Raw genomic sequence first — 144179 nt, forward strand, 5'->3', positions numbered from 1 at the left:
TTTAACACCGTAAAACTTACATAGTGTAAATAACTTGAAAGTTTAAGTTTGTTTTAAATGAATTTAGTGTATGAGTATTTTGTTTAAAAACTTTGTTTTAAAAAGTCTTTGTAACTTTTTTTTATATTTTTAATTATAATTGTTTTTGTTTTGCAAGCTAAGCAACTAGCTTACACATGAAACAAAACACTTGAAAATCAAGCACTCTTTTTTCTTTTATTTTTCTCTCGATTAAGTTTTATTTTTTTCTCATTAAAATACGTTCAAAAGCTCAGTGAAGAAGCAAATTTTACACATTCAGAAATGTGAAAGTAATAGAATGTGAGAGCTCACATTAGTTAAAACTTATTAAAAAGTGATGAGACACTCAAAGCTGTAACCTGTGAAAAGAAAAAGTTCTAACAATTATTGACATAATTTTCAAGAGTAAAAAAAAACTTTTAAAAAGTTAGTGATGAAAATACAAAAAAACTAGAAAAGTCTTGTTTTCAAAATGTTTACAACTTGATATCCAAAAGAATAAAACTCAAGGATCAAAACTTGTTTTGTGAGGATTTTACTGGTTATCATAAGAGTTGTATGAGTTTTTGAAAACAATAGGCAATTACAAAGTTTCGATGATTCTTATAAAACTGATGAGAAGTTTTTGTTTTTGCTAAGTAAATTTGTTGTGAAAGGAAAGAAACAAAAAATAAACGAAAACCAAACAGAGAATAAGATTCGAAGTAAGTTTTATGATTTAATATAAAAAATAAAAACTAACTTACTAAGTTTAGATTCTTAAACTTTTAACGTTCCAAACATTAAATTTAGAAAGAATTAAAAAAATAGAATACTCTATGGCTAAATAGTTGCATTTATATATTAATTAGACAATGTTATTTTTATTTGCAGATATAAGAAAACAAACTGCAGAGAACAATCATAAACAAATTCCAATGCTGCTTTACAATTTTAATGGATGCTGTTACAATTATGCAGTTAAAACTGCCTTCAATATATATATTAACTGTTTTTGTGTGCTTTAAACAAATGAAGTTTGAAATTTATATACTCATTTTTTTAGTTCATGGTTTTATTTACAACAAAGTTAAAGGTAAAACAAACTAATTTTCTATACATAGTGCTGCTACAACTTTGATTTATTGCTACATTTACTGCTAAAGTTATGGATTACGATTGCTGCTACAATAATTTTATTAAACCCGCCTTTTAACTATTACTTAGCGTTTTTTATTAATGTTTTGTAAAAGTTTTGTTTTAAAACCTGATCTACATATTTTGTCGTATTTTGTTGTTTAAATAACTAAAATAATAACTTTTTTATCTTGAAATAAACAAATATATGTTTTTTTACGACAGAAAATTTATAACAGTATATGTAGACTAGAATGTTTTTCATTTTTGTTTTTTATTAACTTTTACAATGTTTATTGAAACTGAAAGGTAAAATATTGTTTAGAAAAAAATAATAAAAGCTCAAATAGTCTATGTCTATTCAAAACCTCAAAAATACTCAAACTGTTTTATGTAAATCTTACTTATAGTTTAATTCAGTTTGAGGGAAACCTTAAAAAGAAATTTTAATTTTTATAATCTAATGATTAAAACAAAAGATAACTTTTGAAAAGAATAAAAAACATTTGTGTTTACTATACAAATATTTCGGAAGTATCTTATTGTTTGAGAATAGAAACCTTTCTTTAATGTAAAAACGTTTGAAAATGTCCAGGCTAAAGGTAAATTCACCAACTTATAAAGTTTAAATTACCGCCAAATTTTTCCTTTGATTGTTTTGTAGGAAATAGTTACGAAAAATATGTTCATCATGAGTTATGAAAGGTATTTGTTCTTCTAAAATAGGAAAAGTTTTAAGCCACAACAAATGTTTAGTAAACTTGTAGTCTACTTTTTAAAACTTTCATTTTTATATTTTGAGTTTTTATTTTTAATATTCATAGATGTGCTTTAATACTACAGTTTATTAAGCATCTGATGTTCAACTAAACAGCTAAGTCAACACTAATTTTGTTAAATTTACCTTTTGAAAAATAAAACACTTTATTTTAGTTTCATTTAGTCTTTGTAATTAATAAAGTTAAACTAAATGAAGTTAAGTTAAAAACAAAAAGTCTATATTCATCAGTGAAACTTAAAAAAAAATACATTCAGGTATAAAAAGTAAGACAGTCACACAAAAATAACTTTGAGTGATTGTCGTATCACAAGTTTGTTTTGTCTGAACAAGTGGTTCTTTATTTAATTAATAAGTACAAACCTTGGTTTAATAAGTTTAAATATGATTTTTACCGAAAACATGGTTTGTTTGATTCGACAACAATATCTTAAATATCGAGTACAAAAAAGCTAAAATTATTATTTCAGGAAATCTGTTGTTTTTGATTTTACTTATGTTTTCAGAACCAACAATCTTTTGTTTGAAAGTTTTTAAAATTTTGTTATTTTTCACACAATAATGAACAATGAAAAAACTTGTTACATTTAATTAGACAGTGAACTATTGTATATCTTCAAAAAAAGATTAACTGCAATAAATGTCAAAAATTGCATGAAATGTAGTTTAAAGTTTGCATTTAAAAAAAACGTTATTTAGCTGTCATTATTGGTAGGTTTAGTATACAGTACTATAAATTACCATGCTTAGATATTTATTTTTAGAAATTACCCTTATTTATTTATAAGTGAAAGTTAAAAAACCTTTTCGTTAAGTTTTGTACATTACCTTTATATTATTACGTTATTTTTAGTTTTAAACAATACCATAAACGTTTTTTTTTTTAATGACTTATTTTAAGAACTATTAATTTTTTTTTCTACTTTTAACTGTACATAAGTTGTTTTAACATAACAACTTAAAAAATACATACAAAAAGTTTAAATTTAACAACTATATTTTAAAAACATAAACATCTGATTAGTTCTGAATTGTTTGAAAAAGTACGTATAAAATCAATAGTATATATAATTTCATTACGTAATAACCTATTTAACTTTAAAACTCTTTAAAACCTTCAAACTTTAAACCGATTTGTTTTAAATTATTAAAAAATATTCTTTCAATAAATTTTGAAAAAAATTTATCAAATTTTAAGCAAATTTCTGTTAAAACAGCTTACGTAGAAATTAAAATTAGTTATTTAGCATTTTCCACAAAAACTTAATACAGTAAACAATTAGTACAACTGTCTTTACTATACACTACTTATTACCATTTGTTTTTTGTTAATTTATGTAAGTATATTTTACATATCGTCTTATTAATACTTTAGAGGCAAGCAAAAAATTGAGACAAACTTTATCTAATGTCATAAAACACAGTCTAAACACCATCTGTTAAATGCATAACACAAGAAACCTGGTTGCTATAGCAACGCGTGCCATCAGTTAAACCGCTCAATTTATTAAGCAGATGTTATATGTAGGGTTTGTCAAAAACAAAAACAAAAGTGCGAGTTATATGTTGTATAAGCAACAAAAACAAAACTTCCTGAAAATCTTATTTATGATCGTTAAGTTTTTCAACAAAATATTATTACGAACATAGTATGCTTTATTGACGAACAGATTAACTGATTAAATGTTGCAATTCAAAATTGAAACGTAAATTTCTTGTGTAACGACTGTTTACCACAATGCAAAACTTGAATAGTTATCATACAAACAGGTTAAGAAGTTTAAATTTGAACAACACTTTATTTGTTCAATATTATGATGTTTTCGAAATCTATCGTTTAAAATGTTAAAGGCTAATCTCATTTGTCAGCTTATCACGTTTCATTCGTCTAATTAGATTTTTTCTTCAAAAAAAAAAAAACAGGAAAAATAAAGTATTTATTTTTTTTTACCTATATAATTAAGAATCAATGTTTTTCAAAAAAAGTTTTGATATATCACTGTAACTTATCAGAAACTTACTGCAGATATTTGAATTAAAACAGTAGTTTGTTTAACTAAAAAAAACTTTAAAAAATTACTCAAATAATGAATTAGATTTAATTTATTTTTTTTACGTTTGTCATTAAACATTTTGGCAGTTTTTTAGTTTGAAAAATATAATAAGTTTTGTAGGCAGGTTAGTTTTCTGTAGAATTTAAAATATAAAATCTTTTTTATGTTATATAAGTTAGACTAAGTACAAGAAAGTCTTTGTCGTGTTTTAAACTTGAAAGTTAAAATTAAAATTTTGTTTCAAAGACAAACTGATTTAAGATTGAACGCTACACTTAAAAATTAAGAATAATTTACCTTACATAAATCATATTTGTTTCCACAATAAAATATTTAAACGTTTTAAATACAAACATATTGAGGCCTTTGAACTTAATCTAAGTTTTATTATGCAATAGTTAAAATATTCTTTTAAAAATTTCACACAGCTTATATTACAAGGGTTAATCTCATTTATTAACTTTAAAATTAAAACTTAAAATACGGTTGATGTTGGTAAATGGCAAATTAACAAATAATTGTTTTATCCTTATCATTAAAGAGACTCTAAAATAATAAAAATTACACAATTTTTATATAAAATAATAAAAAGTTTATTTATTTATTTTACGCTAAAAAAATAATTAAATTTTTAAATTTCATATGATTTTAAGTGAATTTTGTAGTTTGTATACAATAGATACAGTTAGTTCGTTATATCAAATTTGTTTCAAGCTTTTGCCAAGTCACATTATAAGCCGAAATTTAATACAATTGTCACTCAATGACACAGAAATTTTCTTATGAAGAAAAAATCCTCCTAATAATTATTTGTATTATTACGTCAAAGCAGTGTTTAACATAGAAATTCCACACCTCAAAGAATTATCAAATTATATTTTTGAAGTGATTGCAAAGTTTTAGTTTTCTAAGTCTGGATAATTTAAAATTAAGTGTAGTGTATGTGTATAACAAAAAATGTTTGAAAGAATACCCAATGTTTTTGTAATAAAAATAAACTTAGTTTATTATTTTAAAAAGAAATTGTTATGCTTCTTACTAGGTTTTTTACTATTTTTACGTATTTATTCACAAATACAACTGCAAAGCTAGCTATAAAATTAAAGTCTAAATAAATATCTTATTTGATAAAAACTTTAAATTTTTTGAACTGTTATCAGTAAAATATTTCTTAAAGTGGTTACTATGATACATAAAATAAATTTTGCAAATTATTTTGCAAAATAAAAAAAATTCGAAATATTTTTCAATAAAATAAAGTTCAGAGGTTATATACAAAACTTATTTAAATAAAGTATTAAAGTATTACACTAAATAAAGCTGTCTTATAAGTGTGGTAGTGCGAACAACAAAAATGTATAACATTTGGGATTTTAAACTAAACTCTTTTATTAGTTTATTCTAGTTATATACATTTCTGTTTTTTTCTTGTTTTATATCAATTAATTAATCAATTATAAATTTGTTTAACATAGTTATTGTTATTGAAATAAAGTTAAATTTTTTGTAGTGTAAATTGATTTTTAGTAAATTTTTCACATTATATGAAATTAATTTATTTTACGTTAAAGTTTACTTTAATGATATCTTAAAGTATGTTTCTGTTCACTTATTTTAATATTAACCTCACCTGCTTTACAAACATTTTAAAATAATTTTTTTGTATTATTATGTAAAAAAAAGCAAAAGTAAGAAATTCTTACATTTTTTTAATAATTCCTTGCTTGAAATCAAGATCACTTTAAATAAATTAATTACTGTTCCTTCGTATAAACCTATAAATTTTTATGTTGTAAAAATTTAAACAGTTGCGGTTCGCTGGTGTTGGATGCAGAATTAAAAAAAAATTCAAAACATTCAATTTTTTGTTGTCAAACACATAAACCACATTTCCGGCCTTTAAATGTAAAATACAGTGTTTAAGATAAATAACTAAAACATGAAATCTTTTCACAAAATTAAAAAAAAATAACAGTAACCCTAAATTGAATGTATTGTATTGTACAAGTCATTATTTTTTTAAAAATTATTTGTTAACTAAATTTGCTAAACTCTTTAGCTATAAAGAATTTTCGGAATAAAAAAATTAAACTGTTCGTAATAAAAAATTAATATTGATAATATGTATATCAAACGTATTCTACCTAATAACACCATCTGACACCCATGTATGTTATAAAAATTATTTGAGTATGGTAAAAACTTAATTTAACTAGTTGAAAAACAACTTTGTGCAGTATGTAGTATACATTGAAATAATTTACATTTTTTGAACTTCAAGTACAAACAAATTTTTCTAACGATGAAATAAATATTTTCACAAGTATTTCCTTTCAAAACAACAAAGAAGGTATTTAAATGAGATCAATGAAAATACTTAACTGTGGTAGCTTAAACTTAATAAGTTTGAAAAATTTTCTTTGATAATAAATACTTATAAGGTTTTTGTCAATTATACTGTACATCACTGTATAGTTTATTTGTGAACAGCAAGACATTTATTAGATACCTTGCTTACAAAACGCAAGTATATATGCGTCTCTTTTCAAAATATTTATCTAAACCATCGGATAGTAAGATTTTTTTAGACAAAAAAATTTAAACTGATTTTATTTTTGTTACGATATAGAATAGTTGACAACTATTCTTATTAGTCGTATGATTTAAAAGTTTAAATAAATAGAAAAAACAACTCGGTTTTTATTTTTATTTTATTGTGATACATAAAAAAAATAAAAAAATGGCAAAACGGAAACAAAATTGTTAAGAAAATAATTCAAAATTTTTGATAAAAATAAATATTTTATTCACAAAACTATTTCAAAGTTGTCATAACAAAGTTTGCAAACAAATTAATCTCGGTTGAAGAACATAATACATAACTTTTTTTTTCAATTTTCAACAAATGTCATTAAGATTCGCTCAGTATTTAAATTGAAAAAAAAAGCAATGAAAGCAAAAAGGCAGTATTGTTGTTGTTGTAATCAGTGATGTAGCAGAATGTCTTCAATATAAAGAAGCAGCATCACTCTTAAACTTTTTCCTTCGTTTCGAATGTTGATTTCTGTTATAAAAATTTACATATAAATATATAAAACAAAATATTTTGATTATTTAGTTAGTACGGTTTAAAGTATTATTCTAAAAAAAGTTCAAAATGAATAAAAAAACAAAATCATCTGTTAAATTAGTTAAATTTTAATAAAAATCTAAAACAAATAAACTTACATTAAAGTTTACTTTTTGTTTTCAGCTCCGTATTTTCTTTAATCTTCCTAATAAAACTCAGTCTACAGCAAGATTAAACATTCTCATCAACTATCTGTGAATCATCGAACATCTGAAATTGCTTTTTTGTTTTCTGAAGTTCAACAACTTATGCAATAACCAGTAAAACGCTCACAATAAATTGAATTATTATCCTTGAGTTTCATTACTCTGGTTATCAAGTTGTAAAACATCATAAAACAAAACTATTTTGGTACATTTTAAAACTTCAATCTTTTTTGCTTCACTTAGTTCTTCTTTAGTTTATTATACATCGCTTTTTTATCTTTTCCGTAAAAACAAGTGTCATCATCACGGTTAAAACTTCATAAGAAAAAATTAACATTCACCATAAAGTATTGAGTAAATTTAGCTCTTACATTCTGCTGTACTCGCCACTTTAGCTGTGTAAAATTTGCTACCTAAATGCCTTTATTAGCATGTGTGAACGAGAAAAAATTAAAAATAAAACGAGAGAAAATCAAAAGTAAAAAAAGAGGGAGTTTGATTTTTCGAGTGTTTTGCTTTATACTGGTTGCTTGGTTTTCAAAACAAAAACAAAGTTTTTTTTTCTAGTTTAATCAGAATAAGTGAACAAATATCTAAAAGTATTTACCGTTATAATTTCTTTAAAACTCATATCTAACAAGTGTTGATTAAACCACCCTTTTAACAAGATTTTCAATAAAAAGTATTAAATCTTTCTGTTTTACGACAATAAATTAATATAGGTAAAAAGAAATACAGAAAAAAACTTGATTGATAAATAAGTAAAAGTGATTTAAATATTTTTTTTCAATCTAGTTCTTAGCGAGGTTGAATTTGAATTACTCAATAATTAACAACAGAATTTTATAATTATATGTTTTAAATTTTTTAAACACATGCAAATATGAAGCAACTTTAATACTAATCATCTTATAACAATGAAATTATGTTTGAAGTAAAATTCGAAATAACTTTCTGAAGCTTAAAAGTATCCTAGCAACGTGAGAGAATATTTCAAATATTTTATTGATTGATTGTACGTTAACGTAAAATGCACACCTTTTTCGAACAATAGGCTGATTTTTTTTTGTTTTGAAATAACAAAAAGTAGTAGGCTATTAATAAATTGGTTAAAATTCCTAACTAATAAATCAATTTTTAGGCGTTAATTGCGTGACCAACGTCATTATGTAAACATTTTAATAAATTCTGTAACAAAAGAAAATTTGACCTACAACTAAATATAACTTGTTTTTAACATGAATTTGGAAAGTCAACAAAATGTTTTAACAAAGTCATGTTTTCCTCTTTTTCTTTTTAATTTTTGTTTGCATTTAGAAGCAAATTTTTACGTAACTGGTTAATGGTAGAAATCTAGTTTTCAAACTTGCTACTTTTTACTGTAAACACTGAACAAATAAAACCTTTATTTTGCCATTTCCAGTGTTCCGAATACTATAAAAAGCTAAATATTTTGTTACTGAAAGATCTTTTGGTATGCATGTAGTACAAAAAAATATAATAAAAAGTTATAGAAATAATTCATGCCTCCGTTTTTCTAATTATACATTACATTTGGTTAAAGCATCAACTGTAAAATTTCTGTTTTCAAAATCCACGTAAATTAATATCAAAAGATGTACAAGTACATGTCTTGCTCGATTCATTGAAAGTAACCAATTGTTTGTACTGCAGTAGAACAGTAAAATTCAGTATTGATGACAAAAAGTCTCGACAAGTTTTTTAGATCAAAGCTTATAGCACTGAATTTTTAAGGTTAAAGCAACCATAGCTTGATAGCTTCGCTTTGATCTCACTTAAACACCCCCTTTTATTGTTTTGTAAGGGAGTAGTTACGAAAAATATCTTCATTATGTGTCAAGAAAGGCGATTGTACTTATAATAATGAAAACGTTTTGTACGTGTAGAACTATTAAATAAAAATGTTGTAAAAATGTATTTTATTTAAGTTTTCAAGTTCGAACATTTTATGTCATAGTTTAAACTGTTTTGCAAAATACTAACGCTGATCAACATCACCATGTGGTTTGCAACGTTTAAGTGAATATGTTTTGATAAATACTTAAATGGACTTATCCTAAAACTACATAAATTGTAGTAGTATTTTTTACTGTTTTAATTTTGAAAACAATTACTATAGTGGTTGAAAATATCACACTACTTTTACGGTCAAACGTTTTAAAAGATTAAATATTTATTTTGATATATGTTCATGTACTAAAACCAATAAGTGAAAAGTTTAAATGTTGCAGTTTTTTTTTTTATTCAAACTTAAAAATCAAAAAATTTCTTTACACCGGAAATGTGGTTTAATTATTCAAACAGAAACAATTTAAAGTTTGAAAGGTGATATTAGAATAAAAATTTTATTGTAATTCTACATTCAGTACAAACAGACCACAACATTTTGTTGAAATTTTTTTGAAAACATTTGTGTTTTTAAAAATACCAATTGACAACCGAATTGTGTAGTTTAACTTTTTGATAATGATTTATTGCAGTACTTAGAATAAAAATGTTGAAATTATAATAAAAACTACCTTTAAAGTTTACTTAGCAGGTCAAAACCATTTAAACAACAAACTTTGTTTTATGTCATTAAAGTTTTACTAAACCAATCAAATTAAATTTTCAAAAAAAACACAACTTTTAACAGCATTTAACTTTGTAGCAACGCGTGTTATCAGTTTTAGTATTTACAAATACAAAACAGATGTTCTACATGAAGTTTGTTATGAACAAAAGCAAAATACTAGCTTTAAATTGTAATTGTTTAAATTAAAATAGGAAAAAAAATGGTTAAAAAAATAGTATTGTTAAATAAAGTATACTTTTACTAAGTATAAATTAAGGTTTTAATAATAATAAATGTTATATAAATTTTGACATTCTAATTTGAATTAATATAGTAAAAAGTTATATTAAGCTTAAATAGAATAAAATATTGTAAAAGAAAAATAACTAAAATTTTAGATATTAATATTTATCTAATTGTTGACATGTATAAAAAATTAGTTGCATAACTTTGAAATACATTAAACAATTATAGAATTTAATCTTTCAAGTGATGAAGAATAGCAAATATTGTCATACATGTTAAGGTATTTTTTGTCAGATAGTTGTCATATTATACTATTATAATCAGCTAGAAAAACAGTTTTCTTTAGAACGCATTATTTAACTTCCTTAGTTACTCTGTTTTAAAATTATTGTTTGAAAAATAAAAATTTAAGACTAAAGATCAAATTAAACTTTAGTTTTGCAACGAAAATGCTTTTAAATAACCTCATTTCCAATTTAACTTAAAATATGAGGCTAAGGTTTAAAAAACTATTAACTATTGACATTTGTATGTTAATTATTAAACAAAAACTCTTTAAATGACTGAAAAAAACTTAAAAAAACTATTAAACTTAAAACATTTAAAAAATTCTAATAAAAATTCAGCTATTGACATTTGTTGCAAATAATTGCTGCTTATTACTGCAATTTGAGAAAAGTTAAATAACTTCGCAATGAAATATTTGCTCTGTATTTTAGAAACTTAGTAGAACTATTTTATTTTTAACAGCTACGAAAATGAAAATCTTTGAAATAAATTCATTAATAATAAAGTTCACAGAATTGAAAAAAATTATAAAGCTATATTTTTCTTTGTTTATTTTGATGTTTCTACGAATGTTAGCGATTGTGCTTCACAAAGATTTCAATAAATAATAACTTTATTTGACCTTTTGGCTAATAAACACTTTTTTGTTTAATAATATTACAAATTGATGAAACATTTAGTTTTCAGTTAGTTTTCAGAATAAAAAGATTACTTAAAATAAAATTTGTTAGGATAAACACTATAGTTTTATAACAAATGTTTTGATAGATAAAAACAAACTTTAAATCATTTTAATAATAATAAGATATTAAAAAAATATTTCAATAGACTTATTTTTTAACATAAGTATATAATTAATTGATTAATCAAAACAAATAATAATTTGAACGCAAGTAGATAAATATAGCTCGTTTTCAATTATATTTTAAAATGATAAAATAGTAACCAAGTAAATTTATTAAATAGTATTAAAACTAAATAGCCTAATTTATAGAAAATATCGGTTTACGAATTATTCATATACTGATAATTAAAAAAAAATTACAGACATTAACTAATAAGCAACACTTTTTTTTTTCATTTATATTTACAATTTAACTACTTTTAATCTTTTATTTAATAAATTTAAAATCAAAATGTACTCACATAAAAAATAATTTAATTAGGTACGCTATGCTACCAAAATTTTTTTTAAGTCAGTAAAGAAACTTCCGATTTAAAATAAACTGTATAGTTTGTAAAGTGTTTATCTTTTTTTTATGGTCTTTTATATTTTACAACAACAACATGATTCTACTAGAAAGTCATTCATTCTAACTAGAATTAGACAAATTCTATCCACATTTATTATAAATATATATATACTTTTTTTATTACTTAAATTAGCAAAAGTTTTGTAACATTTATCTAAAATTAAAACTTAAGTATTTTGACAGCTTTTGCCGATGGGAAAAATATTTTATTTCATTTTACTTTGTACATTTTGTTATTTTTCATAGTTAACAAATTATTTTAAAATATGTATTTGTAGAAAATATTCTAAAAGTCTTTTATACTTTTATTTAGTCATATCAGTCATGAAAATAAATTTAGCTGCTGTTTAGAGAAAAACACAACCAACCTTTTATTGTCAATAAAGCCCTTCAATTGTTTTATTCAGAGTTATCTAAATTACGTCACAATTACGTACTTCTCATCATGCAAACGAACGTATTAAAAAAAAAAACTTTGGCAATTTTAGTTTTCGAAAAATATTTTGAATTCTTGTAAAGTCACGTTAAACACAAGTTAAATTTAATTATTGATCAAATATTCTTTTGTTATAACAGTCAATTTTAAACTGTTTACTTAGCAACGTCGGGATACGCAAAGTTAACCTTATGTTCAATGCAAATTAAAAAACGTAAGAAAAATATTTTAGTATTCATAACATGCTATTTAAGATATTTTTAGAGCTAAAATTTTGTTTAATAAAGGAGTGTAACTAACCTTTTATCATTTAAGTATTCAGAAATAAAAAAGAAATTTATAATGATTCATAAATCCAGCTTTCTATGTATGTTTCATGAAAAACGATTTTTTTAAATACTTAAGTTTAATTGTTTATTAAACCGTAGCTAAAAAATAGTATTAAATTTCTTTTTTTTTATACAAACTTTTAGAAACATAACTGACATATATTTATTTATTTTTGTAAGTCTTACTTAACTTTACTGTTTGATTTACGAGAATGTTTAGCGTACAAAACATCTTTTGAACAATAAATATAAGCTAAAAATTCAATAGACCTGATGTACAGAAAGACCTCGCGATGATTAAGTCATACTTAACAAAATTATGAATTTATGTTTATTATTGTTTATATTTATATACCTGTTTTTTATATAAAACGCTTTTAAAACCGTAAAACATACATGATGTAAATAATTTGAATGCTTAAAATGTAGATTATTAGTATTTGGTTTAGAAATTTATATGACTTTAAAATTATTTTAAGCTTTTTTATGTTAAATAATTATGGTTATCAATAAAAATTATTACGGTAAAACTTAGAGTTCAAGAATTGTAAAGGATAAATTAGAAATGTACATTAAGTTAAAAATTTATGTTAGTAATCACTTCTACATAAGTATGAGTATTTGTATTTTTTTTTGATGTAACATGAGTTCCTGGAAATAAATCGGCTTAACGAGATATTTCTTTGTAGATTTTATATAATTTTAATTCGATGTTTGTGTTTTTCACACTAAGCAACTAGCTTACGCATAAAACAAAAAAAATTAAAAACAAGCTCTCTTTTTACTTTTATTTTTATCTCGTTTTATTTTACTTTTTTCTCATTAAAACACGCTCATAAGCATAGTGAAGAAGCTAATTTTACACATTCAGAAATGTGAAAGTAATAGAATGTGAGAATGTGAGTTAAAACTTAAAGGAAAGTATTCATTCAAAGCTGTGAAAAAAATTCTGATAATGATTAACATAATTTTCAAGAGAAAAAAAAAACCTTTAAAAAGTTAGTGATGAAAATACAAAAAGAGTAGAAAAGTTTTGTTTTCTTAATTTTTACAACTTGATAGCCAGAAGAATAAAACTCAGGGATCAAAACTTGTTTAATGAGAGTTTTACTGGTTATCATAAGAGTTGTTTGAATTTTTGAAAACAAAAGGCAATTACAAAGTTTCGATGATTCTTATAAAACTGATGAGAAGTTTTTGTTTTCGCCAAGTAAATTTGTTGGGAAAGGAAAGAAACAAAAAAGCAAAAACCAAAGAAAGAATGAGATTTGATGTAAGTTCTATGATTTATTTTTTTAACTAAAGTTTAACTTACTAAGTTTAAATTCTTAAAATCTCAATGTTGCAAATATTAAGTTTAGAAAGAATAAAAAAACTAGAATATTTTACTGCTTAATAGTTACATTTATATTAATTTATAAATTATTATTAATTTATATTAATTAAATAATGTTATTTTCATTTACAGATATAAGAAAACAACCTGCGAAGAACAATCATAAACAAAATCCAATGCTGCTTTACAGTATTTATGGATGCTGCTAAAATTATGCATTTACAAATGCCTTACAACTTTATACTAACTATTTTTATTTATTTGTGTTTTTAACAGATTTAGTTTGATATTTTTTCTAGGTTATGGTTGTATTTAAAATGAAGTTAAAGGTAAAAAAAACTTATTTTATTAATTTATTAATATAGTGCTGCTAAAACTTTGATTTACGATTGCTGTGTATACACTACAACAAAAAATTTATAATAATATATGTCTACTCTAATTGTTTTTGTTTTATTTTTCATATACGCTAACAATGTTAATAAAAACTGAATGATACAAAATTGTTTATAGTAAAATAATAAAAGCTTAACTAGTCTATGTCTATTCAAAAACTCGAAAATACTAAAACTGTGTTTTATGTAAATCTTACTTATAGTTTAATGAAGTTTGAGGGAATACTTAAAAAAAAAACATTTGGTATTCAAATTATAATGCTTAAAACCTAAAAGCTAATTTTTTGTAACGAACGAAAAGTTACTTGTTTTAACTTTACAAAATATTTAGGAAGTATTACGTGGTTTAAGTAAAAAAGGCTTTCTCTAATTTCAAAACATTTTGAAAATATAAATGATCAAAGCTAATTTCACCAATTTATAAAGGTTAAGCCACTGCCAAATTTTTTCATTGATCTCACTTAACCACCCCTCTTTTATTGTTTTGTAAGGAAGTAGTTACGGTAATATTTTCACCGTGTGTCAAGAAAGTCGTTTGTACTTCTAAGATTGAAAACAACTTTAAACCACAATAAATAATCAATTATCTTGTTATCTAGTTTTTAAGGCTTTAATGTTTTTATTTTAGGTTATTTATTAAATATTCACTTTAATATTACAGTTTGGTGATCATTTAAGCAGCTAAGTCAACACTAATTTTGATAATTTATTCTTTTTTAAATTAAAAATTTTAAAATAATGTCTTTTAGTTTTTGTAATTTATAAGTTTAAACTAAATGAAGTTTAATTATAAATAAAAACTAAACGAAATAAGTGAAAAAGGAAAAAGTTAAAGTCTTATATTCATCAATAAAACTTAACAAAATTACATTCAGGTATAAAGATTATGGTAATCACAAAAAAAAAACTTGAGTTATTGTCGTATCACAAGTTTATTTTGTCTGAACAAATGATTTTTTATTTAACTTAGAAGTTTAAACGTTGGTTTCATAAGTTTAAAAGTGTTTTTGACCGAAAATATGGTTTGTTTGTTCCGACAACAATATCTTAAATTTCAAGTTTAGAAAAGCTTTTAATCTTATATTTCATTAAATCTGTTGTTTTTGATTTTACTTTTGTTTTCAGAACCTACAATCTTTTAATTGAAAGTTTTTGAAATTTAGTGGTCTTTTACACAGTATCAAACAATAAAAACACTTGTTAAACTTAATTAGACGGTGAACTATTATCTTCAAAAAATAGTTTTATTGCAACTATTGTCAAAAATTGCACTAAAATCTAATTTAAAATTCGCATCTAAAAAAATTAGTTTTTAATTGTACCATTTTAACGAATTTTATAGCTGTTATTGTAGGTATCTTTAGTATATATATTAATTACCAAGCTTAGATTTTTATTTTAAAAATCAGGTTTACTAATTTATAAGTGAAAGTTAGAATACCTTTTTGTTAAGTTTTGTACATTATTTTTCTATATTATTATGTTATTTCAAGACTTTAAAATTACCATAAATGTCTTTTTTTTAACTGACTTTGTTTAAATACTGTTAGTTTTATTTTTTCTGAATCTAACTGTACTTAGTTGTTTTCACATAAATTCTTAAAAGTAAATAAAAAAACATTAACTTCAATAACTATATTTTAAGCACAAGTAAAATAAACATCTCATTAGTTCTTAATTACTCTAAAACGTAATAATATGTATAATTTCATTACAAAACAGTCTCTTTATCTTTAAAAACTTTTAAAAGCCTTAAACTTTAAATAATTTATTTTAATGTAATGAAAAAACAAATCATTGTTACTTTTAAGCAAATTTTTCTGTTAAAATAACTTATGTAGAAATTTAAAATATTATTTAGCCTTTTCTACAAAAAGAAAACAGTAGATAATTTTAAAAATTTATTTTCTATACATCACTTGTATTGTAACCAATTGTTTTTCCTTTGTTTATGTAAGCATATTTTACATATCTCCTTATTAATACATATGAGACAAACTTTTTTTATTTTTATAAAACACAGTCTAAAACCCATCTGCTATATGTATAAACAAGAAATCTGGTTGCTATAGCAACGCGTGCCATCAGTTATTATCACTCAACTTGTTAAGCAGATGTTTTATGTAAGGTTTGTAAACTTCTGATGCTGGTGACATGTTGTATAGCAAGAAAAAATAAAAATGCTCAAAACTTATACTTATAGTTGTTAAGTTTTTCAACAAAATATTAAAACGAACATAGTATACTTTATTGACAAACTGATTAACAGATTAAATGTTGCAATTTATTTCTTATGTAACGACGGTTTACCACAAGCGAAACTTGAAAAGTTATCAATACAAATAAGCTAGGAAGTTTAAGTTTGAACAATTCTATAGTTGTTAATCTATTATGATGTTTTCGGAATTTATCGTTTAAAATGTCAAAGGCTAATCGCGTTTGTCAGCTTATCACGTTTCATTTGTCTAATTAGATTTTTTCTTTGAAAAAAAACAAGAAAAATAAAGTATTTATTTTTTTTACCTATATAATTTAAAATCAATGTTTTTCAATAAAAATTTTGATATATCACTGTAACTTATCAGAAACTTACTGCATATATTTGAATTAAAACAGTAGTTTGTTTAACTAAAAAAAAAAAAACTTTTAGAAAATTTTTTAAATGATGAATTAGATTTTATTTATTTTTTTACGTTTGTCATTTATCTTAATTATAAATTTTTTATTTTAAAAGTTTTCTAGTTTAAAAAATGTAATAAGTTTATAGGTAGGTTTGTTTTCTGTAGAATTAAAATGTAAAATCTTTTTTATGTTACATTAATTAGACTAAGTACAAAAAAGTCTTTGTCGTGTTTTAAACTTGAAAGTTAAAATTAAAATTTTCTTTCAAAGACAAACTGATTTAAGATTAAACGCTACACTTTAAAATTAAGAATAATTATCCTTACATAAAGCATGTTTGTTTCCAGAATAAAATATTGAAATGTTTTAAATACAAACATATTGAGGCGTTTGAACTTAATCAAAGTTTTATTATGCAATAGTTAAAATATTCTTTTAAAAATTTCACACAGCTTATATTACAAAGGTTAATCTCATTTATTAACTTTAAAATTAAAAAAACTTAAAATACGGTTGATGTTGGTAAATGGCAAGTTAACAAATAATTGTTTTATCCTTAGCATTAAAAAGACTATAAAAGAATTTAAATTTAAATATATTTTTCTAAAAAAAAATAACTTATTTATTCATTTATCTTACACTAAAGTATTTATTAAACTTTTTAATTTAATATTATAAAAAGTGTTTTTTGTAGTTTATATAGTTATAATTTTTTCTGTTAATTTGTTTAAAGTCATTGCAAAGTCAAGTTAAAAGGCAATTTTTAAAACAACTGTCATTCAACGACACAAAATATTTTTCTTTTTAAGAAAAATGCCGCTTAATAGTTGTTTGTTTAATTACGTCGATCAATGTTAAACGTAGGTTTTCCACACCTCAACATACGATAAGGTTTGTTTGTTTAAAGTATTGTGAAATTTATTTTGTATAAATAAACCGTGATGATTCAAATTATTTATGTATAGCATTCAACCAAACATCCTATTTGTTTTTTAATATTTATTTCATTAGTTATGTTTAGTATTGTCGAAAAATATTTTAACGATAGTTTATAGAAGTTTAGCATATTGTTGCATAGTACTGAATTGCTTTTACATGCTTATTTACAAAAAAATCAAAAGAACAACCAAAACAGCTTTTGTTTGCTTTTGAAAACCAAGCAACGAAAAGCTCATGACTGCCAACACTTTATTGATTTTCTCTCTCTTAAAAAGTATTCTCTCGTTTGCTGTTTTACCTTTTCCTTGCCTTGCAAAGGCTTTATTATGTGTTGCTGCACGAAAATATTATTCACAAAAAAGTCGTGTTAGCATGTAAAATGTAAAGCATTAAGACTTTATAATTGTTTCTGTTGGAAAACGAGCAAAGTTTTATCAAGTCAAAATGTTGCAAGAGTTTTGAGACATGTAGCTAATTAAAGAGTGTTGATCAAAACGAAGTTTTCTAATTAAAAATCATGTAGTAAAAGATAAAAGATAAAAGTGTCTATAAGAAAGCGGTTTGAAGTTTAAAATAAAAGTCGGAAAGAATGGACTCAAGTTGATGATTCAATTTCCGATAGTGACAGAAGTCAAATTTGTTTACTTAAGTAACACAACTTTGCAACCAGGCAAACAAGATTTGAAGACCGTTTATGAAATGTGAGAATTTTGCTGGTTGAACTTTAAGTTTTTTACTTTATTTAAACAAATAGAAGCTATATATTTTCAGTGATTCATAAACATTTGTTGAGAAAACTTTATAGCTGCTGTGGAATGAGAAAAAAATCTTAGACAGTTTTTACAGGTAGTTTTTTAATAATTGTTTACATAAAGACTTTTATATTTTATATTTCATTTATTTCTATTGTTGTTAATAAACTGAACTAGTAAACTAAAATATATTTAATTTGTTAAAGTAATTTATACTTGTGATTAACGTTTTTTTTAAATTATATAATACATTAATAATACATACAAAACAACTTTAGATTTATTTTAATTTTTTTCTCAATTTCTTATAAAACAATAAAAATGTTATCTAAGTTAGATTAAAGCAAAACTGAGACTTGCAGTGATGTAAAACTTAATAGGTTAGCTAATTTGGCATTAATGTTGGATACTTTAAGTATTAGTTTAGTGGTACATTACTCAACTAATTGCATTATAATATAATCTGTAGGATATTTGTTAAATCTTAATCTGAAAGATTTTTTCACTATTTTAAAAATTATTTTCATTGATTAAAGCAAAAAAGTTTATTTTCTTGGTGTTTTTGACTAAGTTTTACTTACTTTAATAAAAATTTTAACCTTAACATTAAAACTACTGTATTTTATTTAAAAAAAATTAGTTTTGAAATTATTTTAGAAAATAAATTATCTTAAAGTTATCAGTAAGTATTCAAATGTGCAATATTTAAATAAAAACTACGTTTCTTAACTTAAAAAATTGTTTTAGACATCTGAGAAACAGTTTTAAAAATATTTTAGACTAATTATAATCTTTGAGAATTATTACACTTCTTTTGTTTTGCAAAAATTTTGTTTTATGACTAATCTGACAATAGGATATGAATAAGCCAATAAAAATTCTTTAATTATATCTTTGTTCAGAATATAAGGCGTATTTTTGCGTAACCTTGGCGTTGCCAAACAAACAGTTCAAAAGTGGTGCTTATAACAAAAGAGTATTTGACTGATAACTAAATTTATATTGTATAACGTGAAATGAAAAAAATTCGAAATATTTTTGCATTGTCACAATCTTTACATTTTTACTTAAAACATTTTGTTTGCACTATTCACATAAAGTTGACGTTAACAAATAAAAAAGCTATTGACAAAATAATATTTTTTCTTCTTTTTAGTAAAAGTCTTTTAACAAGTTGCAATTTTTGGGATGTTTTACTCGTTTTTAAAATTTCAATGTTATAGGAAGTTGACAAATGAATTGCAAATGACGGTTTCATTTAGCTTTAAACAGAAAAAAAATGTGACAAAATTTTAATAACAAAAACTTTTTTTTTTGTAGTTATTCTGCTTTAATTTAAGTATAATTTTAATGTATGTTAAAATTGAAATTAAAACATATAGCTTAATTGTTATAATAAAATACAACAATGAATAAATTAATTAGATATTTGGTAAAAATTTGTGGAAAAAATTTATGTCTTATTATCTTTATCTTTAAAAAAACTAATTTCAAACAAAAAAGAGTAATTCGCATATTGAACTATAGCTGTTTACTTGATGACTGTGGAAAAATTTTCATTGGATTGTATTTAGTTCAAATTAGCTAAATAAATAAAATTGCAACTTACATATTTATATGCAGTTAAATAAAGCTTGTTAAAATAAATTTGCTAACTAATATTATATTACTATATTTCACTTAAACAGTTTTTAGTGCTTATCTTTGCTTAAAATAAAGCTACAGTATTTTGTTTATGAACAAAATCTGCTGACCACTGTTATCCCTTAAAGCTTATGGCACGCCTTACTATAGTAACCATATTTGTACTAGTGTTACAGATGGTTTTTGGAAAAAAACTTAAAAGTGTAATTATTTTAATTTTTTATATACATCTTTTGTAAAATATCAGCTGAAATTACTTGAAAATGTCTTATAATGGTCAAACTACAAAAATATATATAAGTATTTAAATATTTAAATATATTAAAAATACAATTTTAAAGTAAGTCAGTAAAATAAATTTTAGTTATGCTTAATATATTTGATAACTATAAAATATATACAACTTTTAATTTAAGCCTTAAAGTGTCTTTTAAAAGTAAAATTATTTTCACAAAAATAAAGAACTTATTTTCAACATACGTTCTCTAATTTGTTTACATTTGTAGTAAATATATTTAGCTAAGTATATTTAAAATATTCTTTTTCAGATTAAGTTTCAATTCAAAAATGCTATTGTAAAAATACATTTTTCTACTTGTTTATTTTCCTACTAAGTCTTAGCGTTTACTCAGCATGTTTGAATAAGAATTTCAAAAATCAATTAGAGTTTATTATTCCTAGCAACTTATGAAAAATAACGTTTTTGTAAACTTATCAAGAGTACTGACTGTAATATCCAACTAATAAGTAGTTTTTTTATTAAAAATAGTCTTGCCGATCGTTAGTACTGCATAATAAAAGTTTTTTTGTGATTTACTATTCTATTAAAAAAATTAATTAATTAATTTTATAAATTTAATGTTGATCATGCCTCACTTAATATTAAATTTAATTTAGAAGGTCTTTTTTTTGTCTGACCTCTGATAGCCACAAAGTTTTTACAAAACAGTGTAAGTTATCAAACATTTGTGGTTCGTTGACGTCGAATGCAGAATTACAAAAATTAAATATTTGAACTTTTGTTGCGCAAACATATAAACCACTTTTTCGGCTTTAAAAAGTCAACTGTTGAAAACATAAAATAAGTAACTGCAAGAGGTCTTTTAATTACAAAAACTAGAAAACAATTTTGTTTTTAACAGTAACTCTACATTTAATGTATTCTATTGTAAAATATTTTTTGTTGTTGTTAAAACTTATTATTAAATAAGTTTGAAAAAACTGTTAGGGTATAAAAAATGTTCAGACTAACAAAACAAATTGTTTGTCATAATAATTCAATATTGACTTTAAGCTGTTAATATAATCTACGTATAAACACTGACACTTATGTATTTTTGAAATTGTGAGAGTATTAGAATAACTTAAGTATTACTAGTTATAAAAACGACTTTGAGCAGTATAAATGCTTCCTAAAGTATTTTTAATTCTTTGAACTTAAAGTACAAATGCAATTTTTCAGCGATGAAATAAGTAATTTCACTTTCCCTTCCAAAGTATTTCCTTTCATAACAATAAAGGAGGTATTTAAGTGAGATCAAACAAAATACTTCACTGTGGTAGCTTAAACTTCATAAATTTGAAAAATTTTCTTTGATCATAATTATTTGTGAGATTTTTGTCAGCTATACTGTACATTACTGTATTGTTCAGTTGCCAACAGTAAGACAACTATTATATACCTAGCTTATAAAACGCAAGCTATCTTGTAACTAAGAACTCTTGTAAAATCCATTGGATACTAAGATTGCTTTTAACCAAAATTTCAAAACTGATTTTACTTTAATTATGTTATAGAGTGGTTTACAAGTAAGCTTATTCATCGCATTAATTTAAACATATAGAAAAAACAACTTCGGTTTTTATTTTTATTTTATTAAATTTTTCATAAAAAGAAACAAAAACGGCAAAACAGAAACAAAATCATTTAAAAAACAATTCAAAATTCAAATCAAGATGAGAATCTTATTCAAAAAACTATTTCAAGGTTGTCATACTAAAACTTTATAAATTATTATTTTAAGTTAAAAAAACATTAATTTTTTTTAACTGGTTTAAAATTTTTTCAAAATTTTGCACAGTATTCAAAATTAAAAAACACATAGCAATGAAATAAAAATGGCAGTGTTGTTGCAGTCAGTGGTGTGGCAGCATGTCATGAATATTAAGCAGCTCATAAAGGTTTTCCTCTGTTTTGATGGTTGATTTCTGCATAAAATGTATTACAATTTAAAATTAGTATTCAACATATATCTTAGGTAACGTTTAAACTGTTTTAGCCAGATAGGCAGATTAATGTTAAAAAAATATACTAATCAATTGCTAATATTCTATTGTAAATATTTAAGCACAATTAAACTCACATTAGATTAAATTTTGTTTGTTTTCATATCTTCTGAAGAAAACTCAGTCTGTAGCAAAATTAAACATTCTCATCAATTATTTGTGAATCATCGAACATCTAATATTGCATTTTTGTTTTCTGAAGTTTTACAACTTATGCAACAACCAGTAAAACGCTCACAATAAATTGAATTATGATCCTTGAGTTTTATGACTCTGGTTATCAAGTTGCAAAACATCATCAAACAAAACTATTCAGGTACATTTTGAAACTTTACTTAAATCTTTTTTGCTTCACATAGTTTTTCTTAAATTAATTAAGTTTTTGCTATCTTATTAGTTTCAGTGATTACAAGTTTAAATCATCACGGCTTAAAAATTCAAAAAAAAAATCGTTTTATAGCTTAGCTTTCACAATCTGCTGTACTCGTCACTTTAACTGTGTAAAGTTTGCAGTCTAAATGCCTTTATTAGCATAGGTAAACGAGAAAAAAAGTAAAACTAAAACGAGAGAAAAACAAGTAAAACAAAATGCTTTTTTCAAGTGTTTTGTTTTACGCGTAAGCAGCTGGTTGCTTGGTCTAAAAAACAAAAACAAACTAAAAACAAAATTTGTTTTGTTATAAAAAACTGGTTGGTTTGGATCAGTGAATAAATATTTTCACTATTTATCTAAAAGTAAATATTTTTTCAAAACTAATCTCTAATAAGTTTTAATGCTTTTACCGCTTTTACACACTCTTAAACAAAAATGTTGAACTCCTGTTGGTTTAAACATTTAAAGAAACAAAATAATTAAAAAGTTTGTATATATAAGTAAAAAAAATTCAGCATAACATTGTTTGTAAATAGTTGTTTGCAAGACTAAAACTAGATTACTAAAAAATAAAAGTTAAATTTTAAAAACTTATGTTGCATAAGGCATTTTATTATTTGGAATTTTATTACGTATAGTAAGGAATTAAGTAACTTATTCTTATAATGTTCAGTATTGTATTAAAATTAAAAAATTATGTTTTTCCTTGAAATGAAAGAAAATAATTCAAGTATATTATTGTTTTCTTAAACTTTTACACTTGCACAACAAGCTTTACTTTTATGTTTAATAACAAATAATAATAGTAGGTAAATATAAATATCCATACATTTCATTTCAATTCTCGATTTTGAATCGAAGGCGTATATTTGCTTAAGTACTAAATTAAAATGTTTAAATACTTTGTAACAAAAGAAAGTTTGACCGGCACCTATACATGACTTGTTTTTAACATGAAGCTGCAAATTTTCAAAACATTTTTGATGAGTAACGCTTTTTCCAATTTTAAATTTAACTTTTGTTTGGACTCAGAGTCGCGTTTGTATGTTTGCTGACTTACGTATATCTTTTCAGCTTCTTATTCTTTCGAGCAGCTTCAAAAGTAATTCATTAATGCACTCATGTAATTAACTAGTCACGACTTTAACTTTCTAAAGTAAAATACATCAAAGTGTGTTTAAAAAAGTATCTAAAAACAGTATAACAAAATTTAAAAAACAAGTCTTATGATAAAAAGATTTTAATGAAAAATAAAGTTTTAAAAAGTATTTACGCTAGCGTTTTTCTTATTATATCCTAACTTGAATATAGCATCACCTTTTAAACTGTAACATTATTTTAATTATGTTTTGTTTTTAACCATTCTAATTTTTTAACAAGTGTAAAACTACTTTTTCAAGTCATACTTTTTAAAGTATCGAATTTTTTATAATTAAGTAATGTTTTATAACAAAAATTTATGATCAAAGTAAATAGCACAGAGCTTTAAATTTTTAGCCTTATCGGTCTAATTTCATATATCATAATCAGTCTATTCAGTCTAATCATAATTTCGCTTTGACTCTTTTAAGTACCCCAATTTCATTGTATTCTAAGTGTTATAAGGAAACAGCTTTGATAATGTATTTATAATTGTTCAGGAAAATCTTATATATTTTTAATAATGAGTACAATTTAAAGCACTGGTAGATATTAAGAGAAATTTTTTAAACAAAATTTTTCGCTACTTTTTTTTTAATTTAAAGAGTACTAAATACATTTTGGTATGTTCCGTTATAACTTTTTTAAAGCCTTGTGTTTTAACATTTTTTTTTCTGAAATTCGTTTTTAATATAGGTTTTAATAAACTACAATATACGTAAAATCAAATAAAAAACAACGAAACATGAAGATACATGGTGACAGCTAATATTTATCACTGGTAAAACAGGATCGCTATACTTGAAGAGTTATCAAATTATTTCAAGAATAAACCTAAAATTAAACTCTGTTTGAGAATTCTTTTTAGTTTACAATTTGGTTTATAATAAGCGTATCTTTAAAATTTTAAAACTTCAAACAAAACAAGTTTTTAAAGAATGCTTTTAACCGGAAATGCACTCTATTTATTTTAATAACGAACTGTTAAAAATATTGAAAAAAAAGCTTTCAATTGCATTTCTGCATTCGATGCAAACAGACCTCAACCTATGTTGAAAATAGTTTAATACATTTTGTTGTATTTAGAGTATGAAAGAAACAACAAAAGCGTTTTTTGTGATTTACTTTACTATTATAAAACTAACAAAAATTTATTTGAATTGGTTGTAAAAAAATGGTTAAAGTTTACTATGAAGTTTGAACAACAAGTTTTAGTCAAATAATGTGAACTTATCATACTTGTAATAATATAACAGACATAAATAAGTTTAAGTTAATTTAATAACAATACTTTGATTAAATACTAAATCAACCGAAGCATAGAATTAATAATTTTAAAAGAAAACATGTTTGATTGTAAACAACTAAAATTAGTGTTTTTTTCAAACTTAAAAAAACCAATCAATTTGTAAATTTTACTTATACTTATAGTAAAAATAAATTTATAATGACTTTTATGCTAAAAACTTTTATTCATTTCAGTTTATTTTTTCAGAAAAGACATTTAATTTTTTTAGTAATGTAAACTGTAAGTTTAAAACTACTTTGTTTTTTATTGTATTAAGAAAAAATTGTAGCAAACTAAATACTTTTGTAATTAAGTTAAACTTTATAAGTAAAAAGTATAAAGAAAATAGAAAAGTTAATTAACATGAAAAGATTTTTTTTTAAATGTCTTGTCTCAACACCATCTGTTTTACGCGTATACAAGAAATCTGGTTGCTGTAGAAACGCTTGGCATTTGTTTTAAAAGAGACAAATTTTTAGCAGATGTTTTATACTAAGCTTTCTGTATGCAAAAACAAAGTTTTATCTGCAAGTTGTGCTAGATTACTAAGAAATAGTAATATTTATGTACATTTAAAACTATACTATAGCTAGTCTTCAAAAATATTTACCAAAAAAGGACTTTTAAAGTAAAATAAAGATTGTTAATAACAATTACCAAGTTAAAATTTAATAAGTTGAAATTTTGGAACAATAAGGTCAATAACTAATTCAATTGAACTGTTTTTAAAATAGTAGTATTTTTGGCTATACAATTATTAAATTAAGTTATTATTTTTTATTGTAGTAATATATATTTTTACAAAATATCTTAATTGAACTAGTTTAAAAAAAAGTTTAAATTAAAGTTATAAAATATAAAGCTCTTAGAGATATTCTAAAGTCATTCGTATTTTTTTGTTGTTGTTGATGTATATAATTAACTTGTTTAGCAATCATTTAAAAAAAGTTTTTCGCGATCACAGATTAATTATCGTAAATACAGACAAACATAGTAGAATCACAATTGACCAGCTAGTAAAAAAAAACATTTTAAAAATATTGTAGTTTAAAATCCTTAGTAAAATTGTTTTTATAAGCAGAAACTTAATTTAATTATTCGAAAAGTAAACGTTGAAATACTAACGAGCAAGTTAAATTTTACTATTGCATAGAAAACACTTATAAATAACTATTTTGCAGATGACTTATAGTGTGAGCCAAAACTTAAATAAACAATTAACTATTGACATTTGTATGTAAATATTTACACAAACACAATATGCAAATGAAGGCATTTTATTGCTGCAGTTTGCTATAAGTTAAATAAGTTGGCAATAAAAGACTTGTTATACTTATAAAACTTCTGGGAACTGCTTTATTTTAACAGCATACACTTTCGGTAATATACGAATATTTTGTTACCATAAGAAGTTTTAAACAATTGAAAGGAATTATATTTATTATATAGTGTTTTAGTGTAACTTAAATATAGTTATTTAAATAACTGAAATATTTGCTCAGTTTTTAATAGCTAGTTAGTTGATTCAATTTTTTGACAAGATAAAAAATAGTTTTAATACTTTAAGTTTAATATACTTTATCGATAGATAAGTTTTAGCGTAATACGTTCTTGTTTTGAGGCCTTTTTTTCTGTTTTCTTATTGCAATCAGTAGATAAACAATTATTTTTTTTCTAAAGATATAACCAATTTAAACTAAAATCAAATTTGAAAGTATAAATAAAAAAAAATTGTGATAATGGTTGAAAAAAAATATCACATTAATTATTAGAAAAAAAGTATTTTTTCTTTAATTACCTATATAAACTTTACCTTGAACTCAAATTGATATTATACCTTTAGTTTCGAATTAGGTTTGAAGAATACAACATAAAGATTAAAAAAATAATAGCTTCGTTAAGCTTAGTTATATTTGATTTCATGATTATTGCTTAAATATTTAAAGTTTAAAAAAAAATAAAAGTTATTGACTTTTATTTTTTGTAAATTGTTAAAAAGTGTTTGTATAGTTTTATTTTATGAAATTAAAATTTTATTTAAACTTTTGTATTTTACTTTATAAAAATAATATCAAAAGAATTATTTTAATATAAAGTAGTTTGATTTGGTTCGTGATACAAGCATTGAGTTAGTTAAAATTTTCTCGACTTAAAGTACAATTAGCTAGTTTGCAAAGAGTTTTTTTATTATTGTGGTCTTTAAATACGTGACTTTTCTGTTGTACTTTGGAATACAATGTGTTTTAAATATGAAGTGGGGATGCTACTATTTGTAATTTCGAAATAATTTTATAATGATAAAGTAGTTATATAGAAAATGGTTTGGAATATAACTCAAGTTATACAAAAACATTATTTGTTGTTTTAAAATTTCAATTTACAAGACGAACTGCGACCAATAGACAATATAAGATTTAACTTCTTATTTTTATAAGTTTTCACGGTAAAATATATTTAATAATTTATAGTTAATCATATATTTATCCAATTATATACAAACTATAATTTAAACAGCTGTTTCACACATTGAAACGTAAAATTTCATCTGATCGTCAGTAATTTCATATTACAATTTCAGTAATTACAATTTCAATTACAATTTCATAACGTCTATTTTCAGAAAACCATTTACTGGTCAATACCTTAATTTTCAATCATATTGCAGTAAAAGAAGAAAAATTGGTTTGATTAAAACCCTATTTCATAGAGCAAATAAAATATGTTCGCCAGAAGTATTTCAGAATGAACTTAAGGTTATAAACGAATTACTAATAAAGAACGGATACCCTAATCCGTTGATTGATAAGGTATTCAAAACTGAATTGAAAAGACTAAAGTACACAAAACCTTATGGACCAGAGAAATGTCCTGTTCTATTAATTTTGCCCTATGTGGGTGAAAAATCAAAACAAGTTGAAAGAGATATCAAGAATATGACAGAAAAAGTTTACCATGCTTCTAAACCAAGAGTAATTTTTACATCTGCTGCTATCCTAAATCCTAGAGGTAAAGATCTAATATCCTACAAACACAAAAGTTGCGTGGTATACACGTATAAATGCTGTTGCGCAAACAGCTATATAGGACAAACATCTAGGCATTTAGAAACAAGAATAAAAGAGCACGTACCTAAGTGCGTGAAAGACCATATCAAAAATCAACCGAAGAAAATGAGTATTGCAACCTTAAACGCAACAAAAAGATCATCAATTTCAGAGCACTTAGTAAAAAATCCTAAATGTGGTAATAATTACAGTGAGACAAAGTTCAAAGTTTTAAGAAGTTGCACGAACATTTTTGATTTAATTAAAATAGAAGCTATTTATATTCACTTAGACAAGCCAGAATTATGCAAACAAAGAGAGTTTGATTACTCATTATCCTTGTTTAAATTAGACTAATTTTGTTTTGTTTTAAATGTTACAGTTAATTATGTTTTCCTTGTTGTTTTTAATTTTTAGTTATAGTTTAGGGTTTTTTTTTTAATAATTGATTGATAATTTCTCATATAATTAAAAAGGCTATATAAGTATAAAATTTGTTTTACCTTGTTACAATTGTAATCACACTGAAGAAAATTGTTGAAATATATTTGTGTTGTTGAAAAAGACTTGTTTTATGTTATTTTGTTGTCAATACTACCCTAACTTATTCACGTCAACGAAACGTGAAACACCTAAAAATGCATAAGAATACTTGTTAAGTAAGTATGTGAAAGTTATTGTGACAATGCAAAATAATTTAATTTTTTGTACAATCACGTTGAAAACAAGCTAAATTTAGTTGTCATTTAAACGTTCTTTTGTTATAAGCACCACTTTTAAACTGTTTACTTAGCAGCGTTAAGGTCACGTATAACTATGGCTTTTTTTCAAAATAAACATTTATTATGATCATACATGTTTTGTAGCTATTCAAAGTTTAATAGTAAATTTTTTAGTATATAGTTTAAAAATTCAAAAAAATATATATATTGAGTTTTTAAAGTATTAAAGTTAATTTGACTATTAAACTGTAGGTGAAAAATGATTAAGATGAGCATAAATAAATATTTCAGTAAAAACATAATATTCGTAAAGTGTTAATGATAACATTTCAAATGTATATTAATTACCATCATATATTTTTATATAAGTATATAAAATGTGTTATTTGATATAATTGTTTATAAAAATATATCGTTTTAGAAAATTAAGGCTCCTGTTTTTGTTTTCAAATGTTTTTGTTTTGCTAACTAAGCAACCAGCTAATAATAAAACAAAACACTTGAAAAGTCAAGCTCTCGTTTTTACGACAAACGTTTCTCTCTCGTTTTAGTTTTACTTTTTTCTCACTTTTACACGTTCATAAGCGTTGTGAACTACCAAATTTCGCACAGACAAAAATGTGAAAGTACAAAAATGTGAGAGCTCACACTAATTAAAACTTATGGGGAACGAAAAAGACATCTAAAGATGTAAAATAATTAGTTTGACATCAATTAACTTGTTTTTAGTTAAAAAAAAACAGATTCAAAAAGCTGGTGATGAAAATAAAAAAAAAGATCAGAAAGGTTTTGTTTTCTAAACTTTTGCAACTTGATAACCAGAGTGATAAGACTCAAAGATCAATTTTTTTTTTTATGAGGGTTTTACTGGTTATCTTAAGATTTGGAAATGTTTAAAAAAACGAAAGGCATTTACATACATTCGATGATTCTAATAAAACTGATGAGAATTTTTGTTTTTGCCAAGTTAATTTGTTATGAAAGAAAAGAAACAAAAAAAAAAGTGTCCTAAACAGAAGGATATTTGATGTAAGTTTTATTATACATAAAATCTGATTTCATAGATTTAGTTTGTTATAATTTTATTTTTAGTTTATTAAATTTAAAATAAATTTAAAAATTAAATTGCTAAATGACTGAACAATTACATTTATAATTTATTTAAGTAGTTTTATTTTTATTTACAGGCACAAGAAAACAACGTACAAAGAACAATCAAAAACAATTTGCCACGTATTCGGCATTTACAAAAAATTCAAAATATATTTACATTTTTTCAATTATTTTTTTTCTGTTTTTATTAGAAATAAGACATTTTAATTTGAATTTGATAAACAACAAAGATAAATTTAAAATTTTTTGAAGTGTGCTGCTAAAATTTTTATTTACTTTTATTATTATTGCTGCTACTGAGCTTCAACTAGCCACTGCCTTTCAAACTTTATTAAACGTTTTTTTTTAATAATTTTTTACATTTATACTTTGAAAACTGATACCTACTTTTTTTTTATGTTTTATAAAAAAATAAAAAAGTAGAAGTTATTTTAGCCATGAAAAATAAATCAATACAAGTACAATTTCATTACAATAAAACAGATTTTTTTAATGAATCATAAATGTGTGTTAAGAACTATTTTGCTCGTTAACTTTTATTTTCACTGTTATTTCCTGTTAACTTTTTACAATGTTTGTTGAAATTGCATGTTACAGAAATATTTGTAATTATAAAAAATTAAAACAAGTTCAAACTGTCTTTGTATATTGAAAAGCTATAAAATAATTGTATGACATCGAATTTTTTTTTATAAAGATTGAGAATAATTTTGATAAATAAAGATATTAAATATATTTGAGTACACGTAATTTGCTTTATACCAAGAAGCTAACTTTTAGAAACAATTAAGCAGGTACTTTTAATTTTTAATTTAGTTGTTTCGTAAGTATCTAACTTTAAGTATTTGAGTTAGACCAAGCACTTTTAAATCTGAAAAATACTTTAAAAATAAATTATTGAAAATATTCATGATCAAAGCTGATTGCGCCGTTAAGGTTAAGCTACCGTGACGCCAGTTTTTCCTTTGATCTCACTTAAACACCCCCTTTTATTGTTTTGTAAGGAAGTAGCTACGAAAAATATCTTCACCATGAGTTAAGAAAGGCGTTTGTTCTTCTAAAAAATTGGAAAAGCTTTGAGCTATCAAACTATTTGTTATCTAAAATTCTTAAAAATCTAATATTATTGTACTGAATTATTTTTTTACTTGTATTTGCTATTACAGTTTGATGGTTATATAGTTTGAATAACTTTATAATGCTAGTTGAGTCAACATTAGTTTTAATAAGTTGATATTAACTTTTTCTTTCAATTTAATTTCATTTACTTAAACTAAATAAAACTAACTAAAAAAGTTAAATTCATTTCGAATTTATCGTAAAATTTATTAATTTTAAGTGTTTGTTTTCTTTTTATGATTAATTAAATTTAAAAGAAATAATCTTAGGTAGTAATTTAGGTGACAGTAAAATATTAACACAAAAAACTTAGAGTTATGGTTTAATCACAAGTTTATAATGTTTAGTCAAAATAGATTACTTTAGTTACAAAACAATCTAAACACTTTAAGTTTTAGGTTAAAATAAGCTTATTTTTTTTTGATCTGAACAAATATTTTTTTTTGATTCATAAATTTAAAATTTTTTCAAATGCAAATGTTGTGTGTTTGTTTCGATAACAATATTTTAGAGTTTAGAGACAATAAAGCTTTTATTTATTATATCAATAAAACTGTTGTTTTAGATTTTACTTTGTGATCTCAGAAACTGCAATCTTTTGTTCAAATGCTTTGAAAAGTTTTTCGGTCTTTAACATAAAATCGAACAATAAAACTATATTATTTAACTTAATTAGACAGTGAACAATTATATTCCTTCAAAGAAAGTTAAATTGCAACAACTGTCAAAAACAGCATTAAAATGTAACCTAAGGTTTACGTCCTAAAAACTATTTTTAATTTAAACAGTTTTTACGTATTTTAGCTGTCATAACAGGTATACTAAATACATAAAACATATTGTTTTCAATATTTAGGTTTTTAGTTTCATAATTCAGCCTAATTATTTTTTGGTCAAAGTTTAAAAACATGTTTGTAAAAGTTTTGTGCATTTTTCTAAATTTACTACGTCTATTATAGACATAAACGTTCACATAAACATTTTTTTTTGGTTTACCACTTTGTAAAACTTTTAAACAATTTATTATTGTAAAACTTAACTTCATATTAGTTTTGTTCTCAAAGTAGTTCACAATCATATTCAAATAAAAACCTTGAATTTTAAATAGCTATAGTTTAAACCTAAATACAAAATATCGATAATGCTGTATTATTCAAATAAGCACATAAAAAAACTGAGATACAACAATATTGTTTTTTTTTTAATCATTAAACATTTTAAATAAGTAATCTTTAAGTTACATTTTTTATATTAATATATTTTTATTTTAATAATTTTTATAAGTATAATCAACTATTTATTTTAAAATAGCTTACGTAGAAAGTATAAATTGTTTTTCATGAATTTTACACCAAAACACAAATTAATAATTAATTTAACTACACTTACTATACATCACTTATTAGCATTTGATTTTATTTATATATGTTAGTAATTTTTATCTATCATCTCTAAAATAGATAAGAAAAACAAAACAAACTTTATTTATTTTTATAAAATGAAAATTATATACAGTCTAAACACCATATGTTAAACATACATACAAGAAATCTGGTTGCTATAGTAACGCGTGCCATCAGTTTGTATCAATGAAATTGTTAAGCAGATGTTTGATGTAAGGTTTATCAAAAGTAAAAGCAAAAGTGCCAGTAAAGTCTTGTATAAGCAAGAAAAAACTAAACTGTTTGAAAGTTTATAGTTGTTAGTTTCTAACAACATTACTAAAATTAGTTTAGTACATTATTTTAACAAACAGATTAACTGATTAAATATTGCATTTTAAAACTGAAAAACATTTTTTTTACTTAACGGCTGTTTACCACAATACAAACCTCAAGGGTTGACAATACAAACAACTTAAGAATTTTAAACTTTAGCTACTTTTAGTTTTTATTTTCGGAGTTTATCGTTTAAAATGTTAAAGGCTAATCTAATTTTTCAGTTAATCACGTTTAAAGGTATAATACAGTTTTCAAAAAAATAGTAAAATCGACATTGATATTTCATAAAGATGTCTAGTCTAAACACCATTTGTTGAATGTGTATAGAAGATATCTGGTGACTATAGCAACGCTAGCCATAAGTTTAAAAGGTTATAATTATTAACAAGATGTTTAAAAAACAAAAACAAGTAGTTAGCTGCAAGATGCGCTAGATTACTAAGAAGTATGAATATGTATGTAATCTTAAAACTGTACTATAATTGTTGTTCGAAAATAGTTACATAAAAGGACCCTTAAAATAAAATGTAGTATTTTAATAAAATTCACAAAGTTAGAATTGAATAAAGGAAATCGTTTTAGTATTAATGTCAGTAGTTAATAATAAATTATTCAGTTTGACTGCTTTATAAATGTTACTACTTTATGCTTTACAATTATTAAACTAGATTACGATTCTTTTCACTACTAGTATTATGTTTCTTTTATAATTTATCTAAATTGTACTAATTTTATATAGTTAAAAATAAGAAGTTATAAGATAAAATAAGACTTTTAAGTTTTTCAAAGTCATCTGTAATTTTCTTTGTTGTTTTTAATTAACTTATTGTGTTAACTTTTTTCACACAACATGAGAAAACAAATTGCAAACACAAATTAAGAACATATTTTTCGTCAATACAAACTTAGTAGAAGCACGTTTGATCAGCTTAAAGTAAAAAAACATTATAAAACTATTGTAGCTTAAAATTCTCAATATAATTGATTCCATAAGCAGAACCTTAAATTGGTTTTTCGAAAAATAAAAGTCGTAAGACTAACGAGCAAGTTAAACTTTAACATTGCAAAGAAATCACTTATAAATAACTTTTTTCGCTTGCAACTTAATGTTTGTGCCAAAATTCAACAAATAATTAACTATTAACATTTGTATATAAATAGTTATACAAACAAAATATGCAAATGACTGTTTATTGCTGCAATTTGATAAAGGTTAAATTAGTTGACAATAAAAAAGTATTTTCAAAACTTCTTCAACCTACTTTATTTTTAACAGCTTTCAGTTCTTGTAATATATAAATTTTTTGTTTATATTAAATGTTCTAAGGAACTTTTAAAAGTTATATTTTTGATTGTGTGTTTTGGTGAAACTTAAATGTTGTTAATTGAACAACTGAAAAGTGTGTTTCTGTTTTGACTAGCAAGTTAGTTGATTTAGAACTTAAATAAAAAAAAGCTCTTCAAGTTTAAAAGATTTTATCAATAGCAAGTTTTCAGCGTAATAAAGTTTCAGCTTGTTTTTAAAGTATTTTTATTTCTGTTTAGTTTTTGTAAAAATTTAAAAAATTATTATTACGTTTCTAAAAGTATAAGCAATTTTTATTTAAAAAAACTTGTAAGTCAAACTTAATGAAAACAAAATTTATTTGAAAATGTTTATTACATCAATTATTATGTATAAAAAGTAATTTCAATAATATTACATTAGTTAAACAATTAGTTAAATAATATGTTAAACTAAAGTTAACTTCAATCCATTAGTTATAAATTAGATTTGGAGAAAACAACAAAAAAGAAAAAAATAATAATAGCTTAATTTAATTAAGTTATACTTGATTTTCCTGAAAAATGCTTAACTGTTTAAAGTAAAATAATAAGTGAAAACTTGTCAACTTTTTTTTGATAAAGTGTTAAAAAGTATTTATGTAACTTTAATTAATAAAATTGAAAATTTTATTAAAACTTTTGTGCTTATTTTATAAATAAAATGTTAAAAGAAATATTTTAATATAAAACATTTTGATTTGGTCCGTGATGCAACCATTGAACTTAGTTAAAATGATCTGGACTTAAAATACAATTGAACGGTTTGCAAAGTGTTTTTTTAATGTGGTTTTTAAATACGTGACTTTTCTTTCATACATTCTGTTTTTTTCTTACTTTGGAATCAAAGTTTTAGATATGAAAAGACAATACTACTATTTATAATTTCAAAATACTTTTACAATGATAAAGAAGTTCTATAGAAAAATAGATTTTGATATAACTCAAGTTATACAAAAACATTGGTTTATTATTATTTATTTAATCTAAGAAAACCTAACTGCGACTAGTAGGCAATATAAGCTTTAATTTTTTTATTCCACAGTAAAAAAAATTGTTAATTGAATTCAAAATTCTTGGTAATATGTTTAATAAATATAAATATTTTTTTTCAAAAATATCTTATTGTACTATATTCTTTCTGTAACATCAAATCGAATTCAGCAGTCGTTTGAAAAAGACAAAATACTATTTTGTTAATAGATTTTCCATTAAATTGTTTTATTCATTTGTCTACTTGAATACGTCAAAGTTACGTACTTCTTATAAGGTAAATTAAAAAAAACTTTAAAATAGGTTACTATGCAAAATTACTTGAAGTTTTTGTACAATCATCCTACAAACAAGATAAATTTAGGTTCCCAAAAGTTGACCTTTTGTTATAAAAGCCACTTTAAAATTGTTTACTTAGCATTGTCAATAATACGCAGAATTGATCCTTAAAGTAAATGGATAGATAAAGTATAACTTTTTATTTTTAACATGTTATCTGAATAGTTTTTAAGATAATAACACAAAATACTGTTTTCTTGTCAACACCATTTTTAACATTAAACTTTGGTTTACGCCTCAAAAGCTAAAATAGTTTTTTTTTAAACAAAGTCGTTAAAAATGTGATTATGAAGAAATATTCAACAATTTTTGCACAATCACCTTAAAAACAAGCTAAATTTAGTTGTCGATAAAATATTCTTTTGTTATAAGAGCCAATTTTAAACTGTTTATTTAGAAACGTCAAGAAAATTACGCAAAATTTCACCTCTTTTTCTGAATAAAAATAAGGGTGTACAACTTTTAATAGTTTATTTATATATTTGATTAGTCATAAAACGTAACTTGCTGTTAAAAAAGTAGTGTAATAATTCTCTTAATGTGTAACAAGTCTAAGAAACATCAAAACATTTTTCAAATGTCTAGTGTAAACTTTTCAGTTAAAAATACGTTTACTTAGCAACGTCAATGATATGCTTTATTAATCCTTCTACTGCACTTAAAATTAAACGATTAATTGAAAAACTTTTATTTATAGTTTTTCATTTAAAACGTTTTTCACATAACAACACAGAACATTATTTTGTTGTCAACACAACTTTTAACACTTAATTAAGGCAAAAGCTTATTGCAATTTATTCCGCCAAAAAAGTTTACTAACTGGATCGTCAAAAATTTGATTATGAAGAAACGATAAACATTTTAGTCAAATCACGCTGTAAATAAAATAATTAGTTTTCAGTCAAATTTTCTTTTGTTATAAGCACAACTTTTGAACTGTTTATATAGCAATATCAATGTTATGCACATTACAGTTTTTTTTTCAAAATAAACACTTTATTTTGTTTGTAACATGTTTCTTAAATGTTCCAAGGTTATGTTTATTGTTTAATAACTTAAAAGTAAAAAAATACAAATACAATAATAACCGAAGATTGGTATGTTTAATTTATAAAAAATGCTTTTCTTAAAGTATTTCAGTTTATTTTACTATTAAACTGTATCTCAAAAATTTACTTTTTAAAATACTTTTTTATATTTTTTTTAACAGAATTAAAGAAGTATGACCGATATATTTAATTTCTGTATTATTTATGAGAACTTTTTCTAAATTTCACTACTTATATAACGACATTACTTAGTACGACTTTTAATTTATTAAACACTAAATCTAAACTGAAACAACTTATTTTTAGCTAGTTTGTATTTCATTTAAAACTGTAAACTATTAAACTTAAAAATTAGATGCTTTTAATTTTTTTCTTTTTTATTGTTCAATATTTTTATTCAAAAGTTGTTTGAATCAGTACTTTTTCATAACTACCAAGCTGAACACTTATAAAAGTTAATTCTTTATAAAAGTATAAAGCTTTTTTAGATATGTGCGTATAATGCCTGTAAAAACATTTATATATATTACAAAAATTGTTGTAAGTTTGTTACTTTTAGAATATTAAGTAACTTTGGTTACTTAGCTTAGTTTAATTAGTATTTACAATAGCTCAAAACCATTTTTTTAAATCAAATAAGTTAAAAATAAATATTAATAAAGGACCTCACTTGGTATTAAACATATAATGCTACCGACTTAAACGTAAGTAAATATCTGATATAGTGTTAACTTTTAAGTAAAGTGTTAACTTTTAACCAGTGAAAGTCAGGTTTAACCAAATTATTGTTAGTTTATTACATAAATAATAGAAAGTGACTTCGTTATACTATATTTCTAATACCAAGTGAGGTTTATTAGTATTTATTTTCAAATATATATGACTATCAAAAAATGGTTTTGAGCTATTGTAACTAACTAATTAAAGATAGCATAAAATATAGTTTGCTAAAAACATAATTATCATAAGTTGTTAATGAATTTATTCAAAATAAATATTATAAATTGATAAAAATCATTTACCAGTATTTTCTTCTGTAGAAGTTTTTGAAAAGGTGATTTTTAATTTAAGCTTTCAATTAATTTAAATAAGTCGTTAAAAAATAGTATTTTTGTTGTTTTTTTTCTTTTTTTTTTATTCAAACTAAGCAACCAGCTTACGCATAAACAAAACAGTCAGAAAACAAGCTCTTATTTTTTTTTACTTGTGTTTTTCTCTCGTTTTGAATTTACTTTTTTCTCTTCAAAACACGTTCATAAGCGCAGTGCAGCATCAAACTTTACACAGACGAAAATGTGAAAGTAAGAGAATGTGGTAGCTTACATTTGTTAAAATTTTTTTGGAAAAAAAAGGACATCTAAAAATGTAACCTTTAAAGGACAAATCTTGTGACAACACTTAAAATGATATTTTATTTGAAAGTGCTGCTGTAATAAGTTAGTGATAAAAATAAAAAAAAATAAGAAAAGTTTTGTTTTCTAAATTTTTACAACTCGATAGCCAGATGAATGAAATTCAAGGATCAAATTTGTTTTATGAGGGTTTTACTGGTTATAATAAGAGTTGAATGAGTTTTGGAAAACAAAAGGCAATTACAAAGTTTCGAAGATTCTAATAAAACTGATGAGAAGTTTTTGTTTTTGCCAAGTAAATCTGTTGTGAAAGGAAAGAAACAAAAAAATAAGCGAAAAACAAAGAGAGAAAGAGATTTGATGTATGTTTTATTATTGAACATTTTACATAAAACTTAATAATTAAATTTAGTTTCTTAAAATTTTAATGTTGAGTTTATTAAATTTAGAAAAAAATTAAAACCAGAGTATTTAATGGCTGAATAGTTTTATAAGAATTTTAACTAAATGATGTTGTTTTCACTTACAGATATAAGAAAACAACCTGCAAAGAGCAGTCATAAAAATTACAATGCTGCTTTACAGTTTTCATGGATGCTGCTACAATTATGCATTTACAACTACCTTTTTTCAAAATTTTCAAAGTTTCTATTAACTGTTTTTATGTTTTCAACAGATATAGTTTAAAATTTTATTTAGATTTAATTGTTGTTTAATTTTCAAATTTATTTATTGTTTTATTTCTAATAAAGTATAAAGCAAAATCAACTAACTTTGTTTACATAGTGCTGCTAAAACTTTGATTTACTTTTATTACTGCTGCTGCTGAGCTTCAATTAGCCACTACCTTTCAACTTTTATTTAAAGTTTTACATAATTTTTTATAAATAATTTCACTTTCACACCAAGTAAATAATGTTTTTGTGTTTTTTTAATTATAATAAAAAAAGTAATGAACACCTTTCTTAAATAGGTAAAATTTATCACATCGAAAAATAAATGTCATGTACAATCATACATGTGTGGTACTTTTTTTGTTTGATGTTTACTTTTATTGATGTTTGTACAAACTTTTTTTAAATAAAATAGTAAAAGCTCAAATTGACTATGTTTAATGAAAACTTAAAATAACTAAAACTATTTATGATCTAAGTCTTACTTAATTTTTTATAAAGTTTTAGGGATTATTTGAAACAAAAACATGTGTTTTTTTCTATTCCTTAAACCAAAAGGATAATTTTTATAAAAGAATAAAAAACTACTTGTGTTTACAATACAAAATATTTAGGAAGTATCTTGTTGATTGTGTAGAGAATACTTTCTCTAATGTAAAAACATTTTTATTATATAAGTGATCAAAGCTACTTTATCCATTTTAAGCTACCGTCAGATTTTTTCTTTTATCTCACTTATATTCTTTTTTATGAGGAAGTAGTTAAGGAAATATTTTCATCATGTGTCAAGAAAGGCGTTTGTACTTCAAAGATTGAGAGACGTTTTAAGCCCTAACAAATACTTAATTAACTTGTTATCTAGAATTTTTAAGAATTAAATGAATATGAATATGCATAGATCTGTTTTAATATTGCAATTTGATGTTTATTTAGATAGCTATATCAACACTTATTTTTATAATATAAAATTTTGAAAAACAAGCCTTTAACTGTTTTGTTTGACTTTTCCAAAAATTGTTAAGCTGTTTTGGCTTTTGTTAATAATGAACTTAAACTAAATGAAACTAGGTAAACAAGAAAAAAACGTTTATAATCATCAATGAAACTTAGAATGATAACATTTAAGTAAAAAGAGTAAGATAGTCACATAAAAATTAACTTAGAGTTGTTGTCTTATCACAAGTTTATCTGATCTGAACAAATGTTTTTTTTTATTTAACTTATAAGTTTAGACATTACTTTCATACTTTTTTTTAATTTGAAATGTGGTCTTTTTGTTTTTTACAACAACATCTTTAAGTTTAAATACACAAAAGCTCAAAATATCATTCCAATAAATCTGATCTTTTCGAATTTAATTTTATTCTCAGAACCCACAATCTTTTGTTTAAAAGTTTTTTGAAAAATTTGTGGTCTTTAACGCAAAATTGAACAATAAAAATCGTTGTAAAATTTAATTAAATAGTGAACAAATTTATAGCTTCAAAGAAACTTTAAATGTAATAATTGTCAAAAACTGCATTAAAATGTAGTTTAAAATTCACATCTTAAAAGATTATTTTTAATTATACGTACCGGTTTTTTAAGTTTTGTAGCTGTCATAACAGGTATACTCAATACATAATATATATCATTTATCATATTAATTTTTTTTACTTTTATAAATTAGCCCAAATAAGTTTAGCGTTTCAAAACATATTCATTAAAATTTCATGCAACATTGTTTGTATATCTAAAGTTACTACATGCTTAAAAGTTACAATAAACGTTTTTTATAAACTGAATACCATTTAAATATGTTAAACATTTTTGATAGTATATAATCTATCTTTTTATTAGTTTTATTCACATATGTATTTTAAATAATACAAAAAAAAATTGAGCTTAAATAAATATATTTTTAACACAAGTAAAGAAATACCGATAGTGCTGTTTCATTCCAATAAGCACATACAAAAAGTTAGATATAAGGAACTTTTCTTTATAAGATATAAGTAACTTATTGAAAATTTTGAAAAAATATCAATTATTAGAGATTTATTTTCTTGTTAAAATTTTATTTGAAAAAAATATATTAATACATCTAAGCAAGTATTTTTGTTGAAAAAGCTTGCTTATAAAGTAAAAAGTGTTCATAAAATTTACATCAAAAAAGGAGTAAATAATTTATTTAACTTAATTTACTATACATTACTTATTAGCTTTTAATTTTAATTTATATAAGTAATTTTTACCTACCATCTTTCAAATACGTAAGAAACAAGCAAAAATGTTTAAAAAAACTAGTTTTTTATTTTTAAGTAGTATAAACAACATCTGTTTAACGCATAAACAAGAAATCTGGTTGCTATAGCAACAGGACCATCAATTTTTATCACAAAAATTTTTAAGCAGATGTTTATGCATTTTAATACATTTGACAAACTTATTAAATTGTTTGAAACTTTATAACAGTTAATTTTTACCAAAAAAAAATCAAAATGAGTTTAGTGAATTTTATCAACAAACAGTTATACTGATACTGTTCTAATTCAAACTTAAAACCTAATTTTTTTTATGTAACGACTGTCTACCACAAAACTTGTAAAGTTATCAAAACAAACAGGTTAAGAAGTTTAATCCCTAATCACACTTTATTTGTTCATCTATAATGATGTTTTTGGAATTCATCAAACGATTGAAAAGTCAAAGGTTGATCTCATTTGTCAGTTAATAACGTTTCATTTGACTATTTAGGTATTCTTAAAAGCAGAAAAAGTAAAATTTTAAAAATATTTTTAACGCTTTTAATTGATCATTTTGGCAGTTTTAGAACACTAAATAGAAATAAAAAATAAATAAACTAAATAGATATAATATATACTAAATAATATAAATATAATAAATATATAAACTATAAAATATAAACTATAGATATAATATAAACTAAATAGAAATAGAAAAACTTCAAAAATTAGAAGATAAGCAACAAATTCCTAAACAACAGTATCTAACAGTTCCTTATATAAAAAAGGTTTCAGAAAAATTCAGCAAAAATATAACAAAAAATTTGGAAACAATTGGAATCAACATCAAAGTAGCTTTCAGAACATCTAAAGTTGGAAACTATTTTTCACTGAAAGAAAAGATCAACAAACTCTACAGAAGTTGCATCGTTTATAAGTTTCAATGTCCAGGTGACCTGGATACCCAATATATTGGAGAAACGGAGCGACAACTGTTCGTCAGAATTAAAGAACATACAAAACCTACAAATAGCGCAGTTTTTTCACATATAGAACAATGTAGAATCTGTCAGAATCATAATGATATTTTTAATTGTTTTGAGGTAATTAAATTTTGTAATAATAGAAATATTTTACTTGCAGTAGAGGCTATTATGATTAAAAAACTTAAACCTAAACTTAATCAACATCTGGGTCCTGATAAAGGATCTAGAATTACAATTAACATTTTTAAATAGTCCATTTTTGTTCTAATTATCTATTTTAGTTTTTATGATTAATTTGATTAGTTTTATATTGATTGCTTCTTTAGTTTACTCGTATTGTGTTTGATTAGTTAGTTTTTTGTGAGTATTTATTTTGTTTTGACAAGGAAATTAGTTAAATTTTGAAAGCATTGCTCAATAAACCGTTTAAATGAAAAAAGTTTTGTTATTAGCAATTAATTGGTACATAAAGTCATGTAAACACCTTTCGCTATACTCTCTAAATAGAAATAATAGTAATAAGTTTTTTAACTAGCCTTTTAGTGTGTTAAATAACAAAATCATATTTTTAAAGTTTTAGACAATAATAAAAGTACTTGTACCATGCTAAAAAGAAAATTTAAAATTTAAAGTGTATTTTTAGGATAAACAAATTAACTACAAAATATCTTAATCAAATAAAAAATATGAAATTTTTTGTATACAAACATGTTAAAGCGTTTTAACTTAGTTTAAGTAGTATTTACGCAACGACTAAAAAAATCTTTAAATATTATATAGCTAGTATGATATAGTTTAATCTCATTTATTAATTGATTAATTTAGAAAGTAGCTTTTTTTTGCTGTACAAAACAGGGTTTATAGATTATAGTTTATATCATTGAAAAATTTTTAAAACAACTAAAAAATTATTTTGTACATTTATTTCAAAATAATTAATAGTAAAATTCATTTTTAGATATATAACACAAAAAAAAAAACTTTTCGTATTTAATGTTTTTACTAGTTTTTTTCCCCCAAGTTTTTAAACAATAGGTATACTAAGTTTTTTTTTTTCTTATTCCTAAACATTTTTCAAATAATTGCCAAGTCACATTTGAAATCAAAATTAAAATCAATTGTCACTCATTGAAACATAAAATTCTTTTTAATAATAAGGCTGCCTAATAACTATTTGTTTAAAAACGTCAATCTGGTTTTTAATGTGTAAAAATACGCCTCAAAGTATAATTTTTTTTTGTTTAAAGTATAGTGCAAAAATTTTGTTTCATAAATCGCAATAATTTAAAATATATGTGTAAAGCATACAAAAGAACTATTCCAATTTTTTTTTTGTTTTTGGGAAATTTTTTTTTTGTTGTTTAAGTTCACATTTTTGGAAAAAAAATGTAACAATAGCTTTCATAACTTTTAGCAGTACAGCGCACAATCACTTTTACATGCTTAATCTTTAGGCTTTAATTTAACCAATGCGGTTATGTTTTTGAGAGCTACCTATGTGAGCAAAAAACTTTGCATTGTTAAAATTGCATGGAAAAATAGTTGCGGTTTAAACTATGTAAATGTTTAAAATTCTTACTTATGTTCTTTTTCATAGTTTTTTGTAAGTTGTAGATTAGTGTTAGAAAGTTTTTTTTTTCATTTCTATGGGTTTTAATAAATTTTTAAAGTAGATTATTAGTTGATCTATATAAAATTTTCCCGACTTAAAGTACAGTTGGCTAGTTTGCAAAGTGTTTTTGTAAATATTGTGGTTTTTTACGTGATTTTTCGGTCATAAGTTCTGTTTTTATTATACTTTGGAATATAATGTTTAAGATATGAAATGACAATGCTAATATTTATAATTTTAAAATTCTTTTACGATGATAAAGTAGTTGTATAGAAAAATAGTTTTTATAATAACTTAAGTTATACAAAAACATTGTTTTTATATTGTTTTTTTCATCTAAGAAAACCTAACTGCGACTTATAGGCAATATAATCTTAAACTCTTTTATTCCAGTGTAAAATAAATAGTTATTTATTTTTAAAATTATAAATTCTTAGTAATATATTAAAATATTTTTTTTTAACAATATGTTATTTTAGTATTTTCTTTCCGTAACATCAAATTACGTTTGTATTCCATTTATATTGAAATCAGCAGTCGTTTGAAAATACTATTTTGTTATTAAATCTTCAATCAATTTTGTTTATTCATTTGAATACGTCAAAAAAACGTACTTTTTATAATATAAAACTTTAACCGTAAAAGTTGTTAAATAATATAACTATGCAAAATTACTTGAAGTTTTTGTACAATCACCATACAATCAAGTTAAACTTAACTTCCCAAAAATTAACCTTTTGTTATAAAAGCCACTTTAAAAATGTTTACTTAGCAACATCAATGATACGCACAATTGATTTTTCTACCCAAAGTAAATGCATAGATAAAGTAAAACTTTTTATTTATAACATGTAATCTAAAAAGTATTTTAAGATGAAAACACAAAATATTGTTTTCTTGTCAACACCGTTTTTAACATTTAACTTTGGTTTACATCTCAAAACGCTAAAATAGTTTTAAACTAAATTGTTAAAAATGTTATTATGAAGAAATGTTCAGCAATTTTTGTACAATCATCTTAAAAACAATCTAAATTTAGCTGTCAATAAAATATTCTTTTGTTATACGAGCCAATTTTAAACTGTTTGTTTAGTAACTTCAAGGAAGTTACGCAAAATTTAACCACCTTTTCTGAATAAAAATATGGGTATGTAATTTTTAATAGTTTATTTATATGTGTGATTAGTCATAAAACATATCTTGCTATTAAAAAAATTAGGGTAATAATTCTCTTAAAGTATAATAAGTTTAAAAAATATTTAAAATATATTTTTCTGAATGTCTAGTGTAGTTTTTAAGTTCAAAAGCTGTTTAATTAGCAACGTCAATGATATGCATAAGTTATCCTTCTAATGCATATAAAATTTAACGATAATTTTTCATTTAAAACGTTTTTCAGATAACAACACAAACTATTATTTTGTTGTCAACACAACTTTTAACAGTTAATTAAGGCAATAGTTTAATGCAGTTTAGGCCCTTAAAGAGTTTACTAACTGGATTATCAAGAGTTTGATTAGGAGGAAACGAAAAATATTTTATCCAAATCACGCTGTAAATAAGCTAAATTAGTTGCCAGTCAAATATTCTTTTGTTATGAGCACCACTTTTGAACTGTTTATATAGCAACGCCAAGTTATGCAAATCACATTTTTTTTAACAAAAAAGAATGTAAAGGAAAACACTTTATTTTTTTTGTTATTTGTTTTGAATTTTTTTCTAAGTTAAATTTGTTTAATGCAATGTTTAATAACTCGAAAGTAAAAAATACAAATAAAATTATATCCCAAGATTGATATGTTTAATTTATAAAACATGCGTTTCTTAAAGTTTCTAAGTTTATTTGACTATAAAACTGTATCTAAAAAATTTACTTTTAAAAATACTTTTTTGTTATTTTATTCAACAGATTTAACAACGTATGAATAATATAAGTAATATCTGTATTTTTTAAGAGAAGTTTAATATTTATATAACGACATTACTTGGAACGATTTTTAACTTATTATACACTAAATCAAAACTTAAACAACTTTGTTTTACCTAGTTTTTATTTTACTTAAAACTGTAAACTATTAATCCTAAAAACACGCTGTTTTTTTTTTTTTCATTGTTCAATATTTTTCTTCGGAAATTGTTTGAATCAGTATTTATAAATACCAAGGTGAACACTTTTAAAAATGCCTCAAAAAATGTTATCAGTTTATTACTTATATATTAGTAAGTGATTTTAATATTAAACATATAATATTGAATATAATATGATATTTATTAATATATAATTTTCAAATTTTTATGATTTTTAAAAAATACTTGTAAGCTATTGTAAATAATTAATAAAAGTTAACATAAAAAATATTCTGGTAAAAATGCAGTATTCAAAAAATGTTAACAATAACATTTAAAAGGAATATTTTAAGTTTACAAAAATAAATTACCAGTAATTTCTTTTGTAGAAGTATTAAAAAAGGTAGCTTTTGGTTTAATAATTCAATCATATAAATAGGTCGTTACAATAAATAGTTCTTTTGTTTTTGTTATTATTTTTGTTTTGTTTTGCATGCTAAGCAACCAGTTCATGCATCAAACAAAACAACAGAAAGATCAAGCTCTCATATTTTCATCAAATTTTTTTCTCTCGTATACTTTTTTTTCTTCAAAACACGTTCATAAGCGCAGTGCAGCATCAAACTTTATACAAAAATGTGAAAGTAAAACAATGTGATAGCTTACATTTGTTAAAATCTTTTGGGAAATAAAAAAAAAGAAATCTAAAGATGTAACCTTAGAAAGACAAATCGTTTGACAACACTTAACATAATTTTAACTTGAAAATATCGCTTTAAAAAATTAGTAATGAAAATACAAAAAGATAAGAAAAGTTTTGTTTTCTGAATTTTTACAACTTGATAGCCAGAAGAAATAAAACTCAAAGATCAAAATTTATTTTTATGAGGGCTTTACTGGTTATCATAAGAGTTGGAATGTTTAAGAAAATAAAATGCAATTACAAAGTTTCGATGATTCTAATAAAACTGATGAGAACTTTTGTTTTAGCCATGTTAATTTGTTGTAAAAGGAAAGAAACAAAAATAAGCGAAAACCTAAACAAAAGGATATTTGATGTAAGTTTTATTATTACATTATTATTGTTACGTTATAATAATTATACATAAAAATAGATTTCATAGATTTAGTTTGTTACAATTTTAGTTTTTAGCTTATTAAATTTAAAATAAATTCAAAATTTAAATTACTAAATGACTGAAAAACTACATTTATAACTTAATTAAACATTTTTTTTTCATTTACAGATACAAGAAAACAGCCTACAAAGAAAAATGATAAACAGTTTTCCATGTTACAGTTGTAACGGATTTTGGCATCTACAACAATTTCAGAACTTATTAATATTTTTTCAATTAGTTTAGTTTTCTTTTTTTATTGGAAATAATACATTATAATTTGAACTCGATAAACAACAAAAATATATTTAAAAGTGTTCGAAGTATGCTGCTAAAAGTTTTTTTACTATTATTATTGCTGCTACTGAGCTTCAATCAGCCACTGCCTTTCAAACTTTATTAACGTTTTTACAAAATATTTTTTTACATTTATACTTTGAAAACAGATGCTTAGTTTTTTCTTTTATTTTTTTAAAATAAATAAAAAATTAGAAGTTATTTTAGCTATGAAATTAAATCAATACAAGTACAATCGCTTTTATTATATATTACAATACATTAAGACAGTTGTTTTTTTTTTCAATTATAAATGTGTATTAGGAACTTTTTTAATTGATAACTTTTATTTTCATTCAAATTTCCTGTTTACTTTTACAATGTTTGTTGAAATCGCACGTTGCATGTTACAAAAATACTTGTAATTGTAAAAATAAAATCAAGTTCAAATTGTCTATGTATATAAAAAAGCCATAAAGTATTTTATCTCAATTTATTTTATTTGTATAATATCTCAATTTTATATGTTTTACAAAAATTGAGAATAATTTTATTAAATAAAGATATTGAATATGATTTTATATATAAAAGTACAAACAAAGAAGCTAACTTTTAGAAATAAGTAAGCAGGTACTTTCAATTATTAACTTAGTTGTATCATTAAGTGTTTGAGTTAGACCAAGCATTTTTAAATATGAAAAATATTAAAAATAAACTATTGAAAACATTTATGATCAAAGCTAATTGCGCCGTTAAGATTAAGCTACCGTGACGCCAATTTTTCCTTTGATCTCACTTAAACACCCCCTTTTATTGTTTTCTAAGGAAGTAGCTACGAAAAATATTTTCAACATGAGTTAAGATAGGCATTTGTTCTTCTGAAAATGAGAAAAGTTTTGAGCTCTCAATTTATTTGTTATCTAAAACTCTTAAAACTTTAAAATTTTTGTGCTTAGTTTTTTTTTTAATATGCACAATTGTACTTTGCTATTACAGTTTGATGATTATATACACAGTTGAGTCAACACTAATTTTATTAGATTTATATTATCATTTCCTTTTCAATTTAATTCCATCTACTAAAACTAAATGAAACTAACTAAAAAACTTTAATTCAATTCGAAATAATTGCAAAATTTTGTTAGTATTAAGAGTTTTTTTTTGATTAATTAAACTTTAAAGAAATAATTTTGGGTACAACCAGTAAAATACTAACACAAAAAACAAAGGGTTATGGTTTAATCACAAGTTTATAATGTTTATCAAAATAGATTACTTCAGTTATAAAAGAAACTAAATACTTTAAGTTTTAGGTGAACTTTAGCTCTTTTTTTTTGGTAAAAACAAATATTGTTTTTGAATTATAAATTTAAAATATTTCTGCAAATTTTCTGTGTTTGTTTCGATAACAATATTTTTGAGTCTAGAGACAATAAAGCTTTTATTTATTATATCAATAAATCTGTTGTATTAGATCTTGCTTTTTAATCGTTCTTCTCAGAACCCGCAATCTTTTGTTGAAAAGCTTTGAAAAGTTTTAAACTCTTTTATATAACATCGAACAATAAAAATATAGTGCGGAATTTAATTAGGCAGTAAACAACTATATTACTTCAAAGAAAGTTAATTTGCAACAACTGTCAAAAACAGAATTAAAATGAAATTTAAAGTCTACGTCTTAAAAATTATTTTTAATTATACCAGTTTTTAACGCATTGTAGCTGTCATAACAGGTACACTAATTACATAAAGTATATTATTTTCAATAGTTAAGTTTTTAATTTTATAATTCAGTCTAAATACTTTTTGTTCAAAGTTTAAAAACATATATGTAAAAGTTTTGTGCATTTTATTTAATTTTTTTCACGTCATTTTTAGACCTAAACGTTAAATTCTTTTAGTTTACCACTTTGTGAAACTTTTAAACATTTTTATTATTGTAAAACCTAACTTCATATTAGTTTTTTCACAAAATAGTTCACAATTATAAGCGAATGAAAACCTTGAATTTAAAACAACTATAGTTTAAATCCAAATACAAAACACCAATAGTGCTGTAGTACTCCAATAAGCACAAATAAAAACTGTGACACAAGTATTTTTTCCTACAATGTTTTTTTATTAATCATTAAAAATTTTGAAAAGTTTAAATTATTTTAATCATATAATTTTTTTTTAAAGATACTAATAAATCTAATCAACTATTTATGTATAAAAAGCTTACGTAGAAAGTAAAAATTGTTTTTTTTTCAAATTTTACACCAAAACACAAATTAATAAATGGTTTAACTACACATACTACATCACATATTACCACTTGATTTTTATTCATGTAAGTAATTTTTACCTATCACCTTTTTACTATGTAAGAAAGAAGCAAGATAAACTTTGTTTGTTTTAATAAAATATAAAATGAAAATATAGTCTAAAGACCATCTGCTATATGTATATACAAGAAATCTGGTTACTATAGCAACGCGTGCCATCAGTTTTTATCACTGAGGTTGTTAAGCAGATGTTTTATGAAAGGTGTGTCACCAATAAAAGTAAAAGTGGTATCATGTCTAATAAGCAATTAAAAACAAAATTGTTGAAAGTTTATATTTGATAATACAAAACAAACTTACTAAAATTAGTCTATTAATTATTTTTAACAAAAAAAATAATTTATTTAGTATTGCGTTTTAATACTGAAGCAAAAATTTTTTATGTAACGGCTGTTTACCACAATACAAGTATCAAGGGTTGTAAATACAAACAAGTTAAAAATTTTAATCTTAAACTACACTCTATTTGTTCATTAATTATGATGTTTTCGGAATTTATCGTTTAAAATATCGAAGGCTAATCTCATTCTTTCAGTTGATCACGTTTTAAAGGTCTAATTAGGTTTTCATAAAAAATAAGTAAGACAAACTTTGATATTTTATCAAGATGTCTAGTCTAAACACCATCTGATGAACGTGTATAGAAGATATCTGCTTGCTATAACAACGCTAGCCCATAAGTTTTAAAGGCTGCGATAGTTAACAAGATGTTTAAAAAACGAAAACAATTTTTTAGCTGCAACATATGCTAGATCACTTAGAAGTAGGAATATGTATGTAATTTAAAACTGTACTATAATTATTCGTCAAAAATAAAAGGACCCTTAAAATAAAGTGTAGTATGTTTAAAGTTCACTAAGTTAGAATTTTATAAAGGAAATCGTTTTAGAATTTAAGTCAGTAAATATTGATAAATAACTCAATTTGACTGCTTCATGAATAATTTTATTTTTTGCTTTATAATTATTAAACTAGATAGCGATTTTTTTTATTACTAGTATTATACTTCTTTTATAATATATCTAAATTTTACTAGTTTTTAAATTGTTAAAAACAAGTAGTTATGAAATAAAAAAGACGTTTAAATTTATTTTAAAGGCCATTTCTTCATTGTTGTTTTTAATTAACTTATTGTATTACTTTTTTTTACACTACACTAAAATCAAATTTCGAACACAAATTAAGTACATACTTATTGTAAATGCAGACAACCATAATAGAAGCACGTTTGACCAGCATAAAACTAAAGTAACGTTTGTATTGTAGTTTAAAATCCTCAGTATAATTGTTTTCATAAGCAAAACTATAAAATGGTTATTTGAAAAATTTAATTTGTAAGACTAACGAGCAAATTAAAGTTTATTTATTACTAACGAGCAAAGGAAAAAATTATAAATAACTTCTTTTGTAGATAACTTATATTTTTTGCCAAAAGTGAAATAAACAATTAACTATTGAAAACTGTATGTTAATAGTCATATAATCTATGCAAATGACTGAAGTTTATTGCTGCAATTTAATGAAGGTTAATTAAGTTGGCAAGAACAGACTTTTAAGCTTACTTATGAAACTTCTTGAAACTACTTTATCTTTTAACAGCTTTCAATTCTGGTAGGTTATTAATTTTATGCTTATACAAAAATTTTCAAAGAACTGACAACATTTACATTTTTCATAGTTTGTTTCACTGTAACTTTAATTTTATTAATTAAACAACAGAATATTTTTCTGTTTGACTAGCTAGTTGGTTGATTTAGAGTTTATATGAGAAAAAAGCTTCAATACTTCAAGTTCAATAGATTTTACCGATAAAAAGTTTTAAGCGTAGTACTATCTTGTTTTAAAGTACTTTTATTTCTGTTTAGTTTATTGTAAACATTTAAGAAATTATAATTATGTTTTCTAAAGATACAAACAATTTTCATTTAAAACAAACTTTTTAGTCAAAATGAATGAAAGAAAAAATTTATTCAAAAAATATTTTTACATTAATATTTACATATAAAAAGTGATTTTTATTGAAATTACCTATATAAAGCTTGTGTTAAACTGAAATTAATTTCAATCCATTAGTTATGAATTAGATTTGGAGAAAATAACAAAAAGACAAAAGAAATAATAGCTTAATTAAGTTAAGTTAATTAAGTTTATATAATTTTCATGAAAATTACTTGAATGTTTAAAGAATAAAAATAGATTAAAAAATTATCGATTTTTATCTTTAGTAAACTTAAAAAAAATATTTGTACAATTTTATGAAATAAAATTTAAATTTTCATATACAAACCTTTGTGTTTTATTTTATAAAAAAATATAAAAAGAAATATTGTTATATAAAATACTTTGATTTGAAACGTGATGCAAGCAGTGAAGGTGGTTAAAATGTTTTGGACTTAAAATACAATTGGCTAGTTTACAAAGTGTTTTTCTTTTTATTGTGGTATTTAAATACGTGACTTTTCTATCATACATTTGTAAAAAAAATGCTACAGTTTGTAATTTCAAAATACTTTTACAATGTCAATGTATAGTAGTTATATAGAAAAATAGTTTTGAGTATAACTTAAATTATACAGAAACATTGTTTTATTGTTTTATTAATATTGTTTAATCATTTATAAAAACTTAACTGCGACTAATAGGCAATATAAGCTTTAATTGTTTTGTTCAAGGGTATAATAAACAGTTAAATGTTTTTTAAATTTAAAAACTTTAAGTAATGAGTTAAAATAATTTTTTATAACAATATCTTATTTTAGTATTTTCGTTTCGTCACATCAAATTGAATTCAGCAGTCGTTTGAAGAAACAAAATACTGTTTTGTTTTCAAATCTTCCATCAATTTTTTTAATTCATTTGTAAACTTGAATACTTCAAAGTTACGTACTTCTTATAATGTAAGTTTTTAACCGTAAAAACTGTTTAAATATCTGAATATGCAAAATTAATTGAAGTTTTTGTACAATCACCACACAAACAAGTTAAATTTAGCTGTCCAAAAATTTACCTTTTGTCATAAAAGCCACTTTAAAACTGTTTACTTAACAACGTCAATGGTACGCACAATTGATCTTTCTACTCTAAGTAAATGCATAGGATAAGTAAAATTTGTTATTTATAACATGTAATCTAAAAAGTATTTTAAGATAATAATACAAAATATTGTTTTCTTGTCAACACCATTTTTAACATTAAACCTTAGTTTACGCCTCAAAACGCTAAAATAGTTTTTTTTAAATTAAATTGTTAAAATGTTATTAGAAAATATGTTCAAAAATTTTCGTACAATCACCTTAAGAACAAGCTAAAGTTAGCTGTCGGTAAAATATTCCTTTGTTAGAAAAGGCAAATTTAAACTTTAGTAACGTCAAGAAAATTACGCAAAATTCCACTTCCTTTTCTGAATAAAAATATCGGTATGAAATTTTAATATTTTATTTATATATTTGATTAGTCATAAAACATAACTTGCTGTTAAAGAAGTAGTTTAATAATTCTCTTAAAGTATAACAAGCCTAAAAATATTCGAAATTATAGTGTAAAGTTTTTAGTTCAAAAATTGTTTACATAGCAACGCCAATGATATGCATAACTAATCCTTCCACTGCAAATAAAATTTAACGATAAATCAAAAAAATTATTTATAGTTTTTCATTAAAAATTTTTTTTGGATAACAACACAAAATATTATTTTGTTGTCAACACAACTTTTAACAGTTTATTAAGGCAAAAGCTCGGTGCAATTTTAATAAATTCTCAAAAAAATAGTATTTTTGTTGTTGTTATCAAATGTTTTTGTTTTGCATACCAAGCAACCATCTGCTTACGCATAAAACAAAGCACTCGAAAGATCAAGCTCTCATTTTTTCAACCATGGTTTTTCTCTCGTTTAGGTTTTTTTTCTCTTCAAAACACGTTCATAAGCGCTGTACAGCACCAAACTTTAGAAAAAATGTGAAAGTAAGAGAATGTGGTAGCTCACATTTGTTAGAATCTATTAGGAAAAGAAAAAGACACCTGAAGATGTAAACTTTAAAAGACGAATCTTTTGACAACACTTAGCATTATATTTAATCTGAAAGTATCGCTTTAAAAAGTTAGTGGTGAAAACACAAAAAGATAAGAAAAGTTTTATTTTCTAAATTTTTACAACTCGATATCCAGATGAATAAAATTCTAGGATCAAAATATATTTTTGTAAGTATTTTACTGGTTATCATAAAAGTTGTTTGAGTTTTTGAAAAATAAAAGGAAATTACAAATTTTCGATGATTCTTATAAAACTGATGAGAAGTTTTGAATTTGCCAAGTTAATTTGTTGTCAAAGGAAAGAAACAAAAACAAAAAAGCGAAAACCAAAGAAAGAATGAGGTTTGATGTAAGTTTTATGATTAAACATTTTACTTAAAACTTAATTCGCTATTTTTATTTTCTTAAAATTTTAATGTTGGAAGTATTAAATCTAAAAATAATTGAAAAATAGAGTACTCTATGGCTGATTAGTTACATTTATATATTATTTAAACAATGTTATTTTCATTTACAGATATGAGTAAACAATCTGCAAAGAACAATTACAAACAAAATCCAATGCTGCTTTACAGTTTTCATGGATGCTGCTACAACTCTGCATTTACAACTGCCTTCAAACGTTATATTTAATATTTTTGTGTGTTTTTAACAGATTTAGTTTGAAATTTTTATTTCTTTTTATTTTATGGTTTTATTTAAAATAAAGTTAAATGTAAAACAAGCTAGTTTTATTTACATAGTGCTGCTATAACTTTGATCTACTGCTACATTTACAATTAAAACTTTGATTAAATGCTGCATTTACTGCTAAAACATTGATTTACGATTGTGCTACAGAAATTCAATTTTTTTAACTTTTACTTAGCGTTTTTTATTTAGGGTATTATAAAAGTTTTGTTTTCAAACCAAATTTATGTATTTTTGTATTTTGTTCTTTAAATAACTGAAATAATAACTGTTTTATCTTGAAAAAAAAAGATGTATTTTTACAACAGAAAATCTTTATTAATATATGTCTACTCGATTTTTTTTGTTATTGTTTTTTATTTACTTTTTACTTTTACAATGCTTGTTTAAACTGAATGGTAAAAAATTGTTTATAATAAAATAATAAAAACTCAAATAGTCTATGTCTATCAAAAACTGTTAAATACTAAAACTATTTTTATGTTGTAAACCTTACTTATAGCTTAATAAAGTTTGAGTGAATACTTAAAAAAAACATCTAATTTTTATATTCTAATGCTTAAAACCGAAAAGGTAAATTTTTAAAAATTACTTGTGTTTACTCTACAAAATATTCAGGAAGTATCTTATTGTATGAGTAGTGAACGCTTTCTCTAATGTAAAAACATTTTGAAATTATAAACGATCAAAGCTAGTTTCATCAATTTAGAAAGGTTAAGCTACCGAAAAATTTTTCCTTTGATCTCACTTAAACACCCCTTTTTTATTGTTTTGTAAGGAAGTAGTAAGGAAAAAATTTCATCGTGTGTCAAGAAAGATGATTGCACTTCTAAGATTGAAAAAAATTTTAAGCCAAAACAAATATTCTACGAATTTGTTATCTAATTTTCAAGACTTTGATGATTTTATTTCAAGCTATTTACTAAATTAATAGATATACTTTAATATTACAGTTTGAAGTTTATGTAAACAGGTTAGACAACACTATATTATATGAATTCATTTTAAAAAGTTAAACATGTAACTTAGTTTCATTTAGCTTTTTTGACAAATAAACGTAAGCTAAATGAAGTTAAATTAAAAATATAAAGCAATGAAAGCATCAATGCAATGAAAATTAAAAAAATACATTCAGGTACAAAGAGTAAGATAGTCACACAAAGAAAAAACTGCGAGTTATTGTCGTATCACAAGTTTATTTTTTCTGAACAAATGTTTCTTTATTTTACTACTAAATTTAAACCTTGGTTTTATAAGTTTAGAAATGTTTTTGAACAAAAATGTGGTTTGTTTGTTTCGACAAAAATATATTAAATTTCAAGTGCAAAAAAGCTTAAAATTTTTATATCAATAAATCTGTTGTTATCAGTTTAACTTTTATTTTCAGAACCCACAACCTTTTGTTTGAAAGTTTTTTAAATTTTGTGGTATTTTACAAAATATCGAACAATAAAAAGACTTAATGAAAATAATTAGACAGTGAACTATTATATACCTTGAATAAAAATTTACTTGCAATAAACTTCAAAAACTGTATTAAAATGTTAGAAGTTCACATCTTAAAAAATAATTTCCAATTATACCAATTTAACAAGTTTTTTAGCTGTCAGTATAGGTATGTTAAGTATATAGTATATATTAATCAATATGCTTAGATTTCTATCTTTAGAAATCAACCTTAGTAGTTTATAAGTTAAAATTAAATTACCTTTTCGTTAGTTTTTGACATTACTTTTTATATTATTATGTTATTTCTAGACTTAAACTTTACCATTAACCTTTTTTTAATCTAACTGTACATTAGTTTTTTTTACAAAAGAACTTGAAAAATAAATACAATAAACTTAATGTTAAATAGATATAATTTGAAAACAAAAAAAAATCGATTAGCTCTGAATTATTCTAAAAAATACATACAAAATTAATAATATATATATAATTTCATTACAAAAAAGTTTCTTTAACTTTAAAACTCTTCAAAGCTTTTTTCTTTCAAAAATAATTAGAGAATATTATAAAACGAATTTAAAAAAAAAATTGTTATTTTTAAGCAAATTTTTAAGTTAAAACAGCTTACGTAGAAATTAAAATTGTTTATTTAGCATTTTACACAAAAAAAGCAGTAAAAAATTGATAAAACTGCACTTACTTTACATCTTTTATTACGATTTGTTTATATTTATTTATGTAAGTATATTTTACATACGTACTACTAATACATAAGAGACAAGCGAAAAATCGAGACAAACTTTTTTTATTTTTATAAAACACAGTCTAAACACCATCTGTTTAATGCATTTACAAGAAATATGGTTGCTATAGCAACGCGTGCCATCAGTTATTATCACTGAAATTATTAAGCAGATGCTTTCTGAAGGTCTGTCAAAAACAAAAACAAAAGTTTAGTAACATGTTGTATAAGCAAGTTTAACAAAATTGCTTGAAAATTTTATTTTTAGTTCTTAATTTTTTAACAAAATATTATAACGAACTTAGTATACTTTATTGATAAAAAGATAAACTGATTAAATGTTGCAATTCAAAACTGAAACTAAAACTATTTATGTAACGACTGTTTACCACAACGCAAAACTTGAATAGTTATCAATACAATCAAGCCAAGAAGTTTAAGTTTTAACAGCACTTCATTTGTTTATCTTTTATGAAGTTTTCGGAATTTATCAAACGTTTAAAATTTTGTCTAATTACATTTTTCTTAAAAAAAAAAAAAGAATGTATTCATCTTTATTTTACTTATGTAATAAACAATCAATGTTTTACAATAAGAGTTTTGATATATTTTTACTGCAACTCATCAGAAATTTACTGCGAAGTTTGAAGTAAAACAATATTTTGTTTAATAAAAAAAAACTTTAAAAAAAATACTTACGTGATGAAATATATTTTACTTTTTTATTTTTACGCGTGTCATTAAACTTTTTGGCGAATTTATAAATTAAAGATTGTAGCAAGTTTTTCAAATAGGTTTGTTTTCTTTACAAATTAAAACTAAAAGTATGTTTCAAAGACAAACTGGTTAAAGATAGACCGCTACATTTAAAAATAATGAATAATTTACCTTACATAAAGCATGTTTGTATCCAAAATAAATTTTTAATGTTTTAATAAAAACATTTTGAGACGTTTAAACTTAATCTAATTTTTATTTATGCAACAGTTAAAATATTTTTTAAAATACTTTACACAGCTAATATGACATAGGTTAAACTTATTTATTTATTTTAAAATTTAAAACGTAAATTACGGTTGTTGTTGGTAAATAGCAAGATTAACAAATAATTTTCTGTCCATTAAAAGAGTTATATAACAGTATTTCTTTGTTTTTTATAAATAATAATACGTTTATTTATTTCTTTTACATTAATAAAATTATATAACTATTAACTTTCAGATAATAACAAGTGTTTTTTGTTTTTATATGCAATAGTTACAGTCAGTTTAATTTCTCAAATTTGTTTTAAATAATTTCAAAGTCACATTATTTAAAACAATTTGAAACAAGTGCCACTCAATGAGACAGAAATTTTCTTTTGAACGAAAATGCCGCCTAATAATAATTTGTTTAATAACGTCAATGCAGTGTTTAACCTAGAAATTCCACACCTCATTGTATAATAAGGATATCTTGTTTGAAACATTGCGCAAAAAATTTGTTTCTTAAACTGTGGTATTTCAAAATTAAGTGTATAGCATTGAACAAAACATCCTATTTGATTTTTTTTAATATTTATTTCTGTATTACACTTTGCATGCTAGAAGCAGTTTTTAACGATAGATTAATTAATTTAGACAGTTAATTAAGGCAAAATTTTAGTGCAATTTATGCCGCCAGAGAGCTAACTAACTAGATCGTCAAAAGTTTGATTATGAAGAAACGATAAACATTTTAGCCAAAAGACGCTGTAAATTTGTAAATAAGCTAAATTAGTTGTCGGTCAATTATTCTTTTGTTATGAGCACCACTTTTGAACTGTTTATATAGCAACGTCAGGGTTATGCATATTACAGTTTTTTTTCAAAATAAAAATGAATTTGTGAGAAAAATACTTTATTTAGTTTGTAATATGTTTTTGAATGTTTTAAAAGTTAAATTCGTTAAATATATTGTTAAATAACTCGAAATTTAAAAAAACAAATACAATTATAACCAAAGATTGATATTTTTAGTTTATAAAACATGCGTTTCTTAAGATATTTAAGTTTATTTGACCATAAAACTGTATCTCAAAATATTTACTTTTAAAAATACTTTTTTGTTATTTCATTCAAAAGATTTAAATAAGCATGACTAATATAAATAATTTCTGTATTATTATGAGAAGTTTTTCTAAATTTAATATTTATATAACGACATTATTTAGTACGATTTTTAGCTTATTAAACACTAATTCTAAACTCAAACAACTTTGTTTTAGCTAGTTTGTATTTTATTTAAAACTGTAAACTATTAATTTTAAAAAATACGCTTTTTTTGACTTTTTTCTTTTTTTATTGTTCAATATTTTTCTTCAAAAATTATTTAAATCAGTACTTGTTCATAACTACCAAGCTGAACGTTTATAAAAGTTTTTTTTTTTTTTTAAATTATAAGTCTTTTAAAGCATATTGTTTTTTGATATGGGCGTATAATGCCTGTAAAAACATTTACATATATTACAAAATTGTTGTCAGTTGATTACATAATTAATAGTAAGTGACTTTGATATTAAAAAAATATTGTTTTATATCAATTGAGGTTTACCAATATTGGTTTTTTAATCTAAATGATTTTGAAAAAATGATTTTGAGCTATTGTAACTAATTAGTTAAAGTTAGCATGTAAAACATTTTGGTAAAAACATAGTATTCATAAATTGTTAATGACAATATTCAAAAGGAGTAGTTGAAGTTGATATAATTCAATTACCACAAATTTCTTTTGCAGAAGTTTTAAAAAAGGTGTTTTTTGATTTAATAATTCAGTTATGTAAATGAGTCTTTAAAAAAATTGTATTTTTCTTGTTGTTATTATTTTTTTGTTTTGCAAACTAAGCAACCAGCTCATGCATAAAATAAAACACTTGAAAAATCAAACTCTCATTTTTTCAACAAATATTTTTTTCTCGTTTTAGTTTCACTTTTTTCGTTTCAAAACACGTTCATAAGCGCAGTGCAGCATCAAACTTTACACAAAAATGTGGAAGTAAGAGAATGTGATAGCTTACATTTGTTAAAATCATTTGGGAAAAGAAAAAGACATCCAAAGATGTAAACTTTAAAAGACAAATCCTGTGAAAACAATTAAAATAATATTTAGTTGTAAAGTATCGCCTTAAAAAGTTAGTGATGAGAAACAAAAAGACTAGAAAAAATTTGTTTTCTAAACTTTTACAACTAGATGGCCAGAAGAATAAAACTCAAGGATCAAAACTTGTTTTGTGAGAGTTTTACTGTCTATCATAAGAGTTGTATGAGTTTTGAAAACAAAAGGCAATTACAAAGTTTCGATGATTCTAATAAAACTGATGAGAAGTTTTTGTTTTTGCCTAGTAAATTTGCTGTGAAGGATAGAAACAAAATTATAAGCTAAAGCTAAAGAGAAAATGAGAATTTATGTAAGTTTTATGATTTAAAATTTAACATATAACTCAATTTGCTACGTTTAGTTTCTTACTAATTAAATGTTGAGTTTATTAAATTAAAAAAAAAATAACTAAACCATAATATTCTATGGCTAAATAGTTACATTCATATGTTAACTAATTAATGTTGTTTTTATTTACAGATATGAGTACAAAACCTTTCAAAGAACAATCAGAAACAAAATCCAATGCTGCATTACAGTTTTCAAGGATGCTGCTACAACTCTGCATTTACAACTGCCTTCAAACGTTATATTTACTTTTTTTTGTGTTTTCAACAGATTTAGTTTGAAATTTTTATTAAGTTTTATTTTTAAATTTAAATTTAGTTTTTAATAAAGTTAGAATAAAAATTAATTGGTTTTATTTGTGTTTTGCTACTAAAACTTTATTTTACTTTTATGATACAATTCATTTAAAAGTGCTATATTTGATTTTGTGTTTTTTAATAAACTTATTTGAAAGTGCAAATCTATAAACAAAACATCTTAATTTACGAACTAATTTATAATAAAGTTCATTCTAATGATCTTTTGTATTTTGCTGCAAAAGTTTTACAATTATTATTGCTGCTACTGAGTTTCAATTAAACACTTTTTAACTATATTTATGTTTTTTCAGAATATTTTTATACATTTCTACTTTGAAAATAGATTTTAAGATTTTTTTTAATAAACTAAAAAAATATAGTTTTTCTAGATAGAAACAAAGTACGATTTAATTACAACAAAATGAAATATTTATTTACAATCATATATGTGTATAAAAATGTTTACCAGATACTTTTTTACTCTAATGTTATTTGCTGTTTACTTTCTATAATGTTTATAAAAATAACATATTACAGAAATGTTAATAATTAAAAACAAACAAGCTAAAATTGTATATGTATATTTAATAGCTAAAATCAATTGTATATTATTTCAATCTTATATGTTTAAATAAAGATTGCAGGATAAATTTAATAAGGAAAAATATTATATATGGTTTGATATATAAAATTACATGTAACTTTCTTTCAACCGAGAAGCTAATTTATAAAAAAAGGTACGGAAGTATTTATAGTTATTAAATTGATAGTTATTATAAGTATCTAACTGTAAGTGTTTGTATTAGACCAAGCGCTTTTATATTTTTTGACAAAAAAAAAAGTTTGCAAATATTCATGATAAAAGCTGATTGCGCCAACGTGTAAAAATTAGCTACCGTGACGCCAAAGTTTTTGCTTTGATATCACTGAAACACCCCGTTTTATTGTTTTGTAAGGAAGTAGTTACGAAAATATTTTCATCATGAGTCAAGAAAGCCGTTTGTACTTATTAAAATGAGAAAGGTTTTAGGTTCAAAGAAATGTTCAACTAATTTGTTTTCTAGAATTTTTAAAACTTCAACATGTTTATACCAAGTTATATTCTAATATGCATAATTTACTTTGCTATCATATTGTGATGATTATTTAAACAGTTAAATCAACACTATTTCTATATATTAACTTTTCTTTCTAAATTTAATTTATCTAACTTTTATTATTAATAAGTTCAAACTAGATGAAGTTAAGTTAAAAAAAAGGAAAAACTAAACTAATTCAAAAAAGTAAAGACCTTTTTAATATTAAGAACTTTAGTTTAAACTAATTTAACTCAGAATAACTAAATTGAGGTACAAATAGTATAATAATTACAAAAAAAAAGATTTGTGTTTTTACCAAAAGAATCTAATGTTTAGTCAAACTAGATTAATTCAGTATTGAAACAGTCGAGGTATTATAAATTTTTAGTTCAAAGTCATATAGAATTACTATTCCAATAAATCTGTTGTTTTTGATCATGCTTTTTTTTCGAAACCCGCAATCTTTCGATTGAAACTTTTTGAAAGTTATTTTTGCGGTCTTTATCACAATACCGAACAATAAAAGCATAGTGTTCTGTTTAGTTAGACAGTGAACAATTGTATAGTTTTAAAGTAAATTTAATTGCAACAACTGTCAAAAACTGCATTAAAATGTAGTTTTAAGCTCACGTCTTAGCAGAAATAGGTTTTAATTACACTAGTTTTTCAAGCTTTGTAGCTGTCACAAGAGGTATATATAATATATAAAATGTGTTAATTATTATATTTAGAATTTAATTTTATAAATCAGCTTAATTAATTTCTAGTTCAAAGTTTAAAAACACGTTTTTTTAAGTTTTTTGCATAAGTGTAACTTGTTGTTTACAGACTTACCTTACTATAATTTTTTTGGTTGACCACTTTGAAAAACTGTTAAACATCTTACTTAGTGTAAAATCTAACTTCTTAATTATTTCATTCTCATAAGTATTTTACAATTATAAACAAACAAAAAACTAGAATTTAAATATCATTTTTTAAACTTAAGCAAAAATACCAACAACGCTGAACTATTCCAAAAGGTACATATAAAAACGTAGATATAATATTTTTTTTTACAATACAGTTTTTTCCAAGCCAAAGAATTTTGAACTATTTTATTAATAACAAGAGAATATATGAAATGTTAAACAATTATGTTTTTAAAAAAAATCTTCATAGCTTTTAAGCAAATTTTTTTGTTAAATTGTTTACGTAGAATTAAAAACTGTTTTTCATGCTTTTTATACCAAATAATGACTAAAACTAATTAAAGTGTTTTAGCAATACTTAATTTAAAAACAAAATACTTTGTATCTTTGTATGTTTTACTTTTAACAGTTGTCTTATTATTACATAAAAATCAAGAAAAATAGCAAGACAAACTTTATGTATTTTTATAAAGACAGTCTAAACACCATCTGCTATACGCATATACAATAAATCTGGTTGCTATAGCAACGCGTGCCATCAGTTTATATAACTGAAGTTATTTAGCAGATGTTTTATGTAAGGTTTGTCACAAAATAAAACAAAAGTTCTAGTAACATGTTGTACAAGCAATGAAAAACAAAATAGCTTGAAAATTTTATTCATAGTTGTTAAGTTTTTCATCAAAATTTGTTAAAACGAACTTAGTATACTTTACTAAAGATAAACAGTTTATTTGATTAAATGTTGCAATTCAAAACTGAAACGTAAATTTCTTATGTAACGACTGTTTACCAGAATGCAAAACTTGAATAGTTACCAATACAAACAAGTTAAGAATTTTAAATTTATATAAAACTTTATTTGTTCATCTGTTATAATGTTTTCTGAAATTATCAAACGATTAGAATGTCAAACGCTAATCTCAATTTTCAGTTAATCACGTTTCGTTTGTCTAATAAGATATTTCTTTAAAAAAACAGGAAAGAATGTATTCATTTTTATTTAACTTATGTAATTAACAATCGATGGTTTTCAATAAAAGTTTTGATATATTTTTACTGCAACTCATCAGAAATTTACTGCGAAATTTGAAGTAAAACAATATTTTGTTTAACAAAAAAAAAAATTCGAAAATTACTTACGTAATGAATTAGATTTTTTTTTTACGATTGTCATTAAACATTTTGGCAGTTTTCTAAATTTAAAAATTTTAATTATTTTGTTAATAGGTTTGTTTTCTGTACAAATTAAAACTAAAAGTATGTTTTTAAAACAAACTGATAAAAGATTGAATGCTACATAATAAAATTAAGAACAATTTAACTTACATAAAGCAAGTTTGTTTCCACAAAAAAAAAATTAAATGTTTCCAATACAAACATATTGAGACGTAAAAACTCAATCTAAGTTTTACTTATGCAATAGTTACAATATTCTTTTAGAAATTTCCCACAGCTAATATGACAAAGGTTAATCTCATTTATTAATTTTACAATTCAAAACGTAAAATACTGTTGTTGTTGGTACATGAAAGAATTAATAAATAATTGTTTCATCCTTAAGCATTAAAAATATTATAAAACAAAAAAAAAAATTATTATTATAAAATTACTAAATGATATTACGTTTATTTATTTATTTTAAGCTAAAAAAAATATCAAAATTTTTGTTTTATATGATAGCAAGTGTTTTTTTGTGTTTTATATACAACGGTTACAGTAAGTTTATTTTCTCAAATTTTTTTTAAGCTTTTGCCAGTTCACATTATAAGCCGAAATTTAAAACAACTGTCACTCAATGACACATAAATTTTTCTTTTTAGAAAAAATGCCGCCTAATAATTATTTGTTTAATTACGTCAATGCAGTATTTAACGTGGAAATTCCACACCTCAAAGTACATTAAGTTTGTTTGAAGTAATGTGCAAAATATTTTATTAATTTCTTTTAACAATACTCTGTTGTTTGTCAGTATTCGGGTTTGAAATAACTTAGCAATTCCCTTAATCACATTATATGTAACAATACTCGTTTGAATTTTTTATTTTAAAATATACTTTATAAGTAAAGCATGAGACATAATGTAAATGTTTCTATTTGCTAAGTTATAATACACTTATATATTTTAAATTTAAGTACTAATGCTAACAAATTAAGTTTTTTTTTTTTTAACGCTTTAACTGATATCAAAATTTATCTAGACTTAATCAAACTTCACATGCTTCTAATGAAGTTAATATTAAATTATTTTTCTTTCTAAAACTTACATGCAAAGTTTATGGAAATTTATAAGTCAACAAAACTACAACAATTAAATATTACATAAAAGTTATGCAACGTTTAGAGCTTATAGATTTAATATAGATTCATTTATTAGTATAAACTTTGTCGAAAACCTATATTTTATTGAGTAAGTACGAAGTAATAATTTTATATCTTAATTTCAATTATTTTTTATAGTTTTCTTTTTTACTGTTATGCTTTAGAAATAATAAGATTTGTGTTTATAGATATAGCTAATGACAACAACACTATGTTTACACTATGTAGTACACTTGTCTTGTACAAGGTTTTAATAATGTGATAAACCATTTTACATATTTATACTTAATTTGTTTTAATTTAGTCGATGAAAGACTGTTATCAAAAAATATGTTACAACCGCTAAAACTTTGTTTTAGAAAAGAGTTTTAATAGTTTTTATTTGATTTATACTGAGCAATTAAAATAGTGATCTTTATGACTTAAATAAATTAGTGTTATTGTTTTTAGCTAAATATAGGAACACAAATCTTTTTTATTATCTACTGCTTTCACTAAAAAGATATGACAACAGCATAATGCCCAATTTTTATTAAATTAAGATTTTTCTAAATCATACGAGGATAAAGAATAACAAATGACAAGGGATTGCATGTTAACATTATTCTAGGTTTGTTCTTGTGTAAAAACTGATTTTGTTATGTATATTTAAAACATTTGCATGGAAATTATACAAAATTGAAACGTGTTCAAAAATAGTTTACATAAAGTGTGTAGTAATTTTGAAAGTCATGTGAAGAACATAAAATCTTGAGTTTTAACAAAGTATTTAGTATAAAAAAAAACAAAATTCAAATGAACTTGTGTTTAAAAATTCTGAATTTAAGAAATCTAATATGTCTTGTTAAAATCTTGTGGTTATGTATTTAAAAGCTATTTATGTGGGCAAAAAAATTTACATTGGTAGAACTTGCATAGAATAATAATTGCGGTTTGTATATTGTAACAATTGAATGTAACACTTAAATGTCAAATAAAAAACAGTGCAGAAATAAATGAACTTGTGCAACTCAGTTAAAGTTTTAAAGTTTCTTACTTACGATTTTATATTATATATATTGTAAGTTTTAGATTAGATTTTAATTACTAGTTCTATGGGCTTTTTAAATCTTTAAAGTAGTCTATTATTTGTTGAAATAAAAAAGAGAATTACGATTAAGTTGAAAATAATTGTCGTAACTTTTATTTTATTGTACGTGTTCAGAGAAATTTTATCCCACAATAATTGAAACTAGAAAAAGTTTAATAAAATTGAAAATTATATTTTGAAATTATTTAGCTTTAAATCTAAAGTCACATTCTTAAATAAAACTTTATCATTAAGTTCTTTGCTTTGAAATATAAAACGTTGTGTTAATTAAATGATTAAAATAAGACTTGAAGTGTATATGAATTAAATATAAAACAGTGTGTTAAGTGATTGTTGTTTTACAATATATGTGGTTCGCAACCTGAAAAACAAAGTACATTTTAATTTCGATACATAAAAATCATTTATTATTTAGTCCACTTTAACAAGTGAAAACAGTTTTTAAACGAAATAACTTTTTTTTTTACGTTAAAACTTAACTAAAAATGAATTTTCTCATTGTCTCTTACCCTTTGATCTCAATAAACAGTGTTTCTAATTACTGAAAAAATTGCAACTGGTTTCTGCTCAACTATGTTTAGCTTATTATGAAAAGTTTTTTAACTAAAGACATCAACTTTGGCACCTATAAACTTCAAAAAATAAAGAATTCAATATGAAGTATGAATGAAGTTTGACAAACATAGTTTCTATCATTTGATAGATATAAAATTAAACTATAAGTTATTTTTTCAAACTAAATAGTTTTAATTTATCTCAACAAATTAAGTCTAGTAAAAAAGTGATCGTAGTTTAAGTTAAAACTGCCTTATTATATGCAGTATGAATTTGTTCATAATTTTCAATATAAGTATATTGTACACTTTTAAGAAACATAAATCGACAAAAATATTTTCAGATACAAATGTAACCAAGTTCAATTAAAATTTATTATTATTGACTTATTGAAAACACAGGGAATTCCAATTTTACAGTCAGAACAAACACGAATATACGTGCATGATAATCTTATTTTGTATAATAAAAGTAAATTTGTAAAAGAAATACGCACATTACAAACGTTTAATTAAAATAAATTATTTATTTTAAACAAGTTTAATTTTTTTTTGCAGTCCAAAAAACTATTAGACAATATTTAGCTTACAGGCAGATCAATTTACATTTAAAATAACTTCTACGAATTTGAAGTCGTTATAAGCATTTAGAAAAAAAAGATTTTGTGATATTTGTATGTTTTCATTATTTTTACATTTTTAATGTTTGGTAAACGTAGTTTTTTATTATGTTTAGTCTTACTAAGTTTAATAAATTAAATTCACTTGGACAACTTAAACTTCAAAGCTGTAAGGAAATTAGAATTATTAGTGTATAGTTCAAGTCTAACATATTATTTTTTTAATAAATTCTAAAAACATGCAATAACTAAAATGAAAATTTAAAACTAACTACTTATCTAATAAACTTGTCAAACGTTTATTTTTAGTTTATACATATTCTGTTATATCCAAAATAAGATTTAATTATTTCAAAATAAAAATTAGTAATATATATAATTTTTTATAAAAATAAAAAAATACAACTATACATATATTTTTTCCAATACAAAAATTCATAAAATAGTATAATTTTTTATAAATATATAATATAAATAAACTTGAACGTAAACTTAAGTACATTTGTAATTATACAGGCATATAAATTTTTTAAAGTCAAATTAAAACAAGTACTTTTGATCAGTTTTTTTCTATGTTTTAAAAATTCTAGTTCCGCGAAAGATTTATTGCCATTGTTTAGTTATATTTAATTTTAGTTTTTCTTTTGAAAAAAATATCAAACTTAGAAAAGTTAGTTATTGAAATCATAAATGTAAAAAAAAATTGCAAAATTTTTTGTTTGAATGCAAAGTGCAACTTATATGATAAATTGAGTGCACGATTTATGAATTATTCTAATTGCATTATTATCATAAACAAAGTTCTGCAATAAAGCCTAGCAACCGATTTACGAACAATACAATTTTTTTTGTTTAATGTTTACTGTTCTTTCGTATATTACTGATACAAAGTACTTTTTTATTATCTCGTGGTGCATAAAATTTTCGTTTTGAGGTTACCGTTTTCGCTTATCTTACTGGTACATAACGACTGCCGCGTTCCAAGTTAACATATTTCATTATGGAGTTTATAAATTGTAAAAAATAATCTTATGGAGTTTTGCATTAGAACTGCTACTTAATGCTTTATGCGCACCAGCTATGTATATTTGCTATTCAAAAAATTCGTTAAAATTTTCTATAGACTTAACATAGAAACAAAGAAAGAGAAGGAAATAATCAGAAAAATATATGCTTAAAGGATAAGTCTTATACTTTTTATATTTTTTTCGTTTTTTTTTGTTGTGTTAGAAGGCTTTCGTACTCCAGTGTCCCTCCCCACCATACATCACTCGTCAATATTAAATAGATTTTACTAAAAACATCACATTTTAAAAAGCAAAATACTTACAATACCAGATGTATTTCATATAATAGTGCAATATCGGTGTATATATATGTATGGAAAAAAAATAGTTATGTAACAACTAAGACAAAAATTTTAAAATATGAAAATGTAAACAAAAAAGATGTTACAAATTTTATCTGAAAACCTACTGTATGTATAAAATCAATTAAAACTTTTGTGCTTAATATAACCAAGAAAAAATTTTACGATAAAAATTACTTGAAAGTTTGTTTTTACGAGTACTTTAGAAATTTTAGTTACTTTTATAAAAGTAAATATATCCTCAAAATTTAATAGTTTTTTACTCAAGGACAACCATATAAATTACTTACTTTTATTAAAAATACGAACCATACTTTTTATCAAAAAAAAAAAAAAAATACTCTTTTGTTTACAAAACTAACCAGTCTTTCATATCAATTATCATTAGAAATTTTTTTTTTGTTTTATGAAAACTAATTTGAATAAAATCTATTTGTAAAACACAATTACCTAGATATAAATACTTTTAGTGTATTATTCATTTAAATGTAAGCCGTGCAAAGAGTTGTAAATTTTAAGAATATAAGTATGTTATGAAATTGTTCAACCAAACTCTAACATTTATTAATTTATTCTAGTTACTCGTATTTTGCTCACTTAAATAACATTTAAAATTTATTTAAATGTTATTATTTAAATATTATTTGTTATTTTTTTATTAAAATAGTTTACTCAGTTTATAAGATAAAATACTAATTTATAAGATAAAATTATATCTGTGAAAGACTGAACATAATAATCTATGCGGTGAACAAAATAAAATCAAAAATCATCGCATTTTGAAACTGTTTATTTAGTAGTAATTTTTATTTTTGTTTCACTATCCGTAAAACGTTACTTAATTTGTTTTTAATTTATAAAATAAAACTTTTTTTAACTTTAAATTTTCCTATATAATGAGCTACAATAAAAATGAAAAAATTATGATTTGTAAAAAGAAATTATTGCTTTAAACAAACAAAAATAAAATTATTGAAATTTACAAAAAGTACTCGAAATGACTTTTCTTGATATCATTATCAAAATTACCAAGCTTGGCAGAGATAACTTTTTAAAGGGTATACATTTTGTTTTAAATTTATCTTAACCAATTCATTAATTTTTTTCAAGTCAGTTTCTTGATATAATGTTTTGGTATATCTATCTTGGTGATTTATCATACTGCCCTTGAATGTGAAATTTCGTGAATCATTTGTAATTCTTTACAATGCACGAACAATGTATATCATGAGTATATACGTAAATGATTAGACTGAGAGAAAACTTAAATTGAAACTATAAACTACGCTTATGTTCATCTGTATCACTATATAATATGTATGAGAAAGTTTTAATAAAACGTCTTTATTAATTAAGCAAACTTTCTTTCTCAAAACTATATGTAAAATTTAGGCAATTTTTAATGTAAATAAAAACTACAGTAAATAAAGTGTTATATAAGAGTAAGGCAACGTATATAGCTTATAGATTTTTTTTTGTGTTAGTTATTAGTTTAAACTAAGTTTTTATCAATATTTATTTTATTTAAAATTCAAAAATTTTTGATTATGTAAAATTACTTTACTTTCATAATAGCTAATTTAGTAAAATATTTAATTTTCATGAACAATTATAGTAAAGAATCGATTAATCTGTCCGGTTAAACTTTTTATTTGTAGTTTGTCGGGTTAAAAATTATTGTTTTTTATGAGCTGCTTAAAAAAAAATAATTCGTCTGAAACAAATTATTAACAGTTAAAATATTTATTCTATAACTAAAGTACCAATAACTCAAAATTAATTTGACAATAAAACACTTAATATAATATTTAATTTAATACTTTAGGTACAAAGACAAGACGTTAAAATGAATCCAAATGACTCGATAACTAAAAGGTTCTTTGTGCACCACGGCTTAGGACCAAACATGTTGAGCGTCTTTTTGTTGTCATTTAATTAAAAAGTATCGTTTTTGTATTATTTTTTGTAAAGAAAATACACGTTGTCAGCTTTCGTTCAATATACACGTTCAAACCACAGTTGAACAAAGGCTTTAGTCTGGTTTATTGCATATTAGCATATTTTTTATATTTTGCAAACATCATAGCAACTGAATTACGCACATAACAAAGATTTTTACGAAGTTTAATCTTAAACACGTTTTTTGCAGAAAACTCAAAGTTTTTTTTTTTCAAACTTAGTTATATTAATGATCAAACTTGAAAACATAAGAATATGAAAACGACTATAGTTATAAATTAATCACAAACATGCTTAAAAGCTTATCTTAATATATAACACAAATGGTAGAACAAGTGATTATTCATTCCATATACAGTTAAAATAAATCAAACTTAAGTACTACACCTACACAATTAAACAATTAACGATGAAGACTAACTAACGTTGCTTTATTCACTTTTACTGATCAAACATTGTTTCATTGACTATATGTTATTAAACTAAAGTAATTTAATTAAATTTGTTGTAATGCACATTCTTATTAATTTGTTTTTTCCTTTTATCAATTTTTTATCTAGGAAATGGCCAAGGCAAATGATAGTGTAATATACATCATTTTGATTTTGGGCCAAATCGTAAAAGATATTAACATTGTTTATAAACTAAACATTTAAGAGTTTAAATAACATGCAAAATAAGAGAAAATAAAAAAAAAATAAAAAAAAATATTTATTTTTGGTTCTAAACAATAATAATGAAAAAAACCAAAAAAAAAACCTTAATTTTTGGAGGGACCCCATGAAATAATTCCCACCCCAAACCAAAAAAAAATTTTTTTAATTAAAGACAAAGGTGCGTTCTCTAAAATTAAAAAAAAAATTTTTAGATAGCTTTTAAGATAAGGAAAATAATCGACATTAAAGTTTTATGTTTTTTGAGAAAATTAGTAAATTTGCCTATAAAATTAACTATATGCTCGTTGTTATTAATACTATTTTTTCAAAACTTTTGTGTAAAATAAATTTCAATGGATTCATTATCTCACATTTAGAAAAACAAATGTTTCTTTTATGTCAGGCTAATGACGTACCTAAGGAATTCTGTTCAAAATATTTTGAGTTCTATTATTCATCAAACTTCAATGGCAATACGAAGGTCTATAAAGTTTAAAAAATCAGCAAAATTTCAGAAAAAAACACTTTTGAATGTTAAAAGAAGCTTTGTTTCAGTTGATCGGGTTTTATATCTAATTTTATACTAACATAAATTATGTACACTTTTATCTAAATAGCATTAAAAACAAAATAAAGATAAAGAAGTTCTATCAGTTTTTGTTTTTATATATATCTTAGTAAAAACATAACAAAACCTATATTTTATTGAGTAAGTACAAAGTAACAGTTATAAAATTTAATTTGAATTTAAACTAAAAAGTTTACGAGTATACCATTATGTGTTAGAAATAACAAATTAGATTAGTGTTTATAGATTTAGATAATAACAATAGCTCTTTATTTAGTTTAAGTATACTTGATTATAACTAGTGATGTACCGGACTCACTATCCGGGTCCGGCCGGATATTGCCATTTTTGTCTGATATCCGGATCCGGCCGGATTCTAATTTAAAAAAAAAAGTCCGGATCCGGTTCCGGCCGGATTCTAATTTGAAAAAAAAGTCCGAATCCGGGTCCGGCCGAATCCTAACAGAAATCCGGCCGGACCCGGATCTAGTTAGTAAAAAAGAGCATACTGAAAAGTATTTTTTCAAAAACAAACCTTGTGTAAATTAATAAGAGTCATTTTCGTGAGTTAAAATTAAACACCTACCGTGATTGGCTCATTTTGTACACGTGACTAATTTACATTTGTTTACATTTAAACTATGAAATAAACATTTCAGAAATGCAACTCTTTACATTTGTTGTAAAATTGAAAACTTTAGAATGAATACTTGCATGATTTATTGTTTAAAGTTGAGCTCAGAGAATATTTAGAGTTAATACGGTTGAATGTACGAGCCATTGAGAATCATATGACGAAATGTTTCAAACTAAATACTGATGCAACAAAACATCAGAACATGACAGGCAGTTAATATGTAAGCAGTTAGTTAGTTTGGTGTGCAGCTTGAAGCAACAAAATATCTTAAACATTTTTGTGAAATTTTGTGATAAGTGAATATTTTAACTGGTGTTTAATTGTTTTAATATTTAAGCCAGGTTAATAGTTTAATAGTTTATAAAAATTTTTACAGTTTCTTGTTTACTAAAAGTTTTATTTAACTTTTAGTTTATTGTTTTAAGTCTTTTGATATAGATTTAAATAGCTTCTGTTTTTTAAAGTGTTACCACAGTAATTAATAGTTTTGTAAATGCTAGTATTTCTTGTTGTGTTTTATATAAAAGATTCATTACTCAAAACTGTCGTGTCTGATTATAGAAAGTAGTCTCAGTTAGAATTTAGTACTTATTAAATATTATTTAAATAAGGTAGGATTTAACTATGATGGGTAGTACTAATAAGTTAAGTGTACCACAATCAGTCCACAACTTTACTACCAAATTGTCAACCTTTGCTAGCTGTTCTACTGATTATTAGATTAAAGTAATTTTTTTCAGTTTTAAAAACCTCATTCTAACTCAGGCTTGTTTATACTCACTCTAGCTAGTTTTATTGACTTAAACAGTGGCAACCCTGTTAGTTTGAAAAACTTTGGGAATGTTAGAAAATCTTGGATTGCCTCAGGCTAGTTTAATTTTTTTATAAACGCTCAGGCTAGTTTTCTTTTAAATTTTGAATGAGTTTGAGCTGATCCAGTTTTCAATATTTGGTAATTTTCTAGTGTATTTGGTTCAAGAACTTGATTTCAATTTTTTTATTATAAATAAAACCTAAATTTGTAAACCTTGTGGCTAGTTGTTCTACTTATTATTAGATTAAAGTTCTTTTTTTTCAGTTTTTAAAAACCTCATTCTGACTCAGGCTAGTTTATACTAGTGATGTACCGGACTCACTATCCGGGTCCGGGTCCGGCCGGATATTGCCATTTTTGTCTGATATCCGGATCCGGCCGGATTCTAATTTGAAAAAAAAGTCCGGATCCGGTTCCGGCCGGATTCTAATTTGAAAAAAAAGTACGGGTCCGGTTCCGGCAGGATTCTGACTTGAAAAAAAAAGTCCGGATCCGGGTCCGGTACATCACTAGTTATAACTTATACTTCGTTATAACGACGTGTTAAAGCATTTTATATAGCTATACTTCAATTGTTTCAATTTAGTCGAATAAAGACACTTATCAAAAAAATGTTGAACAACCGATGAAACTTTGTTTTATAGCAGAGTTTTAATATTTTTTATTTATGAAAAATAAGCAATTAAACTACTGATATCTATGAGTGTACTAGTATATAGTGTTGTTTTTAAATCTTTAAACACAAATCTTATATATTATCTACTGCTATCTACAAAAAGACATGACAGCAGAATATTCGCTCTTTTGTTTCATAACGATTTTTCCAAGTCATATGAGGATAACAAATAACAAACCTAATAGAGTTTTATGATAACAATATTGTAGTAAATTTAAGTATATACTGTTTTTTTTTGTATATTCAAAACATGTGTGTGTGGATTTGTACAAAAACTATTAATTTGTATTAAGAAACAGTTTATCTTGTTAGTTTTCAAAGTCATGTGGCGAACATAGTGTCTAGAGTTTTAACAAAGTTTCTAATAAATAAAAAACTACCTGCTTATACATTAAAAAATACCAAATGAACCTGGTTTAAAATTGTGAACTAAAGAAATTTAATTTGTCTTGTTAAAATCATGTGAGCAAAAAACTTTGCATTGGTAAAATTGCACTGAAAAATAGTTGCGGTTTAAATTATGACGCTTTTAAATAGCAAAGAGTGTGCAGAAAAATTTGTGGAACTAAACTAAAGTTTTAAAATTCTTACTTATGTTCTTATTAATAGTTTTTTGTAAGTTGTAGATTAGTTTTAAAAAGTTTTTTTTATTCGTTTCTATAGGTTTTAATAAATGTTTAAAGTAGATTATTAGTTGTTTAAATCAGTAACAAAATTAAATTTAAAAATATTGGCATAGTATTATTTTAATACATATGTTTGAAAAACTATCAATAAATAAAAACCAACAAACCTTAAAACTAGAAAAATTTTAATAAGATGTAAAATAATAATTTTTTAATCATTTTGGTTTATATTTAAAATCATATTCTTAAACTGAAATTCTTTATTAAAGTTTTTGCCCTAAAATATAAAACATTTTGTTAATCAAAACATTTATTTTAAATATGACTTGAAGTGTACATGAAATTTTAAAAAGTTTGTTAAAGTGATGTTTGCTTTACAATATAAATGTTAACCAATTAAACATGAAAACAAATATAGCTTGTTGTCGACACATAACAACCTAATTACTACTAGCACTCGAACAAGTAACAACGGTTTTTAGACAATTTCATCGAATTTGCTTCATGTTAAATCTTTGTTAGCGGTACCTTCCCATCGTCTATAACACTTTGATTTTAGAGAACACTGTTTTTAATTATTGAAAATAGTGTAAGTTGTTTCCGCTCAATTGTGTTCAGCTTTAGATAACTAGTTTTTAAGCTAAATAAACTAAAGTTTCTAGCACTTTAAACGTGTATTTTGACTAATAAAACAGTACTATAAAATAAGGTAAAAACAATTTAAAACGAAGTTTTTTAACTGTTACAAGTTTGATAAACGTAGTTTATATGATTTGATAAATATCACATTAAACTAAAGATACATAAGTTTTAATTCGAACAGCTTCAATTGTTTAGCTCAACAAAATAAGTCAAGTTAAAAAGTGATTATTGTCAAAACTTCTTCATTATATGCACTATGAACGTATTCATAATTTTTGATATAAGTGTATTGCACACTTTTCAACAAATATAAACAAATAACATTATTTTTGCATGCAAATTTCAACTAATTTCATTCAAGATATATTAATATTGAATTTTTGAAAGCTGCAGGGAATTCCAAGTTTACAGTCAAAACAATCATGAATCTACGTGCATGGAATTGTTTTTTTTTAAGTGAATTTGTAAAAGAACTGTGCATGTTTTAAAAAGTTCTTTAAAGTTTTTATCGGTTTTAAGCACAGTTGAATCAAGCTATTTTTTCTTTTTCTGACTGTAAGTGCTAGAAAAATTTCGACTACATTTAGTTTGAAGGTTATATTTTTTACATTTTATTATTAGTATCTAAAACCTTTTAATATTAAAATAATGACAATTTAGTTTACAGACCAATAATAGCTTAAAAAAATACTTATCTCTTTAAAGAGTTATAACCCAAAAATCTAGGTCATGTATGAAATTAAAAAAGCATAACCTTCTTTAGCTTGTTGAGAATTGATTTGTAAGTTAATAATCTTTTTTAGGGCAAAATAAAAAGAGTTTAACTACACGTACTTTATACAAGCTCTATTATTTTCTTCAAATGCAAAAGTTAAAAATAAAATATTTTTTCTAACTTAAATTTTAATTTATGCATTTGTAACTAAGCATGTACTATGATCAGTTTTTTTTAAGCTTAAAAATTCTCAGTTACTAAAAACATTAATTGTCAAAGTTGAGTAAATTTTGTTTTAAATGTTCGTTCAAAAAAGACAAAATAAATAACTTGGAAAAACATTATTTAACAAAAAGAAATAAGAATCAAACGTTTTCCGCAAAAATTAAATTTTGTATGCAAAGTTCGTTTAAACGATAAGTTGTGCGTATAAAAAATAAAATTTTCCAGACTTGTTATAATTCCATTATTAACATACAACTTTGTTTAAGTTTAGTTTAAAATGTTCGTACAAACAACCCTAATATGGTAAAACTTTATTATAAAAAGCAGTTAAGATTTAAAGTTTTTGTGAAATTTCGCAAAAGTATGAACTTTTCCAATTGCATTATTAGCATACAACTTTGCACGAAAATTTTCAATAAATGCCTAGCAACCGATTTACGCACAAATTAAGTTTCTAACTTTGTATTATCTCGTTGTGAATAAATTTCTGGTTTAAGGTTGAGGTGCAAAAAATAAGACAGAAATACAAAAAAGCTTAATCTTATGGTTTTATTACAAGATTCTAATGTTTAGTTAAAAAAGACTTGTGCAGTTGTAAAACTATTCTGGTATGATAGCTTTTAGGGGAAAACTAGTTGTAAAAATTGTAAAAATTTATTTAATCTAAAGAACTTATTTTCTTTATTATACTCATTGGTTCAAACCTCACCTTTTTAAGTTTGAAAATGTTTTTTAACTAGAGATTTTGTTTGTTTGTTATGACAACAATATAAAAAATATAAACATATTAAAGCTTAAAAACATTATTCGAATAAATATTATGCTTTCCATTTTCCTTTTTGTTGTCAAAACCCTCAATCTTTTGTTCAAAGTTTTTTGAAAACTTTTGTGGTCTTCAAAATGACACCGAACAATAAAACTATATTGTTCAATTTAATTACACAGTGGTCAATTACATATCTTCAAAGAAAGTTTAATTGCAATAGTTGTCCTAAATCGTATTAACATGTGATTTAAAGTTTATATCTTAAAAAACTATTTTTAAATATACAAGTTTTTCGAGTTTTGTAGCTGTCATTACAGAAATTTAAATACATAATAGATATCAATTATAAATTAAGATTTTTACAATTATAAATCAGCCTAATCTACTTGTAATTAGAAATTTAAAAACAATTTAAATTGTATGGGACTTAAAAATTTCGACCTTTGAGTTTTTTGCTAAATTTTTTTTACTTAAAGCAATCATCACGAAAACACATTTTACGCGTTTTCAGACCATTTAAAGAATGTTCCATTGAGATATTTTTAGATGTTCTGTATTTTTAATATTTTCTTGTTATTTTGAAGTTTTTTTTTGAAGAAACCAAGATTTTCTTCAAGAAAACTTTTTCAAATTGTCTGAAAACTCGTAAAATGTGTTTTCGTGATGATTGCTTTAAGTAAAAAATTTCAGCCAAAACTCGAAGGTCGAAATTTTTAGGTCCTCTACAATTTACATAGGTTATTTTTGGAAATATGTAAGTAGCTTGACGGTGGTAAAAGCTAAGAAGCTATTTTTTTGTGTTTTGTTTTTCAAGTGATTTGCCACGCACAAAAAGTTAGACCAAGCTTAACTCTGAGGTCGGGGCAACAGATGAATCCCAATGACCAATTTGTAAAATTGTTAAAAATTATTCTAATTTTACCTAACTTTATAATTAGTTTTACCTAACTTTATAAACTAACTTTATTATAGTTTTGTTAGCATAATTATTTCATAGTTATGTAGAAACAAAAAGCTTGAGTTTATATAACAATAATTGAAACACAAATAAAAGAATACCATAAATGCTGAACTATTTCATTTAGCACATGTAAAAACTTATATGTACGACTTTTTTCTTACAGTTTAGATTTTCGAGGCGTTTAAAATCAAAAAAATCAATCAACAGAAAATAGTATTTTTTTTTAATTTATCTCAAAGACAATTTTTAATAAATAATAAAACTTAAAAAACCAATTATTAGAAAGTCTTTTTTATGTTAAAAATTTATTTAAAAAACAGTTGTTAAAGTTAAGCAAATATTTTTGTTCGAAATAGCTTACGTTAAAATTTTACATTAATTTTTATGCATTTAAAACTAAAAGTATAAGTAAATAATTGATTAAATTATGTTTATTATACATCATTTGTCAAGCTATGTTTTTTTTTCAAGTAATTTTACTTAGCATTCATCAATACATAAGAAAGTTATGTTATTTTTTTGTTAACTTTGTTAATTTTTATGAAACATAAAACAAAAAGATAGTCTGAACACTATCTACTATACTCGTACACAAGAAATCTGGTTGCTATAGTAACGCGTGCCATCAGTTTTTATCACTGAAACTATTAAGCAGATGTTTTCTGAAGATCTGTCACAAATAAAAACAAAAGATCGAACATCATGTTGTACAAGCGAGTAAAATTAATATTGCTTAAAAGTTTAAAATCTTTAAAAAAAATTATATGAAAATCATTCAATTAAGTTTAGTATATTATATTAAAAAACAGATTACCTGATTAAATGATGCAATTCAAAACTAAAATTATATTTTTTATGTAACGACTATTTACAACTTTCCAAGGCTTCAAGAGTTATCAATACTAACAAGTTAAGAAGTTTAAACTTGAAATATGTTTTTTTGTCAATTAATTACGATGTTTTCGGAATTTATCAAACAATTGAAATGTCAAAAGCTAATCTCATTTGTCAATTAATCACGTTTCATTTGTCTGATTAGAATTTCATAAAAACAGTAGGTGTTTATTTTTACAATTTTTACTAAACATTTCAGCAGTTTTGGAAAATTAAAAAAGATTACAAAAAGTTTTGAAATTAGCCTTGTTTTTGTAACTATATAAAAACATTTTATTTTTATTTTTAAACTAAACTGAAAAAAAGTTCATCAGTATAATTTAAAAATAAAATTTGTAGTTTTAAATTTAAAAGATAGAAATTAAATTATTAATCCTTATTTTTGAAATATAACTTAAAATTAAAACTAACTAAAGGTAAAAAAATATAACGAAGGTTTCCTAAAAAAAACAAATGAAAAGTGTTCAATACAAACAATAATAAAGTGTTTAGACTTGATCAAAGGTTTATTTATGCAATATTTATTTTTTGAGAATATCATACTGCTTTAATGACAAATTATTCTCATTTATTATTTTAAAATTTTTAAATGTAAAGTACGGTTGCTGTTGATTAAAAACAAGATTGATAGTTTATAGATGATAGCATTGCAAAAGTTTTAAAACAATTAAATAAACGTCATATATATCTTATTGTATAATAATAATAAGTATAGTTTATTTTAGATAATTTTTTTACTAAAAAGAATTTAAAATTTTTCAACGTAATATTTTTACTATTTTTTTCTCAAGTCTTTAAATAATAGGTGTATCAAGTTTTATTTTTTATTCCTAAACATGTTTCAAGTCATTGCCAAGTCACGTTGAAATACATAATTTAAAACACTGTCACTCGATAACACAGAATTTTTTTCTTTTGAAGAAAATGCCGCCTAATAGTTATTTGTTTAATAACGTCAATGCAGTGTTTAATGTAGAAATTACACACCTCACAGTATAATGAGGTTGTTTTGTTTGAAGTGCTGTGCAAAAATATTTTGTTTGCTAAATCGTGTTATTTCGAACCTCTATGTTTAGCATTAAAAGAACAATTACAATCTTTTTGTTTTTAGAAAATTTTAATTTTGTTATTTAAATTTCACACTTTTGAAAAAAACTGTAACGATAGCTTTTAAAACTTTTACCAGTACAGCGCACAATACAGTAAATGCTTAATCATTAGAAAGTCATTACAAAAATCATAACATGTTTTGTTTTTGAAAACTAAGCAACGAAAGGCTCATGACCGCCAACACTTTATTGATTTTCTCTCTCTTAGTAATGATTCTCTCGTTTGCATTTTTACCTTTTCCATTGTTTACGAAGACTTTATTATGTGTTGCCGCACAATAAATTTATTCACTTATAAGTCGTGTTAGCATGTGAAATGTTAAGCGAAAGTTGTTTCTATTGGAACGGGGCTAAGTATTACAAAGCCAAAATACTGCAAGAGTTTAGAGGCATGTAGCTGTTTAAAACGTGTTAATCACAACGAAGTTGTTTTATTGGAAGTTATATAGTGAAAAGTTTTAAAATATGTAGCAGAAGGCTGAAAAAAATGTTAAAAGTAAAAGTCGAAAAGAATGCATCTAAATCAGAATGAAAGATAATGTTTCAACAGTGCAAGAAGTCATATTTGTTTAATGAAGTAACACAACTTTGCAACCAGGCAAACAAGATTTGAAGACCATTTATGAAATGTGAGAATTTTGCTGGTTGCATTTTAAAGTTGTTTACTTTATTAAAACAAATATCAGCTATACAATTTCGATGATTCACAAATATTTGATGAGAATAGTGTATAGTTGCTGTGGAATTAGAAAAAAATCTTAGGCAGTTATTAATAGGTAACTATTGTTGTATTTAACAAATATTTACATTAGTTATTCTGTATTATTTTTAATTTTATTTTTTAATTAGCCTTTAAAAACTGTACTAAAACAAAAATTATTTGTTATAGTTCTCTATACTTCTAATTATTTTTTTTCACTTTTGTTTTATTACAGCTTAATATACTTCCTTCGTTATTTAAAATTTGTTCAAAAGTTTTATAATGAAAATATTTTTTACAGAAAAATGAACTTGGTAACTTGCCGACTTCACAAGCTACTGCCATGCCCTACGGATTTTCAATTTTTTTTTTAATTTCAAGTTTTTTTTTTATTTATTTATAAAACAAAGTTGCTTATATTTTACTTAAAGTTGGTTTGAACATAATTAAAAAAAAACTTAAATTTTTGTATTTTTTATGCTTATAGTTTTGAATATCTAAAATTAGTTATTTGATATTTCATATACAAAACATTATTAAAAATTGCTAAATAGTACTTTGATAGATTGTTTTTGTTATGTGACTAATGTTACGTTATTTAGATTGTTCCAGTTTGGTAAATAAATTGATGAAAAAAAAAATTGAACAATGTTCTGTTGTTTGTCAATATTCCGTATTAAGAAAAATGATATTTCTCTTAATAACACTAAATGTAAACACTAATATTTTAAATATCTTAAATTTAATTTACTTTATAAATAAACCAAGAGAAAACATGTAATATTTTCTATTTACTTATTTATAATATACTTAAAAAGTTAACAATTTTAACAAATTAAAATACTAATGCTAACAGATTAAGTTACTTATTTTACTAACGCTCTAAATGATATCGACAATTATTTACATTAAATAAAATCACATGCTTCTTAATTAGTTAATGTTAGATATTTTTTACTCTTTAATTAGCAGGAAAATCTATAACATTTTTGTTGATAAGTTTTTGATGTTTATCATAAGATGTCACTGTTAGTTGCAGTCATTTCTAGTTGTTTTTGAAGAATGCTCTGTATTTGTAAAGAAATATAAAACTGTGAATTAATATTCCAAATTTGTTTAGCAGTAATCTTGTAGTTTAGAACTAAATGATATATAATATAATAGTTTTGGACACACAAATTAGAGTGCTTAGATATAATAAAATATTCAGTGACTAGATGTTTCAAAAGTACAATAGTAGAAATATATTTGTACACTTTTTAATTTAAAGATACAACTTAGTCTTGTTTGAGATTTTGCGAAGTACCTTAGTTTTTTGCATCCCTTTATAAAAATAATTATACTATACAGAATTAAATATAACTATTAAATAACTGTCTATACATTACTTTATAAAGTTTTGTTTTTAAAAAGTTGTAACTTATTAATATATGTAAATGAGATAGTTTAAATATTAAATATTCTTCTTCCTAACCATCTATTTTACATTCTAACAGAAAACATTTTTTTAACGCAAGATATTTCAAAGTTTTAAAAAAACAAGCGTACGTTTTTTACAAACACTTTAACTGCTTATATTATAGATATTTTTTTTGACTCGCATTAAGTTTGAAAAAATGTTTGATTGCAAAAGTGCTTTATTCCTATAAAGTTTTTAAAAGCATCTGTTAAAATTTTTTGTTATGTTTTTGTTTAATTAATATGATCAGAATTAAAATTTACATTAAAAAACAGCTTAATAAACTCAATTCAAGTTAGAAATTAACTTTTTTGTTACACATCATACTTTTCATTGTTTAAAAGTCGTGCAGTTTTTTGATTAAAATATTATTAAAAAATCTATAACAATTAATTATCATTAAAAATTGAAAAAACAAATATTGTATGTTTATTGGTTTTTGGTTTACGTTTATTAAAGCTGTTAGGTAATAAATAAAAAACAAATGGTACTATTGTAAAAAATGCATCTTAAATAAGTTAAAATGTACAGTCGACCTTTTTAAAGTCAGTTGTTAAACTATAACTCTTTTAAAATATAAACTCAAAGTTTGATTTTTATTTTCAAAAAGTAAAACTGTCCACGTGGTGAGGTATATAACAAACATGAAAATCAAATCGCCTCTCATACAAGGTTGACTTGTTTTGTACAAATTAGTTTTAACAAAAAAGTTATTTTTATTTTATTACCTAAACTATCATAAACAGGCATTAATGAAATGCAATTTTTTGAATGTTCTCTAAGGCATTATTATACTTTTAATTTTTAATAGTACCTTAAAAAAATAAAACTTTTGTCTATTTCGAACAAAAATTACTTAGACTACTAGATTAAAAAATTATATATTTCAATAGTTTTTGTAATAAACAGATAAACATATACACTCACTGTTGTTTATTATTGAATTAATGTTTAATGAGTATCTTTAAATAGACTTAATAATACATTCTGATGTTGTTACATAAAGTTTGAAAAATAGATTTACTTCTAATTCAATCTTATATAAAAACAAAATGTTTTAAAGTAATTTAACAAAAACAAGTTTTTGTAAACATTTCAAATACTAACATAAAGACAAGTTTAGGTGTTAGATAATTTGTTAGTAATGTAATTTATTTTTAATTTAATTAGTTTATCATCATTAATCATTGTATAGTGTCGTTAGATTATTGTATGAATTTTTAATGAATATTTATGTTGTTTCATTTAAAGATTGAAAGAACTGTAAAAAACATATTAATTTTAAAATTAATTCAATACTTCATGTTAAAAACAAAAACATAGAAAATTTTAAAATATACAACTTAAATAAAGATATTATAGTTTTTTAATTTGAGAAATGCGTTCAACGAAAAAAAAAACTATTAAATCAAATATCAATTTATGAAAAGCTACTAACTTTTCAAGTTTTTTTCATTTTACAGTTATGATTTATTTTATTACAGTATTTAAGAAACTTATGTACCTTAAAACTATTTCAAGTAAAGTTTTTTTTTAAATTTTACCAACGCATGGCATTAATATTTCCGATCAAAACTTTATGCTCATTCCAAAACAACATATTGTATCTGTACTTCCTATGGAGTTTCCTGTTTGTGGTATCGACTATGACGAAATTTTCAAAAGTATGCAAAAATTATACGTACGTTTGATACAAGCGATATATTAAGCCTTACAAGTTACTTTTATAAGCTTTCAATTGTCAACTTTGTTATCGCTTTTTTTCAATGTTAAAAAAAATTATATTATTTACAAAAATTCGATTTTAAACTAGTTTTTTCTTGCAAATTTCTAAAAAGTAAACATGCAGTCAATAATTTTAAACAAACTACTGCATAAAAAATTATAAACTTCATGTCCTAGTTATTTAAATAAAAATCACATGTATTCGTACATTTATATTTATTTTCGTACTAAAACTCATCTGAAACAGTTCCCAATTATTTCAGTGCAAAACACATGTCATGTTTTACAAGTATTTCAAGGTTTCAAGTTAAATTTGACTCAAAAAGGCTTTATTATAGTTTTTTAAACTTTTTTCAGATGTTATAAAAAACATTTGGTAAAAGTTATAAAGCATTTGAAAATGATTTTATAACAACGTAATTTAGTAAAGCTTAACATACTCGAGCAATGCGTTTATCTTTAAAGTATAATTTCATTTTAAAAGTCACAATCAGTTAAATTGTCATCTAATTGCTAAGCATGTGTATGCATATGTGTTTAGAATTAATTCTAGACGTTTTACTTTTAATATTATGTAAAAGGCAGTTTTATATAACAAATTATGATTAAATAAAAATTTTCTAACTGCATATATAAATTTTTTTTTTTTTTTGAAAATAAACTAACTCTTGTGCAAGAACGAATGTATCTATATTGTGGTAAAACTCGAAATATTTACATTTTTGTTGAAAAGTCTTAGTTGTATAAAATTTTCGATTTTAAAAACTTTTAAATACAAAAAAAAATTTATTAGTTTAAAACAAATTATTTCTTATAAATTACATTTAAGAATAAACTACATCAATAAAATATTTTTTAATTAAGTCTACAATTTTTATGATTTATGTGATTGGTAAACATTTTCATGATAAAAAAATACACAACACTTTATTTATTACCGTTATTTTAGAAACGTTAATTTACTTTTAATAAATAGTTTTAAATATTTTTAAAACTTATATATTGTATCACTAAAGACAACCTCAAAGTTACCTTTTTATTTTTCAAGAGTATAAACAACTTAACAAAAAATTACAATTTTCCCTCTTGTTATTAACAAATTTTTTAAGTCTTGTCAGACTATTATCAAAACAACACTTTAATATATACGTTTTTATATAAAACCAATATCAAAAACCACCGTTTTTTAAAGCAAATACCTAGAGATAAACCTTTGTTTGCATTTTATTCAAATATAATTTGATAAAATTAAGATTTTTAGGTGTTATTTTTTTAACAAAAAATTTTAATTCAAATATTAATTTTGTTATTTGTTTAAGTTGCCTCTTAATTCTAACATGTTACTAAACAGTTGCGGTTTTTTGATTAAAAATTATTAGTCTTAGTTTTATGGAAAAAGTTTTCATAGTTTCTGCTATCTGCTTGCATTATTCTTGAATAAGAATTCAGTCGATGCTTTTATATAATCGTTGTATTATTTTAATACTGTAGAACTAAATTTGACTCCCTTTTTAATTTAACTTTCTTTGAATTTGGTTTAATTTAATTTATTTTTTAATTGCTCTGAAACAAGTAGTGTTGTTCGATTTCATGTTTTTCGTATTTCATGAACTAAACGAAAATGACAAACTTCTAATTTGTCGAACAGTTTTTTGGATATATTGCTCTAATTAAGCTTATTATACTACTATCTAAATTTACAAAAAAACATTATAAATAATATTTAATTGTAAAATTTGCTAAGCTTGGTAAAGTTTACTTTTTTAAAAATACACATTTTGTTTTTCATCGATTTCATCACTAATTTTAAATAACAAACAAATCTATTCGAGTCAGTTTCCTGATATTATTTATAGGCATTTATATCTTGGGACTTTTATTATACTGCCCTTGAAAGTAAAACATCCTGAATAATCTGTAATTTTTTAAGCACAATTTATTAACATCATATACGTAAATGATAAGATTAAGAATAATTTTTCAAATAAAACTATAAACTAAAATAAAAACGCTTTTTTTTTCACTAAAAACTTTATAATATGTATGAGAATTTTTTTATAAAGTTTTTTTTTAATTAAACTTTTTTTTTCTATTTTGAAATTATATTAAAAATTTAAAAAATTTTAATATCAATAAAGACTACAATATAAAAAGTGTTACGTAAGAGTTGTGCAACGCATTTGACTTACAGTATAGTTGTTTGTTTAAACAAAACTTTGATTAATATATATTTCAATCAAAATTCAAAACGTCTTAAGTATGTTATTCACTTTATTTTCTCTATACTTAATAAAAGACGAATTAAAGAAATTTTTAAAACTTTTATGAGCAATTTTAGTAAAACAAAAACTTTCTGGCTAATCTTTTTTTTTGTAATTTGTCGTTTTCAACATTTCTGTTTTATTTTACTGTTAAAAAAAAAGTTCACATAAAATAAATTGTTAGTTGTCCACAATTTTTGTTTTACAACTAAAGTATCAATAAATCAGGAGCTTAAAGTTAACAATAAAACACTTGATACATACTTTTTAATTAAACATTTTAAGGCATTTTGTTTATTTTTGCAGAAAATACACGTTGTCAGCATGTGCGCAATCTAAAATATTTTGGAACAAAAAATTTAGTTTGAGGTTTATCAAGCATTGGCACGTGTTTCATGTTTTGCAAAAAACATAACAACTTACTTACGTACATATCAAACAGTCTACAAAAGCTATTTGTTTTACACTGTATTGCAGACAGCTCATACTTTCTGCTGTGAAAGTAAATTGTAATAAGAAATAATCTGAAGCAAATAAAATTATGAAATGTTTCTAATTGAAAATTAACTTAAAATTTTACATATTATTTTCGTCATGAACAACATAAGAAGCACAATTGATTACTTGTTTCTCATTTAAAAGAATAATGTTGTTTTTCCACACAACATTCACAATGTAACAAGTCAAGTGGAATAGGTGTAAGCGTAGCTTTGTTCACGTTTACTGTCCAAGCATTGTTTCAAGTGACTATTTTTTAATGCTGCTAATTGAATAATAGTCATGAAGTAAGTCATTTCAATAGATTCATTGTTACATAGTTTAAAAAATTAATGTTTATTTATCAGGCCAAAAACGTACCTAAAGGAATTTGCTTAAAGACAGTGCTCATAAATTTTGTTATTTCTTTGAATTGAAAATGAATTAACAACAAAAAATTTTGGGAAACTTACAATAATATTTGCGTCAAGGCACAATTAATTTAAAAAACAAACTTTAGTCACTTTTTGTTAATTCTGTAAGAAGTATCCTAAAAAATTAGTATACTCCTGAACAATTTCTTTAATGACATCAAATGTATTTCAGCGGAGATTTAGTAGATCATTATTATTTTTGGATTACCAAATAAACAAAGAACTGTTATTTTTTAATAAAAGTATAAAATGCATATAATGAATGTTAGAATATTTATCCGAAATTAAATGTTATAAACTAATATATAAGCAAGTATTATATTGATTACATAAGTGTTAGATAAGTTTTAAACATTTAATATTTCTTTACCTAATAATTTTTGAAAATGTAATATTTATAAATAGATTTAAAACTTATCAAAATTATCTGAGTAAAATCAACCATTAATTAATTGAACTTATATTTTTTTATCATGAGTGCATGTCGATTTTGTTGTGTAGTTGTATACAAAATACAGGCATTGTGTATATAGTAAATGTTTTTTTCTTTTAAAAAGCATGCTCTTTAAAATAATTTTTTGATTAAAAATCTTTTTATAAACTGCTGCAAGTGATTTTTTTTTAATTTAATGACTTTACGCGACAAATGTGCCCAAACTTAACTAAATAAGAACTAAAATAAGTGAAACAATTTGAATTAAAGACTGAGGGTGATCCTATGTTAGATTTTTATTTGGTTACAGTCATAAAAAGAAACAAAAATTTCTTTTAAGATTAAACTTTTGGTTTTTAAATGCATACGTTTTTATTTAGTTGTGATACTGTTATAAATTTCAGTTTTCAAGATTGATACAACTTAACTAGGATATAGAATAATTTTTGAACAAATTAATCTATTTTTATTACTCTTTATTTTTTAAAAAGAAATTAATAATATAATATTTAATACGCGTAAAAAATCAAAATTATTGTTCACAAGTTTTTACATAAAAAATTTTGTGGATATTTTACACAATCTTAAAATGACACCAGTTACTTTAAGTAATAATTGCACTAACGATTACTGTTTAGACTTTAAAGTTTTTATATAAATTTAGTATGTAAATACACTTATGTGACCATCAAAATAAAAATCTACATATTAGTCCCTAAATTAGTAAATCTAATGAGCTCTTGTTGAAAGTTTTCGAACTCAAAATTAGAAGTTCATGTTTTGTATGTAATAAAGTTGTTATGTTTAAAAACGTTGCATTGGTAAATTTGCAAGAAAAATAGTTGCGGTTTCCATTATGACGCGTTAAATAAAAATTCGTTCAAAAAGACTAACAAGGAGAAGTCCAACAAAGGTTTAAATATCTTTATCTAAAGTTAAATATCTTTATCTAAAGTTATTACTTTATTTTTTATCGTTGTAACTGGTTATACAAACCTAAGTATTGCACTAACTCTATGAGTTTTTGCTGTAGCTTAGCGATTTTTTGTAATAAAAGTAATTTTGCGATTAAGTTAAACAATATTGGTGTAACTTAAAATCATTTAGGTTTGTATCTAAAACTGACGTTTTCAAACTTCAAATTTACACTATTTATTTTGTGCTAGACAACAAAATAAAATTTTAATTAAAGAAAGGGTTTTAAAATTAATGCTAAATTTAAAAAGTTTGTAAAATATTCAAACTGTTTTTTTTTAAATATTTAGCTGTTAAACTTGAAAGAAAATTTCGGTCTGAGTACATGAATATTTATTAAAAACCATAAAAAAAATGAAAAAATGAAAACGTTTTTAAACTAATTTAACGAGCTCTACTTATGTTTAAAATTGATAAAAAGTGATATTTCCCATCGTCTTTATACCTTTAATTCTAAAGAACGCTGTTTTCAATTATGGAAATCAAGAAGACAATGTAATTGTTTTCTGTGCATATGTATTCAGCTCATCATAAGTAGTTTTCAAATTAAAAAAAAATTAAGGAAACACATACTAGTTTCAGCATCTTTAAACGTATACTTTGATTAATAAAACAAATCAATACACCAGCACACAAACAGTTTTAAATAAAGTTTTCTAATTGTTACAAGTTTGACTGTTGTATTTTATTTGCTTTGATTAAGGATACACAAAATAAAAGTTTTTGTTCGAACAGTTTTAACTGTTAGTATAACTAAATATTCATTATTTACTGAAGGAGATTTGAACATTAGATGCACTAGAAGGTAAATATGATTTTTAGAATAAGAGTAGTTGTTCACTTTTAATAAAATAGAAGTCAACAAAATCATTTTTGCTTGCAAATTCCAATGAAGTTCAATAAAGATTTAATAATATTGATTTATTGAAAACTAAAGGGAATTTCAAAGTTATTGTCAAAACAAACGCGAATCTACGTGTATGGAAATTTTGTTTTATTTAATTTTGGCCATATTTTAAATGAAAAACACGTAAACAGGACTTTTTTTTGTTTTGTTTAAAGAAGGTTAATTTGAAAAAGAACTACGCCTATTTGAGTAAAAAAATGCAAAATGTTCAACAATAGCAAGTTTTAATCGAAATGTTTAATACTTTAATTTTCTCATTTTAAGTGCAACAAAAATATAAAATACACTTATTTAAAAAGGTATAATTAATTTTAATAAACTTAAGAATATCTACAACTTCGTTTGCAGGCAGACTAGTTTACTTTTGAAGTTAGTTTAAAGATTCAAAAGTACAAATAGAAGAACAAATTTCTTGATCTTAGTGTGCCATCATTATTTTTTTTTGTTGATAATTTTTTGTAATTTGAATAAAAAACGTTAAAATTTTGTTTTTTGTTAAACATAAACAATAGTTTCATAAGTCAACTTAAACTCAAACGCTGTAAGGACAAAAACAAAAAGTTTAACCAGTTTTTTTTGTTAATCTTAAAAGTTTCAGCTTCTTTAAACATTACATTTTTTTTTTGAAATTATTTAAAATAAAATGTACAACAATGACAAACAATATATTAAAACCAACCTCAACTGTTTTCCAATTTATTTTTGCCAAGCTTCTTTGATGTAGTTTGAATAATTAAGTGTGCTGGTTTATTTATTTTGAAGAAAACAAGCAACCAGTTTAGCGTTGTTTTTTTTCAAATAAAAAATTAAGTTTTTACAAAAAGGAACGAGATTAAATAAACAAGACATCAAAAATCTTATCTGAAGACCATCTGTTTTACGCGCATCAAGAAATCTGGTTGTTATAGCAACGCTTGCCATGAGTTTTAAAGTTTGCAAACATTAAGCAGATGTTTTATTTAAAAGTTGTAAAAAAAGTCAATAATAAATTAATGGCTGTATGTCAGGAAAGAAAATATTGTTAAAATATACACGTATATATTACTAAAACCGTATATACACTAAAATAGCGTAAAAGTAAAAGTTAAGAATAAACTAAAAATAGAAAAAAATAAAACTTGATAAAACTAATGATATGACGTTTATCAATTAAATGACTTAAAGAAGGACTCGTACTGTTACAACATTTGAGACCAATTCAGTTATTGTACCAACAATAGGTAATATTGACTCAAGTATACCATTAATAAGTTAAAATTTAATTTTTAGTAACTATCATAGTTTAGTTCTTTTTTTATTATAGATAAGTTGTAATATAAAAGAAATGCTTCAGCTTATTAATATAAAAAATTATTAAATTTATTAATTAAAAAAAAAATAGGGATGATGAGTTAAACTCAAAAAAGTTTTCGTATTCAAAGATTATAGGTTTTAGTTCCAAACCAAGGGTCGGCAAAATGCGGCCTGCAAGGTACATTGTTTACTAAAAAAAAACTTTTTTTGAACTATAAAAATAAATAGTTTTGTATGAAAACTTACAATGAGCCTTTTAATTCAATATTTATTCTTTACTTTTGGCTATTTTATCTTATTTTGTTCAAAATAACATCTTTTAACTGATTACTACGGTTATTCAAAAATAGTTCTGTATTTTACGCTTTTTGATTTTTTTTTCCTGGTAGTGCGGCCCGCAAGCAACTTTTTCTGAAAAAACTGGCCTACGAGTAACGAAAGGCTGCCTACCTATTTTCTATATTAATAAATTAATAAAGGTTTATAAAACTTTTAAGTGTAAAATTTTTAAGAATGAACCAATAAAGTTAGAGTCTTAAAACTACTTTTATATATTAATTTTACGACATAAACTTTTCTCTAAGTTTTGCATACAGTAATCTGCTGATACGGCAATACGAGCTTTTAAGTTCTATAACTTAAACATGTTTGCTTATACTAAGTATGTAACAAAAAACCAAACGTTTATTTATAAACTACACAATCAGATTAATAAAAACTTTTTCATTTGTTTTAGATTGCTAAGAAAAAACGTTATACTAAAATTCATTAACACTTTAAATTTAACAACTTTCTTGTTAGTAGCGTTTTAAAGTTTTTTAAGTTTAGTTAAGCAGCAATCAAAGGTTAGTAGTTTGTCTATACAACTATCAATATATTAAAATTTATTGAACCAGCAATATTAAATGTTTAAAATATTTGGTTCTAGGACCTGGTGCACAAAAACATATTTTGGTTATCGAGTTGCACACCACTTAGATACCTTTTAACGCCTTGTCCAGGACAATAGATACCTTGTTAACTACTTTAAACACTTAATTTAGTGACTTTAATTTTACGTCAATATAATCTTTACTTTACTTACGCGTACTTTAAAAGTGTAAATATAAAAACGTAATTTTGCAAAAATATTTTCAAACTTTTGTTGAGTCACCTTAACAGCAAATTTAATTTAGCTGCCCTTTATTTATTCTTTTGTTAGAAATGCTAATTTTATATTGTTTACTTAATAACGTGACTGATACGCGAAATTAATCCTTTTATTCAATACAAATGTCTGAGAGAAAAATATGTTAGTCCTTAAGAATTTTTACTTATTGTTCGAAAAGGGTGTAGAATTTATGTTTTTTCGTTCAATTTATCGAAAACATGCTTGAATAGTTTATTTTTAAAGTGGTATAACTTTTAGTATTAATGAAAATATTTTCGTCCGCGTTTTTTAAATAAATTTTAAATGTAAACAGAAGCTCTTTATAGTTGTTTATTTATTTTAAACTTTGTGATTAAAGGAACCATACTTTTTTTTGTTAAAATTTGCTTCTTACTTGATACTTTTTACTAATTAAACAAGTAATGTCAATCTCAAAGTTACATTAAATCTAGTTGCTTAATGTATCAATACTTTCTTTTATTTAGCAAAGTTTGAATACAAGCAATTGACTAATATATATGCAAAATATAATAAATTCGTCAATTAACTTCTTTACTTATATTCAACACCAAATTAACATATAAATGTTTATACAAGGTTTGTTCTATTAATAAAGTCCCCACATCATTTATAATTTACTAAAATGGAATTTTATTTCATAATCATCATTTTTCTTTTTTCTTTTGAAAATCACATAATCAAAGGAAGTTAACTTAAGTCGAAACTTGTAAACATTTTTTTCAAAAACTGTTTATTAGCAGTTGATATAATTTGACAACAGTGTATTCCAATTAAAAACAAAATTTGATATTATTATACTATCAAACGTTAAAAAAAAAAACAGAATTATAGCATTTTTTTTAAGAAATAGTTTAAAGTAAATTTTTGGGCAATATGTGAAGAAACTAATAATTTATTTTTAAGTAAACAAACATTAAAGATTTGGCAAACAAAAAATTAGTTTAAAACTTCTAATGTATTTCGTATAAACACCCAAACAAAAACAGAAACTTAGAAAAAATACACCTTTTTATATAACTAAAAGATGTGTTTGTGAAAATTAGTTTTATATATCCTTACGTTTTAAAGTTTATATCAAATGTATATCTGTATTTAACATTTACAATAGCATCGTTTTTTGCTATACTACATACTAGAAACTTTATGTTATCTAAAGTTCATATTTAAGTTGCATTTTTTTAAGTGTCTCCAATAAATCAGTATAAATATATCTTACATAACACAAGTTTAAGTTTTAATCATTATACCAACAACAGGTGTACATTTGACATAATGTAAAATTGTTTAAACAATCAAACTAGATTTTTGTTTGTAAATAAAAAAGAAAAAAAAACCCGAAGTAATTTTAAAAAATTCTTTTTGTTTTGTTTTTGTTTTTCAAAATAAGCAACCAGTTACGCATAAAGCAAAACACTCGAAATATCTAGCTCTCTTTTTCATAAACCTATATTTTTCTCTCGTTTTAGTTTTACTTTTTCTCTATTACAAACGTCCATAATTGCAGTTAAATAGCAAATCCACATAATTAAAGAAATATATAGAGCAAAGATGTGAACGGTTACTGTAGTTGAAACAATTACTGCTTAAAGTAGAAGCTGTGTATATGAAGCTTATTTAAAGGATTCATTTTTATAAAACAAGTTTTGTTTTGAAGTACTAGTTCAACCAGTATTCGATGGTGTCGTAGAATGACAAAAAAAATTGTTTTCTAAACTTTTACAACTTGATAGCCAGAAGAATAAAACTCAGGGATCAATTTTTCTTGTGAGAGTTTTACTGGTTATCATAATAGTTGTTTGAGTTTTTGAGAACAAAAGGCAATTACAAATTTTCGATGATTCTTATAAAACTGATGAGAAGTTTTGCATTTGTCAAGTTGAGTACACATATAGAAGTAAAAAAAATGGAAAAAATAAGCTTGTTACACAAACGAATACGGCTACAATGTAAGTTTTACTCTGTTCTATAAAACTTCATAACTTGTTTACTTTATGTTGTTTATCTTTTACATTTATACAAATTTAAAGTTCTAAACTAAAGTAGGAAACTGAATTCTTTGGCATGTAAGATTGTAATATTTTTTGTTCACAGATATAAGAAAAAAGTGTGCAAGGAACAATCATAATCAATATTTTTTACTGCTGCTTCATAAATTTCATAGCTGCTGCTACAATATCAAATTCACAGCTGCTTAAAATTGTTGTCTTTTTTTATCTGATGTGTTTTTTTTTAGTTATTGTAAAGTTATTTTAAAAAAGATACAACTAGTTAATCTTTAAGTTAGAAATATGTTAACAAAAAAAAGTTGTTTTATTTATGTTATTATTAATTTAGTTATATATTTTTTTATAAAAAAATTTATTCAAATAATTCAATGTGCTGATAAATTGTGTTTTACTTTCATGAATGCTGCTACAAACTTCCTTTTCAAACTAAGTATCTTTTTTAATGTTTTTTCAGTATCTACTTGTAATTGTTTTTTTTTCCTTAGGCTTGTTAATTAAATAAACAAAAATTAAATTTGTTCATATAATTTATGTTAAATAAAACTACAAAGAATAATTTACTTTTAAATTGTGTAGCATTTTTTTAGAAGAAAAAATTTATTAAATAATATTCAAAAAGAAAGTTATGTTTATTTTGAATAATATTTGCAACTTTTTTTTTTGTGTTGTCTACATTTTTGTTACTGGTTGAATTATTTTAATCTTATTTTAAAACGTTTAATAAAGAATAATGCTTAATTTGTTTTTCAATGTACAACAATTATAAGTTATACTCACATAATTTACAACTTTTTTCGTGAAATTAAATTTATAAAAAGTACTTTAAAAATTTTCCAATCGTATGTTTTGTCAATTCAAATCCAGAAACTGATTTTAAAAAAATCTAAACAGTGACATGTATTTACCAAGTTAGGTAAAAATAATCAATTATTTTTAATTTGGTAAGACTTTAAGCTGACAAAAACAAATATATGGTACAAATACATCTATGATCAAAGTTAATTGTATTAAACTTTAAAGACTTAACTAACCGCACATACTTCTACCTTTGATCTTAATTAAACACCTCCCTTGTTTTTTAAGGGAAATAACTTGAAAAGGAACGTTGAACAAATGGAAATCGTTTAAGTAGTAGCAGTTGTGAGCACTTAAAGTTTAATAAATTTTGATTAAAAATTTTAATGTTTAAATGATATTTTACTAAACTAAGTTTTAAACGTACCTAGATGTTCTCTACAACTACTGCGTATTATTTATTCAAACTTCAAAGGTCATTTTTAGCAATGACTATTAAGCACAAATATTTTGTCTGATACAAGTTTTTATTTTCAATTAACATTTTGCCAATAAATATATTTTAATTTTTTTATAAATTTATTTTTAGATTAGTATAACATAATCAAAACAGTAACATAAAGTTTCAAAAGCTTTTTATGAAATTGTAAAATAATTAAAAAAAAATTACAAAAAAAGTTTATCAAACACTTACAACCAAAACTAAGGTATTGTCAAAAAAATTATATCTTAAGAGTTTTTTAAAATCCTTTTGTTGTGATTTTACTTATAATTTAAACGAACACAGCTTTTTGTTAGAAAGTTTTTTGATAAATTATGTCGGTTTTCAACAAAAAATTAAAAAATATAATTTTAATGTTAAATTTCACTGACAATTAATTATTGTAAAATACTTCAAAGAAGCCTAACATCAGTGTTGTGTAAAGCTGATTATAAACAAGTTTGCAGTTCTTATATGTGCCTTTTACTATACTTAAGCACTTAGTTAATTTAAAACTAATAATTTAATTTTTTGTAGATACAAGTTCTTTGTGATTTTTTATGTTTTTAAATATTTCTAGACTTAGTTATAACAAAAAGCTTTAATATTTCTAATACTATTCAAACTTTATAATCATAAAAATAAAATTTAAAAACTTTGTTAAATAAAAATTAACAAAGTATTATTAGATACCTTGAAAATATTTTCCTGAAATTTCTTTCAGTTTAGTTACTAATAATATTCATTTTCAAACCATTACATAAGTTTGATTTGAATGAACTTTTTAACTATGTAATCGTAAATTTAATACATAAAAGAAAATCAAGATAACAATATTAATTTTTTTTCATCAAGATTTCTAGCCTAAAACCATCTGTTAAACGCTCATATAAGAAATCTGGTTGCTAAGGTAACGCGTGGCATCAGTTTTTATCACTAAAATTATTACACAGATGTTTAACGTAAAGTTTGTCAAAAATAAAAACAAAAACGTTCATACCAAAATTCCTGAACAGTAAAAACTTTTAAGTATTTTTTATAAAGCAGAAAAAATTAAAGTATGTGAATTAATGTTTAAAGAACAAACAGATTAATCAGTTTATGTTTAAAAAAAGTTCTTATATAACGCATGTTTACCGTATTGCAACATTTAGAAAGTTTTCAATACAAACAAATTAAGACGTTTAAACTTGAACTAATTTAATTTGTGCAGTATTTAAAATGTTTTCTTTAGAAACATCAACAGCTTATATGTCAAAGACTTATCCTATTTGGTCAATTATCCAAATTTAGAATATCCAATTGATTTTTTTAAGAAACAAGAGAAAAAAACAATTGATTTATAATCACACATAATTTCTAAAGATTTTAAGCCAGTTTTATAACTAGAAAAATAGTTAGAAGTTATTTTAATTGCTCGTTTTAGTAGCTAATAAATTTAAAAAATATAACTTCCTATTTTACTTGAGAATTTTGTAAAAATTAGTAGTTTTGTAAGTTTTGTAAGTTAAAGATATTCTAAAAAAAACTTCTAAAATTATTTCATCTTTTAGAATGCTGAAATTATTTAAAAATATATTTCAATTGAGTACTGATGAAAAGTTATTCAACTTCAATAATTTAAACAAAGTTAAAATTTGTAAAACTTTGTTATACCATATAAATAAAAATAAAAACACAAAATAGTAAAAATTGTCTTTCTAATTTTTAAACAATACTTAAAATAAAATTATAGTTTTAAATTTATTTTTCAAAGCTGTAGTCTGTGCCAAATTACACCTCAAATACACCTCAAAATACACTAAGCTTATTTTGTTAAAAGTATCTGTTGTTGAAAGAAAATACTAGTTATTGAAACTTGCTGTTTAGAAATATTTGTTAGTCGAATGACAAAATATGTTTTTTAAAATAACTATATTTGAAAATACATGATATATATACTTTTGAATACTCTTAATATTTACAATTGTTTCAAAACAATTTTTACAGCTTTTGTTAGTTTTCGTGTGCCGTTATAAAGTACATGACTGACACATGTTTAAAATATATTCAAGAGAAATTTGTTTTCTAAGATCTTTAATGATTGTAAACACTTCATTGACCTATTTTTCCTACTCTCGCTCGTATTTTTAGTTTTTATCGTTTTGAAACTACTAAAAATTCCAGCTACACAAAAACAATTCTACATATCTTATAAATGTGTAGTATATTATAAAATATAATTAAAATTTATTTGCAAAATATCTAAACTATAAATTAAAACAAATATTTTTACATATTTTTAGTTTCAATGTCCTTCATTCAGCAAAATAATCAGTTAGGCTAACAACTGATTTTTCTATACATTTTAAGCACAAATCAGTATATTCACTTAGTTTTTACTGGTATTATTCGTAGTATATAACAAAAAGCAGTTTTTGTAAATAAACCTAGCTGAAGAAACTAAATTTCAAAACAAAGCATTAAAAACTTTATAAAGGTCCTTTAAGGAAAATGCTGTTATATAAAGTTTATTTTCAGATACATAGTTTAAGCTTAAACAGCTCAAATTTTTAAATAAGCTAACCATTGTTACTTTTTTATTATAAGTCAAACACAAAAAATACGGCTGATAGTTTTTGATTATAAACTTGTTTTTAAAAGTTCATGCATTCCTTGTACTTAACAAATAAAATTATTTCTTTTATTTGTTAATGAAATTGTTTAAACGTATATAGTTTATTTTTTTAAATAAACAAAAAGTTTTAACATTTAAGTATATAAACCATCTGTTTAACAACTTTACAGGAAGTCTGCCGTTGTTTTTGCAGTTTATAAAGTTGTCATGTGTTTTGTTGAAGCACATCAACTGCTAACAGCAGGAATCTTATGTTTGTACAAAATCTCCACAAATCTTAAGCCTTTGTCTGAGTAGAAAATTTTACTAACTCATTTACAATTATGTTGTGTCTGCTGATTGTTTTTATTTGTAATGGTATAACAAGTAGTCTAAACCTCTTCAAATTGTTATAACTAAATTAGCAAAACAGCAAACCTTTTTTTTTTTAACGTCAGCTTGATTTTTAATTCTTAAGTTTTGTATTCATTTCAGTAAAAAGAAAAAAACATTAACGCACACCTCAAAATAAATCTGCAAAATTATAAAAAAAATAAATGAATTGTGACATTAAAAAATAAATTAATTAAATAATTTAATTAACTAATAATAAAACTTTGAAATTAAATTTTCATAAAAATTTAAAAAGTTTTTCATTTCTAACCTTTTTTTTTTGTAAATATACTAAAAAGACTAAATCAATTGTTATAAAACTTCACAAAGTAAAATCAAAAAAAAAGTGAATAAACATCAAATGTACTAAAAATTGTACTATAATCAGCTTACATTCAAGGTTTATGCTTGTTTTACAAGCTGTAACTATATAGTTTCTTTTCACTTAAATCAGCACAAACAAGTCTGGATTTAGAATTTTTGTAAAAGTTTTCTGTACTGTTTTTGTTGTACCATCAAGTTTATACTTAAAAATAATACTAAAATATATTATTTTATAATATTTTTTTTTTCTTATTTCAATATTAAGCAGATAGCATTAAATTTGTCATTAGTTTAGATGATAAAGTATGCTTAGTTAAAATAAAAACCTATTCAAACCTTTTTCTTTTGCATAATAAGTTTACTTGACTTTGTTTAAATCAGCAACAAGTTTTGTTGTTTTAAGAATTAATATGCAAACTAATTTTAAATTAAAAGTGTGAACATACCAAAATATCAATTATTTTTTTAAATATTACATAGAAACACATTAGTGTTTTCTAAATTAGCTTTTTGTTTGATCTCATAATTACATTTTAATTTGGAAAACTTATAATCATTTGTATTAATTAGTTTGTCATTTGAAAGTTTTATAATTACAGCAATCTTTTTAATCTATCATATTTATTTTATTAATTATATTTGATAAACAATTGTTCTACTCTTATAAATTTTTATATTGTCTAAAAGTATAAAAATCAACGATTAATGTACGACTTTAAAGAATGAACAATTTTAAGAAGTCAATTAAGAACTAAGTTCTGTTTTTTATCAACTTAAAATGTTAAGCTTGTAAAAATATTCATTGTTAAATATCGTTTGTTTTAACAAGTATAATGATTTTTTTTTACATTTTCAGAAGTTATGTGTTAAGTTAGGAATACTTATGTTTTTTTTCTTACCTACGCACTAAAAGCCAAGCTTGAATTTTTTAGTGGCTGCGGAAAATTACAAACTCTAAAAGACCCCTTAACTTGATATTATTATTACTTTTATATTATTCTTTAGGTGGAGTATCTGCTTAATAGCTCCACTACTTTCGATGCCTTTTATACGTACTACGCTGTGAGCTCAGAGTAGATACTGTTGAACAAATTGTGTTCATATTTCCTGTTTTTCTTCCTACTCGTGGTATTAAATCTGACAAATATGATAAAAATGCGAAGTGTTGTTCAACAAGAACGATTGTTTACCTTTTGTTTTGGTAATAAATAAGCCAATTGTTAAGTTATTTGGCAATAGTAGAATTTAACGTTTTTAAAACTATTGTAGTTATATAAACCATCAAAATATTGTTTAAAACTAAGCGTTGAATAACTTTTTAACTTTATTATACTTCTTAAAGTTTTTTTAGATAACTTATATTATTTTTAATCCACAAGTGTATGCACAAAAACTTTTTATAATCATTTTCATACAAACTGACTTATTTTGATGAAAACTCAAGTTAAGAAATATTAGAATATAAATTTATTCTTTATATATATATATGTGTGTATATAGTAAAGGCTCTAAATAAACTACTTGTAAGAATATTGAAATTTAAAAAAGCCATTCTTAATGATTTTCTATTGTAAAGTTTGCTTTACTTGGCAAAGTTTACTTTTTAAATGGTACTCATACTATTTTTAATCAGTTTTATCACTAGTTTTAAATAAAAAATAAATATTTTCATGTTAGTTGCTCGATATTATTTTTAGGTATTTATAACTGGTACTTTTATTATACTGCCCTTGAAATTGAAAATTTTCATATCATCTGTAAATGTCTAACAATAAAATAGTAACATTGTATACGTAAATGATTAGACTGAGAATATTTTTTCAAGTAAAACTATAAACGTCCTCTTTTAATTTCAGAGCAGTATAGAGTGTATAAAAAAGTTTTTATAAAAAGTCTCTTTTAATTAAACATTTTTCTTAAACTATATGCAAAATTTAGGGAACTTTTAATGGAAATATAAAACTACAGTAAATAAAAAGTTACATAAGAGTTATGTAACACTTGTAATTATAAATCCTGTTTATTTTTAGTTGGTAGTTTTAGTAAAATTATGCTTAATAAGTAGATTTTTGTAAATTAAAAAACTTTTGATTATGTAAAATTGCTTTATTTTCATTACAACTAATGAAAAATTTATTAATAAATGTTTCCAAAGTTTTATAGTTGATAAAAGTAATGTAAAGTTTAGGCCAGGGGTCAAAAAACTGCGGCCCGCTGGCCAAGTGCTGCCCTCAAAGTCAAAAACTGCGGCACGCGAGCTCCTTTTCAGAAAAATTATACACTTTGAAAACAATAAAAGTTATATTTTTGCGATAAAAACTTACATTTAGGCTCTTAATTCAATAAAGACTGTTTATTAATGGTCTAATAGTCTTTAATTTATTGCTTGATTTATTAAGTTTTTGATGTTAAATAATATTTTTTTACTGATTACAAGAATATCTTATAGATAAATGCGGCCCTAAAACATTTATTTTAAAAGGTGCGGCCCGCGAGCTAATTTTTCTAAGAAAATTGGCCCGTGAGTCACATAAGGCTGCCGACCCCTGGTTTAGGCAGTCGAGATAAACTTTTTTTGCTTTGTTTTGAAGTTTGAAGTGTTTACAACTTTCATTTTATACAAACTGCTTATAAAGAAAGTTCGTATAAAACAAATCGTATTTTAATTAGAACTTTTGTTCTAGCGAGCTTTAGGTTGACAACAAAAAACCTAATATATATTTAATTATTTTAAGGTATTTTAAAAATTTGTGCAAAAAATATACGTTGTGTTCATAATTCAAAAGGTTTAGTTTGAGGTTTTTCAAGTATTAGCACGTGTTTTATATTTTACAAAAAAACTGACTATCGTACACAACAAATACTTTATGAAACTATTTTTTATACTGTAACACAAAAAGCTCATACTTTCTCTGTGAACTTTAGTTTTATTAAGAATATTTTTTGGAAAAAATAAAATTATAAAAACGTCATTAGTTATAAATTTATTTACAATCTCACATAAAACCTGATCGTAACGAACAAAGCAAATACACATTTGATTACTTGTATCTTATTTTTAAAAAAATTGATTTATTTACAACTTCCACGCAATATAACAATTATAGTTAGAAATGCATAACTGTAGCTTTAAATTTTATAAATTTAAAGTTAATCTTTTGCTAACAAAAATCCTTCGATTTAAGCTCACTTAGTATACAATAATAACAAATTTAAATAGTACATTTTCTTCATTAAATTAACACATATTTCTAAACTAACTATTACACGTGTTAACATGTTAACTCACATAAACGTTTGTTTATTTAATAAAAAAAGAGTGCTGTTTAATTAGTTTTTATTAGCTGTAGCTTTAATCACGCATACTGTTCGCGCATTTTTAAAATAAATAGCTTTTATCGCTACTATTGGAATTAAAGTTATGAAGTAAGTGATCTCAATGGATTAATTCTTATACAGTGAAAAAAAACATATTTTCCTACCAAGTCAGGCCAAAACGTACCCAAAGGAATTTTGTTAAAGACAGGGCACTTTAGATTCATTATATTTTTAACTTTAAAAAGTTGAAAATAAACGAACAATAAAGCGCCCTGCAAAATTTACAATAATTTTTGCGTAAGTAACTTTTAAAAAACTTCATTTAGTTTATGTAAATGTAAATTCAAATTAAATTTAAATGTTTGTGTATGTAAATTTTGAATGTATTACAACTTTGCTAAAATTTACCTTACTTACAGAAATGTTTTGCGATGGAGATTTATTTGATTATTACCAATTTTGTTTCATAACCAAGTAAAATAAAAAAAATATGTTTTATTAAGAAAAATATAAAGATTCAAAAAAGTGTTAGAATCTTAAGCCAAGATTAACTTTTTAAACTAATATATAAGTGCGTCTAAGTTATAAGTACTTATTACATAAGTGTTATATAAGTTTTACAAATTAAAAGGGCTTTAACAAAAAACTTTTGAAAATAACATAGCTTAAAGTGAATTTAGGACTTATTAAAGTCATCTGAGTAATATAAACAATAAAAAGCAGAAGTTTTTAAACTGTTCATTTGGAGTTTATGTTAGTTTTGTTGTTCAGTTGTATATAAAATATCTGCAAGGTGCATTGTACAAATGTTACCAGTAAGAAGTAACTTTAAAGTAAATTATCTGACAAAATCATGTGAAACTGTTAAGTAAACTACTCATTATTCGAAGCATGCTGTTCATGTAAAAACTTTACATGTAAACAAACATTGCATTGGTAAAATTTTGCACGAGACGGCCTGTGTGGTTCCTATATTGTTATTGTAGTTTTAAATGAGGAATGATAGAAAATACGCACTTAAAAACTAATAACTTAAGTATTGTAAAAATTATCTTTTACAAGTAAAGTTTTCTAAAAACTTGATGACTTTACGCGATAGCTGCAAAACTAGACTTAATAAGAATTAAAATAAGCAAATACAACAATTTTGATAAAGACAATTTGTTAATATTGTATTCAGGTTATTTTAGGTTATAGTCATAAAATGATACAAAAAATTTTATAAAAAGGTAAATTGTTTTTAAGATGCATGTGTTTTATATAGTTGTGATACTATTATAGTTATAGTTTTTTCAAGATTGATTAAACTTAAATAGGATTATTTAATATTTTAGTAACAAATTTATTTATTTCATTTACTTTTTTTTAAGAGTAATAATTCAAGTTTTTAATACGATTATAAAAATTTTATATATTTTGTACAAAACTAAATATTACATTTACTAGTTGTTACATATAAAAAAAAAGTTGAGCTTAAACTTACAGAGTTTAAAAAAATTAATTTACGATTAGAATATTTTTGCCGTAATTTGAAAGTATTGATGTTCTTATATAAAACTAACATCTTTATACTTATATTATCATTATGATTTTTTTGATAAACAACACAGTACTAATTAAATACAGGACTTACAAATTAATGTTAAATTTAAAAGGTGTGTAAAATTGTCAAAGTACTGTTTTACAACTATTAACAGTTAAACTTGAAAACATAGAAATTTTCGACCTGAATACATAAATTTATAATTTATTAAAATCACTTATATAAATAAAAACGTTTTTAAACAAATTTTAGAAGGTTTTTTCATGTTAATGTTAATTACAAGTGGGTTTTCTTTAAAATTCTCACGTTAAAAAACACTGTTTTTAATTATAGTCGTAACTTATAACTGGTTTCATTGCAGATGTATTTAGCTTATAAGAGTAGTTTTTAAAATTTAAAAACTAAGGAAATACATAACAACTTCAGCATCTTTAAACCTAAACTGTTCAAACAGAACTGTAACATAACATATAAACAGTTTTAGATAAAGTTTCCTAACTTTTCAAGTTCGAAAAAAGAGTTTATTTGCTTTGAGAATACACAAGATAAAAGGTAATTTTAATTGAAACGGTTTTAACAATTTTACCCAACAAATCAGTCAAATTAATAAGTGTTCTATGCTTCAAGAAAAAGTTCATCATTAGACGTAGTAAAAAAGAAAATATAATTTTCATTGTAAGTGTATTTGTTTTTTTAAGAAACAGAAGTCAACAGTATCGTTTTTGCATGCAAGTTTCAACTGAGTTTAGTCAAGATTTATTGATGTCGACATATTGAAACTGCAGGGAATTCCAAACTTATTGTCAAAGCAACCATGAACCTACGTGCATAAAATTTTATTTTATTTAATTTTGGCCAGATTTCAAATGAAACACGTAGACAGGAATTTTTTCGTTAAAAAATTTAAATTAGATGAATTTATAAAAGATTGAGAAAAATTGAAGTATAAGATTAAGAAATATTGAAAAAACTGTGAAGCTGTTTAACATAAGAAAGTTTGAATGAAAATGTTAAATATTTTTTGTTTCTCATTTAGTTGCAAAGTTTAAAAAATACTAATTTAATTTATTAAATAAATTTATTTTTAAGAACCTAAACATTTATATACAACTTAGTTCGAAGGCAGACTAGTTTATACTTAAAATTAGTTTAAAGGTTTAAAAACACAAATAGAACAACAATTTGTTTTTACGGTTGTATGCTATCATTTTTTTAATGTTTATGAAGTTTTGTAATTTTGATAAAAAAGTTAAAGTTGTTTTTTAATTAAGCAAAATAAGTTTTATAAAACTAAATCACTAGGTCAACCAAAGACTAGAAGCTGAAAGGACACAAACAAAAAGTGTAATCAGTTTTTTGGTTTATGTTACAAATTTTATCTGGTTCTAATATTAGAGATTAATAAAAAGCTTTTTGAAGTTATTTTATAACAAAGACAATTACTATTTAAAATCTGCTTTAAAGAACTTGAGGAAAAATTGATATTTAATTTATTAAACTGTTTTCTAACTTATTTTGTGTTTGATGTAGTTTAAACAATCAAGTACACTGTTTTACTTTCTTTTTAGAAGAAAACAAACCAAACAACTAAGCAACAGTTTAATGTTACTTTTATAGGATTTGTTGTTAAACGTTCACAACAAAAAAAAATTAAACTAGAAAACAAGACAAACGTTTTGAAAATATTATCTAAAGGCCATCTTTTTTACGCGTATCAAGAAATCTGGTTGTTATAGCAACGCGTGCCGTAAGCCTTTAATTTTGCATTCATTTAGCAGATGTTTTATATAAATTTTGAAAAAAAAACTGTTAACAGCTGTATGTTGGATTCTAAATAGTGTTACAAAACCAAAGATGCATAATAAATTCAAAACAAAAAAATACTTGATAAAACTTATGGTATGACAGTTATCAATGAAAAGACTCAAAAAAATCATACTATTACAATATTTGAGACCAATTCAGTTATTGTACCAACAATAGGTATCACTTATTTAAATAATCCATATATAATTAGGAGTAATTATGAGTAATTATCATAAATTATTGTTTTTCATTTCATATAAACTGAAAACAAAAATGAGTTGCTTTAGCTAGTTAAAGAAAGTTTAAGTTTAATAGTAGTGAAGATAACGATTTAACTTTAAAGAGTAATATTAAAAACTCAGTATTTTATTAATATTTTGTTTTAGCTACTTTTTAAATTCTTTTTTGAATAGATAATTACCAAATAATTTATTTAGATAAATAAAACATATTTTCCAGGTTACTTAAAGCGTAAATCTAATAAAAGTGTAACTTAAAACACACAGAGTTATTTTAGCATTTAATACTGCTTAAAAAAGAAATACTTGGTCCTTATATACCACGGTTTCCGAGTTGAAAAAATAATAGTCTTTTATATTAGATACCGTTCCTTACTAATTACTTAAATGTTAATTTTTTGCCGATTTACTAACCGTTATCCCCTGGTAGAACTAAATGCCTTTAGAATGCAAATCCCACTATATGAATCCCTGAACTAAAAATTAACTTCACGAACAGTGTGGAACAGATTGAGTAAAAAGATAATAGGTTTTTGTTCCAAACCAAGAGTCGGTTAAATGCAGCCATCAAGGCCAAACCATGCGGCCTGCCAGGCACTCTTTTACTAAAAACATATGATTTTAACTATATTTAAGACAAAATTTGTATTTTAACTTACCATTAGGCTATTAATTCAACATATACTAACTTAGTGTTTACTAATACTCTACTATTGCTTATTCTATCATATTTAATTACGAATAGTATCGTTCAAATGATTCCTAAAGTTATTTAAATAAGTCCGGCTTTTAAATGCTTCTTTAGTCTACTTTCCTAATAATGTGGCCCACAAGCAATTTTTTCTGATAAATTGGCCCGTGAGTTACAAAACGTTGCCGTCCCTTTTTTTATTTGATAAAGTGATAAATCTGTATTACGTTTATAAAACATTGTGGACCTCCGAGGTATAAAAATTTTCAAAGAATAAACCAATACAGTTGGAATGTTAAACCTACTGTTATAAATTAATTTTACGAAATAACCCTCGTTTCTAAGTTTTGCAGTAATCAGTTATTGAGTTTATTAGGTTCTATAAATTACTTATATTATTCTTTTCCTGAACCTTATTTCTATTTCTATACAAACTACGTTTTCAAAGAAGAAAAAAACAACTATTGAGTTTGAAAAAAATTAGACATAACAATCGATTCACACGGAGATATTAAAAATTAATAACTTGTTGTTAATATCAATAGTTAAACTATAAGAAATAAATTGTACTGATAGTTTTAGAATGCTAAGAAAAAAATTGTACCAAAAGCACTAAAAAAGTTTCAAATTATTAATTTTTTTAGTAGTAACGTTTTAAGGTTTTACAAATTTTCTTAAGCATTAAGTTTAGGTTAGTAACTTGTTTATGCAGCCATTAATATTATAAAAATTTTTTGAACGAGTAAAAAAATTGTTCAAAATACTTGGTTCTAGGATCTGGTGCACCAAAAATCTTTTCGGTTATCAAGTGGCAAACCTTGGACACCTGTTAACGAGTTGTCTAGGATTTTACATACCTTGTAGTATATATTTATAAGCCACTTAAAATACCTAATATAATCACTTTTATTTGAAGTAAAGATCATCCTACTTTACGCACTTTACGTTGTTTGAAGTAAAAATATGAACATTTTGATTTTGCAAAAATGTTTAACATTTTGCTAAGTCACCTTAAAAGTAAATTTCTATAAACTGCCCTTTATTTACTCTTTTTTTAGAAATGCCAATTTTGAACTGTTAACTTAGCAACACCAGTGATACGCAAAATTAATCCTTTTAACAAAGCAAATGTATGAGCAAAATTACATTAGTTATTTCATAACATGTTAGTTAAATACTTATTCTAAATAGATGTGTAACTTATGTCTTTACGTTCAATTTAACGAGAATATGGTTGAAAATTGTACTTTAATGTGACGAAAGTTTTAAAACTGTTAAAAATATATTCGTCTTCATTTTTAAACAAATTTAAACTATAAACAAATATAAAAACTTATTTTTATTTTGGAATATTACTTATTAAGTTTACTATAACAAATTTTAAACAAAAACTTAATGGTTGACTTTGTTTTTGTAAGAATAAAAAAGTAATTTCAAAGTTAGAACTTTTTAAAAATTAAGTGCTTAAAATTTTTAAACTTGTCTTGTTTAATTATTTTATCCAAAAGCAGCGTATTAAATACTTTTTTGAATATTAACAAGTTCTTCAATTAATTTCTTTACTTATATTCAACACCAAATTAACATACACATGTAATGTTTATAAAAGTTTAATTCTAAAGTCAACACATTATTTTATTCTACTAAATAGGAACTTTTTACTTAATTTTCGCCAAATTTTCTTCTTTTGAAAACCACATAATGAAAGGAAATTAATAAACGTCGCAACTTTCAAACAAATTCTTTTTTAAGAAAACTTTCAAAAAATTTCTTAGCAGTTAAATATATGTTGATAACTATGTATTTAAATAATAAAACTTCTATATTTTAAAAAAGCCGAAACTATTTAAAATCACAAAAATAGATCTTGTTAAACAAAACAGTTTAAAGTATAGTTTTCGATAATTTGTAAAAAAATTATACAAGTAAAAAACATTAAATATTTAGTTTTTAAACAGCTTATATGTTTAGTATAACTAAAAAAACTTAATAAAAACTAAACAGTTTTTGTTATATTACTAGAAGATATGGTTTATGTGACAATAAATATTTTATGTCCAATTATATTAAGATTATATTAGATGTATACTTGTGTTTAACTTTTAGCTTAACATAGTTTTTTACTTTACTAACACATTTAAAATATCATGTCTACTAAAATTCGTATTTTAATTTACAAAGTTTTGTAAAGTGTTTCCATTAACTAATATAAATATGTATTAGGTAACAAAAAAAAAGTTTTTAATTATCATACTAAGAACAGGTTTACGTCAAGTTAAAACTAATGACATATAACAGGTTTTTTTCAGAGTCGAATGTTATTGTAAACAAAAACGAAATTATTTTTTTCAAAGCGGTTTTAAACAAAAAAAAAAGTTGATGTTTTGTATTTGTTTTTCAAACTAAGCAACCAGTTTACGCATAAAGCAAAACACTCGAAAACTAAATTCCCTTTTTTTTAAATATTTATCTCTCGTTTTAGTTTTACTTTTTCTCACTTGCAAACGTTAATAAGTGCAGTTGAAAAGCAATTTCACACATTTGAAGCTGTGAATACAGCACGATGTGAACGCTTACTGTAGTTTTAAAAATTACTGCTTAAAATTAAAAGCTGTTAATATGAAGCTTATTCAAAGGATACGTTTTTATGTAACAAGTTTTGTTTTGAAGTACTAATTCAACCAGTATTCGATGGTGTCGCAGAATGACTAGAAAATTGTTTTCAAAATTTTTACTACTTGATAGCCAGATGAATAAAACACGAGGATCAAAAATTTATTTTTAAGAGGGTTTTACTGGTTATTATAAGAGTTGTTTGATTTTTTGTAACTTTGTATGAGTTTTGAAAACAAAAGGCAATTACAAATTTTCGATGATTCTAATGTAACTGATGAGAAGTTTTGCATTTGCCAAGTTGAGTAGACATATAGAAGTAAAGAAAGTGGAATATACGCTAAAAACAGAAATAGATATGGCTATAAGTGTAAGTTTTTCTCTATTTTATAAAACTAAGCTTCATAACTTGTTTACTTTATGTTATTTATGTTTTACATTTATGTTAAGTTAAAGTTAAAGAAAACTAGAACAGGAACTTAAACTCCTTAGAATAAAAGATTATGTATTTTTTATTTACAGATAAAAAGAAAAATGTGTGCAAAGAACAATCATAAAAAAATATTTACTGCTGCGTAACACTTTATGGTCGCTGCTACAACATTGAATTTCCTACAGCTGTCTATTTATTTGATGTATTTTAAATGTGAATGTGACTGTAGTTTATACAATTACTTCTTAAAGGTGCAAGCATTGTATGTGAAGTTTATTCAAAGGATACATTTTTATGTAACAAGTTTTGTTTTGAAGTACTAGTTCAACCAGTATTCGATGGTGCCGCAGAATGACAAATAAAAATTGTTTTTAAAATTTTTACAACTTGATATCCAGAAGAATAAAACACGAGGATCAAAATTTATTTTTGTGAGGGTTTTACTGGTTATCTTCAGAGTTGTATGAGTTTTGAAAACAAATGACAAATACAAAGATTCGATGATTCTTATAAAACTGATGAGAAATTTTTGCATTTGCCAAGTTGAGTATAGATTTAGAAGTAAAGAAAGTGGAATACACGCTAAAACAGATATAGCTATTAATGTAAGTTTTGCTCTGTTTTATAAAACTAAGCTTCAAAACTTGCTTACTTTTTGTTATTTATCTTTTTTATTTATGTTAAAAAAAAGTTAAAGAAAACTAGAACAGGAACTTAAACTCCTTTGAATATAAGATTATGTATTTTTATTTTCAGATATAAGAAGAAAAAGGTGTGCAAGAAACAATTATCAAGAAATATTTACAGCTGCTTTAACACTTCCATAGTCGCTGCTACAAGATTGAATTTACAGTTGATTAGATTTACTGTCTCTTTTTTGATGTGTTTTGTTTAAGTTTCTTTAATTTTTTTTTACGAAACCACAACTACTTTTTATCTTTTACTTATATAATAACAAACTAAAAGTCGTTCTGCCTATAATGTGCTGCTAAATTGTGCTTAACTTTTATGAATGCTGCTACAAACCTCCTTTTCAAACTGCATAAAAATTTAGTGTTTCTAACACTTTTTCGGTAAAACTATTTGTTTTAAACTTCTTAGGCTTGTTTATTTAATAATTAATTACTTATTTAAACTTTTTTTCTAATATTTTCTCTATTAAATAAAATTTTAAGCAACATTTTTTTTAAGTTAAAGAATGTTTTCATAAGAAAAACATGATTAAAATTTATGTTTTTTAGAAAAATTTGTATTCATTTTAAATAATCTTGCAATTTTTTATGTGTTCTAAACTTTTTTGTTACTGGTTGCTTATCTTAAGCTTTTTTCAAAATGTTTAATAAAATCAAAAGTTTAAGTTTATTTTTAGTGTAAAATGTCTTAAAAATAACGCTATATTTACATAAATTACGGTTTTTTATCTTGTGATGAAATTCATTATAAATACTTAAAAAAATTTCTAACTGTAAACTTTGTCTATTTAAGTCAAGAAGCTGATTTAAAAAAATAATAGCGTTAATTGAGTTAGGCATACAACAAGTATTCAATTATTTGTAATTAAGTAAGACTTTAAGCTTACAAAAACTCATAAAAAGTACAAATATTTATGATTGTAGTTAATTGCACCGAATTTTAAAGGTTTACCTCACCGCACATACTGGTGCCTTTGATCTCATTTAAACACATCCCTTTTATTGTTTCAAAGGGGAATAACTTGAACAGGTTAATTTTAAACTATAAGGAAACATTTAAGTACTAACAGTACTAAGCACTAGAGGTTTGATAAGTTTTGATTGTTTATTTTAATGTTATAATATTCTTTTATTAAAACAAGTTTATAACGCAACTACATGTACTGTGCAACTACTGTGTATTATTTGATAAAATTTCATCGATAATTGTTATCGAAAGCATAATAAGTACGAACACTTTGTCTAATACAGATTTTTATTTTCCAAAAATTCAGTAAAAAAAAAATATTTTAATCTTTTTAAAATTGTTTTGAGATTGATATAACAAAGGAAAAAGCAACATAAAGTTTCAAAAACCGTTAAAAAAACTGTAAAATAGTAACAAAAGTAACAAAAAAAGTATTCATAAATATTTTTAACTGAGATTAAAATATTGTTAAAAAAAGTATCTAAAAAAATTAATCTTTTGTTTTTGACTTTAGTTTTAATTTAAGCGAACTACAGTCTTTTATTGAAATGTCTTTTCTTTAATTATGAGGTTTTTGAAAGTACGATAAAACAATAAAGTTTTATTGTTCAATTTACTGACAATTAATAACTGTAAAACTTCAAAGTAAACCTAGTTGCCATTATTGTGTACAAGAGATTAAATGCAGCTCACATTTTATCTGATTAGAATTCTTTTAAAGTAGATTATCAAGGTGCGCAAATTTAATTGTAAAATTTAGTTTTTTAGTGTAATTAAGAGTTAAGTAGGTTCAATAAAAGTGTTTTATGATTTTTTTAAATTTTATTGGAAATAGCAGCCTTTTAATGAATGTTTTTTTAAACGATGTGGTTTTCAACATACGATGTAACAACAACATTTTATTAGTCAATTATATTGACGATTTATAAATTCTAAAACTTAAAAGTAAACCTAACTGCAATTATTGTGTAAAGTTGATTAAAAACAAGTTTACTGTTTACAATTTGTGTTGTTTGTATTTTTTTAAATAAGATTATCAAGGTGGTTAAGTTTCATTGAAATTTTGTTTTTTAGTGTAATTAAGTGTAAGTTAAGTCTAATGAAAGGATTTAGGAAAAAGAAAATAAAAATAACAATAAAAGTATTATATAAATTTTTCAAACAATTAGAATGTGCTTTTATTATATTTTAGCTAAATTAGTTTTCAAATTAAACACTTGAATCATTTTTGTAACTTATATGTGTTTTATGACTTTTTATATTTTATAGTTTTCTAAATAAACACTTAATTTTTAAAAATAAACTTAGTTTCTATATACAAAAGCCTCTAATTTCTGAATTACTTTTTAAACATTTTAAGTTTTTTAAGGAATTAACTTTACAATCACAGAAATAATTTTTTTTTAACTTTAAAAACTATATTGCACAAAAATCGTACAATTTTATCAGAAAATCAATGAAAATTAGTTTTTTAATTATGTTACTTATAGTAAAAAATTTTAACGTTTACATGTTTTTAATTCTAAGCAGTTTTTTAAAACTTATTACAAGTCTAATAAATAAAAGAAAAATAATATAACAAGACAGCCTTTACTTCTTTTTTATCACGATTAACAGTCTAAAGACAATCTGCTATACGCATATACAAGAAATCTAGTCGCGTGCCATAAGCTTTAAAGTTTGCAAACATTAAACATATGTTTTATGAACAGTTTATTTTTAATAAAAACAAAGTTGTATTATGCTGTATTAGCACGACAAATTCTTACAACTGTTTTAGTATTAGAATAAAAAACAAAATTGTTATGGATTATATTTTAAAAAAGATTAAACAGTTCTCTATAATAGTTCAACAAAAGTTCTTAAATAACGCATGTTTACCATATTGCGAAATTCGAAAAGTTTTCAATAAAAACAAATTAAGACGTTTAAACTAAAAGTTATCTTTAATTGTGCATTATTATTATTTTTTCTCAAACATCAAACAGTTTAAAAGTCAAAAATTAATCTTTGTTTGGTATTTTTCCTTTTAAAATGTCTAATTAGGTTTTTTAAACAACAACAGTAACCAATTATTTTTTTTACTTTTAATTAACTTAAACATTTTTAGAAGTCTTATAACGTTCAGTATAGTTGATTTAAAATGTTCACTATTAGTACTTCTTTGTTACTAAATAAGTACAAAAACTAGTTTTTACTTTTCATCTTGCTTTTAAAATTAAAAAGTATGTAAACTTTCACAAACCTGAAAATTATTAAATTTTAATATTTCTTAAATAATAAGATTAAAGATTGTTAAATTACAATAACTAAAAAAAAAAAACTGTTGCAAGGCTTCATTTTGCAATATATTTTGTATATAATATATATATGTATAGAACTAAAATACACAAAATAAACTTTTGCTTGGGACAGTTGTTTCTGCGTTTAATACGCGTCTTCAGCCAAGTTTTATTCAATGAAAAACAAACTTGTAAGTACAGCAATAAAATTATACAAAATTAGTTATTACGTAATAATAGAATAGGTAGTTAATTTGTGACAAAATTATTAACAGAGTTTTTAGATAAATTGTTTTCTATAATGTATGCAGCCAGTTTGTAATTCGTTTCTTTTGTTTAGAGATTCAGATTTTTTAATTTTTAAAATTTCGATTTTTTCCGCATTGCACAATTTACATCCGTTTTTTAAATTATACTTATTTTTCGTTCTTGTTAATATTTCCCACTGAATTTTAAAATTGACCTTGTAATTTTTTAGTTTCCAAATATACTGCGATAATGTTGTCGTATTTTTATGTTTTTCGTGTTTGAAGCTGTACTTGTGCTTTGTGTAGCGATTCTTGAACGATAGTCCAGTCGAGCCGACATAAAACTTAGTCTGATTTTCATTTATGACTGTCGCTTTATATATAATAATATGTATATATATATGTAAAAAGTTGAACATGTATTGTATAAAAAATAGTATTCCTAGATTTTCAAACATTAATTGAATTAACTATGTGATTTTGCAAGATCTTTTAAGCCAAGTCACATCAAAGGCTGAAATTTAAAACACTGTCACTCGATGATACCGGAGAATTTATTGTGAAGAAAAATGCCGCCTAATAATTATTTGTTTAATAACGTCAATGCAGTGTTTAAAGTTGAAATTACGAACATCAAAATACAACAAGGTTGTTTTGTTTGAAGTGCTGTGCAAAGTATTTTGTTTGCTAAATCGTGATAATTCTCTTTTTTTTTCTTTTTAAGAAGACCAAGTATGTATGAAACAATACCAATATGTATGTCACCGAACGATTTTTTCTATTGAAGAAAAATGCCATCTAATAATTATTTGTTAATAACGTCAGTGCAATGTTTAACGCAAAAATTGCACCTGGAATTACAATAGCGTTGATTTTTGTGAAGTATAGTGTTTATATTTGTGTTTGGCAAGACAAACTATTTATATAAAAATACTATATTTAAAAATACAAGATTTATATATTTTTGAATACTCTTAACATAAGGACTAATCGTTTTGGATTACAATTTTATATGGCTTTTCTAAATTTTTGTGTGCCATTGTAAAGTGAATGAGTAATTTTACATACCTGTTCACAAGAGATTCGAAGTAAAAGCAATCTTAGTTTTGTTTTGTTTTAAAAGCTAAGCAACATGAACTTTATGATTGCAAACACTTCATTTGAAGTTTTTTAAAAACTTGTAGCTGCACAAATAAGTAGTTGCACACTAGTAAGTTAAATAGATAGTTTAAATTTTAGTTTTTTATTTAAATGCCGTGAATATGTATTCAAACAATTGTTTTCACACTTTTTTAGTTTTGTTGTCTTTCATTTGGCGAATTAATCAACCAACATGCTGATATCTTCTATATATTATAAGCATCAGTTAGTACGTTCGTTTAGTATTTACCGGTATTATTCGTAATATTTACCAAAATGCAGTTTTTGTAAACTAACCTAAGTGAAGAAACTAAATTTTCAAAACTAAATATTTAAAACTTTATATTTATCTATTAAGAAAAATTCTATCTGATAAACTGGTTTTGCAGATTCAAAGCTTAAGCTTTTATAACTCAAAATTTTTAGTGAGTTAACCATTATTACTTTTTTATATTAAGCTTAATGAAAAAAAAATGGATGGTAGTTTAATTATAATATACTCTTCAAAAATTTATGCATTCAATTAATAAAGAAAAAAGTAATAATTTTTTATTGAAAAACTTAGTTTATAACTTAGTTTTAAAAAAATAGTTTTGATGTTTAAATATAAAAACCATCTGTTTAGCATCTTAACAGGAAATCTAGTAAAAGTTTTTCGATTTATAAAGTTGACATATGTTTTGTTTAAACATCTCAACTGTTAACAACAAGTATGTTACGATTGTCCAAAATAACTTCAAATTTTAAGCCTTTCTGTAAGAAATAATTTTTGCGTATCTGTTTATTGTTTTTCTGTAATATTTTGCGAATTAGAAGTCTCAACCTTTTTTAATTATCATAACTAAAAACGCAAAACAGCAAAACATTTTTTTAAACGTCAGCTTTTATATTCACTTTATTTAAAAGTAAAAATGATCGTATTCACCTTAAGTTAAAATAATCTAAAACATGATTAATAAATTAATAAAATGAGACACTAAAAAAGTTTTAAAATTAAATATTTTAAAATAAAATAACAACACTTAAAAGTTAATATTTCTAAACAATTTAAAACATTGTTTGACTTCCTAAATATTTTTTTAATGTGTTTAAAAAAGTCTAAGTAGATTAAAATAAATCTTAATGAAATAAAATTAAAATTAATTTCAATAAATGTCAAATGTATAAAAATTTGTACAATAGTCAGGTTATGGTTCATGCCTGTTTTACTATCTGTGTTACTATCTGTGCTAAATATTTTATTGTCGCTCGTATCAGCACAAACAAGTCTGGATTTAGAATATTCGTAAAAGTATACAGTACAGTTTATGTTATACTATCAAGTTTATATTTAAAAGAAATAGTATTTAAGTATATAGGTGTTATAAAACAACTTCCTAATATTTTTCGTCATTTCTATACTAAGTGAATAGCATTAATCAAACAAAATACAAGTAAACTAACGAAACAATCAATATAAAACTTATAAAAATAATCATATAAACTAAAAAAGATAATTAGAGCAAAAGCGAACTATTTAAAATTTAGTCTATTCGATCAGTTTATATTGGTTGTTTCTTTAGTATACCGTATTTTGTTTGATCAATTACTTTTGAGAGTATTTGTTTTAAAAACGATAGCATTAAGTTTGTCACTAATATTTTTAGTTTAGATGATAAAATTTTCACGTTTAGTTAAAATAAAAATCGACTCTATTTTTATTTTTATAGTTAAATAAGTATATTTGACTTAGTTTAAATTAACAACAACATCTTAATTTTGATATTTAACCTTAAAAACTAATATGTAAATTGATGAGGAACATTTTTTAAATAATATTTTACATAAAAAGTCTAAACAAAGTAACAAAGTTATCTTTTAATGATTACATAAAAACACATTAGTGTTTTCTGTGCTAGCTTTTTGTTTGATCTCATAATTGCTTTTTAATTTGGGAAATTTGTTATCATTAATATAAATTAAATTTCCATTAAAAGTTTTTGTAATTACAGCGTTTTCATGTAATTAATTTGGTTATTTTATTAATTATGTTAAATATATATTTATTCTACTTATTACGAAATGTTTTCTTTGTCTGGAAATTTAAAATTCAATGAACAATTTTTATAAATGAATAACTAAGCTTTATTTAAACAACTTAAAATGTATTACATCTAAAAAATTTTCATTGTAATAACCGTTCATTTTAACAAACATCCTCAAAATTTTTTTTTACATCTTCAGAAGCGGTGTTTAAATTTTTAGGAGTTGTGTTTGTGTTTTTTTTTTACCTAGGCGCCACTTAAAAACTTAAAAAATATAATATTATATTATAAATTTGCTTTTTTCTATATAGAGTTCTACTAATAAATTGTTTTTTCTTAGTTGTACTAGTTTTGTCATAATAATGTTAGTCTTGATAAATATCAAACTAACGGTATTTTTTTAATTGTAGTAGTTCCCTAACAAACATACAACGCGACGCCTCTGCTACCTATTGTACTAAAAGTTCAAAGTAGATTGAACAGATTGTGTTCGTGTTTCCTGTTTCCTACTTGTGGTAACAAATTTGTCTTAATACGTAAAAATATGCAAACTATTGTACGTTTAACAAGAACGGTTGTTGTTTTTCCGTTTATTTTTGTAACAAGTAAGCTACCTGTTAAAATAGTTTATTATGGTAGAAATAAAAGATTTTAAACCATTGTAGTGTTACTGACAACCAGAATACTGTTTGAAATTTAGCATTAAATAACATTTAAACTTTATTATACTTTTTAAAGTTTTTTTTAGATAATTCACAACCTTTTAAATAATTTAATGTATGCGCAAAAACTTCTTATAATTATTTTCTTAACAAACTACCTTGTTTTGCTGAAAACTAAAGTAATGAGATGTCAGAATATGAACTACTACTTTATAACTTATATTTAAAAAAAAACTGTGATTAAACGATTTGTAAAAATTATGCAAACGTTTTAAAAAAGTGTATACAATACTATAACTCTAGTTAACTTAAGCTATGATATATAAAAGTTTTATATAGTCATCAAAGTTTAAAATAAAGCTGTAACCAAACTAATACTTTTTACTATAAAATTTTATATGTACCTTTTAACAAATTTATATTATAATTCGATATTTAGCCACTACATGAAAATATAACCTTTACTTTATACAAAAACTAAAGTGTCAAAAAATTATACGAAACAACATGTTGAAACCAGTTTTTAAATGCTTAACGCAACTGTATACTTGATTAATTTGATTGATTTTGTAAATACATTTTAATTTGGAAACGTTTTCGTCATTAATCAAAATTAAAACAACATTAAGTCGTTTTGTAACATCATTATTGTCTTGAATTCACTAGTAAAAAAAACTTGATTGCATAAACCTTTATTTTTTGTGAATTGATCTTTACAACAAATAAAACTTATAAAAAAAGTAGTTTTAGGTGTTTAAAAATTGAAAAAAAATTGTAATTTTATCAAACTATCAGATTGAAGATTCTGGACCAGCAAATTATAGCGTATAAATTTCTTCATAAAAATTGGGTTGGTTCATTTGATATAAATCTATAATTTCAAAAAGTTTAATAAAATATTTTTTTATAGATTTAAAAGGTTTTCTGTGCATAAACGTTTAATATTTTCCTAAAAACTTATATAAATATGCATTGCAATTAATAGCTAGAGTATGAGTACTATGCATCTACTTTCTAATTGTCATGTTTAAGACTGTGGTAGTAAGTTTTTAAAAAATGAAAAAAACTACATTACCTTCGTTTGTTCAGCCAATTGTTTTAGTTGTCTTTTGAGAACACGTTAATCATTCTTAATAATTCTTTGTTGTTATGACAGTTAAACTTTTTTGTACAGACTTTAAATTAAAATAAGAAAACTAGTTTGTTTGGTATCAAAAGTTTGATATGTAGGAACATAGTACTTTTTTACTTACTTGATAAAATGTGTTCAACCGTTTTTAGTAGGATGGCATACTGCTTCATTAACCTAATTTTAATATAAACAAGCGTTTACAATACACATAACATATATTTGTATAATTTCATATAGTTATAATACATTATATCATTTAAGGTTTATACTTGCATACTTTGAGTTTTTCATAATTTATTTTTTTCCCAACTATTCATTAGAAAACATAATTGTTTTATCATTGAATTAAATTTGAGATCAACTAAATATTTTGTTAAGTTTGCATCCTAAACAAAGTCATTAAATTCTCTCAACAGACATTGTAAAATTTATCAAATTTTAGGTAAAACTATTCACAGAGACAATTTATAACCTTACAATGCTTTATTTTCAACCTTATACTTTCGAGAGATCAACTTTAAACTAGTTACCTTTGGTAAAAAGATGATTTAACATTTACTTCAGAGTATTTAAACTTCTACGTGTTTTTTTCTGGTTTGAACATATTTTGAAAGTGATTATTGAAAAATGGAACACTTATGTAACAAAAAAGAAGTTGTATTTCATTATTCAGTGCAACATTAAAACCTATTGTGCTAGTTTTGTAACAAAAAAAAAAAGATAGTTGTGTAACAGCTATGTTGAAAATTTTTAATTAAATAAATAATTAAGATAACTTCAAACGACTTCTTACTAGTGACGCCGCTTTACGTAATAAAAAAAATTGTAGTTTAATGGTTAACTATTAAGTCGCGTTTCATTTATGTTTATTAAATATTTGTGATAGCAAAGCAAATGAATTTATTGTTAATTGTTTCAGAAAACTATTAATTTTGAAATCGTTTTACATTTTTAAAAACTCTCGACAATGATAAAATTGCTATTTACAAAAGAGTCAGTCAATTGAACTCTTCAAAAATGTGATAATTCATAAAACTGCTGAAAATGTTTTTAAGTTTTTTCATACCAAAATTTATTTTAAGTCATTAAAAAATATTTGTAAAATAATTGATTATTGTGCAAATGAGAATTTTTTGGTTTATGTAAAAACATAGTGTAGAACTAAACAAAACATAATATAACACTCACTACTTTAAAAATTGCTGTAAAATATTGTTTGGAAACTAATTTTGCTTTTCTTTGTAAATTTTATAATTTTGGGAAGTTGTCAAAACTTTTTTTGTATATTATAAAAAAAGTTTTTTGGTGTTTACAATTCAAAAAATTAGTTTGTTAAAGATAAAATTTATTTAAGTACAAAAGAATGACACTAAAGAAATGTCTTTTTATGGTAAAAATATGTATGGTAATGCGGAACTTAAAAGTTTATAACTTCAGACAATTTTTTAAACTAATTGTTCAAAAATGACTAATTTATTATAAATAAACAGCACGTTACTTTTTTTTTAATAATTTCAAACATGAACTTTTAGTTTTTATAATTTTTATGTGGTTTTGTGCAAAACTTATTGATGTGAGCAAAACTTACATTGAAATTTGCACAAAACTTAAAAAAATAATTTTATACAAAACAGAAAATAACACAGAACATAATTGTATATAGATAATTTATATGCATGTTTCAGTTTTTTGTACCTAACCTGACAGACTTATTTAAAAGTGAAAGGCAAACAACTATCGCATTCTTAATTTCGCCGAATGACTTAGTTTAACTTTATGGAAACTACTTGGTTTTCTCGCTTTTTTTTTTTGTAATTTTTATTAACACTTCTTGTAGTAATGATAAAAACTGAATATACATATTAGTTAAAATTTCAAAAATGAAAATAAATTTTACCATTCAATTTCATACATGTTATTATTAGGTTGTTTTTACCTACGTACGTTTCAATACTCCTACAAAGTTTTAATTTCATAAGAACTTAAAAAAGTACACGCACCTACGAAGCATGTGGTATTAAGTTAAGTCGGAAGTAAGTTTCCACCCGAGTGGTAATCCGATCGTTGTGGTAAATTAAATCATTAAGTTTGTAGGAAACAACTGTTTTGCGATGCAAGTTCAGAAAATTTAAAGCTGAAAATTCAAAAAGTTAAGTGAATACTGATTTTATACTTGTTTAACTAAATTTATATTTGAAAAAGTTAGTGGTTAAAAAGTTTTTTATAAAATTCATTATTATAAATTAAAATATTCTACTTTGTGAAAGATGTTTTTTATTACTTTTGCTTAAAATAAAAACAAAAATGTATTGAAGTTTTTTAACTTGTTTTTCAAAAACTGCTTATTTATGTAGTCATATAAAGTAAGCTACACGATTATAAAGACTAATGAAAAAAACAACTTTTTTTTTAATTCACTTGTTGTTACTTTTCTTATAATTATTTTATTAATCCTTTCGACATTTATTCGTTTCTTGTATTTTGGTTTTAATAGTATTAATATGATTAATTTTTTTCTAACATGAAGAAAAAGTTCAAACTTGAGTTTTTACGCAAAAATGGAAAAAGGGTATAATGCATTTTAATGAATATATATTGTTTGGAGGTTAATTATTTACTTCTTCAAGTTTGAAAAACAAACAGCAAATGTTTTACTTTTTCAAACTTGTACTTTTAACAACGGATATGGAAACGTTATATGTCATTTAAGAAAAAAAAATTAACCACTTGAGGTATTCAGTAAACTTAAAAGAAATACAATTTAAACTTTGCACGTAGTATGCAATATATATTGTTCTTAAGCAAAACTAGGCACAAGTAAGCTTATGCGGTTTTGATAGTACGTATTAGTAAAGAGTTCACTGTGTTGAAAATTTACCACAGTCGTATAAGCAATGTTGACAAATAATCTGTATTATCATGTGTAATCATATGAATTTTCTGTATCAATAAAAACAGTATTCAAACACTTTGCACTTACTATGTGGTTATCTAAAGTTTATAAATTCATTTGCAAAAACATTGCAAAAATTTTACATGTTGAAAAATACTTTCCACTTGTAAAACTTTACACAAGTAAACTTTTGCGGTTTCAGTAGTACATAGTAGTTTACTATGTAGATAAGTTATCACAGTCTTATGAGCATTGTAAACAACTTATCAAATTATTTTTTTAAGTGTTGACAGAACAACAATATTCAAAATACCTTTTTTAATTTTTTTTTGTGTGGAAATCTTTTCATGTAAAAAAACTTTGCATTGGCATAACTTTGCACCAGTGAACTTGTGTGGGTTTGTTTGTGGTGTTTAAATGCAAAATTGGAAAACATTTTGTATGTAAACTGTCACAATTTAAACGTAACAAATTAAAACTTTGTGTTTAGATTTATGCTTGTGAGAAATGCTTTTTATTGAAAAACATTTCACAATTTTTTTTATGTTGTTTATAATTAAGCTACTAAAAAGCTATAAAAGAAGTAGTTCAATATGTAAGCTGTATTTCAATGAGATAAAAGTTTAAGAAAATTGTTAACTGTAAAAACTTAAACTTTTTGTTAAAATTTATACGATATTGAAATAAAAAGCTAAACTTATTTTGTTTTACAAATACTTAAAATATTTTAATTGAAAACATTATTTTTTTCTATTCCTTATAAAAAAAAATTTAACTTAGTATAATACAGATAAATTACATAGTTCAATTTTAAAAATTTTAAATCATAAGAAATGTTTTTTGAGAAATGAACAAACTCAAAATGTTTTATTATAAATTATGATTTATTACTGACTCTGAGTTAAAACATATTAGTCAATGTTAATTTTACATTTTGAACATCTATCAACAAATAAAAGTTGTTATGTTTTCTGTTCGAGTTGTTGTCATACTAAACAAGAATATTATTAAATTGATTTAATACTGAAAACGTACAAGACAATTAATAAAAGTACAATTGGAAACATGATGACATGTGTACTTTTGTTCAAATTTTGTTTTCATAATAGAAACTGTTGTAAAAACTTTTTTATAAATTAAAACGAAATAATTTTGTAAAAAGAAAACTTTACAAACTTTTAAAATATTATAATATTACAACTTTATGTATAACTGCTTTTGACTATCAATATTGTTCTTTTTTTTTATATATGAAAATTTTATATTTTAATTAATAATTTACTTCGTATAGTTGATTAAACTCCTATCAACTAACAAAATTTGTATGTTTTCTGTTGGAGTTATGTTCATATCAACCATTAACTGCTCGGCAATTTAGCAAAGTACTTTTAGAATATGTAGACTTTTGTTAACTTTTAATACTGTAAAACTGTTGTAAACTTTTTTATAATTTAAAAGGATAAACATGTTAGGAAAATTATTGGTAAGTTTCGTTGAGTATTTATGTGTGGTTTCTGTTACTAATGTTTGAGCTACATGGAATGGATCTTATAAGGTTTGTGGCTATCGAAAACAAATTTATTTTTTTAGTTCACAATTTTTGTATAACATCATTATTGAGTATTGTTGCTGTTTGTAGAATGAGCAAAATTTTTTAAGATTTTCTTTTATTGTCATTGACCTTAACCCTAACCCATCTTACTTAAAAATATTAAAAATTAATCATAAAACAAACTTTTAACAACTAAAAATAAAAAAATTATGAATAAATAGCTTTTAAGTTTTTATGGTTAAGCAAACTTTAGGGGAAACACCTCAGCGTTTCAACAAGTATCACAAAATTAAAGACTCATTCAACATTTATCAACAATTGATTTTCTAATTAAATACAGGAAATTCCATATCAACTTCATTTTGAATTTTAAACAATTCCATTTCAAAACAATCATGAATATACGTGCAAGTTATATTTAATTTTGAAAGGCTTTTAAATGTAAAAATGTAAAGTGGAATTATTTTAAACAGAAACTGTTTGTTATATTAAATGCACGTCATAATTGTATGTGATTGTTATCTATTTTGTTTAAAATTTTTTTCAACCAAACAGATTTAATGAAAACCTCAGGGAAATGTTTCTGTCAAAATAAACACAAATCTACATGCGTAATTTTTCTTTATAATTTGAAAGGTTTCAAAATAAAACAGGTGTATTGGATTTTTTCAAACTTCAGTATTTTGTTAAGTGAAAATTTTATTAAAAAATATTAGTTAGTCAATTGGTTAATTAAAGCAAACCGTGGTCTTTTGTTAGAATTTTATTTTTTAAATGATGTGGTTTTTTAACAAACCATAAAGCAATAAAATTTTTTTGTTCAACTTCACTGACAATAAATAATTGTAAAACTTCAAAGTAAACCTAATTGCAATTTTTTGTAAATTTGAATAAAACAAGTTTGCAGTTTACATGTTGTCTTATTGGATTTTTTTTTAAACAAGATTATCGAGGCGTGTAAATTCAATTATAAAAGTTTTATTTTTATTGCAATTAAGTGTAATTAAGTTTGGTAAAAGTATTTTGCGAATTTAATATTCAAAAAGACCCACAAATATTATACGAAGTTTTCAGAAAATTAGATTGTGCCGTTTTTTATATTTTTATCATATTTGTTTTCAGATTAAAAAATTTAAGCATTTTTTAATATATAGGTGTTTTGTGAGTTTGCATACGTTAATATAGTTTAAAAAAAATTATATTAAAAATCTGTAACTTTAGGATCTCTTTAGGAATCTAATCTGGATCAATAAAGCATCCTGCAAAATTTACAATAATTTTTGACTAAGTAACTTATTAAAAAACTTCATTTAGTTTATGTAAATTTTGTAAAAATCAAGCACATGTATTACAACTTTGCTAAAAAATTACTTTACTAACAGAAATGTTTTTCAATGGAGATTTATTTGATTATTGTTAATATTCTTTCCATAACAAAGTAAAATAAAAAAAAATATGTTTTAACATTCAAAAAAAGTGTTAAAATCTTGAGCCAGAGTTAACTATTTAAACTAATATATAAGCACGTTTTATATAAATTACATAAGTGTTATATAAGCTTTACAAATTAAATATGGCGTTAACTAAAAATTTTTGAAAGTAACAGGCTAAAAGTAAATTTAAGATTTATCAAATTCATCTGTGTAATATCCACAAAAAATTACAGAAGTTATTAAATTGTTCATTTTGATTTATGCTTGTTTTACACTGTATTGCAAGTAGCTTACACTTTCTACAGTGAACTTTAGTTGTATTAAGAATAGTTTTTGGAAAATATAAAACTTTCAAAACGTCTTTAGTTATAAACTTATTTATAATCTCAGATAAAACCTGATCGTAACGAACAAAGCAAATAGCACACTTGATTACTTGTATTTTATTTTTATAAAGTTGCTTTTATTCACAACTTCCACACAGTATAACAATTTAAGTTAAGAATGCATAATTGTAGCCTTAAGTATTCAAAATTTAAAGTTAATCGTTCGCTAATAAAAATCCTTCGATTTAAGCTCACTGTAGTATATAATAATAACAAATTTAAATAGTACTTTTTCTTCATTAAATTAACACATGTACCAAACTAACTATTATACGTGTTAACATGTTAACACACTTAAACACTTGTTTCTTTAATAAAGAAAGAGTGCTGTTTAAATTTGTTTTTATTAGCTGTAGATTTATTCACACTTTCTGTTCGATCATTGCTTCAAATAACTAGCTTTTATCGCTACTATTGAAATTAAAGTTATGAAGTAAGTAGTCTCAATGGATTTATTGTTATACTATTTATATTGAAAAAAAAACTTCCTACCAGTCAGGCCAAAACTTCTACCAAGGAATTTTATTAAAGACAGAGCTCTTTAGATTCATTATATTTATAACTTTAAAAAATTGAAAATAAGCGAGCAATAAAGCGTTCTGCGAGATTTACAATAATCTTTACGTAAGTAACTTTTAAAAACTTCATTTATTTTGTGTAAATTTTGTAAAAAACAAGCATTTTGAATGTATTACAACTCTGCTAAAATTTACTTTACTAACAGAAATGTTTTTCGAAAAAGATTTATTTGATTATTGTTAGTATTCTTTTCATAACCAAATAAAATAAAAAAAATATGATTTATTAAGAAAATTTAAACATTATAAAAAAGTGTGAAAATCTTAAGCCAAAGTTAACTTTCTAAACTAATATGTAAGCACGTCTTTTATAAAGTACATAAGTGTTATATAAGTTTTACAAATTAAAAATGGCTTTAACTAAAAACTTTCGAAAGTAACATAGCTTAAACTAAATTTAAGATTTATTAAAGTCATCTAAGTAATATCAACAATACATCAAAGGACTTTTTAAATTGTTCAGTTTAATGTTATGTTAGTTTTGTTGTGCAGTTTTATACAAAATATCTGCATGGTGCATTTTACAAATGTAATTATCAGTAAGAAGTAACTTCAAAGTCAATTATTTCAAAATCATGTGAAACTGTTAAGTAAACTACTTATTATTAGAAGCATGCTGTTCATGTAAAAACTTTACATGTAAACACACATTGCATTGGTAAAATTTTGCACGAGTCCGCCTGTGTAGTTCCTATATTGTTATTGTAGTCTTAGATAAACCATAGAAAACAAGCACTTTAAAACTAATAACTTAAGTATTGAAAAATTTTTATCTTACAAGTAAAGTTTTCTAAAAACTTAATGACTTCACGCGATAGCTGCAAAACTAGACTTAATAAGAATTAAAATAAGCAAATACAACAACTTTGGATAAAGACAGTGGTTAATATTATATTCAGATTATTTTAGGTTATAGTCATAAAGGATACAAAAAATTCTAAAATGTTAATTGTTTTTTAAAATGCATGTGTTTTGTTTAGTTTTGATACAATTAAAGTTTTTTCAAAATTGATTAAACTTAACTAGGTTTATTTAATAGTTTAGTAACAAATTTATTTATTTCAATTTTTTTTTAAGAGTAATAATTATAGTTTTTAATACGCGTATAAAAATTTGATATATTTTGTACAAATCTAAATATTACATTTACTAGTTGTTACATATAGAAAAAAAGTTAAGCTTAAACTTTAAGAGTTTAAAAAAAATAATTTACGATTAGAATACTTTTGCCGTAATTTGAAAGTATTGATGTTCTTATCTAAAACTAACATCTTTATACTTATATTAACATTATGATTTTTTTGCTAAACAACACAGTGTTAATTAAATACAGGACTTACAAATTAATGTTAAATTTAAAAGTGTGTAAAGTTGTCTAAGTATTGTTTTACAACTATTAACAGTTAAACTTAAAAACATAGAAAATTTCGATCTTATAAACATAATTTTGTAATTTATTAAAATCACTTAAATAAATAAAAACGTTTTTAAACAAAATTTAGAAGGTTTTTTCATGTTAAAACTTAATTGAAAACGGGTTTTCTTTTAAATCCTTCATGTTAAAAAAAACTGTTTTTAATTATAGTCGTAACTTAAAACTGGTTTCTTTGCACATTCATTTAGCTTATCATAGTAGTTTTTTTAATTAAATTTATTTAGGAAATACATAACAACTTCAGCATCTTTGAACGTATACATTGCCTATTCAAACAGTATTAAAACATAACATATAAACAATTACAAAAAAATGTTTTCTAACTTTTCAAGTTCGAATAATGTGTTTATTTGCTTTGACGATACACAATATAAAAAGTAGTTTTATTTGAAACGGTTTTAACATTTTTGCTCAACAAAATCAGTCAAATTAAAAAGTGTTCATTGCTTCAAGAAAAAGTTCATCATTAGATGTAGTAAAAAGGTAAATATAGTTTTTATTGTAAAAGTATTTGTTCTTTTTTTTAAGAAATAGAAGTCAACAATATCATTTTTGCAGGCAAGTTTCAACTGAGTTCAGTCGAGATTTATTGATATCGACATATTGAAGACTGCAGGGAATTCCATACTTATTGTCAAAGCAACAATGAATCTACGTGTATGAAAATTTTTATTTTATTTAATTCTGGCCAGATTTCAAATGAAACACGTAGACTGGAATTTTTTCGTTAAAAAATTTAAACAAAGGTGAGTTTATAAAAGATTAAGAAAAATTGAAGTATAAGATTAAGAAATATTGAAAAAACTGTGAAGTTGTTTAAGATAAGACAGTCTGAATAAAAATGTTTAATATTTTTAGTTTCTCATTTAAAGTGTTGCAAAAATAAAATAAATACACTTAACTAAAGAAGTAGAAACCATTTTTAATAACCTAAAAAAGTATCTACAGTTTAGTTTGCAAGTAGACTAGTTACACTTAAAATTAGTTTAAAGGTTTAAAAGGACAAATAGAAGAACAATTTTTTTGATGGTTGTATGCTATCATTTGTTTTAATGTTTACGATGTTTTGTAACTTTGGTAAAAAACGGTAAAGTTGTTTTTTAATTAAGCAAAAAACGTTTTATAAAATTAAATAAACTAAAAACAAGTCTCTAGGTCAACTAAAATTTAAATACTGAAAGGATACAAACCAAAAAAATAATCAGTTTTTTGGTTTATGTTACAAATTTCATCCGTTCTTAACATTAGAGTTTACTGAAATGTATTTTGAACAAGAAATCACAACAAAGACAGTTTCCATGTTAGAATCTACCTTAAAAAACTTGAGGAAAATTTTTTATTAGTTTATTATTCTAATTTATTTTGTATTTGATGTAGTTTAGATAAACAAGTATACTGTTTTACTTTTTTAGAAGAAAACAAACCAACCAAAAAACAATTTAATGTTGCTTTTCTAGGATTTATAGTTAAAAGTTTACAACTGAAAAAATAAACTAGACGAGATAAACGAGACAAACGTTTTGAAAGTTTGATCTAAAGCCCATCTTTTTTTACGTGTATCAAGAAACCTGGTTGTTATAGCAACGTGCCGTAAGCCTTTAAGTTTGCAAATATTAAACAGGTGTTTTATAAAAAGTTTACAAAAAAAATTAATAGTTGTATGTCAGAAATCTAAACAGTGTTATAAAACCAAAGATGCGTAATAATTTAAAAATAGAAAAAAACTTGATGAAACTAATGGTATGACATTGATCAATGAAAAGACTCAAAGAAAAAATCATACTGTTACAATATTTGAGACCAATTCAGTTATTGTACCAACAGTAGTTTTTACTTATTTAATATTCTATCTAAAAGTTGGAGTAATTATGAGTAATTATCATAAATTATTGTTTTTCATTCAATATAAACTGTAACAAAAATGAATTGATAGTTAAAGAGAGTTAAAATTAAATAGTTGAGGATATAATGATTTAACTTTAAAAGTTAATGTTAAAAACTCAGTATTTTATTAACACTGTGTTTTAGCTACTTTTTAAGTTCTCTACCTTTATAGTTTAAATTCTATTTTGAATAGATATTTACCAAATAATTTATTTACATCAATCAAGTTTTCCAGGTTACTCAAAACGTAAGTCTAATAAAAATGTATTTTAAAACACACAGAGTTATTTTAGCATTCAATACTGCTTAAAAAAGAAACACTTGAATCTTCTATACCACTGTTTCCAAATTGAAAAAGTAATAGTCTGTTATACTAGATACCGTCACTTACTTATTACTTAAACGTTGTTTTTTTTGCCGATTTACTAACCGTTATCCCCCTGTAGCACTAATTGTCTTTAGGATGCAAATCCCACTTTATGAATCTCTGGTCTAAAAATCAATTTAACGATCGGTGTGGTATTGGATGGCGTGAAAAAAAATTAAGTTCTTGTTCCAAATCAGGAGTCGGCTAAACAAGGCCATCAAGGCCAAATTATGCGGCCTGCGAGGCACTCTTTTACTACAGACATACATTTTTAAACTATAACTATAAAAAATATTTTAATTAAAACTTACAAATAGTCTATTAGTTCAATATATACTAATTTAGTGTTTACTAATGCTCTACTATTGCTTATTCTATCATACTTAGTTTGGAATAATATCGTTCAAATGATTCCTACAATTATTCAAATAAGTTCGGCTTTTAAATGCTTCTTTAGTCTACTTTCCTAATAGTGTGGCCCGCGAGCAATTTTTTCTGATAAATCGGCCCGTGAATTACAAAAGGTTGCCGTCCCCTTTTTTTATTTGATAAAGTGATAAAACTGTATTACGTTTTTAAAACATTATAAACCTCTGAGGTATAAAAATTTTTCAAAGAATAAACCAATATAGTCGGAATGTTAAACCTACTGTTATAAATTAATTTTACGAAATAAACCTTATTTTTAAGTTTTTCAGTAATCAGCTGGCACTATAACTGAGTTTGTTAGGTTCTATAAATTACTTTTTTATTCTTATACTTTTACTTAATCTTATACTTACTATTTCTATACAAACTACGTTTTAAGGTAAAAAAAAATTGAATATTGAGTTTGAAACAAATTAGACATAGTAATCAATCCACAGGAGATATTAAAAATTAATAACTTGTTATTATATCTATAACTATTAAAAACAAATTGAACTGATAACTTTAGAACGCTACGAAAAATGTTGTACCAAAAGCATTAAAAAACTTTGAAATTATTAATTTTCTTTATAGTAACGTTTCAAAGTTTTACAAATTCTCTTAAGCAGTAAGCTTAGAGGTTAGTAAATTGTTTATACAACCATTAACATTATTAAAGTTTATTGAACGAGCAAAAATAATTGCTCAAAATACTTGGTTCTAGGACCTGGTGTACCAAAAATCCTTTCGGTTATCGAGTCGCACACCTTGAATACCTTTTAACGTATTGCCCAGGATTTTATATACCTTGTAAAATATATTTGTAAGCAACTTGAAACACCTAATATAATTATTTTATTTGACGTCAAGATCTTCCTACTTTACGCACTTTACGTTGTTTGAGGTAAAAATAAGGAAAATTGTGATTTTGCAAAAATGTTTAACATTTTGGTAAGTCATCTTAAAAGTAAAATTCTATTAGCTGCCCTTTATTTATTTTTTTTTGTTAGAAATGCCAATTTTAAGCTGTTTACTTAGCAACGTCAGTGATACGCAAAATTTATCTTTTTATTCAAAGTAAATGTATGAGCAAAAATACATTAGTTATTTCATAACATGTTATTTAAATAGTTATTCTAAAAAGATGTGTAATTTATGTCTTTACGTTCAATTTAACGAGAATATGGTTAAATAGTGTATTTTAATGTGATTTAAGTTTTTAAATTGTTAAAAAATATTCGTCTTCATTTTTAAACAAACTTAAACTATAAACAAATATAAAAACTTATTTATTTTTGGAAAATTACTTATTAAGTTTACCATAACGAGTTTTAAACAAAAACTTAATGGTAGACTTTGTTTAGTAAGTATAAACAAGTAATTTCAAAGTTAGAATTTCTTAAAAATTAAGTGCTTAAGATTTTAAACTTGTTTTGTTCAATTATTTTATCCAGAAGCAGAGTATTAAATACTTGTTTGAATATTAACAAGTTCTTCAATAAACTTCTTTACTTATATATAACACCAAATTAACATACACATACAGAGTAATAAAGTTTCGTTGTATTAATAAAGTAAACACATCATTTTATTCTACTAAATAGGAACTTTTTATAAAATTTTCGCCAAATTTTCTACTTTTGAAAACCACATAAAGAAAGGAAGTTAAGATATGTCGCAACTTTCAAACAAATTATTATTTAAGAAAACTCTAAAAAAATTCTTGCAGTTAAATATATGTTGATATTTATGCACTTAAAATAAAAAATTCAATGTTAGACCTAACTTATTTAAAATAACAAAATAGATTTTTTTAAACAAAATAGTTTAAAGTAAAATTTTTCCATAAAGTGTAAAAAATTAAGTAAAAAACATTAAATATTTAGTATTTAAACAGCTTATATACTTCATGTATATAAATAAACTCAAAAAAGCTAAACAGGTTTTTGTTATATTACTAGAAGATATGGTTTTTATAACAATAAATATTTTATGTCCAATTATATTAAGTTTATTTCTGATGTATACTTGTGTTTAACATTTAGCTTAATATTGTTTTTTACTTTACTAACACATTGAAAATTTTACGTTTGTTAAAAATTGTATTTTAATTTACAAATTTTTTTAAAGTGTTTTCCAAAAATAGTATAAACTTGTATTGGATAATAAAAAAATGAGTTTTTTAACTAAGAACAGGTTTACTTTAAGTGAAAACTAATGACTTAAAATAGTTTTTTTTCTTCAAACTTGAATTTTATTGTAAACAAAAATTGGATTATTTTGTTAAAGCAGTTTTAAACAAAAAAATAGTCGTTGTTTTGGTTTTGTTTTTCAAACTAAGCAACCAGTTTACGCATAAAACAAAATACTCGAAAAACAAACATTTTTGTTTTAGTTGTGTTTTTCTCTCGTTTTAGTTTTACTTTTTCTCACTTACAAACGTTCATATGTGCAGTTGAAAAGCAATTTCACACAGTTGAAGCTGTGAATACAGCACGATGTGAAAGCTTACTGTAGTTTATACAATTACTGTATAAATGTGCAAGCTGTGTATATGAAGCTTATTTGAAGGATTCATTTTTATAAAACAAGTTTTGTTTTGAAGTTCTAGTTCAACCAGTATTCGATGGTGCTGAAGAATGACTAGAAAAGTTTTGTTTTCAAAGTTTTTACAACTTGATAGCCAGAACAATAAAACTCAAGGATCAAAACTTGTTTTGTGAGGGTTTTACTAGTTATCATAAGAGTTGTATGAGTTTTTGAAAACAAAAGGCAATTACAAATTTTCGATGATTCTTATAAAACTGATGAGAAGTTTTGCATTTGCCAAGTTGAGTAGACATGTAGAAGTAAAGGAAGTGGAATATACGCTGAAAACAGAAATAGATATAATGTAAGTTTTGCTCTGTTTTATAAAACTAAGCTTCATAACTTGTTTACTTTTTATTATTTATATTTTACAACTATGTTACGTTAAAGTTAAAGAAAACTAGAACAGGAACTTAAACTCCTTGGAATATAAGATTATTTATTTTTCTGTTTACAGGTATAAGAAAAAGGTGTGCAAGGATCAATCATAAACAATTTTTTACTGCTGCTTCAACACTTTAATGATCGCTGCTACAACATTGAATTTCGAGCAGCTATCTACTTTTTTGATGTGCTTTGTTTTAGTTTCAATAATTTTTTTAACGAATCCACAACTACTTTTTATCTTTTAGTTAAAACATAATAACAAATTAAATGTCGTTCTGCTAATAAAGTGCTGCTAAATCTTGTTTAACTTTTATGAATGCTGCTACAAATTTCCTTTTCAAACTGCATAAAAAATTAGTATTTCTAACACTTTTTTCGGTAAAACTATTTGTTTTAGTTTCTTAGGCTTGCTTATTGAAAAAAAATATTCAAATTTTTGTTTATAATATTTTCTTCCTTAAATAGAATTTCAAGCAACAATTTGTATTGAGTAAAACAATATTTCTATAAAAAAAAAGTATACATATTTTTATAAATAATTTTTTAAATAATCTTTGTAACTTTTTTTGTGTTCTAAACTTTTTTGTTGCTTAACTTGACTTTTTTTCAAAATTTTTAATAAAATCAAAAGTTTATTTTTATATTTAGTGTACAATAATTCCAAAATAACTTTTTTTTTAACATAAATTACGATTTTTTATCGTATGATCAAATTCACTAAAAATACTTAAACATTTTTCTAACTGTATATTTTGTCTATTTAAGTCAACAGGCTGATTTAAAAAAATAATAGTATGTGTTTACTGAGTTAGGCATAAAACAAATATTCAAATGTTTGTAATTAAGTAAGACCTTAAGCTTACAAAAACTCATAAAAAGTACAAATATTTATGACTGTAGATAATTGCACCAAACTTCAAAGACTTAACTCACCGCACATTCTTGCACCTTTGATCTCATTTAAACACATCCCTTTAAGTTTTTTAAGGAGGGATAACTTGAACAGGTAAATTTTAAACTATAAAGAAACGTTTATGTACTAACAGTACTAAGCACTGAAAGTTTGACCAATTTTCATTTATAATCTTAATGTTATAATGTTCTTTTATTGAAACAAGTTCATAACCCAACTAGATTTACTGTGCAACTACAGTGTACTATTTATTAAAATTTAATAAATCGTTTTTAGCGATAGCTTAATAAGTACCTTATTTTCCATAACTTTCCGCAAATGAAGCATATTATAATCTTTTGTGAATTTGTTTTGAGATTGATATAACAAAGAAAAAAGCAACATAAAGTTTTAAAAACCTTTGAAAATATCTGTAAAACAGTAACAAAAGAAACAATAAAAGTATTTATAAGTACTTTTGACCGAGATTGAAATATTGTAAAAATAAAATTTGAAAAAAAAAGATCTTTTGTATTTGACTTTAGTTTTAATTTAAGCGAACTACAGTCTTTTATTGAAATATTTTGTTTAATTATGTGGTTTTTCAACGTACGATAAAACAATAAAGTTTTATTGTTCAATTTTACTGACAATTAATAACTGTAAAACTTCAAAGTAAACCTAATTGCTATTGTAGTGTACAAGTGATTAAAAACAAGTTTGCAGTTCATATTTTATCTGATTAGAATTTTTTTTAAAGAAGATTATCCAGACGTGTGAATTTAATTTTAAAACTTAGTCTTTTAGTGTAATTAAGTGTTAAGTAGGTTCAATATAAGTGTTTTAATAGGATTTTTATTTTAATGGAAACAGCAGTCTTTTAATGGATTTTTTCTTAAAACGATGCGGTTTTTAACATTCAATGAAACAACAAAATTTTATTGGTCAATTTTACTGACGGTTTAACAATTGTAAAACTTCAAAGTAAACCTAACAGCAATTATTGTGTAGAATTAATTAAAAACAAGTTTACAGTTTACAATTTGTGTTGTTTGTATTTTTTTAGATAAGATTGTCAAGGTGCGTAAGTTTAATTTTTAATTTTTATTTTTTAGTGTAATTGAGTGTTAGTTAAGTCTAATGACAGGATTAAGAAAAATATAATAAAAATAACAATAAAAGTATAATATAAAATTTTCAAATAATTACAGTGTGCTTTTTATTATATTTTAGCTAAATTAGTTTTCAAATTAATTATTTGAATCATTTTTGTAACTTATATGTGTTTTATGACTTTTTTTACTTTATAAATTTCTAAATACAAACTTAATTATTATAAAAACATCTAATTCTAAATATCGTTTTAAATTTTTTAACTTTTTCAAATAACTAACTTTATAATCACAGAACTACACTATTTTTTAACTTCAAAAACTATATTCAATAACAACCGTATAATTTTATCGGAAAACTAACAGAAATTATTTTTTTATTAAGTATAATAAAAACTTTTAATCTTTACATGTATTTAATTATAAGGACTTTATTTTAACTTCATATTACATAAAAGAAAAATATTATAACAAGACAACCTTCACTTCTTTTTTATCACGATTTCTAGTCGAAACACCATCTGTTATACGCATATACAAGAAATCTAGTCGCGTGCCATAAGCTTTAAAGTTTGCAAACAATAAACATATGTTTTATGAAGATTCTATTCTAAATAAAAACAAAGTTGTATTACCAGGCATGATGTATTAGGGAGACAACTGTTTTAGTATTAAAATGAAAAAAAAATTATGTGTTATGGATTACATTTTAATAAAAGATTAAACAGATTGAACAGTTATCTATTGTAATTCAACAAAAGTTCCTATATAACGCATGTTTATCATATTGCAAAATTCGGAAAGTTTTCAATACAAACAAATTAAAACGTTTAAACTCAAGCTAATCTTTATTTGTGCATTATTTAGATGGTCTTCTTCAAAAATATTAAACAGTTTAAAAGTCAAAGGTTAATCTTTTTTGGGGAGTTTTTCCTATTAAAATGTTTAATTAGGTTTTCTAAACAACAACAGTAACCAAATGATTATTTTACCCTTAATTAATTTAAACATTTTTAGAAGACTTATAATGTTCAGTATAGTTGATTTAAATTATTCGTTAATAGTACTTTTTTGTTGCTAAATAAGTACAAAAACTAGCATTTACTTTTCATCTTGCTTATAAAATTTAAAAATATGTTAACTTTCACAAAGCTGAATATGGTTAAACTTTAATATTTCTTAAATAATATGGTTAAGAAATGTTAGATTACAATAACTAAAATCAAAACTTTTTTAAGACTTTATTGCGCAATATATGTTATATGTATACAAAAAATCTAACAAAAACTATAACAATGAACATTTATTGTATTGAAAATAGTATTTTCTGATTTTTAAACAATAATTAAACTTAATTATAAAATTTTGCCAGATATTTTAAGCTAAGTCACATCTAAAGCCGAAATTTTAAACACTGTCACTCGGTGATACTTGAAAATTTATTTTAAAGAAAAATGCCGTCTTATAATTATTTGTTAAATCACGTCAGAGCAATGTTTATCGCAAAACTTGCACCTAAAATTACAATAGCGTTGTTTTGTTTGAAGTATAGTGTTTATATTTGTCTTTGGTAAGACAAAATATGTATATAAAAAGACTACGTTTAAACATACAAAATATATATATTTTTGAATACTCTTAATATTACGACTAATAATCTTGAAACACAATTTTTTATAGCTTTTCGAAATTTTTGTGTGCCATCGTAAAGTGAATGGCTGGTTTTACATACTTCTACACAATAGATTCAAAGTAAAATCCATAATAGTTTTGTTTTGTTTTAAAAACTAAGCAAGGTAAACTTTATGATTGCAAACACTCTATTTGATTTTTTTTTTAAACTTGTAAAACTTGTAGCCTGCACGAACAAGTAGTTTAACACTAGTAAATTTAACAGATAGTGTAGTTTAAGTTTTAGTTTTTTTGATTGAACACTTTAAATATGTATTAAAACAATTATTTTCACACTTTTTAAGTTTTAATGTCATTCATTTAGCAAAGTAATCAACCAACATACTGTTTTCTTCTTTAAATTATAATCATCACTTAGTACGTTCGTATAGTGTTTACTGGTATTATCCGTAATATTTACCAAAAAGCAGTTTTTTTAAACTAACTCAACTGTAAAAACTGAATTTGAAAACCAACCATTCAAAACTTTATATTTATCTATTAAGAAAAATGCTATCTGATAAAGTTGTTTTACAGATTCATAGCTTAAGTTTTTCTAACTGTAATTTTTAGTGAGTTAACACCATTATTACTTTTTTATATTAAGCTTTACGCAAAACAAAAACAGATGGTAGTATAATTATTTTATACTCTTCAAAAGTTCATGCATTCAGTTAATAAAGAAAAAGGTATTAATTTTATTTTAAATAAAATATTTTAAACGCAAATAATTTAGTCTGGAAACAATAAGAAAAAAAGTTTTGATATTTAGATATATAAATTTCTATAAATATATTGATAATATTCAAATATATAAACCATCTGTTTAACAATTTAACAGGAAATCTAGTTAAAACTTTTCGACTTATAAAGTTGAATTATGTTTTGCTTAAACATCTCAACTGTTAACAACAAGTATGTTACGATTGTCCAAAATCACTTCAGATTTTAAACCTTTGTGTAAGAAATAAATTTTGCATATCTGTTTAATATTTTTCTGTAATATTTTGCGAGTTAGAAGTCGAAACCTTTTTTAATTATTATAACTAAAAACGCAAAACAGCAAAACATTATTTTAAACGTCAGCTTTTGTATTCACTTTAATTAAAAGTAAAAATGATCATATTCACCTTAAATTTAAATAATCTAAAACATCGTTAAAAAATTTACAAACTGAGACACTAAAAAAGTTGTAAATTAAATATTTTAAAATAGAATAATAACACTTAAGAGTTAATATTTCTAAACAATTTAAAACATTTTTCGACTTCTTTAATATTTTCTTAAAAGTATTGAAAAAATTCTGAGTAGATTAAAATAAAGCTTAATTAAATAAAATCAAAAATAATGTCAATAAGTATCAAATTTATTTAAAATTGGGTAATTAATTTTTATAATTATATAATTATATTTGACTTAGTTTAAATTAACAAAAACGTCTTAAAATTGTTGTGTAACCTTAAAAATTAATATGTAAATTAATGAGGACCAGTTTTTAAATAATTTTTTATACAAATTTTATATAAAAAGACTAGAACAAACCAAAGTATCAAAGTCTTCTTTTAAATTACTACACAGCATCACATTAGTGTTTTTTATGTTAGCTTTTTTCTGATCTTTTAATTACTTTTTAATTTGGAAATCTTATTATCATTAATATAAAAATATTAAATTGTCATTAGAATGTTTTATAATTACAGCAATCGTTTTCATGTACTTAATTTGTTTATTTTATTAATTATTTTTAATGTACATTCGTTCTATTTATTACAAAATATTTTCTTTGTCTGGAAGTATAAAAGTCAATGAACAAATTTTTTAAATGAATACTTAAGTTTTATTTAAATAACTTAAAATGTATTACTTCTAAAACATTTTCATTGTTATAATCGTTTATTTTAACAAACATCCTCAAAAAATTTTATTGTAATAATCGTTCATTTTAACAAACATCCTCAAAAATTTTCATTGTAGTAATCGTTGATTTTAACAAACATTCTCAAAAAATTTTTATTTTTTCATCTTCAGAAGCGGCGTTTAAATTTTAGGAATAGTTTTCGTATTTTTCTTACCTACGCGTCACTTAAAAACTTTAAGAATATAGTATTACATTATAAATCCGTTCAGTTAGTTTTTTTTTTTCATTATAGATTTCTGTTAATAAATGATTTTTTGTAATTGTACTAGTTTTGTAAAAATAACATTAGTTTAAATAAATATCAAACTAAAGGTATTTTTTCAATTGTAGTTTTTCCCCTAACAAACACACCTCTGCTACGCATTGTGGTGAAAGTTCAAAGTAGATGTTGTTGAACAGATTGTGTTCGGGCTTCCTTTTTCCTACTTGTGGTATTAAACTTGCCTTAACATGTAAAAATATGCAAACTATGTACGTTTAACAAGAACGGTTGTTGTTTTTTCCGTATATTTTTGTAACAAATAAGCTACTTGTTAAATTAGTTTGTTATAGTAGAAATAAAAGTTTTTAAACTATTGTAGTGATAAAGGCAATCAGAATATTGTTCGAAATTTAGCATTAAATAACATTTAAACTTTTATATACTTCTTAAAGTTATGCTTAGATAATTCACAACCTTTTAAACCATTTAATGAATGCACAAATACTTTTTATAATTATTATCTTTACAAACTACCTTATTTTGCTGAAAAGTAAAGTAATGAGATGTTAGTATATAAAGTCCTACTTTTTAACATATATTTAAAAAAAAAATTGATTCAACGATTTCTAAAACTTTTACAAACGCTTACAAAAAGTGTTTACAATACTATAACTCTAGTTAGCTTAAGCTTTAAATAAAATATTTAAAAGTTTTAAATGGTCATCAAAGTTTAAAATAAAGCTGTAACCATATAATACTTTTTACTATAAAAGTTTATGTATACCTTTTAAGAAATTTAAATTATAATCTAATATTTAACCAATACATGAAAACGTAACCTTTTCTCTAAACTAAAATTAATGTGTAAAAAATTATACGTAACAACATATCGAAATCTCTTTTTTAAATGCTTAACGCAATTGTATATTTGATTTATTTGATTGATTTTGTAAGTACATTTTAATTTGGAAAAGTTTTTGTCATTAATCGAAATTAAATAACATTAAGTCGTTAGGTAACATTAATATTGTCTTAAAGTCAAAAGTAGAAAAACTTTAAAATCTATGGCGTAAACCTTATTTTGAATTGATGTTTACAACAAGAAAACTTGTAAAAAAGAAAGTACAGTAGACTACCGCTTAAGTACGCAAATTGAACCCGACCAAAAAGTGCGTACTTAGCACGGGAAGTGCGTACTTTTTGATGACATAGTATAATATCAAATTTAGTTGTTTGTTTTATTTCTTACAAATAGCCATCAAATAATTAAGCCAAATAAACAAGTCTTTTCATTTTAAATAACATTTAGTACATAATTCTTATCTGCAAAAATTTCTTAATAGATTTTAAAATGATTTATTTTTTCTATAAAAAGTTTTTACATAATTAATACATACATTTAATATATAAAGTCAACTTCAGTCATTGATTTTTACATTAGCTAAAAAAAATAGTGATGTACCGGACCCGGATCCGGACTTTTTTTTCAAGTTAGAATCCGGCCGGAACCGGACCAAGACTTTATTTTCAAATTAGAATCCGGCCGGAACCGGGCCCGGATTTTTTTTTTCAAATTAGAATCCGGCCGGATCCGGACTTTTTTTTTCAAATCAGAATCCGGGCGGATCCGATATCAGACAAAATTGGCAATATCCGGCCGGACCCGGATAGTGAGTCCGCTACATCACTAATATAAACTAGCCTGAGTCAGAATGAGGTTTTTGAAAACTGAAAAAAAAGAACTTTAATTTAATAAATAAGTAGAACAGCTAGCCACAAGGTTTACAAATTTAGGTGTTATAAACAATTAAAAATCTGAAATCAAGTTCTTGAACAAAATACACTAGAAAATTACCAAATATTGAAATCTGGATCAGCTCAAACTCATTCAAAATTTAAAAGAAAACTAGCCTGAGTTTTTATAAAATCTAAGCTAGCCTGAGGCAGTCCAAGATTTTCTAAAATTCCCAAAAATTTTCAAACTAGCAGGGTTGCCACTGTTTAAGTCAATAAAACTAGCTAGAGTGAGTATAAACAAGCCTGAGTCAGAATGAGGTTTTCAAAAACTGAAAAAATTACTTTAATCTAATAATCAATAGAACAGCTAGCAAAGGTTGACAATTTGGTAGTAAAGTTGTGGACTAATTGTGGTACACTTAACTTATTAGTACTACCCATCATAATTAAATCCTACCTTATTTAATTAATATCTAACAAATACTAAATTTTAACTGAGACTACTTTCTATAATCAGACACGACAGTTTTGAGTGATGAATCTTTTATGTAAAACACAACAAGAAATACTAGCATATAAAAAATTATTAATTACTTTGGTAACACTTTAAAAACTGGAAGCTATTTAAATCTATATCAAAAGACTTAAAACAATAAACTAAAAATTAAATAAAAATTTTAGTATAGAAGAAACTGTAAAATTTTTAATAAACTATTAAACTATAAACCTGGCTTAAATATTTGAACAACTAAACACCAGTTGAAATATTTAATTTTATAACAAAACACTACTTACAATAAGCATTCACAAAAAAGTTCAAGATATTTTGTTGCTTCAAGCTGCACACCAAACTAACTAACTGCTTGAATATAAATTGCCTGTCATGTTCTGATGTTTTGTTGCATCAGTATTTAGTTTGAAACATTTCGTCATATGATTCTCATTGGCTCGTACATTCAACCGTATTAACTCTAAATATTCTCTGAGCTCAACTTTAAAAAATAAATAATGCAAGTATTCATTCCAAAGTTTTCAATTTTACAACAGATGTAAAGAGTTGCATTTTTGAAATGTTTATTTCATAGTTTAAATGTAAACAAATTTAAATTAGTCACGTGTACAAAATGAGCCAATCACGGTAGGTGTTTAATTTTAACTGACGAAAATGACTCTTACTAATTTACACAGGGTTTGTTTTTGAAATAATACTTTTCAGTATGCTCTTTTTTACTAACTAGATCCGGGTCCGGCCGGATCTTTGTTAGGATCCGGCCGGACCCGGATCCGTTTTTTTCAAATTAGAATCCGGCCGGAACCGGACGTTTTTTTCAAATTAGAATCCGGCCGGACCCGGATAGTGAGTCCGTACATCACTAAAAAAAAGTTTGATTTTTTTTTTGTTTGAAAGAAAAACGTTTCACGACTGTTTTTGTAAGAAAGTTTATATTAGTAGAAACATTTATATTATAAGTGCACAATGATAAGATGCTCATTAGTTTTTTCTAACTTTAGTTTTTTGTTGTTGTTGTTTCTTTTTAAACTTTTATTTTGACTTTATAAAATTTGTAACTAGTTTTTGTGGTTAACTAGTTTTATATTATGTCACATTAAAATTAGTTTTTCTTTTGCAGATATTCTGAAAGTTTTTGAATAAAAAAAGCTTAGAAATTTTAGAAAAATTTAGAGAAATTTAGCAAAATGAATGGAAAGCGTCAGAAAATTATTCTGTGGAACAAGTCTAAGGATAAAGGTAAAGTTGCACCAACAAAGCCAACATATACCTCCCGTGATAATATGAGGGAACTTCTTAGGATTTTCAATGCTGAAATGAGAGTAGATTCTCGATTTTGTCTTTCTGGATAAGTGCGTACTTAAGGCGGGGTGCGTACCAAAAAAAGTGCGTAGTTAAGCGGTAGTCTACTGTAGTTTTAGCTGTTTAAAAATTAAAGAATATTCTGTAATTTTATCAAACTACCAGGTTGAAGACTCTGGACCAGCAATTTTTAAGGTACAAATTTCTTTTTAAAAATTGTGTTAGTTTATTTAATATCAGTCAATAATTTCAAAAAGTTTAATGAAAGATTTTTTGAAATTTTAAAAAGTTTTCTGTGCATTAGCGTTTAAGATTAAATAAAAATTTTCCAAAAACTTATATAACTATGAATTACAATTAATAGCTAGAGTATGAATAGTATGCATCTACTTTCTAATTGTCATGTTTAAGAATGTGGTAGTAAGTTTTTCAATATTGATTTATAATATGCTATATTACCTTCCTTTGTTCAGCTTTAACAACTGTTTTAGTTGTCTTTTGAGAACAAGTTAATCATTCTTAAAAATTCTTTGTTGTTATGACTGATGATTTTTTCTGTACAGACTTTTAATTAACATAAGGAAACTAGTTTATTTGGTATCAAAAATTTGATGTGTAGGAACATAAGTACTTTTTCACGTTTTTGATAAAATGTGTTCAACACTTTTTAGTAGGATGGCATACTACTTGACTAACTTAATTTTAATACAAACAAGGTTTTACAATATACATAACATATATTTGTATAATTTCATATAGTTATAACATATTATATCATTATAGGTTTATACTTGTTTATGGGTTTATGTTGTATTGTGCAAAACTTATTGATGTGAACAAAACTTTGCATTAAAACTTGCACAAAACAGGAAATAACACAGAACATCATTGTATTTAGATAATACAGTAGACTACCGTTTAATTACGCACTTTTTTTGGTACGCACCCCGCCTTAAGTACGCACTCATCCAGAAAGACAAAAAAAACAGTCATGAAACATTTTTCTATAAAAAAAAAATTATACACTTTTTAGCTACTGGAAAATTATAATAAATGTATTATACTTTCTTAATAATATGTTTAATAAAAATCTCAGCTATAAAAACAAAACTAGGTTTATTCTAAACCAAAACAACTTAGCAAATAACGGAAAAATGGTTTCAAGTAATAAATAAAACTAAACTTAGCTTGACTAGCAATCTATTCAGAATAAAAAAAATCTTGGCTCTACTTAATCATGTCAAAAAGTGTGAGCTGCTTGGTTTTCTTTCTGTGCAAGCCCTGCTCAGATAAGGCTGCTTTGTTTAGCAAACGTTGATATTTTTCATGGGTGCTTTTTAGTTTGTGATAGAGCTCATGAACTATACCAAGTGCTGCTTCACTAGAGAGCTGACACTCTGTTTCCTCAGCTTCAGTGTATAGCTTGGTGTACCCATAAAATTGACATCGACTAGATCCTGCAGCCATCTCATCATTTTCTTCATCATGAAAGTGAATAACACCTCTTTCTAGTTCATCAATTGCCTGTTGATTTTCAATCGCAATTGCTTCAGCATACTCTGGGCTATTTTTGTCGTCAATTTTCACAAACTGCTCAATTAGTTGATGATTGATTTCAACTTTTATTTGTTGAACAGGTGTGCAAGATCTTCAACATCTACCTCCTTTGCAGGACTTGAGTCATCTTCTTGATCAACAAATTGAATTTTTAGACCAGCTTTCCGAAAGCAATTTTGGATCGCTTTTGCTGTCACATTATTCCAGGCTTCTGTGATGTAGCAAGCAACATCAAATAAGTTTGCTGGTTGGCCATGGGCAACATATATCATTGACTGACATTGACTTTCTATATTAAATGTATGTATTAATTATGTAGAAACTTTTTATAAAAAGATAAATCATTTTAAAATCTATTAAAAATTTTGCAGATTAGAATTGTGTATTAAATGTAATTTATATTAGAAAAAATTGTTTATTCGGCTTAATTATTTGGTGGCTAGTTGTAAGAAATAAAAAAAAACAACTTAATTTCATATTATACTATGTTGTCAAAAAGTACGCACTACCTGTGCTAAGTACGCACTTTTTGGTCGGGTTCAATTTGCGTACTTAAGCGGTAGTCTACTGTATATTTACATTTTCCAAATTGTTATACTTAACCGGACAGACTTATTTAAAAGTGACAGGCAAATAACTATCGCATTCTTAAAATCGCCGAATGTTTAGTTTAATTTTATAAAAATTACTTGGTTGTTTTGCTTTTTTTTTTGTAAATTTTATATGCACTTCTTTTAGTAATGATAGAAACTAACTATACATATTAATTAAAATTTCGAAGTTAAAAAAATAACTTTACGTTTCAATTTCACACATGTTATGATCAGATTAATTTTCACCTATGTACGTTTTTAATTCGCCTACAAAGGTTTAACTTCAGAAGATTTTTTAGAATTACATGCACCTACAAAACACATGATATTGTTAATTCGGAAACAAGTTTCCGTCTAAGTGCTAATCTGATCGTTGTGGTAACATAAATCATTAAGTTTGTAGGTAGTAACTGTTTCATATCACGAGGCAAATTCAGAAAATTTAAAGCTTAAAATTAAAAAAGTTAAGTAAAAACTGGTTTCATACTTGGTTAACTCAATTTCTATTTGAAAAAAGTTAGTTTCGTGTTTAACACTTATACAAAGGTTTAATTTCAGAAGATTGTTAAGAGATTGTTAAGATTGATCACACAAACACAGAGCATGTGATAATGTTTCCGTCCAAGTCCTAATCTGGTTAATGTGGTAACTTGAATAGTAAAATTCAATAACTGTTTTATGTGACAAATTTTTTATACTACATTGCAATTTCAAAAAAGCTACATATTTAACACTCAAATGGTTAAGCGAGTACTGGTTTTTGTACTTGTACAACTAAACTTTTTTTTTTGAAAAAAATAGTGGTGGAGTAGTTCATGTAAACTTAAAAAGTATAGATTAAAACATATTTTAAATACTCTTTTTTGTGAAAATTGTTTTCTAATACTTTTCGTTAAAACAAATAATAAAAACGTATAGAATTTTTTAAACTTCTGTTTTAATATAACACGCGATTTGAAGGATTCATAAATTAAGCAATAAATGCATTTTAACTCACTTGTTTATACTAATTTTAACTTTTACTTGTTTCATATGACTTAGTTTAAATAGTATTAGTGTTGTTATTTTGAGCAATAAACAGAAGTTTTTTTTCAATCATAATATTTTAAACAAGGTAAATTAAAATGTTAAAATTTGTTTGATAAAAACAAAAAAACACACCACACGAAGTTTTAATTAAACATTTTTTTTTGTTTAAACTTTGCACATAGTATGCAACAGATATTTTTTAAACAACATTATGCACGAGTAAATTTATGCGGTTTTAGTAGTACGTGTTAGTAAAGAATTCACTGTGTTGAAAATTTATCACAGTCATATAAGCAAATTAGCAAAAAAAATTTTTTTTTAATTATAATAAAAGCAAATAAGTTTTCTGTGATAATAAATCATATAGTACTTAATCATGTGATTATCTAAAGTTTATAAAACAGTATTCAAAAAACCTTGCAAAAGTTATACGTGTGTAAAAATACTTCGCA

Source organism: Thalia democratica, chromosome 1 (assembly GCF_965202585.1).
Source record: "Thalia democratica chromosome 1, ktThaDemo2.hap1.1, whole genome shotgun sequence".
NCBI classification, from domain to species: domain Eukaryota; kingdom Metazoa; phylum Chordata; class Thaliacea; order Salpida; family Salpidae; genus Thalia; species Thalia democratica.